Source organism: Aythya fuligula, chromosome 7 (assembly GCF_009819795.1).
Source record: "Aythya fuligula isolate bAytFul2 chromosome 7, bAytFul2.pri, whole genome shotgun sequence".
NCBI classification, from domain to species: Eukaryota; Metazoa; Chordata; class Aves; order Anseriformes; family Anatidae; genus Aythya; species Aythya fuligula.
Window position 1 is genome coordinate 17,695,976 of NC_045565.1, and position 141,784 is coordinate 17,837,759.

Here is a 141,784-nt window from a genome sequence, read left to right on the forward strand (position 1 = left end):
CGTCACCAGGCTATAGGGATCTGGAGAATGGGTGTTGGGCAGGTGTAAAACTGCGTAAATCGGGATGTGGGTGAGCTGAAATAGTCATGGGTACAGGGATTAAGGTAAAAGGAGAGGAGCCTAAGGGCTAGGGAACCAAGCAATAATCCCAGCCAATCCTGAATTTGTCCATCTCAGTCTCAGCTGTCCAGAGGGCAATCAGATGGGCCCACGTGAAGCCCCACACTTTCCTTTCCACCACAAAGCGCAGTTAGAGCGCAGCTGGGCTTGTTTTCTTTGTTTGCCAACCAGTGACATGGAAAACGTTTGTTGACTCAGAGTGCTTTTTTGTCGACTGATGTGTTTGGTAACTTTGTCAGATGTGACTTGTCCACACTGCTCCCCAGAGACAGGATTTGGGGAAGGGGGAGGAGGAGGAGGCGACGGGGGTGGAGCTGGCATCCAATCCTCTCCAATACCACCATCCCATTGTAGTGCAAAACAGAAAGGAAACAAAACCCGAGAGTGAAAGAGGAGCGTCAAGCGTCAGAGGAACTGGTCTGCCATTCAGGTGGTGGGGAGGGATGGGACTTGGAGTTTTATTTTTGTAGGGTTTTTTAATTATTATTTTGTGTTTTTTTTTTTCTTGGTTTTGTTTGCTTGGGTTTTTTAGAAAATTGGGGATTTGTTCTTTTTTTTTTTTTTTTCCTTTTTACAGACCTTCATGACAAAGCATAAAAACACAGTTATATTTATATATCTATTTATATATTTCTTCATTTCGTCGGTCGGTTTGTAAATGTTGCTCCATCCTCCTGTCTGAGCTGATTGTGTGTCACAGAAATCGTGGGCGTATGTGGGAGGCTCGCCCCCGGCCTGGCCTGCAAAGTCACCGCGTGGGCTGTGGCCGGCGGCGGCGAAGCCATGCTGAAGAGTGGGGATGAAGTGCACAGAGAACCCCTCGCGGGGGACAGATAAGTCACTTGGTCCTTTCCTCGGCTGCCAGACGGGCCAGGTCTCTGCGCTGCCATCTCTGCTCTAGCCAGGCCGTTCCCTCCGTCCTGGGGAGCGGGGCGGTCATCACAGGTTATGCGTTTCGAAGAGTCCACCACAGAAGAGCGTATCTTTGGGGAACAGTGTTTAGTCAGCGGCTGTGTCCCCTGCTTCCCCCTGCCCTTACCGCTCCCGGGAGGTGGGGGTCCCGCGAGGCGATGGTTGCCAGCTGCAGCGCTGCCCGCTTCCCCTCGGGTCTCAGGAGCGCCGGAGAGGAGCACGCGTGGCCTGGCCTCGCCGGGGGCTCCTTCGGGAGGCGGCGGGGCCCGTGGCTCCAGCCGGCGTGGCAGGGCACGGGGGGACGCAGGGGAGGACGGGGTGCTCAGTCAGGTGTCGGGGCGCTCGGCGCGGCGGCGGAGAGGGAGGGCGCGGGCTGCGGGAGGCACGGAGGGGTCCTCTTCGCCTTCCCAGGGGCGGCGGGGTGGGTCAGACAGGTACAATGTGGAGGCCTAAGCTGTCGCCCTGCAGTTTCATGTGGTTTCCATGGTAACTAGTGGCGGTCATAGGCAGCGGCAGCAGTGGGAGGTGCGGAGCCCCGGGATGTGGCACTATAATAATAAGGGGAACCTGAAAGTTAACACAGGAGAAGAATGGACTGGTTGAAAGGACAAACAGTGAAAAAAAAAAAAAATAAATAAAAAGCAAAACAATCAAACGAAGAAAAAGAAACGAAGGAGAACTAAAAAAAAAAAAAAAAAAAAAAAGAAGAAGAAGAAAGGAAAAAGAAAAGGAAACAAAGAAAAGGAAGGGAAGCAAAAGAAGGAACCTGGGGACTCAGCTGTTGCTGAGGTTAGTGGGAGGCAGTCGGTGCAGGCCAGCCAAGGGCCACGTCTCAGAGAAGAGAGGTTACAGTGGCCTCTGGGTCTGAAGCCCCTCTGTGGGGAGGTCCTCTTGCTCCTTCAGACCACCAGTGAGGAGCTGAGAGGGAAGCACGTGAGCACTGAGCGGAAATATCCCACACCTGATCACAGAAATTGCCCACACCCGATCGAGGCCACCAGGGAGTTGCCAGGGCTGCGTGTTCTGAGCATATCTGATCAAGTACAGTGGGTTGCTCTTAAAACAGGAAGGGAAGAAGGAAACAGAATTGCATCGTTCGTTGCTTGGGATTTTGGTCACATTTGGAATGAAAGCTCTCTAGATGGTTATTGAATGTGTGTTAAATAGTGATTGATTATTAAGATCACATTTACTGAGGTTTAACAACACTGGAATAAAATGTGCATCTATTACCTAGTTGTTAAACCTCAGTAAATACGTAGTTAATAATCACAGCTGATTTATTTTACTTATAATAAATATCTTCCTGTTCTCTTGCAAAGAGGTGTTGTGTTAGAAGATGGAGTCTTATGGGAAGTTTTTTCCCCTCAGAAAAAAACCCTGACTTTTTTCTGGGTGTATTAGAGTCACTGGAGATGGATATATTCCTACAAGGAAACTCTACTGGCAATTGCAAACACATTGCTGCAAGCTGTTTCCCATTCCCAACATTGCTCCAACTGGTCCTATAAGAAGAGCTTCCATTGGATTTCCAGGTGCCCAGGAATTGACTCTGGAGTTAGCTTGGGAGAGGAGTAAAACCTCATGTGGGTTTTTGAACAGATCTTGAATGGATGCTGATTGCAGACGGTGAGAGTAGCAGAACTTGAAGCTAGCTTCTGGTTTGATTTGGAATAAACTGTGGATGCAGCCCATGGAGAAGACAGAAGCGAGCTGGAATTCTGAACCATCTCTTGAAAGAGGAATTGGCTTCAGGACAGTCACAAAATACATGAGTGCTATATATACCCATCTAGATACTGGACTGGAGAGTGAGGAAGACAGCCTTTCATCTGGCCAGATACTTGAAAGCCCTCTTCAGAAACAAACAAACAAAGAGAAGAAAACAAAGAGACAAACAGAAGGAGCGCGAAGCTGGGGGTGTGCGGTGGGAAAGAGGTACTCACTTAGTAATGCAGGGTTGCTGAATCGCCAGGCCTCATTGTAGGTTGTGTACTGAGGGTGGCTGTAGGGGTTCCCTGAGAACTCGCTCCCTGAAAGAAATCAAAGAAGTCATGAAATGCAGTTAACGATGAAGATTTATGCGTGCTGTTCCATCAAGCCCGTGTTTGTGTTGAGTCCATATGCCATCAGCAAAACTAGGGTATGTAGCTCCCTTGCCCAGGGTACTGTGCCCTTCAGGATGCTGTAGTGTTTGTGCACTGAATGTGCAGTGTGCTTATCCATACAATCAACAATTGTGAGATTGGCCTCTTCATTTATGAGACCACATTTATGATCAGTCAGTGAGTTACAGAGAAAAAATATTGTATTCCAGTTCCAGAAGAGAATTTTCTCAGGTGCTATCTTGAATCTAGAAGACAAACTGGGCTATGGATCCATTCTCAACATTTGGCAATATTGGCCCAAACCAAAATACTTGGGAACTTTGTAATCTAATAAGACTCTGAACCAAAATTTGAATGTGGTAGAGTCTTCTTAAATATTCAGTTTTATTGTGCAGAAGGAGCTGGGTCTTGTTTTATGGATGTCTGTGCAGGCCTAAAGGAATTATATTCAGGGACTGAGGAGGTATGGTGTTGCATTCAAAATAAGTAAATCTCCCCAAACTTAAAAAAACAACCAAACAAGCATGATTTTGTTAAGTGAAAACATGCCATTATCTGACCATAACCTCAGTGTAATCCAGTACTAACAGGCTGGGAGCATTGGGTCCCATCTGAAAGGCGTTATGCACTCAAAAGGCAGTGAGTGAACAGCGTGACTTAGCTTCTGGTCTGCTCTGAGGAGGGGGTGGAGAGCATAGACGTGCACGTGGGTTTCCTACTAGATGCTGTGGAACAGGAAAAGAAGGCAGTGCAAGATGCGCTGGATGCCTGTGATACAATTACCGAAGAAATGTCAATTAATTATACTGTAATCTCTGCAAATCTTCCCTCACAGGAGAGTTAAAACCCAAAATAGGTTCTCAGATGGTGGAAGTGAAGTCTGTTAAAGTCAGTGGATTTGCACTGATTTAAGCTCGGGAGGATCTGTCCAGCTGGGTCCTTTTAAGACACTCAGAATAATAACCAAAGTAGTACGGAAATGTGTATGTATCAAAACAATTACCATCCAAAGCTCTTTTAGTCACAGTACTTTTTAGTTTCAGCATAAAAACTCCTACTGTGCGATGGACCTTGCTCAACATTGATTTAATGATAATAACTCAGCATGTTTCTATACCTAGAAACATCCTGTACTGAAAATCCCAACAACTAGTGGGGAAGGAGTAGGTGAAGCCTACTTAAGTTGACCAAGATCTCTGGGATTAGGGTAGAAAGGCAGAAAGTGGTGCACAGTCCAGGTTTATGCCTATTGAAGCTACTTATCTGTGGGGTATACTGGGATGAATTTGGCCTCTGAAGAAGGAAAAGGCAACCCAGATGAGAATTACTGCTCTTAAACGCCTCAAATGGAGATCACTTCTCTGCGTCGAGAGAAGTTCTGATGTTTCAAGGCTTCTCTCTCACCCTCCTCTGAGTTTGTCACCCTAAACTGTTTATAGCGTTCCTAAAGCACGGGTTAAGTAGAGGAGAAAGAGCCCCAGCTATGGAGAGCTGGGGAGGAGGGAGGGCAGCCACTGGAAACAGTGTTTATTGACGAGGAGTGAAAGCATGCATGCAGCAGGATAATGAGCTTTTGAGCTCAACTGTGACCAAGAGGAACTGAGCTATCGCCTTCCCCGATCACTAATGAAACAAGTGTAATTTCCTCATCAACATTGGATTCTGTTTAACGACTCCCTGCCGTTGCCATCACCAGCCCTCTGCAGGCTCTACGCTGCTCTGTGTAAACTGTAGTTCCTTTCAGAGGATGCTCACTTCTCCAAAACAGTTTGCAGAAACTTGATGGCCTTTCTGGGAAAGTGGAAGAAGCGAGCCAGGGATCAAAGGTGCTCTGTTACCATTGCAGGAAGCATTTCACAAATGCACAGATTAAGCACAGCGCAATTCCTGACTCATCCTTGACCAACCCCAGGTTTTTTAGGTGTGCATGCAGGGACTGCTGGCCTTCATCCATGTCCACAGCTGGTGATCTGAAGTTACGGGCAAATGCGAATGCAGGACGTGTATCTTAGCACATCATCCACATAAACCTCAGAGATATTTGCATGCGTGACTGAGCGTGTTGCATGGATGTACTGCTACTGGAGACAAGCTCATCTCTAGACTATACAATGAGAAGTCCAGTGAAAGGTTGTCATGGACAGAACAGAGAAACTTCGGTTAGTGCTGGTCAAACAATCTTCTCAGAAACAGCTCTCTGCTGGAAAATGCTGTCTCATCGAAATGGAAATGTTTTGCATTAGCTTGTCAGCTTCAGCGGAGTTTTGGAAGGAAAAGTTCCAAAATGATTGCAAATTGAAACAAAGTATTATGTTTCAACTTTCTTGTTTTGTTTCATTTTGCCTTTCTCATCTCATTTAATTTCCTTGCAACTCTTTTATTATTTTAATATGTCTTGACATCTAGAACATGTTGACGTTATTGAAATGTTTCATCCTGATGTTTGCAAATTGAACAGTTTCAAGATTCTGACTCCTCATCCCAATGAAAGATAAAAACAAATGTCAGAAAGTCAGAATTTTGCATGCGTTAGAAATTCTGCTTTCCAATGAGCTCTGCTTTTAGCACTGAACCTTTATTTAAGGAGGATAGAGCCTCTTTCATCTCTCACATCTCATTCTCTCACATCTGGACAGTGCTATTTCCCTGTCACTGTGTTTCTTACAGATGCTCCCTGAGTGGATACCTTGCTCGCTGCTTGTTTCTAATACACCTGAAGCACTGGCTCCTGGTCTTTTTGGCCCAGGGGCAGTGACAAACCACTGGTGATGTGCTGCTTTGTTTTTCCTTTTCAACCTGGACTCTTAGCAGAGGTTGCCAGCAAGCACAGAGGATCAGTCTCAGGAGGCCTATATTGTGTGCAATCCGCGCTCTGGGAACCTTTACTAACAGTATTTCTTGGTATCTGTATTTAAGCCTTGGCATGTTTAGTCTTCTAATACAGAAACTATGAGGCATGAAGTGAGCCTAGCAGGTGGCAGGTCCAGGACCAGTAAGGGAGGTTGTTTTCATGCAATATGTAGTTAAGGTACAGAACTTCTTGCCATAGGTTGCTGCAGATGTTAAAGGCTTGTATGGGTTCAAGAGACACTGCTTAAGCATGTGGAGGGGAATTCTATTGCAGGTGCTTAATATTAAACAGAAAGATACTATCTCTGCCTTAGGAAGTCTCTGAGCTGCAACTTGTTAGAGGCACAGAGATCTCTCAAGGAAGTGCTGATACCTGCTTTACTCGTACACCCTTCCCAGGCAATCTGTTTCGACCCCTGACAGAGAGCAGTGGCTGGAGAGACCTGCAGCGTGACCCATTAAAGCCAGTCTTATGTTCCTTCCCAGGAAGCCTCTTTATCTCCAGCTCGTTGGCATTGGTCACATAAGAGGACAGGAACAGAAGGGCTGCCAGGCTGGGTCTGACCAGTGGGGTCTGGCTGACGCAGCCGGTACCCAATGTGATGTAGATGCTGTAACTACTACAGGGTGCCTGAGTAGGCCACAGGAAAAGCTTCTGTAACTGAATGTTGACATCAGATCTAATGTAAAGATGTCTCTTTGACTTGAATAATCTCTTTGGAGTACAACTCGACTTCATTCTTCATCATCCTGTATTCCCCCACCCCCTTTTTTTTCAGTATCTGTGTGTTTTGGGGGATACTGCTGTCTTATGGATAAGTAGCCTCTGCATCAAATCTCCTATTCTTGGATAAGTGATCCCTGTGATTAATGGTCTTAAAATCTTTGTCTCAGTTTAAGTGTCAGTGTCATCCTTGCAATGAGGATGTTAAATGTACATAGCAGTCACTGAACACTTCTTACACCAGATCCTGTGTAGCAGAAGTTGGGAAGAGCCTGTGGTTTAGTAGTATGTATTAAACTAGCCAGCTATTTTAGTGCTATCAGTAGTTTCTTATGCCATGACCCTCTGTAAGTTTTGAACTATAGCTGACAGGTATGTTGACAATTGAATCTACCTACTGTCACTGATTTATGTTTTTTAAATTGATTTATATTTTCTTAGTGCTCCTCTGATTCTGGAGCCAAGTGGAGTTTAAACCATTCCCTTGAAAAATTTAGTGTAGAAGGCAATGCCTGAAGTTTTGCCAAGTCTGCAGCACCCCAGGAGTTCAGCAGGCTGGCTGGCTGTAGCAAGGGACTGAAGTGGCGCTTGGGGAGGGTACCAATCCACTGTCTTTTCCTGATCTGGAGGTCAATCACATCAACTTCACAACATAGCCCAAGATTTTTTGTGTGTCTTAGGATGATAAGCAGGCAGTCTGTGAGCTCTAGAACGTGCCCATAGGCATTAGCTGGTATTGGTGGTATATAGGCAGTGATTTGTCATTTAAAGGTGTAAAGACTCGGACCTACAAACATTCACTGTCAGTGATATTTTCACTGATTAACTGTCCTCTGCAGCGCGTGCTTGTTTAGCCAGCTGTTCCAAGATTTGGATGAGGGCTAAGTTAGGCTTTTCACTCACAAACCCTGGGAAATTGTATTGCAGTAATTTACAAGATTTCTGTCCTCAGCTTTCTGCTGCTTCACTTCACAATTGCTGTCTGAGTCATTCTTCCAGCGGCAGAGGTTGCAGAACAGCCTGTACCTGCTCGTTAGCCATCACGGCTCCCAGCCCAGGGTGTTAACATAAGCAGAAATCAGTGGCAGATGAAGTCTCGAGTCCTGAGCTACTGGGGATGAGAAATGAAAATCCTGCCTCTTCATTTATCTAGTGGGACTCGCTGTCATCTGAGAAGTGGGGAGCAGAGCCTGTGGAAATAACCTCTTCTGTTGCCCCCAGGTAAATGGTCCTCTGTGCTCCCTACACCCTGGGCGGTATTACCCAAGCTGTTTGCCAAGAGGACAAATTTCTCCAAAGGCATTGGGTGGCAAAGGAACAGTTTGCCTTTGAATGTAGGATTAGGTAGGATTAGTCCCTTCTTGGACTGGGGCACTATCTTACAAACAGAAGGTGGGTAAGTAGTTGGTTGTTGAAAGTGAATGGTTAGTTTCTCCTGAAATGCTGTTAATCATTGCTGAGTTCTTGGCCAGTTCAGGCTGTGGACAGCAGGCCTCCAAGAGCTGCAGGTATTAAATTACCATCGATGATTTGCAGTTTGATGCCCTGGCTTTAGACAGACGTAAGTTGTTACCCTAAGTTAGTGGATAGTTGAATATCCTCAGCCACGAGCAGTACATAATAATCTGCACGGGTCATTGGAAAATAATTACATCTGTTAATGAATACTAAGGTTAATTAATTACCAATTAATTGCCACAGGTTATAGATAGCTAGTTGCCCATAGCAGCAGTAAATCAGTTACCAGGGGGAGGGAGATACATTACAGAGTGGGTTGTGAGCTACTTTGGCTATAGGCACCTGATGTTTTTTATATGAAAAAAAAACCTTGATGGCAGCAAAGCAATAGCAAAGCCAGTTGTGAAAGGTCTTCCACTACAAGTATGCTGTTCAAACATGTGGGCACCGTTACTGAATTCTAGACTTACCAGGAACCATTCCTGCCAGAGTTGAGGTTGGGTAGCTGCCTTGTCCAGTTGGGGGAACATGGGGTGGGTAGCCAGGCAAGGTAGTGCTTGCCATATCACGACCTGGAAAGGGAAAGAATCAGGACAGGGCATCAGTAGGGATAAGGTCCTTCAGTACTGATTCAGTGTCACCTTTTGTCCCACCATCACTCACTAGCAGCTTGATGGGCAAATGCTGTGCGTCTTGCCCTTATTGTGTGCTGACCTTCTACTGAACATTTTGGGGGAAGATTGTGGCACTTCTGATCTCAGGCTGTAGGGATGGATCTTAAAACTTAGCACTGTGAGGCTCAAAAGAATTGCTTTCACGGTAGATTTTTGAGCCTGTTAGAAATTTTGGATCTATTTTCACTAAACAAAAATTGCCCTAAGCTGCACAGAGAATGGCAGCACGTTCATTGCCAATGTAGCTGAGGTCCTTTCTATAAGCAGTCGATGCAGTTCCAAAACTGTGGTGATGTTGCTTTAGGGCATGACCAATGGGTAAGGCACTGGAAAGTGATCCAGGAGTTTTCTCTGCCTGTCTCTGGTCCCACCTCTGCCGTTTACCTGCTGATGCTAAAACCATCAGCAAGTCACTTCACCTCTCTGCGCTTCTTCTTATGCTGCAAACTCTTTGGTGCAAGGGCACGCTCCCAGTACATTTTCACAGTGCTTAGCATTAGATCAATACTTGCTGGGCTCTTTCCAGGTGCTGGTGTAATATATAATAATAGGATCATGTGAATTAATTTGAGTCCCACTTCATTTTTATCACAGATACAAGTGTTTGTTAGTAATACTCCAACTCTTGGTATCTTTTATCCACCAAAGAAGTAGAGAAGGGTGTAGATCGGGTGGATGAGTGGAGTTGATTTTTCATCTCTTAGGAAGTGCAGCTGGAGGCTTCTTGGTTGATGCCAGAGGCATTTCCTCATTTGGACTGGTTAGCCTGAAAATGGGCCAGCCAGAAGGGCATTTTGCTGTTAGTTCTTATTGCATTTAAATGAACTGAAATCATTTCAGAAGCTGCTGGGAGTTTCAAGCCAAAACCAAAAAAAAAAAAAAGCTAAATAAATTAAGATAATCTTTCCCCCACAGCTGCTGGGAGATTTACAGCTCAACCTCCAACGTTGCCTACTGAGATCTCTGCTCTTTCAAGCCTTTCACATTCCCTAGGTGAGGTGTAGCTCACCAAGAAGTTTGTGCCCTTGTCGCTCCTTTCTTAAATGTTGACTAACATGTCTGTTCTGGGAGGACTGCAGTCTGATTCAACTTTAGAAGTGACAGTTTATGAATGGCCCGTTGATGCCACTGGAACTGGGCTGGGATATGGGAATGAAAGAACAAGAACTGCCTTAGCTCTACTCGTGGCAGAATGGTAACTGATAAAGCAGGCCCTGAAACAAGCATGGATCTTGGCAGGGGAGTCAGAAATAAATAACAATTGAACAGCAGAGTAAAAACTGAATCAACACGGAGAATTACCCCTAGGGGAGGAAGTTTCTCCAGAATAAGGTGGGCTAAACCAAGGCTGTTCCTTTGTAGATCTTGCCTAAAGATTACTGAGGTAAGAAAAGAAAAAAGAAAAAAGAAATGTAAGTTCTTTCCCTCTCCCTGAAGAGGTTCCTGAGCCATGGATGACATTTCTAGCTCACTTTGCACTTAGATAATGGAACTACAGTGACTAAACCATTTTCCAGCCACTCCCCAGTATTGATAAAAATAAATATATAATGCCTCAGGGATTTATGTTCTATACTCTTCCACTCTTTTATCACCACCATTGCTTTAGTGATTTGTCGTTGCACATTAAGCAGTATGACTAACACCTACTAGATGTAGGTGTTTTTTTTTTTTTTTTTTTTGTTTGTTTGTTTGTTTTGTTTTTCTCACATTCTTTTAAGGGAAAAAAGTTCTGTGCTTCAAATTCATGGTTTTTTGGTTTTCTGTATTGACTAGTCTGAGATGTAACATCAGGTGATGAATGAGAAAACAGAGTCACTAAAAAGTTAGAGAGAACATTATGTAGTAGCAGGCAAAATTAATTCATTTTGACACTTCCATTCAAGTGGGAACACATACACACTCACTCTGCTACCTGATCTATGCACATATAACCCTGTGTTTTTATTCAGGTGTGAGCACGCAGAGGCTGATACTCAAAACTCGGTTTGCAAAATGTGTTGCGAAGTGATCATCTGTCAAATCCCAATCTTGAAAAAGAAGATAACAAACATAGTATCACTAACATGAATAAGAGTCCTGTAGAGAGACTCTTAAAATGCTGCTATGTAGAAGCAGTCCCCTTCCATTACCTCCTCTCATTACCACCAGGTGAGCAGGGTTATTACATTCTTGTACTCCAGGGCTATGTCAAAGCTAGTGTCTGACCTGCTTGTAACATGCTTCCAGTACCAGCTATCCTCCTTTCTCCCAAAGCCTGCTGACTGAGAACCACACCTTCATCACTGTGACTTTCTTTGAGCTTTTGAACACTTTCTCCCAAGTCCATTTCTCCATAAATGTCCTAAGGCAAGTGCATCTCCTGAAACAGTGCCTTCTAGCTTAGGGGGTGGCCATGTAAGTCTGCATCCCCGCTGAAGTATATTGTTGGAGAGAGTCTGTCAGGATAAGCCTTGGCTTAGGAAATGCCCAGAGCTCCTACTGGCTGCAGTAAGACTTGGACAGTGTTATGAACAAAAAAGTCTTCTCTGCAGTTGCTTGCTGCTTTCCTACAGGGAGGTTTAGAAATGCAAATGTTACCAGGACAAAGGGAGGATGTTAGCTCAAAAGAGAAAAATAATATAGGAATATGAAGGAGGCAGAAGTAAGATATGTTTCTTGAGCATTAGGAACCATGTTCTGCACTCTGACAAACTTGCCTGTTGAAAAAGCCCAAATTACATTCTTTGGTGGTGGAATGACACTTAAAAAGATTGACACTATTTCACCGAAGCCATCCCTGAGCTTCTGCAGCAGTGACGCCTCAGTCCTCTTGCATGGGGGTTTCACCTCATACCTACCTTAAACTCCACTTTCTTCCCCCCGCCCCCTCCAGCCTGCGGCTCCTAGGCGCTGCCATCTTCTGTGACCTGCTTCTGTCCTTCCCTTGAAGGCTGCCACCACAGATCTGATTTCACATGGCTGTAAGACTTCGTAGCCTCTGACCCTGGTTCCTGCCTGCCTGGCCTGCACCGTGAAGGCTGACGCTTGCCAGCCAGCTGACTGGAGTCCTGCTCGCTGTGTGGCTGTGGCACTGCTCACCCGCTGGCTGTGTATGGGTCTGACTCAGTAGTTTTTGCAACCCATGCTGACAACCCTGCTGACAGTCCTAGAGCTGGCAGACACGTTCAAGCTGCAGTCATCAACCTAGGCTAGCACACAGTACCCTCGCTGGGCCCCCCGTACACAGGGGCCTCGTGGTTAGTGAGGCAACACAGGATTTTGCTGTAGAAGTGTTTCCCTACTAAGCCCCAAACCCATCCAGCTGGGACACCAGTCACTTCTGTGTAGTTACAGCTTCTTTTCCCATTTTATTCTGCAAAAATGAAGGACAGGCATGAAATCTGTTACTGACTCTCCGTGGAGCTGCGAACACATGCTGCATACACAGAACTGGAACGTCGTTGCTCTGGTTCCCACTTGCACGCAAAGAGCTTGCAGCATTTCCTGGTCTCCCCGTCAGACGAACCTGAACCCCTTGCCTGCAGCATCCCCGCTGAGTTTGTGGCCAAGGCCGGTTACCTGCTATCAGAGGCTGGCTGCTGGACTGCCCAAAGTGGGCACCATGATGAAGGAAGGCACTGTAGCAAGGCGTGGACGCATCGTCTGAAAGGGTCATGTGGAAGGGCTGAAGATCAGCCTGCCCAGAGCCGACCGGCGTGGTGGGGGTGAAAGGGGTGAGAGAGGCTCCATGAGGCTCTTGCTTTATACTGAGGGGAGAGGAGAGGTTTTCTGTGGTAGGGTAAGGGATGGACACAGACAGACAAAGGGAACAGGGGGAGGAAGAGGAGGGTGGGGGAGGGAGGAGAGGAAGAACAAAATGGGTAAATGAAAATGGAGTGGTTAAAATCTACAGGGAAATTAATTTAAAAACAAAAATAAAAATAAAAAGGTTAGGAGTAGATCAGAGGAGCCAGTGCTGAGACAACAGCAGTAAATGCACCCGGGGGCTAGGCTCTGGCTGCAGTGATGCCTCTGCAGGGCAGCAGGATAGAGGAAATGGAGTGCGGTGGCGGATGGGAGGGATGGGATGCGGGAGAAGGAGAAGTGTGGGAGGGGACATGCAGGAGGGGAGGACAGGAAGAAGCATAGGGTTGGGAAGAAGAATGCTCTGAAGCTTCGGTGCTCCCTTTCCTGCTGCGTTCTCTCGCTGTCTGAGGGCGTACAAGGATGCTACGCTCACGCAGTTTGGCCCAGGGAATTACACCCCTTTGTCTCTCAGACCCAAGGTAACTTCCCCAGGAGAGCAGCATGGTTATGAGCATCTGTTAAACGCAATGATCAAGGTAAAGGCCAAAGGTTGTCAAACCAAGCTCTGTAAAAGCTTTGACAAAAAAGATGCAGCTGAACTTTGAGGTGGTTAAAATGAAAAATGGGACTGTGCCATTAATAGGTGAATAGATAGATTGATCAATTGATCTTTTTTATAGTGCGTGCTTTGTGGCTCTGACCATAAAAGCACTGAGTACTGACTCTGGTAGTTCCCAAAGTACAGTGTTGCCAGACAGATACCTTGACGGAGAGATACAATGGAAGAGAGGAAACGTTGGGGACTTATAATAGGTTTCATTTGCACTGCTTATAATAGGTTTCATTTGCATTGGGCCACTAATCTGATGTGCAGATTTGCACAGTCACAAGAAATACAGCTTTGAAGCTGCTCCTAACTGGGCTCCCGGGTAAGAGGTCGGGGAATTGTAGAACTCTAAAGCATGGGTGCTCCAGTACACCCAGACTTGGTGGGTTAGCAGTAACAGAGTCCTGTATTGGAACACCTGAAAGAGAAGTATGGACGATGTGATCAGATCCTATCCAAATCATCTCGCAAACCGACCACCCTCAGGTAAACAAATTAGAGCCAACAAATGAAAGCCATCTCTCTGCCGCAATGGCAAGTGTTGCCAATGTCATATGAGATAAGTTAGTTGTGGTGGGTTTGATTTATACAGAGATATATAAATGTGACATATAATTGGGTCATAAATCTGGCTTCATTAATGTAGAACTGGCTTTAATTAACTCTAGGCACCTTGTTGTGAGGCTGCAATGCTCACCTAGACTATAAAGGGCTGGGCAGTTTCTATCTGTGAATGCTGTTTATCCTGAGGCGTTTGTTTCCTAAAGGTTTGTTACCTGGCAAAAATGATAGTTTGCCATCTGTGTTCTCCTCCAAGTACCTCTCACCCGGCTGGCCAGCAAAGGTCTCTGAGCACCGAGACTCCTTTGCAGCAAAGACATATGTTTGTGGGCCAGCTGATTGGGAAAGATCCCTCCTGGCCAAAAGGTGTGCAGTTCCTCCTCATTCGGACTGCGTATGGGAAGCCTCTGGTATGCTCAGCCAGGATGGGCATTTCTTCACCCTTTTTGCTATAGGAAGCTCTTCTGGGCAAGGACTTTTCTGGAGGTGTGGTAAATAGGATCTGGGGTGTGTGGTGATTGTTGTGCAGCTAATCAGAGTCACTGGGGGAAGCAGCACCTCCGAGCTGTGCAGGAGAGGGCAGGCGTGGGGAGCCGCTAGGGCAGGAGGGGCAGGAGAAGGTGGACGCAGAGATGTGGGTGGGCAGAAGCCAGAGGTGCTGTGGGCAGAGGTTAATCCTGTTTGCACAGCCCCCGGGCACGATGGGTTTCCTAGTCCCTCCCCTGCTTTATTTCTCTTTTAAAGCACGGAATTTTCAGCTATAATCCTTCCTAAACCGCAGCATTTTTCAGGCGCTCTGTGTAAGTGAAACCATAATCTCTGGTAAAACAGGCTGCTTAAGCTGCTGTAGCATTAGGCCAATCTGATCCAGCCCCTGGATTTCCGCTCTGCCCAGCCACCACGGAGAGGATTTCAGCCTGAAAGACTGCCTAAAGCCCTCGCAATGGGAACAACAGTGCCAGGCCTTGCCTTGCAAAGCTGCACAGGGTTAAGGGACCAGAAGCTATTTGTCCCGGTGTTCTGAGGCTGTTAAAGCTCCTGTCAGACTCACAGCAGAGATGAGCCCAGCCCTCTCTTGAACACATCAAAGCTTATGAAGAAAAATTCCTCACACCTTGCAGAGGCAGCACCACTTACTCAGCGCAGGGGGATAAAGAAGTCAGGAGTAAGATGGCAAAGAGGCTGGGACACAATGCCGCTGAGCACGGCTCTCTCTAAGAACAGCGGAGGAGAGGAGAGGATAAGGTCAGACAGCAAATGATTGCTCAAACCAAACTCAGCCCTCAGTGTGTCTATTTACCTGTCCTTCCGTCTCTGCTCAGCAGCTGCACAGGCGCAGCTGATATCCCGTGCGTCCTTACTGGCGGGTGGCAGTGAGGAATCTTTACCCTTTTCTTGTGCAGCTCTCCTCTGACTGAAAGCCCCTGAATTCTGTCTCCAGTATAACTCCCGCCACTGCCACGCTGGAATAATTGCCCCAGCAGTGAATTATAGCTCTGAAGTGTGTCAGTATGGACGAGATCAATTGATTGATCTATCTATCCACCTGTGAGTGGCACAGTCCCATTTTTCATTTTAACCACCTCAAACTTCAGCTGCACCTCCTTTGGTTTCACTTCTGATTTCCTCCGGCCTCTGATTCTTTTGTATTTGGGATGGAGAACAGGGAAAGGCGTGCCATGCTCAGCCCGTCCTGCCCCAAGTCCTGCCAGTGCCAGCGAGCCGTGCTCTGCTGGCTCCTCGCAGCCTCATGGGGGTCCCTCGGTGAGGTGGCACCAGGGAGCCCCAAGGTATCTGTCAGTGTCTTACTGCTACGGAAATCGACCCATAATTGAGTGGGGGGTGGAATGAGTTTGCAGCCCCTCTCCAAAGAGGCAGAAAGCTGTTCTCCCAACTTCCTTTCTGCTAAATGGCACGCACTGTCCTTGTTTATGAGCAACAAAAAAATACCAGCCCATGTCATGGTGGGGGAAATTTGAAAGGGTGAGCAGGGTGGGGATACAGCTGGGAACGTAGCAGAGGACTACACATTTTCTGCATTTCCAGCTCCTTTCTTTCTTAGTGTACTTGCTGAGTTATGGCTGTTTTTCTTCCTTTCTAACCCTCTCCTCTGTTATCCTGGCGGAGAGCTAGAACTGGTGATCTCTGGCCTAAATTCCCCCTGCGAATGAAGGGATTTTGGCCAGACAGGGGGAGAGGAAGATTCACAGCTGTGGGTTCCTACAGAGACTCATCTCAGCTTTTATCGTGCTCTCTGCTGAAGGGAAGGAAGCAGGGGGGTTCGCAGGACTAGATAAGCGGCTTGTTTTTCATCACTGGTTTTCTGGAGGATAAGCTAGCTGCCTCCAGTGCTCCTTTTCTTTCAGTGAGGGAAGAATCTCAAAATGGCACATCCCTGCATAAGGGATGGCTTTTGCGCACCCACTTGACAACACTGCTCACAATCTTGACAGTGTTTAGTATCCTTCACCTTTTCCTGGTGTCTCTATAAAATATTTATATGATCCCAAAGGCTCAGACTCCTCAGAGCACACATCCTCACAGCATCCCCTAGGGATCACTGTTCTACCTGTGAGGAGCTGAGCACAGAGAAAATGTACCCAAGCTCATGCAGGAAGCCTGTGTCAAAGCTGAATCGTATCTCAGGTGGTTTTGCATCCTATGTTCGTACCCACTACTGAGACATCTTTTCCACATTTACATTCCTCCTGTACTAATAACATCATTCCTTAGAAAGGTTTCATTGTGGCAAGCAGAAAGGGATGGGGTCCTCAGCATTCATAAACTGGTGAATTTAGGCCACAGCCTGTGGACTCACATCACTTCATCCCATGTGAGAATCTCGCCTTAGAACTTCTCAAAGTCCTGCAGAAGACCAAACTGGACTGACACAGCCTGTCTTTGACTTTTGTCTTCTGCCATGTCAGAACCATTTTTTTTGTTTTGTTTTGTCTTTTCTTAGCTTTTTAGCTCTTCTTTTGCAAGAGCATTATGCAAGTGGCACTGAAGATAAACATCATCCTATTTTTTGTTCCTTCTTTGTGTTAGCAACAGACCTTTGCTAGGACAACAGAAAAGTGTGTAAAACCTAATTTACTTCTCATTGTACCTTTCTTGCATTCTCTTTGTATTCCCACTGACTGGGGAATGAGCCTTGCATGTTCAGGTTTATTTTCTGTTTCTGCATAGATCCATCCATGTTTTTAGCCCAACACTTAACTTGTGTGTTATTGAAATACACATTGAAAGAAAAAACAACACAAAAATCTTGCTCTCCAAGAGAGTCAAAACTGATGACATCATTGATGTCAAGTTTTTAAATCCATTTGCTCCATTTTTTATGAAACTGACTTTTACAAACCTAGATTTTATATCTGTTCTAATTAATTGCTGCTTTCCAAGTAATCTGAGCTACTCACTCTGTATTTTACTTGGGAGAGAAACTGAGGTTTCGTAGTCCTCACACCCAGTTAAACATGGAGCAGCCAGCAGACCTGTGATCGGGATCTTTGAAGCCAGCTGCATACTGTTAGTCACTTGGGAACTCCACTAGGGTCAGCTGCATTTGGCTCTAAGTAGATTTGTTTGCAGGTGGAGGTGAGGAAAACAGGCTTCAAAGTCTGTGGGAAATAACATTGTGCCTGTACATTTGGTAAACAGATAGGCTCAGCGGATTTATGCTCTGCTCCCTTTCTTGTGTCCCAGCCCATCAGCATGTTGCAGTTACAGATTGCTCCCTGCCTTAAAGTCAAGCACACGCTTATATTCCTTGGTGGGCTGGGACTTGAATGTTATGTGTTAAACAAAACGCTTTTGAAATATATGCTGGGAAATGTAATTAGAACAGAGCATGTTATTTTTGCACACAGTCCACACAATAGGTGTCTCCAAGGCTTTCATCACATGATGGAAAATGATCATGAGACAGGACAGATCTTCCTGGGTAGTCCACAGCAGTCCTACACCTACTGAGAAGGGCCAAAGATCGCCCTAAGCTCTCCATTTCTCTGAAAGACTGCAGTGGGCAATTTCAATTGTGCGAGCAGCTGGCCTGGTTAAATCCAATAGAGTTGATGGAGATCAAAAGTTATTAACATCTGCTGACAGCTGTTGCTTAACTCAGATATAAAGCACAGTCTTTGCTGTCAGTGGGCAAGTATCTACATCACAAAAATTTTCACGATAGCTATAGTTATTGGCTCCTTCATTCAGCCTCAAAAGAAAAGCCAAAATCTGAGACTATACAACTCTCTTCTCTAAAAAAAGAAAGTCCTCTTTTGTCCAGCCTGTAATGCCAGTCCTTGCTAAGGAAAATGGATGGGGAATGCAAATTCACTGCTCTTGCTATTAAGCTTAAATGCTAATTTAAGGAAGGCATGGTTTCTTTCAGGCCCACCCATTTCTGGGTTCCTCGCTTCAATATGCTTTTAAGTCCATGAGCTTTCTTCTTCAGCATCATAAAGTTATTGTCAGTGAAACTTCCATTGGAAGTGTAGGAAATAGTTTATGTTTTCCCCCTGCCATTTCTGTCTGTTCCAGGGATCATTCATCTGACCATCCATCACCCTCAGCCATTTGGTCTCAGGGAAGAGTAGTAACGCCTTTTGCCTTTCCAAATTCCTTGGCAAGATAAGGAGATACTATCTCTACTTAGGTATGGGAAACAGTTGATGAGATTTGGAGGGCCTGTGGACATTACTTTTGTTGATTCCTCATCTTAAGTAGAGAAGAGGCTTGCAGCCTCTCTGCAGAAATGAGCCCTTATTTCAGAAGTGCAGAATATGGAACTCAGCGCCGTTCCTCATCCCCCCTGTCCCTCATCTGCAGCAGCTCCATGTGCTCAATTTGGCATACTTCCATACTGCAGACTGCCCTCACAGAAAATATCTCCTTCATTTTGATGAGGCGGGATCATAACAATCATGTAGCAGCCACGTGAGTGATTATCATATTCCATTTTCAGGGCATTGGGGCATCCAGAGATGTGCCCCACAGGCTGCTTGGCTGCTGGCAGCTGTGATGCTGTGCAGCAGACTGCTGGTCTGCATCTGGAGGATTTGCCATCACCAAAGCCAAGCTGTGGCCCCTAGCTGATTGTGAGAGAGGTGTTCTCGAGGCAACTCAGTCAAGCCTTGACCAGGGCTGTTGGTCACTGGTGTCAGAGGCTAATGTAGATTGGAACAAAAGGGGGATTTTCATCACTATGAACAAGGAAAAGGAAATGCTCCCCCTCTCAGTGTAACAATATAAGTGCAAGCAAATTTAATGGTCAGTTTTAATCATTACGTAAAACAGCAAGATGGATCAACTAGTTTTACATTTGCACCATGTGGCTGTTTCCTAAAAGGTTGAATTCTAGGGTGGTAACAAATATTTTGACAAATACAGAATTTACACTAAGCATGGTTATTCAATTTTTGCTAAATAGATGAACTGCATCTGGGCACATTTATTTAAGCAATTATGTTGTTTAACATAATTTGTCTTTACATATTATTGTATGGGAAAATAATGAATGAGTCTGTATTATTATTTTATTAGATTATTAACTTTTTACTTGTGATATGTGTCAAGTTGTATTTAGGTGGAATTAGAATTCAATTAAAAACAGTATTTGTAATTTATTCATGCTAATTATATAAAATGACCACAAGTTCCCTGACTTCCTAAATATATTGGAACAAAAAAGACAGGCTTTTCTAAGCAGATTTTGCATTAAAAATGTCCTATTAAGTGAAGGAAAAGATATATATATATATAAGGAGGAAATTGAACTGATTTTAGAACCTGAGTTTAGAACTAATAGATCTCATCCTTTCACACCAAGCATAATTCACCCACTGACAGAGGAAAACAAATGTTCCTGCTTTTTCAAATCCTAGTTTGTTTCTTAGTTTTGAGTGACCTGGTTATTGAACTGAACAAAATTCTCTTCAGTTCACTCACTAAGCTGAAACAAAGGAAATATTATCTTTTCACCTTGCAGGAGGCTAAAGTTCTCAAAAGATTGTTTATCATTTCGAAAAACTTTGGTCCAGGTGTCTAGCCAGTGATTTCTCCGTGCTTAGTATCACAACTTTCTAGAAAATTTTCATAGAAATCAGATGCTGTTTAACTACTATTTGCGCATGACTTTCAGACATATCAAATATGCTTAGTTTCAGTAATTATTTTTTTGTACATTTATGTTGAAAATATTAACTGAGTTGTAAAAATGGACTTAAAGTGGGGAAAAAGAAATCTGACCCCATGCCAGAGGTAGAGGTCTGAAGAAAAGGGAGATCTATGGGATCTGTGCTTTTTTGGTGCCTCTGTTTTGGTGCCTCATGAGTGGCTGTCAGAATTTTTCACCTTGGATGGTACTTGTTCCTTTTGGGAAAAAATTATTTCCCAAAGAGAAGGAACCATTTTCTGTACAGAACCTGGTAGCTTGCTTGATGAGTGATGGCTTTTTTTTTGTTGTTTTTTCTTCCTTTGGCTTCTCTTTTGCCTTCTGTTTGTGGATCTCACTGGCTGTAGTAGACTGGTAAGTGAAGTCTATTTAGTTAAAACTGACAGGATTCAATTAAGGGAAGTTGTTCTTTACCTTTCCTGTAATCTTACAATCTATCTAGTAGGTAAATCCTCCCCTTTAGTGGTATGTTAATATGCAAGTTTGCAAGCCATCCATCAGAAGTCCATTGTGTTTGATTTCCCATAGTGCTGCCTTTCTGTTGGATAGCCTCTGGGCTAGCTGACTGAGTTGGAAAGGACTCCACTCCCAAACTATTCATCTAAGTCCCCTGCACTCACAATCTGGTTTGAAGACACCTCCCTTCAGGCAGGTGTATTCCAAAAGATGTGACTTCCGATGGTGTTTAAAGAGGGATCTTAACCTTTTATTCTCAAAGGATTCGAGGCCTCAGTAAACATCTTGTGATTTAAAGTACTGCTGTCACTGCTGCCAAAAACGCAAGATTCTCCTCTGCTCACCCCTGTAGTGTGAGCTGCTGAGTACTTTCCAAAAATCAAAGACCTGTGGAAACTACTGAAAAAAAGAAAACTATAGAGGTTTTCTGTGTTTGCCTAGCCCTGTACAAGTTTATACTAATCTGCCTGATCTGTTTGCCTTCAATAAATACAATTGAAGTAGAACATCTCTTATCAACAGACGTCTTGTCTCAGTGTTCAACTGCATGTGCTTGTCTTATCTGGGTATGTTGAAGTCTGGGTCTTTGCTTCTAGGAGTCCTGATGGGAACCCAAAGACACTGCCCAAGACACTGTCAGGGATCTATGCCAGTCCCTCAGATATACAACATCGAGGCAAGATGGAGCTGGCCCATTGACCCGTGTGTGGAGGAAGAGATGAGGCTGTGTTCTCAGGCAGCTTTTGAGAGCTTTCTCTCTGGTCCTTCACAAGAAAGCTGTGTATATATGCATTGACTCTCCTATACAAAGGACAGTGGGAGCATGTTTCCCAGCCTTTGAATAGAACTTGGTGGCTTGGGCTTTGGGGAAGGCTTTCTTGCACGTTGGGGAGGTGGCCGCCTGTTTTGCAGCATTTCTAGCTCTTCAATTTTATGAAGCTCACAGACAGATAAGGGGACTTTAGCATCATCTGTACATAGTATTTCAGTTAGTTACTTCCTATTGAGGTTTTGATGGTTTTTGGAGGGGTGTATTCTCAGACCTGTGGGAGCTGAGGGAGCTTGCTGAGGAAAGCTAGTCATGAGCCAGAGAAAGGAGGACTTTCTCTAAGGTCTTCTGAAAGGGCAAGAATCCAGTGTCAGACAGCTTTGGTTTGGAAAGGACTATTGATACCTTTCCTGCCTGGAAGGACTGAGTTGGGGAAACATTCTTGTAGACTGAAGCTAAATCTTATATCCTGAAATAACTGCACACAGAACTCGTACCCTCCATGGGTGGACTTGTTTCAAATATCAGCTGGCTTCATGGACTGCCCTGGGACAAGAGGAAAGCGGCATTTCAGAAGTGACACTGTAGCAGCAGAACAGGTAGCCAGCAGTTCCATACTCACTATTCCTCCAATATCCCTTTCTGGGAGAGGGAGCTGAGGTCCCAGCCTCTTTCTGAACTCCTAGCCAGGGCTAGATCAGGAGGCAGCCTTGAGTTCCTCACCTTTCTGGTCCTTCCTGAGAGCACTGCCCAGCCCCACAGCAAACACATCATGAATCATTCATCTTTAATAGATTATGCAAATCAGGGACATCGGATCAATGGAGATCAATAACTGCAACCATTTAATTGCCAACAAAAACATTTTAAGAATGAGCATTATCTGAAGTCCTTTCTTGGGTAATGGCACCATTAATCCAAACATTGGATCCTGGCCTAAGTGTAGAGGAAAAATTCTCTGCCCTTCTTTCCCCACCGCCTTTCAGGGTGTTAAGGGTTTTTTTTCCCTTCTCATTTCCAGTTTCTGAGTTTCCCCATCATTACCACCATTGAACATCTCCCAGCGCTAATAGTTCTGCTTTTGTTACTCTGCGCTGATTGAAATGTTGCATACAGATTGAGATGTTAGTGCTAAGTTGCCACCTGGGAATGTCAAGCTGGGTCTGAAATGAACTTTTCTCACTCTTGGATCCAGATGGATCAGATGGGGATGTTCTCAAGCCGAGCTGGGAGTGTTGCAGGGAGCAGGGTGCGGATGGTGCAGGGTGGGGGGACAAAGAGAAGATTTTCTGCTTCAGCCCACAGCCTCTTCTGTAAGGCCAAATCTCTACCCTCCTGTCCCCTTGCGAGAGCCATGTACAAAGCTCAAAGCTCATGCAGTGTCCTCAGCCTTCAGGAATTCAGCTGTCATGGTAATAGGCTGGAATGCACCAGCTTCCCTTAGGCAGAAGGACTGAAAAGAATTATTTTAATGGCCTCTTTGAATATTAAACTCTGTGATTTTAGGCACCTCACCTTTAGATCATGCTATGGGGGTCTGCCTTCCGTGAAGGGAGGACAGTACTGCTCTCCTGCTGGCTGTGCCCCCCTTGGGGAGGAGAGTATTTCCTGTAAGAGCTGTAGATCTGCTAAATGTTAGACAGATGACTATCAGCTGAGTTTTGTCTCGCACATACGAATACAAAGAAAGGTGGAACAGTTCTACCACAGCTGAGCCATTTTTCTGGTTGGCTAAGAAACTGTATGGCTGCAAGGATCCTGGGTCAAGCCTGGTAGCAGTAAAAGCCCTGAAAAATCTGGGGGCATCACACTTTCTAGGCACTCCCTAAATATGCAGTTCACCTCCCCACGGTGCTCCATTTCACAGACCTCACGCTGGATTCCCTTTGTATTTAGGGTAACAGCTATGAATTCCCCTGGCCTCAAACTTCCTGGCAGCCGGATGGTGCATGCAGCAATATCCCTTGGACCAGTGGCTGTGGCCTCAGGGGCTGTACCCGTGGCTTCTGCAAGGCAGCATTAAGGCACGAACTCTGCTCCCTTGTTTCTGTGCCCCAGAAGCCTGCTTTTTGGCCAAGAGGCTACAGCTCCTCTTGCTACCAGGATCGTACCTCTGCCACGACTTACTGCTCGGCTCTGCTGTGGGATTTCTGAAGGGGTCACAGCCATTGCAGTGCAAGGGAAAGTACCACAGAGGGGCCAAGCTCTTGGGCCTTGCCCCTGCTTTAGTGGCCTGGCAGGAGGCAGGTAGGTGGGTGAGAGGAAGCAGTGGTGGCTGAAGCCCTGCAAGAAGGGGCTGTGACAGCACAATGTCTATCTCCTTACAGCTCCAGCGGGGCCAGGACAGGCCACCTACCACTAGCAGCAGGCTGGCGTGCCCCGCGGCCCCAGGGACAGCCTGTGCCCCCCAGGCCTGCTGGTGCAGCCAGCAAAGAGGAAGCTTCTGTGGAGCAGAGGCTGCTGAAACTGCCTCCTGCTGCTGTGCATCCCGGTCCCTCCCTGCTGCACTTGCTCTCGTTCATTTCCTCCTCCAGCTTCCCAGTCACACCCCGGTGTAATGTGCCCACAGGTAGGGGAGGGAGGGAGGCTGTGAGCAAACTTCATTTGCCAGCTGCTGAGGGCGACCCCTGGGCTTGCCAAGAGGGAGCTTCGCAGTCAGCTCAGCAGCCCTGTGCTTAGCTTGCAAATGCCCTTCCCAGTGCCAGGGCCAAGTAAAACATAAATCAGTATTTCCCCAAGAAAACCAAGCGTGGATCATGGAAGAGCCACGAACCTCTCATTGCCAGACACAAAGGAAGGAGCCACGGTGTGCGTTCGGACACACCTGGCCTCCCGGCACCCGTCCCTGGGGCCCAGGGCACACGAGCTCCTCAGCCGCAGCCGGGGTTACCTGTCCTCGAGCCACACCTGGGCACCTCTCGGTGCACCCGAAATGCCACCACGCTGCCCTGCCAGCCTCTCCTGGCCCCTTCCTTCCTCCCCGGCCTCTCTGCCTCTTTCCATGCTCGCCACAGAGGGGTATCTTGCGTTAGCAGAAAAAGCAGAAGCTAATGGTGATGAGGGAAATAAATAAAAAGCTTGGTTCTGCTGTTCGGTCAGGCAGCTTACCGGTCACCACAGGGTACGTCTGGGGTCCTGACACATTTGTCCCCAGGTCTGGGTTAGCAGAGGTGGATAGACTTGATTTGACTTCATCGAGACCAGGGGTCAGAGCTGGGAGGGAGTACTCATTACCCTGGGGAAGAGAGGAGAAAGACAGCTCGCTATTGATGCGCTGAGAGAAAGGGAGCAGTGTACAGATGGGGGGGAGGAAGAGGAGAGAGGCAAACCCCTGCACAGATGGAAGAGGAGGAGGAGGAGGAAATGGAGAAGATGAAGCGACAAGAGGGCTGCGGGGGGGACCTGGGATGAGCTATTCCACCCTCCTGCGCCTGGCTGGGAAGGGGCAGAGGGGTCGGGCCGAGCACGGGATCTGGCCCCGTACCCGTGGCGTGGCCGAGCCTCCATTCGGTGCTGCGAGGAGAGGGGCTGTCTGCCTGTGCAAGCTCAGGCGGGGGGAAAGGGGAAGTCCCTGTCCCCTGCTCTTGGCTGAGGGAGCTGGGGGGTGTTTGCCCTGGTGTTGGGGACACTCGGGGCAGAGCACGGCGGTGACAGGGGCGCCTGGGCTGCGGGAGGCAGCCGCTGTCAGCCCCTTGCAACCCAGCTCTGTGCTGGGTCGTCTCCCTCCCCTCTGCTGCTACCCCTGTCCTAGCTCTTTAAAAACAAACAAAGAAGCCTCATCCCCTGCCTCTGTCACTCTGTGCACTGGGGTATGAAATTGGGGAGGGGGGAGCCACATGGCTAACAGAAGGGTGGGAGGGGGAGAGCCATTGAATCTGAAAGGGTGTCCTGTCCGAGAGGCTCTGGTAATTGCCTTTTTATTGTGGCAGCCTCCGGACCAGACACGGGAGCTGGAGAGACCGGGAAGGCTACAGAACAGCAGGAAAAGTTGCTCTGATTAATATTACGTTAAATTAAAACTGATTTTCTGCTCTTTCTGCTGCGTTTTTTTCCATGCGCTTCCCCAGCCCCCTCCCCACGTCTCCCCCTCCTGCAGCGGGCTCCCCACACGCTGCCCCCTCCCCGCCCCGTCCCTGCCTGCCTAGGACTGCCTCGTCATTTCCAATTCCTTCTCGTATTGATCTTCCTGTAGAAATCAGTTTTGTAATTAGCTGCAAATTAGGCCTTCTACTGGGGGTGAGCCTGCCCCCTGATTTATCACCAGAGTAATTCGCTGTGATCGGAGAGAAATTAAAATGAACTCAATTAGGCTTCGGATTTGCTTTATGGGCCCTGCTCAGAGTTTCAGGGGGAAAAATGACTGTGCTGGTGCTTAATAGTCTAATGAAAGTAAATAAAGGTTATTCATTGTAATAAACCCAGGGACTCTGGGATGAAGGGAGTCCACAGCCAGCCTCTCCTTCTCTTCCTTTGTTGGTTTATGGCTTGGGGCGGTTTAAAAAGACTTTTGATTTTCATTTTATTAAGACAAACAGCTTTTGGGATAAAAGGCTGGGGGAGCGGGGGAGTAATGGAGAGGGGGGCAGCACCGCAGAAGTGCAGAAAACTGGGTAGGAGACAGGAGTCAAGTCTCAGCTTCAGGCCGTGAGGGAAAATGCTCCGGGCCCGTGAAACCCTGCGAGCTGCCGGTGTGCCCTGGGAGCGCCGCGATGTGCCGTGGTGGTGTCTGTGGGCACGTGCTGCGGGCACCTCTGCAGGGGGAAGTGGCCGTGGGGATGCAGGGATAGCGTGGTGTGCGTGGCACGTCCGTGAGGGGAGACAGCTTGTGTACAGGCATACATCGGTGCAGCGATACGTGTACAACTAGAAAGTGCTGTGAAACGTGAAGGCGATGTATGTGCAGCGGTGGGTCAGCAAGAGAACGAGGGGTGAGGAGAGGGAGAGCGGCTTCGGTGAGGGAAGCTCCCTGCCATCACCCTATGGGCGCCTGCGGGTCCGCATGGCCAGGCCGGGCCCTCACCTGCTCAGATTTGATGTGCTCTGATGTTTGAAAGACGTCAGGGTAAGAAGGACGCTCAAAAACTCGATCTAAAGCTTCCAGCTGCTGCTGGGTGAAAGTGTCGCCACGAAGGTGCTTCCGCAAACTGTCCACGCTGCTCTGGGAGTCTCCGTTGGGAACTGAGCCCTCGGACACATCTGCAGGGCACACACAGAGAAAACAGGGAGTTAGCACCACCCTGCCTCGGGGCGAGAGCAGAGCACAGGGAGAGGGCTCCTCTGCTCCCGGGGCTGGGGGGCAGGCGAGGGCCGCGGGGAGGCCCCTTCCCTCCGCTCTGGCCTGCCGGGGGCTCCCGCTGCGAGCCAGGCTGTGGAGAATGGCATGCAGCTCAGAGATGAGCGGCAGTTCCACTGATTTTCAGTGTTAAAAATCGCCAAATCTCCATCGCTGAGCAGAAAATGGGAGCAAAGCACAGCGATTAGCATCGCTCGGAGGCTACTAGGGAGGCAGCTCACAGGAAAACTGGGGTGCTGAGGGTGGGCTTGCACTGCACGGGGCTGGGGAAGCCTGCCATGGAGAAAGCCCTCTGTTACAGCCTGGAAGGGAGTCAGTCTGTTGTAGCCACCAGTCCCAGCAGAAGTTATGTCTCCACTGTAATTTCCTTCTCATCTGATCATGTCCTCTCATAGCCCAGATGAGTCTTTCATCCCTTGGATAATGTGAATGATCCTGCTTCTGACTCCATGTTTCACCAGAGACAAGCCTCTTTCTCGGAGCGCTCTGTCCCATCCAACATGCGTTGGTTTCTGTTACGACCTCTGTCCCACTCTGCTACATATTAGCTCATAATTTAACACAGCCCATATCTGAGTTATAAAATTCCCTCCTAAAAGAGGTGAATCTCTGTCTGTGACTGCCCCCCTTCCTACCCAAAATGAATTACTGTATTGCAAACGTAGGCCTGCTCTGTGAGAGTCAGTGTTCCTTGTAATCCTTTGTTCTTATCAGGAAAAAAGCCTTTTTCTGGTAGAAGCATCATCAGAAGCGCATCTCAGTCCCTGCAACAGCCCTCTGAAACAATCCAATCTCCCTGCAGTGTGTCCCGTCACGTTGTAGGTATCTCGGTCTCTGCTGTGCCATCCCATGTCTCTTAGAGCCCACTCATCCCCTCTGAGGTGAGTCCATTATAAACGTCCTGCCCCATCCAAAGAGAATCTTTCCCCGTGATAAACCATCTTATCACCCATCTGTTTTTTTTCCCTCTTATCCCCCAACTCAAATGAGGTGCATTTATCTCTGTTATAACCCCTTTTTATCTGAAGTGAGAGAGTCTCCTGCTATTAGCATCTGTCACATCCAAGGTGAGTCTGTCTGTTAGAATCTCCTGTCCCAGCTGAAGTGAATCTTCCTTTGTCATAATCCCTCATCTCATCTCAGGCAAGTCTGCTCATTATAATCTTCTCCAACTGTGCTGAGTATCTTTCTGCTGTCACGCCTCAGTCTAACTTTGGTGAGACTGGTTATAATCCTCTGTCTCATCCATGCTGATATATCTGCATACCCTCCATGCTGAATCTCTGCCCACCGTTCCATCAGACACAAGCTGCGTGTCTGATAACCCTCTCTGACCTAAGATCAGGTTCTCCCTCTTACACCACAATTACCTCCCTGCGTTTTCACTATTGTTCCTCATGCGTCAGCCTCTCTCAGTGGCTTCCAGTCTGTGAATTTCCAAAACCTGCTGTCTGACAAGGAGGTGGTCGAGGGATCTGTACAGACCGTTTCCCTCCTCCGAGTGACTGAGGGTGTGCTCATGGCCAGGCGATGCTCCCATCAGCCCGGAGTGGCATTCTCTGTGCAATGGCCAGAGCCATGCCACTCTGCTGCTTCATCTTTTAGCTCCTGGCCGGTGCCAAGCTGGGTATTGTCCTGGCACAGTTAATGCCCAACTGGTGGCCCTGAGTAATAACTGAGCCTGCTGCCTTCTGGCTATGAGATATATCCGTTTATAGGTGATTATACGATATGATATAATCAATAGTACATTATATACAGTAACGTAGTACAGTACCACTCACAAGACCATAGAAAATATTACATATTGATTTGTCCCAGCCAGCAGCCTTCCCTCGAGCAGCCCCTTCTCTCTTTCTCTTTCTTTTCCACCCATAGGCAGAGCAGAGCTGTTTACTGGCTCTGATCCCTGGCATTTTCTCTTCTCTTCAGGCTTATTTGCACAAGGGAAAATTCTTAACTTCCCGAAAGCTGGAGTTCATGACATAGTTGACCAAGAGAAAACAAAGCAAGGACTTGGCTTGCTGGGTTGCACACTGTTAGTGCAGTGTTAGCAGGCTGTTACTCAGCCCGGGCTGTCACTGCAGGGGCAGCTGTCGGCTGCGTGAGGTATCTGCAGGCTCGGGCCCCTGACTCCAGTGGGCACTGCTCTCTGCTGAAGGCTGGCACACAACTCCTGGGGCCAGGATCAGAAAAAAAAATGGGTGTCTCTCTATCAATGCTTGCCTCAACCTCTCTGCAGCTTGTGAAGCTGTTTGCCTTTGAGGATTTTTCCACGTGTCAGTGTGCATGGCTGTGCACACCATTATGTTAATGCACGTGGGTATTTTTGCAGAAGATCGTGATTCTGGTACGCTTGGGATTCTGCATCGCCATACATGCCTGAGCAGCCATTTGTCTACAGTGGCTGTTTTAGGTTCGTTTGGTTTTCCAGGATGGTAGCCCTACAATATGCATGGGGTTTGGTGTGAGCAGGCGAGTGTTCACATAAGCAGTAGAAGTCGCACTGATGGCCACTAAACCAGGTTTTACCCCGAGAGGGTTGCCCTGTGCTTGCCCGGCTTTGTGCACGCATGCGCTGGTATTTGCAGCCCCTGCCTGGCGGCTGAACCCCGTGCACACGTGTCCCCGTGCGTGCATGGGCCATGCCTTTGTGTGAAGAAGCTGAAACCACAGCTTCCCCAAGTCACTGTAGGAGTCTCTTTTCCTTCATTTATTCAGGGGCCCTTCAGATCTTGACAAATCTGTCACTCTAAATTTGCGAGAGATTATGGTGCTCTCTCCCTAGCACGGAGAGAGGTGATATATGATATCTGCTGCCCCTATTGATTGCCTGATCTGGTGGCAGAGGGCTGGCGAAATGAACTTGAAATGAACATCATGCCTCAACTCATTGTGCGTATAATACACTACTTAATCCCACATTTTTCAGCCGCTATGGAATTCAATTGATCAATCATGTCCCTCTGATAGTACTGTTTTAGGGGTTATTGCTGCTCTGCTCACTGACCTTTTTATTTATTTATTTATTTGTGTCGGCGTGCGTGTGTGTGTGTGCGTGCACGTATGTGCATTTGGCACACCGAGGACCAGCTGATAAGAAAGCGCCTGTGTAGTCAGTGGGAAATGAAGGAAAAGGATGAAGGGAGGAGAAAGGGAAGGCATGGGGTTAGATAAGGAAGCAGAATGATCAAAGCAAGAGAGTAGATAAGGAGAGTGAAAAAGTTGTAAGGAGAAAGGCAATGCTTTAGTTTAGAGAGGAGCTTTGGAGATGGGGGTGCTCTGTTGTGGCCCAGGCAGACCAGCTGTGCCCTCCAGCTTTAAAATCTACAAAAGGGAAGAAACCTCTGACAGAGGACTGTAGGCTACCTAGAGGAGGACCTTGTCTAAACAGCTTGCAGAATTGTTGGTCTTAATAGTGGTATGGCACCCAAATCCCAAACATCACAGAGCCATAATATCAGCTGTGCATATAGGATTCTAGTTAGAAAGCAGAGAAAGTTTCACCAAGATAATCCTGCAAGGCAGATTTATAGGTCTTGTGTTGCTAACACTGAGACTTTCACAGTCACGGATCATTATATTTTCTTCAAAACCAAAGGATTGTAAATCCCCTGTATTTGTTTTCCTGTGTCAAAACCTATAGAGGTTGTGTTTTCATTTTTCACCTGAAGCTGCCAGGGCAGAAACTTATCTCTGTTTTTAGATCAAAGCTGCTATTCCCGTCTGAGCACATGACCCTGTGAGCTGGAGCTTCAGAGAAGAAGCCTCAGATACTGTAATACACAACCTGAGGGAGCTGAGGGTTGTCAGGGTGTGGGCAAAGGTGGCAGTATGGAACAGGGAGGGCTTGGGGGGAGAGATGGGCTCTGGCAAAGGCTGGTGGCACAAGTGGAGGGAGGAAACGTATTGGAAAAGACTAGTAAATGCCATGAGGAATGGCACTGTGGTGGCCAGCAGCAGCTTCAGCTGATGAAGAACACTGCTAGGAGTAAAAGCTTACGGGATGAGGATTTGCAAAGAAGAAAGCTCTCAGGAGGGGTGTTGTGGTGAAGCTGCAGGATGAGCCTGGGAACAGGGAACTGCACATCACTTTTCCCAGTTCCCTTCCCACTGGCCCGGGAACCTCAGCAGTAGTGTGACACAGGGCACCTCTCCGTTAAATCAGGAGGATCCGAACAAACAGCCGGAGAGGTGAACCATGGCCCCGGTCACTGTGTTCCTCACAAGAGCACACGGTTGCTGTCAGCGTGATCAGCGCTGGCCTTGCACGTGTGACAGGAAACATCTCTCCTCCCGAGGGGCTGCCGAGGGAAGGTACGGAGCCAACACTCAGCATAAACCTCTGGCACAAGACACAGAAATGCTCCACAGGTGTCACAGAGGTATCCTGACAGATAACAAGGAAACACTCTGCCAGAGGACACAGGAACAACCTTAACTACATCTGACACGAGGACTATGCCCATTAAGTAGCTCCCAAACAAAGAGACGTCCCCAGGCCTGGAAGCCACAAAGCCACCAGCATGGACAAGGAGCACAAAGCCATGCAGTACAGGTGCTTCCCTGGTAGGAGAGCTGCCGGCCAGGTGACGCAGCAGAACCCCTCTGGTTGCCCACGCCTTCAAGGGAAATGCATCTGTCTAACGTGGCAGCGCTGAGTCGGCTTCCAAAACACCATCCCTCCGCTCCAGCGAGGTGACCCTGTCCTCTCCTGCAGGCTGGCTTTGTCACCGTCCCCTCTGCGGTGCTGAGCATGGAGCAACCCTTTGGTGGCCACCGCGTCCCTACCAGCACTGCCCCCTCCCCAGCCATCCTTTGTGTTAAGACTGCTCTGTCCCTTTATCCCGTTTCCCTTTGCTTTTTTCCCCTCTGATGTGCTCGTGTCCCAGCGCAGCCCAGGCCTGTCAGGCATCTTTCCTGGCCATCCCCCGGGGGCCCTTCACAGCACTGCCAGTTGTTGCAGTTTCAAACTCAATTGTTCTCCTCGGTACTGAGGCAAATGGAGTCATTAATTACCTTCTATCGGCTGGGCCGAGTTCAGAACGCGATCAATAGCCAGCGCTTGTCATTCACGGCAGCCAGCCCCGCGCGGGGCCGGCAGGAGCCCCGCCACCTCGCGCCCGGGCTCCAAACCCTGGTGTCGGGCTCCTGCTGGCACCCCCGGCTGAGCTGGGCCCTGCCCCAGGGGAGATCAGGGACAAAGCCCTGGTCTGGGGGAGCAGCTCACACGTTTCCACATGCTCAGTGTCTGGGCCTGGTGACTGGGCTATGCGAGCTGGCCCAGTCTGGCTGCTGAGAAGTATCTAGAAGCTCCGTTTTCATCCTTAGTGACTATTAAACCAGTACTCTGCTCCCCACAGTAGAGACAAGGGAGTGGCAGCCCCGCTCTGCTCGTTGTTTCACCTGGGTAACTTTCATACCCTGCTTGGTAAGGTTTATAATAAGAAGACTCTAAAATTCAGTCCGCATTTCCTTCCAGAAGAATTTCTGCAGTCTTTTGGGCAAGATGAAAGAAGGCACCTTCTCAATACGGGTCAGTTTGGCATCTCAGCACTTTGTAGTGCTGCAAGAATTGTCACTTATGGCTTCATTTCCCATAGCTGAACTGGTGGGGAGGAAGGTGAACCTCAAATTCAGGTGGAAAAGATCCCAAGTGAGTGCCAGACAGAGACAACAGAGCATGGAAGGGGCTGGCAGGATCCAGCAATGTAGAGAAAAGGAACATTTTTGGAGATCTACACTGTGACAGTGAGAGAAAATAAGAGTTTGGGTTATGGCCAGTATCCTGCAGAAACAGGGACGGTGGGAGGCGTGCTGGAGGAATGTCACCTCAGGGCAGTGGGTCAGCTCTGCATGTGTCCAGATTCCTGTGTCCATTTACCTCAGAGGAATCCGCAAGCCTGAATCCGAGTATGCAAATTGATGATCTGTGCTGCTCCATGCCTCTCTGTGTAATTTAGGTGTGTAAGCTACACATAAGCTGTGCGCATTTGTTACTTGCATGCTCAGGCTCAGAGAAGAGAGGCTCAGAAACAAAGGGGTTTTATGTTTTGAAATGAGGGTGTAGCTCAGGTGAGCAAGGAAGGCTGCGTGTGCATGGAAGTGAGCGTGCCGAGCGAGGGAGGAGCGAGGTGTGTGCCAGGGCCTGGCAGCTGGGCGCTCCTAGCATGGGGGCTGTGCGTGACGGGGTGCGTCAGGAGCAGAGCTGGGCAGTGCGGCGTTAAGGCAGGGCCTACACGAACAAAATGGCAATGCTCAATGAGAATGTAAATGAAATGAATTGTGTGTGCAAATGTGTAATGAAGTGTGTACTCAGATCTGTCTTGGATTATCACGGGAGCATGCAAATGTGCATTTAAGGAAGTGAGTGTATGTATGCGTATGAAAATCGTATGGATTTACTACAGCAGCTAAGTGTATGATTGCAAATTTGGCCCTGGAAAACCAGGTCTCCGCAGAGCTAGTACAGTCGGCCCGCCCAGCTGCACTGAGAACTTCAGTAAAGGCATTTCCAGGTGTTAGCAAATGGCTGCTTCAGATGTGGGTACGACACACATGACAGTGTGTGTGGGTGTGCAGATGAAGTGTGTTAGCCCAGGAAGCCAAAGCTGGTGGTTTCTCTGCAAGCCATCGCGACAGCTTTGTGACCTTTGGGTGTGCTGGAGGTGAGGGGACACACTCTGCTCTCAGGCTGTTGTAAATCTGCAACGATTCCCTCACCTCTGAGGAGTCACTGGGGATTTATACCATTGTAATGAAGGACAGAGTGTGGGACCAATATCTCTCACTAGCACTGCTAGGCTTGACTGGTAGCCAGACAGAAATGCAGCCGCCTCCAGGAGCCACTACATCTGCTTTGTTTATGTTGGCGGGGTAGCAAGCAACACTGTCACACAGCGGGCCGGATCCCCAAGTTAGTGTAAATCTTTGAGTCTGTTGCACTCGGTGGTTATACTGATTTACGCATCCTGAAAGTTATCAGAAGGGTTATCCTGATTTACGATGCTGTGGTGTCCACCACGTCGCCTGTAGTGCAGAGGCTCAGGGAGAGCTGCGGCAGCGGGGAGGCAGGGTGCTGGGAGCTCTGCTCTTCCCTCTGCCAGGGCTGAGAGGTTCGCAGCATCGCTGGCACGCGCTGACTGCCTCAGCTCCCTCCTCACACCTTCCTAAGCCTGTTTGTTGGGGAGCTGCTTCTTGGCAGGATCCCCTTTGGTAAGCACATAAAAACGGGTGCCTTTTGTTAGCTCCAAAGGACAGAAGCAATGCAAAAAAATTACATCGCATGCAGCCCTAACTATGCTTGTTTAGAGAAACTGCTTGCATTTATGAAGTCTTTGGTGCGGAAAGCAGGGTTGCAAATGACTGCATCAGAGCGACAGTAAAGGCCATTAATTTCCTGTTATGTTTTCCTGTGTTGGGGGCTTTATTAATTTAATTTTACACTGTCGAACAACAGCGAGCGCTGACACCGCCACACTCAGAGGTTTTTTTTTTCCCAAGCAGTGCTTTGCCTGACATGCAAATCAACACTGCTATCAGAACTGCTAGAGACAAGGGAGGGAGCACAGGGCTGGGCTGTTCCCGGCCAGCCTCATCACCCAGTTTCTTGGAAATCCCTGAGAATCCAGCAGAGCACACTGGCACCTGAGAGGACACCAGCACTAGGGCTCAGCAGATCAGAATCAGGCCGTGGATGCCTCTAAGGCGCAGTCTAGAAAACCCAAATTCCTCTTCAGCCTGCTTGGTTCTGCTGGCTTGGTCCCCCACCAATATGCATCTGAACCCCTCATCTCCTTTTGTTTCCCATGTTCTAGACTCTCCTTTCCTTTCCTTTCCCTCCACCTTATTTTCCCCTCACACACGCTTTTACCTTAACCTGACAAGTCAGAGAAGGCCGTGCCTGCCCCTGAGCCAGATGCTAGTGAATCATGTTATTGGAAGCTCTTCTGAGTCAGCACTAAACCAGTGCTCAAGCAGAGTGTTTTTAGAGCTGCCATTTTTGACGTGCCATAAAACAAAGGCTCCAATCACTCAGAGTCATTAAAATTCCCATGGCATTTTTTGCAAGAGTGCAGACATTAACCTGGCTGTCCTGAACAAAATCCAGCCTGAGTGATTACCCACAGCATATCTTAATTCTCCTGTGGTTTCATTTGGACATGGCACAGCAAAATTTCAATGTTGATGCTCTGTATTGTTCAACATCTGCCATGGTCCAGCCCAGAATCAGCCGCGTTTCAGTAGCAAATGAGATACATGGAATGAGCAGGTTAATAAACGCTGTATTACATAGGATGGGTAATTTTAAAATGCCGTGCAGTGAAAGAGCTACAGGCCTGCAATATGCTGCAGTCAGCTTGGACTGGCACCATGCAAACTCTTTTTCTGAATGCTCATTCGTGTAGTAACTGTAAATCCCTAGTAATTTGGAATCTCTTTGCACGCACTCATATAAAGTCCCTTAGTGATATATGAGAGATCCTATATTGGTATGACCCTTTAGAAGAAGTATGTCAGATATGTTCCAAACTGGAAGAGGTGGGCTGCAAAAAAAGGGGACCCAGTCATCAGCAGCACCCAGTCAGTCAGTTTCACAAACAACAGAGGCAGTGCAGAGAAGAGCCATAAGTATCTTTGAGGCTTAGCCAGCAGTATATTTAATATTTATTTCACTGGGGTTTAGTGAAGTTATCCCCAAATCTAGGATGTATCTGATCTGCTTGCAAAGTCGACTCTTATGTCCACGGCCTACCTCATATGCACCAGACGCCAAAAGCCAAAGTGAAAAACAACAGCTCCTTTGGGAAACCGGTTGGGGAAACGTGCCTGTCCTTTATAACAGACTTTGCTAACACATGTAGGAGAGGGCTTGAAGGCCCTCAAGAATTCATGGATGTTTCATATGCAGTAACCAGCTCAATAAGGTTTGGTCAGATGCCTTCTAAGCCTGTCCCAGTGCAGGCCCCTAGCTTAAAAGCAGGATAACACCTCTGAGCTCGCAGCAGAGGCAGAGCCAGTGAGAGAAAGAAATCCTAGCTTACATCCAAATGGAAATTGTGATATCTACAACCGAGCTTCAGGTCAGGCACTGAGCTCCTGTGCACCTCCCTGTGGTTGTTGGCTTGTGTGGGAAGAGGACTTTGTACCTTGAGCCTGGTGGAATGTAACTTTTAGGATGACTGGATGGATGAAGGAAAAACAAAGGAGAAATAGGCACCTAGGCATCATTTTTAGGCCCCTCGACAAAACCCTGACATTTTAAAGAGCCTTAAATAGGCATGAAATGCATTTAGCACCTCTTGATGCATGGGAAAATCGCCTTCAAGAGCTGTGATTGGAGACAGAAGAATGTCTCCCACGTCTGGAGAGAGAGGTATCCATAGCTGCTTCTGCCAGGCCATCTACTGCTGTCAGGGCCGGCCTCCACGTGCAAGGACACAAAATGCTGTTCATGTCAGGCGTGGCTTGGCAGCCACAGAGGCAGCTGGATTTCCTCGTCCAGTATTCCCTGAAAGGTTCCTAACACATTCACAAACCACATTTTTCTTTAATTCAAGTTTTTGTGGCAAAATCAATCACACCTTTTTTTACCTCTCTCCCCTGCACTTGTCACGTCCTTGCCCTCCTCTGTCCAGCCAGGATTCTCACGGGCTAATCACGCGGTGAGATCTTGTTGCTTCCCCCTGGGATCCAGTGAAACAAGGTTGGAGGATCTGATGCTATCACTTAGGGAAGCAAAGAGCTCCAGCTTTCCTTTGAAACAGCAGCAGTCCCTGCTTGGGGAGGAGGAGGGGGGGGGTTTCTCTCTGGCCCTGACCAAGAACAAGGTGCTCAGTGTTTTCCTTAGCCCAAGAAGACACCCCTCTCTAGGAATGATTTCTGCCTATGAACAAGTGATGCTTAATACTACAGCAATGTAGACTTGGGAGCGCAGAGGTAGCCAAATTAGGAGCTAATTGGTGCACTGGGGATTGCCAGTTGGGCCCCCTTGGCTGCTGGGATAAGATCGGGGAGAGAAAAGAGAGAGAGACCGGGAGGGAGCACGAGCCGTCCTCTGCCGACGCCTCTGCAAAGGTTGGGATTCCTGAGGCCGCTGCTGTCTCGTGCTGTCAAGGTCAGCAGGTTCGGGTTCACTGAACGGTCAGGATGGTTTGAATTACTGGCACTGCTGCCGATGCCTCCGCTGATTGCGATCCGTCTTCCAGCGCCCGCCGCGGGATGCTGCTCCCAGCCATGTGCTGCGCGCCGTGAGGGGCGCGGGGAGTGTCAGAGAGGCAGATGCTCTCGCTAAGAGGCTGAGTTTTTAGGAAGATTTAAGGAGCTACGGCAATGCCAAGGAAAGGCACGTGCTCTGTGTGCTGAGCACAGGGGTACCAGGCTCCCCAAAGAGCAGTTCTGGTCCATTTACCTGGAGAGCTGCCCCCCGCCACTTTCTGCCTTTCACAGAAGTTAGCAGAATGGCGTGAACAGGGCCTACCAAACCCTTATGGGGTGAAAAACCTATTGTGAAGATTTCTGTCCAGCTTTATATAGGTGGAGTGCTTCAGGGCAAAGACTGACCAGCAAGCCTTGAAGGAAACCTTGCTGCTAGGACACATCCCGTTGTGTGAGCAGGCGGACAAAGGGCAGGGGCGGCTGCCAGCAGGGAGCACCTGCAGGTGTCTGGGGAGCCGACGGCCTGTGCACACCCCGTTGGCATGCCTGGGGCCGCTGGGAGAACCTCACCAGAGCAGGAGGGGAGAAGTCGGGTTTGAGCCTGTACCGCAGGCTGCTGGCATCATGCACATGCTGGGGGGGCATCAGCGTGCAGCCGTGCCCGCACTGCGCATGTATGCTGCTGAAGAGTTCACAGCAGAAGCAAGCGTGTGAGAAAGAGAGCGGGATGGGGTCAGAGAAGGACCAGGCTGTGGGGGAGTAGTTCCCAATGGTTGTCTCTGCCAAGACCGTCTCCCCAGGCGTCACGGAGTAGAGTTCAGTGGGGTTGTGCTACAGAGAAATCTGCCCTCTCTGTTCAGAAACCGCAGTGCTCACTTTGCCTTCCTATTCTGAGGTCTGCCGTGTGCCTGTGTCACTTAGCTCCTGGGTGCAGTCAGCTACACTTGCACTTATGTACCTGTAGCTTTCTTGGTCACACCTCCACAACTGTCTACCACACACATTTTTGCACGAGTGCAGCTGGAGGAAAGGCAGGGCAGTGCCGAGTCCCCTAGGCTCAGCTGTTCCAGGGGCTTCTCTGTGCGGCCCGATCCCTGTGCGTTAGGAAATACCTCGCGCCTACCTTCGCCTCTGCTCTCAACTCCTCTCCCAGTTCCCTCTTCCGAGGCAGAGCAATGGGCTCTGGCAAGAAGGGTCAGGGACAGTGCCCGGTATCGTGCTGCTTTACATTAATGAGATACACACAGTGTAATCCGGCAATGGAGTCAGCTCTACAAAAGGAGGTAATAGCAGGCTGCCATGAACAGAGCAGCTCAGGTAATTGGTTTATCTATCTAGAAGCAGTAGTAGCAATCTCTGCACAGACAGAGTAGCAGTAAAGTCTCTTCCTTAAGGCTATTTCCTTTGTCTTTTCAATTGCTTGCACATCCATGTGAGATAGAGAGAGAGAGAGAGAAAGAGAGAGAGAGCTAGAGAGAGAGAGGGAGAAATGTTAATTTGTGAATTAATGGCTTTTCTCAGCGGAATTGTAAATTCAAATGTCACCTCACAGGGTGACACTACGCTGGGCTGCTGAAGAAGCAATGATAAGATCCCCCCCATCCCCATGCCGACATATACCCATGCCCCTCCCCTCCCCGAGAGATAGCTGCAGAGTGGAACATGCTACTTTTAATTTGCAATAACACCACAGCAGAGGATGCGAGGGGGAGCGCTTTCCGACCCTCCCTTCCACAACAACCCGGGCCACATCTTTCCCGTTCCACCGCTACCTTCTTCCACCCCCTCTTCAATCCCTCCCATTTTAAACGGAGTCCAAGACAACGCATTATCTCAACTCCCCCCACCCCAAACTAATCAAAGGATGAGCTAAGGGAGGGCTCTTTAGAACGGATGCCTCTGCAACCCTCTCCTCTCCTGCAATAATCAGGTGAATTAATGACCCTGAAGTTAAAGTGAGCGCTGATACTCAGGCGTTGTGCAGCGTAGGGGAGAAAGCCTTCATTGTTTTCGAGCAGGAGGCGGGCAGCAGCAAGGGAGATTCATGGATGGAGATTGAATATGCAATTTTCTTTCACCTTGCCAAGAGCTGCCCCTGGGCTGTGCCTGGCCTAAATTTTTTTTTCCTCTTGCCATCTCTGCCTTATCCGGCCCTCCCACCTCCCTTCCATTCTTTCCAGAAAATTACCTTCAAAATTGATTTCCACTTTTACAAACAAATATAATGGGAACATGAGGGGGAAAAAAAAATCTTGGGCTGTGATGAATTAGGGCTGTCAGGTGCTTCCAAGTCTCCTTTGTTTTTGTTTTACTGCCCGTTAGGTTCTTTGTTTTTCCAGCAGCTGGGAATAGTGCCCCTGCCCACACACTCCCTACGGTCCATGGCTGCCATCGCGGGATACGTCCATCACCTGATGTCATCACTGCCTTATCCCTGCTCTCCATCACTGCCGTGCAACAGCCACTGCGAACAGACTGCCCCAGCCCTTGGTACCAGGATGCAACTGATCTTGTGCAGGTAGAGCGTGTCCCGCACCACTGGCTACCTGGCTTCTGCAGCCACCCTACACGTCCACTGAGTTTCCTCAGGGCTTCTCCACTCTGCTCCTCCTGTTCTCCTTTGCTTTATTACACCGATTCTTGGTGGAGCTTTCGCAGCCCTCACGGTTCTGGCAGGTCAGCCTGTCACTGGCATGTCACCTTGATTCCTGCTGTGCCTCAGTGCCATGTCACCTTGATTCCGTAGCAGTATTGCCCTTGTGTCTCATTGCCACGTCGCTTGACCCCGTAACAGTGTCATCACTATCTCCCACTGCCATGGCACCCTGATGCACTGTTGTACCTGTTCTGTGTCCCATTGCCATGTCACCAACAACCCTCTAAATTTGCCTGCCCATTGCCAGCTATTCCTATCCCTTTTGCGTTTTATTTTGTCATTAACCTGAGATCCTTTTGGATCCAGGCCCCGTGCTCCCCCTGACTCCTGCAGTCCTTATGTCCATGAGAAGATGTGACAGTCGCGCCCCTGAAGGCAGGCAGACGCAGGGTACAGCTCCTCTGGAGCGAACAAGAAGATCCCAAGAGAGACAGGACCAGCACAGCCAGGGAGCAGCCTCTGCGCAGGTGGGCACAGCAGCAGGCAGAGACGCTGGGAGGAGTTGTTGCTGACTCCTGCTGACACACTGGCTGCAACAACCCCTCCCAGAACGAGTCAAAGAAACAGGAGAAGATCCAACCACAAACTAAGTACCCATAAATAAGCAGTCAGACAAGCACACATCCGTGGCAGTCACACAAATAAACTTAAAGAGAAGCTCTGTGCATAAGTAAAGACTCATAAAACGTAGCCAATAACATTTAAAAACACAAGAATGCAATCTGGGACACAAAGAAGTACTAATGCAGGTGCATGTCAATTAGGTGTAATTTCTGAATAAACAAATAACTTACAAAAATGTACATATGCTACCTAAGTGAAAACCTGGAACTCAGTGGAACTTCCTTAAATTCACATATATAAACTTAAATCATGTAAACAAATACAAACTATTTCCATAAATGAACAACCTTCACACAGGCAAGAACAAACGATATGTGTATAGAGAACATACACACAAATGTGTGACCCCAATGCAAATGCACATCTGTACCAACTATGTACAGGGGTGCACAGCACTAACAGGCTCCATATGGATATCTAGCAACCACAGAGATACAGTGACACCCCAAGTTTGTAACAACACATACACACAGAATATATATACAAATGTACAGCACTCACATGTATGTTAAAATGTGGATACAAGTACCTGGCGTTCACAGAAATACATAGCACTGGTTCTGAGCCATACGTGCCCAGACATCCGTATGATCCACAGTATGCATCCTCCTACGAGGCAGTATTGTACACAGCTTAACGTACACATTTTCCAGGTCTCTGTGGGCATGCACAAAAATACGGGTCCAACCTGCCACTCACCCCAGTGCACAGACATAGGTAAGAGGAGATCCTAACCCAGTAATCCTGCCACAGGAACACAAAACCAAGTCGGTGTGCATTCCTACATGCACAAATACACGGGCAGACACACGCAGATACAGCTGAAGCCAGACCAGCCAGTCTTCAGATAGTACCAAACCATGCCAAACTGAGCAGCAGCGTAAGCTTTAGAAACAGCAGTCTGTCCAAACTGCTGCCTGTGATGTAAGCTGTTAACTCTGCCTTACCTGCAGCCCTCCTGAGCCATGCACTCCCCAAGCTCCCAGGGTGCCTGTGCGCACGCACAGACAGACAGACAGACAGACTGCTGTCCCTCTCTGTTATGGACAGACCTCCAGATCCGTGGTGCAGCAGCCTGTATTTCTGGCAGTGCTGGGCTGCTTATGCATTGTCAGCTCTTTAATCCAGTCTCCCCCAGCTCTCCTTTTCCACCCATCCTCTCCCTTTGCTGACCGTCCTCCCACAGTTTGTTTAGCAAGGCGCAGGGTGAGTGGCAGGTGCCTGTGCCTCCTGTCCTCCCGGGGGTCTCGCCAGCAAAAGATGCTCAGGTGTGTGGCTGCTGAGAATAAACTACCTCTTCGATTTACATCTTCATCTAGGAAGGAGGGGAGTGTTACCTACTCCTGTGTGTGTAGGTGCAGTGAACCTGGAAGCTCCCCGTGAGCACTGCTGTTTGTAGAGGTGCAGTCAGCACAAGCTGGTGGCCAGTGGGAACTCAGCCGTGCTGCGGGAAGCAGCACAGTCCCAGGGATGGTGGGAGGGAGATGTATCAGAGTGGGAAACACTCCAGAAACTGCTCTCAGCCCATGTGCACAGCCATAAGCTGCAGGGTGCACACCCCGCAGCTGTGTTTAGTGGTTGGAACATGGGGCTGGCACCTGAGGCAATGTAACTGCACGTGTCTGCAGTGTCATTAAGACTACTGCTGACCTGCAATAAAGCAATCATATAGAATAATGCAAACACATCAGCTGTGGTGGCAGGAAATCACAGCTTGAAACAATGCAGCCGCACCACAGTAATGCTGTTGTGTCACCTGCAGGGGTCCAAACACACTCTGTTGTCTTCAGCAGCAGTATTGGCAGAGCAGAAGTACACCTATTGCACCCTGAGATGAATGTACACCAGATGTCACGATACAGTCAGGTGGAGCGGCTTGTAAACATGTAGAAGTAGCTTACGAAAGCAAATGCCTTTCCATAGAGGCTAGTTAAGAGCTAGACCTCTCTGCTCTAGTACAACTACACCACGAGTAATGCGTAATCATATTGCAGAGGACAATGTAAGCATGCTGTGTGTCCCGAAACAACCCCGGTGTGTTGTGGAACAACAGGATCGTACTTCACGAGAGCACAGGATGCTCAGTGCAGCGCTGCGGTGACACAGCCCTATTGACTTCGCTATCATGACCGGATGACAGTCTGTTGTCAGTCAGCAAATTACATCATCTGCAGGAACAACTGCATGAATTGCAATGACGGTACAATACAGCCGGCAACCAGCAGCTACTTCACTGAAACAACATTGCTGCGTGCGGTGACACAGATGTACCGCCTTCCCAGCCACCTCTTTGAAGAGCCTAATGGCCTCGAGTGTAGTGGGGCAGCGTAGCAAGCAGTGATACACCTAATCTCATCATTAGTGTCACGAGCCCACAACATGATAACCACAGTCACACCGCCTGCAAAGACACACCGGTGGCACTGACAATGACATGGAGGCACCTGAAATGTCACAACCACCGCTCCTAAACGATATAATCATTGCTGCTCTGAACAACACAAATGGGATAATGCTTGCATTGACACACTCAGCTGCTGTATATTGCTTAAAAACTGGGACCACTGTGAACACATTATACACCTCCCCTCTCAGCACTACTTTTCACTGGAACAATTCAGTTAAAAAATTTCCAAAAACACCTTTCTGGACTGGGACTGCTGCAGCTCTCCCTGCCTCACACTCCACCCAGAGGAAGCATTTCTGCCTTCCCAGTAGGAACATAGACATCATGGCCAGGTAGGAAAATCCCCATGCTGATTGCTGTCAAAACCGTGCCCTGCAGTCAGAGTCCTATCATTTGGACTGAGAGAAGAGAAAGCCACCTGTAACAAAAGTAATGCTTCTCAGCAGAGATGCCGAGATAATAAGAGTCAGGAAATGATGTGTGCAGCACCGAGGTGAAGCATAGCACCGCAGTGACACTGCCTGTTCTGCAGCTACAGGACTGACAGTGCAGGTGCTCCTCGTGTTGTATGCAGTTCCTTGCTCTGAGCAGCTCAGTGCCGTGGCCTGCAGCCCTGTTCTGAGGAGCAGGTGAATCGCCTGCATCGATACACCCATACTCTTTGAAAAACACCACTCGACCTGCTGAAATGGTGGTGACCCTCCACTGTCCCCTGCACTGACGCAGCCCTGCCTCACTTACTTCAGCGTAAATCACTCTGATCATCAAAGTGACAGGTGAAGAGAGGAAAGGAGGAACTTCTGCCTTCCAAGGTTCGCTCCCCCATCTCCACTGGGGATTCCTTTACTGCAAACAGCCTGAGTATTATTGCCATTTACAGTAGCAATCACTCCATCCCCTCCTCTCCCACAAACCTACTGCTGATATTAGCACTGATCATACTAACAAGCCTGTGGGTTTTATTACTGCTGATACTAATAATACTGGACACATTACGTCTGCTCCCACCAATAACAGGCTGCAGATATGATCCCTGCTAATGCCGATAATACTGGGGGATATTATCTCTGCCATTGTCAGCACTGCAGATATTATTGCCAGTAATGCTGTCAAATACTACAGATATTGTCAGGGACCAAGATTAATAATGCTGAGAATTGTTACAGCACTAGCCTCCCTGGAACACGAATCCCAAATGAGAATTTGGGTCTATGGAGGAAGTATGTTTGTGGCCTGCTATTGAAGAGGAAGAGCTATCTTTAATCATAGTGGTTTTGTAAAGATTCCTAAAGTTTGACCCAGCTGGAGATGCTACAGTATGCAGGGAACAGCTGGAAACATTGTTCTCATGTTATCTAACTGGCTATCTATCTATCCACGTATCTGTCCTCTCCCTTTTTCTCTTTATATAGTACTCAATATTACAGTATTGGACTGCTACTGATTTTTTGTTAGTGCCACTGCTACCCCAGTTCTTATCCTTTTAGCTATCGGTCAGGGAGTTATGGAACAACAGAAATATTTGCATATTGTTTTCCCCCTTTATCCTCCTGGACTTCTCATTGCTGCTCCCGAGTCTGACAATGACCCTGCTCAGCTTGGCCTGCCACACCACGTAGTGCAGTATCAGGGTTGTGAGGAGCCAGGGATTCCTGTTTCCAGCCACAGCTTGGGACTAAAGCTCTTGGTGGTCTTGGGAAAGGCCTAACATGCTGCTGGGCCACCTCTGCCTCTGCAGGGTGGTGGATGCAATTGGTGGAGAAGGTCAGAGGGGAATTACAGAAATGCTGGCTGGGCCTGCAGCCTGCAAGGAATGGCACACAGCTGGACAAGTGGTGGTTAACTTGTTTAGCCAAATCATCTGAAAAATCAGAGGAGGCCAGTTCTCTGCTTTGTCTAATCTGGCACTGAGGTCAGGAAACAAAAGGGATACAGGTTCTTAACAGGGAAAGTCCTGACCATGCTTCCTAGGCACTCACCTGAGGAAGACAAATGAGTTTTGGGGAAAAACGCGTGATTGGGCAGTTCTTTGTTTGGACCAGGACACACTCAGATCTATGTTCCTGCTAGCTCTCTCTCAATGCCATTGCCTTCCCAGGCCACCCGGTTGGTAGCAGCCAGCACATTTGGTACACTGGGACTTCCCCTCTTCCCTCTAACTCCCTGGGAGGGACACACCTGGCTGTCAGCGTCTATCGCTGAGCCCACCTCATGCATCCGTCTGGTTCCTTCTGTCCAACTCGGGAGTTCTGCTACATCATCTTGACACATAATTATCTCTCCTCTTCTTAATCATCTGCGCTACTGTCTAATGTAGGCACCAGCTGCAGCAAGGAGGACCTGGGGGAGGGGGCGTGCTCAGATTGAAGCTCCTCTGTCTTTCTCCCACCCTGTTCCCCCAGCCATCGCAGAAGTTGCTAACAAGGTGTTCAGGGCTGGGGATTCAGGAGCACCTTGGTACTTCCCCTCTTTCTGCTGAACTGCATTCCTCACAAAGCGTCATCTTGCAGCAGAGCTGGCCCAATGGAGCAGAAAGAAAGAGAGCGCAGTGCTGCTGCTTCTGCCTTCTTTAGGGAAGGGCCACCTCCAGAAGGCTGGGAAAGTAAATGTGCATTGAGAGCCCATAAGGAAGAGCTTTTCAATGCGAGAATGAATCCTGCAGTTAAGAAACTGCAACAAGACAGAGCTTGGAAGCTCTGGGAAATACCGAGAAGGAATATACGTCCAGCATGAGCATGAAGGAAATACCTGCACTGCTCTTCTGGACTTGCTTTCTTAACTCCTGTCTCAGCTAGGAGCACTCAGCCCTCAGAGCTACGGGGGAGGATGTCCAGGAAGGAGTGCAGGTCACTGGCTGTGCAACACCTCCCCTTGGACCTTCTAGCGTTAGGGCCCAGCCCTGCAAAGTGGTTGATGTCTTTCAATGTTTCTTAAAGCCAGTGTGAGCACAGGTAATCAGCTCTTGGACGGGGATGTTCAGCAGCTGGCTGAGGTTTCTCTGGGGCAGGAGTGTGACATCTCCATGAGGCAGATACCTGGGGTGGCAGGACGAAGGCTCTTCTGCAAGGCATTTGCAGTTGTGTCATGTAACTGGCACCTAAAACTCTGAGATTTAACACTCCCATGACTGTCTGATACCTTTTTGATTTTTCTAGTAGGTTATGCGGGCTCCTGGCCAACAGCAGGGAGTTGCAGTGTTTCTTGCCCTTCATAAATCAAGTCCAGGATGAATTAAGGACAGAGACAGAGAGTTGTTCTTACTGTCAATATATCATTGTGAAGTGTCACAGGCTTAGATGTCTGTTTGATTGTTTCTGTGTTTAACCGTACTGCTCCAAAAAGCTCAGGTTCTGGGGCTGGCAATGATTGCGTGGCTGCATCTAAGTAGGATGATTGTTCCAGGTGTTTGGAAAGAATAGCTGCTAAAGCTGGATTGAACTGCTTCATTTCAAAATGAAATACGGACACACCGTGGTGAGAGCTTGTGATCACCAAGCTGGAATGCATGAGGACAGGGGTTCACAGAAACCCCAAATACTGCCAAGAGATTTGCACAACCATTAGAGAAACTTGTCACTCGATTTGAAATGTCACCGTTCCCTCTGTATGTAATGAAGAGAAATGCTGGAGAGGTTTGCAATGTTTGCAGTCTCTTACTTGTGACATTTTTTGACTTTGAGGCATTGACTGAGCCCTTCCATTGCTACACTTTTCTCTTAGCTGGGCCCTACTGCCATCTAGCTGGGAAATGGATCTTCCTCTGGGGCCTGATCCAATTTCCAATGGCATCAGCAAAAATCTTCCCATTTGCTTTGATAGGAACTGAAGTGGGTCTTTGCTTCCAGCCTCTGGTTTTACTTTGTATGGGGGAAAAAGGGGTCACAATGTCTGCCTTTTTCTTGGGACTATTGTTTATTTGGATCCAGAACTTAGAAACGTGAACCTCACCAGCACCAACCCTGAGAAAATGACTGGCATAACCCCAGAGTGCAGCATCTCTCTCAGGAGAACTCTCTCCTCTTGCCATGCATCACAGAGACCCTGCTATTATGTCCCCCCACACAGCCTGGGGGCTACAGCACGCGCAGCACAGCGAGCCACCATTACTGCTGAGAGGTCCCCCACGCAATGGGCAGCAGTGGAAAACAACATCCTGAAGGCAGGGCTGAACCGAACAAACTGCTCAGGCACTACTCAGAAAGTTCACCTCCCGGTCCACAGTTTTTGAATCAAATTAGAAGAGCAAGACAAAATTTTACAAAGCCACCATCAATGCACCAAGACCTCACCCACCCATCCTGACTGTCTATCTGGACCCGAGGCTCCAGCTTCTGGCTCGTTTCGGGATTCACTTTGCCCTGAGTCCTTCCCAGCAGGTAGGGAAGAGAAGGAGACAGCTTAATCCTAGTTGCTTAGAGCCCTGCTGAAAGGCTTGGATAACAGCCTTAGGGCCACAGCACTCAGAAGAGCTCCCTCTCTGCTCTCCAATGGTTGTGAGCACGGCAGTTCTGCTGTGGTGGTTGCTACCTATTGGAAACTGGGCCCTTATGATCACCACAGCTGCTGTAGTTCATGGCTCACCACCAGGACAGGAGCTTGTTTGCAAGAGGAATGAGAAATACTCCCAAATTGCTGGTGCTTCTCTCAGATGGCATTTTGTTTGAAAACAAGGGAGTCGGGGAAACCTTGTTTACCCACAGCTCAAAGTCTGGGCACCTGCTGGCACCAGGAGAGCTCAGTTCCAGCCGTTTCCAGCAGTGAATGAACTTGGGATCAGCTCCAGCAATGGAGACGGCTCTCTGCCTGCCGAGCAGATGTCCGGAGACACGGCCTGTCATGAAAAGGCCTCGGAAGAACAGCAGTCCGAGCCAGCAGGGCAGTGGCGGGGAACTGGTCTCTGTTGCTAAAACTGATCTAGCCCCTGGAGCAGCTGCAAACCTTGGCCTGAAATTGGAGCCTGTACATGGGGACAAAGAATATAAAAGGGAGGGTGAGCTTCTGCCCTCCCCCTACCTTCATCACGTTTCCTCTTCTCGCCATTCGACCGAGGAATCCCCAGGATCCCGTTAATGGAGTAAGAGCCCACTGGATCATTGGAGGCACTGGAGACGGGAGGGGATGCTGTGCTGGGCACTGGACAAAAGGAAAAGGGAAAAAGGGCCATGAGGAGAGCAGCCAGCACTCAGGGATCCCCCAGCTGAAATCTACACATGCCACCAGTCTCACAGGAACGCCTGGGCACTAAACCAACTCCCAGTCCCTCACACTGCAGGACTCACGCTACTACTGCCCTGCCAGCATTGCTGCATCCCAGCTTCGCCAGCCTGTACCATAGCTCTACAGCCTTCCAGGACAGGGCCCGTAATAACAAGCCAGCGCACTCCAGCCAGAAGCCAAGCCTCGCTGTTCCATCCACCTTCAGAGCAGGCTTTGCAGTGCCTGCCACGTCACTGCGCGCAGTGCTGCACAGGCCACGTCCCCTGGTGACTTCCCAGGCTACCCACGTTCTGCCAGATGGATCCCTCCCAGCATTTCTCCACGCTGTGTGCACGTACTCTGTCTTAGCCAGACCAGCCTCTTAGGTGTCCACACAAAACACTCAATGAAAAATCAACTTTTCTTAGTATAGGTTAGAAGCTTGTCAGCGTTGGGCCAATAAATCCAGCTCTCCACTAGAAGAAGCCGTGAGTTGGTGATACGTACTCCAGTCCAGATTAATAAAAGCCTTGTGTCTTTCTTTTGCACCGCCCAATGTAAACTGGCAGACTCCTCCTGCCACTCAGGGGTGCCCAGGACTGCTCTTGACTTTCAGTGTATCAGAAATAACAAGTCACCCAGATTAGAAATGATCACTTCCTGATAATTAGGGCTTTAGAGTATAAACCAAATAGAGTTATGCATCCAGTAGGCAGGCCCATTATGTCCCAACATGCCCCAGTAATTAGGAGAATACCCCAGGTCCCTTATAGGCCACTACTCATCATTCAGCTCACATTCAGCACTGAACTGAAGCAGTCAGCACGTCCAACAGAAGCTTTCCAGGATGGAGAGAACCTGCCAACACTATCCGATGGAGACCCACACTTCCCAGTATCCCCCAGAGCGATGAGAGACTCCAGCAGCAGCACTCGCAGTCCCTATCCCAGCTCAGCCAGTGCGTTCCCTCGGCATTGCACTACTTCTCCAAGAAGGAAGAATATCTGCCAACTCCATCTGGTGTGGTCAGTGCTTCCCAGGCCAGTGAGCAAGTCCAGATTAAAAGGGCATCCAGAAATGCTCTTCCATCCTGGGCCATTAATTCTATTGTGTTCCTGAACACAGTTCATGTACAGGAGTTTATCTGCCAGCTCTGTCCCATATAGGACAGCACTTTCCAGTAAATCTTCGTTTAGCAGCTGATTCTCAGTAACCAACAGTATCTCAGGCAGTGTCTTAGGCCACAGACAAGCCATAATATCCCAGAGCACTGCATTTTTCCTCCTGCTCTGACTTGTTACTGGGTAACGTGATGCTAGCAGCAGCAGACATATGCACCATGCAGCCCGCAGAGACATCGGTGAAAAACACCTCATCACACATCTAGCACAGGACCTTTAAACACAACAGACTAGTAGGCATTTGGTAGCTTTATTACAGCCTCCATCTTCTGCTCACCTCAATAAACCCATTTCCCCTAGCAGAAAATGCATTTTCTCAGTGAAATACACCCATGGGATACCTGACTACAGAGCTAGAACAACGAAGGGCTCGGTTGTGAGGTGTTGGGAATATTGTACCCTGGTCTGTGTTGTGCTATGTAAGAGATGGACCAGTTCCGGCAAAGGGAGAGCAGAGAAACAGGGAGAGGGGAGGAAAGCGAGTCAGAGAAAGAAAGAGACAAAAAATGAAGGCTGGTGCTTAGGTAGGGTAGCGGTAAATACTTCTCTCTAGGGAGGCGAAGGAGAGAGCGTGAAAGTGAAATGGATGTAGAGGCAGGATCGCTTTGGGCAAATTTCTTTGGGCAAACTCTCTGCAATGCAGCTAGGGCAGCAGAGAACAGGAACCTCTGGTTTCTGTTGAGGTTTCTTTCACTCCACCTCCCTTCTCCCTAGCATCTGTTCATCAGCCTGAGCATATTCTCATCTCCACTTGTCCTGCCGCCACCCCTCGCCTCGTGCCGGTCTCCTTACCGATAGTATGTCCCGGTGCAGTCACACCTGTCCCGCTCCCATCTGGTGTTGGGTGAAAAGGTTGCTGGACTTTGGTTCTGATAATCCTGGAAAAAGAGCAAAACATGTTCAGAACTCAACTCCTCATGCAACTTCTCAGTGCCCGCGATCCCAGCTGTCAGGACCTGAAGATCCCACCTGACAACCGGCTGCAGCAGAGTGGCCCCTTATGTCTTTTTGTAGTTGTGACTCTCCTGCTTTAACAGTCTCATTCCCAAAGAATTGTCCTTGCCGTACTCTGCCATCTTCTTCCCAAACCCGCATAGCCACAGTGCTCAGCGAGCAAGCTGGGATCCAGCCTCTCCTATGAGTTAGCAACTGCATTATCATTTATGATCTGATCTGCCAGCGTGGTCATAAGGCAGCCTTTGCAGTTAGTAGAGCCACTGCTGAATTAACAAACCGTGTAGATTTCATTTTGTTGTGTACTTCAAAAATACCTTTCTGGCATAGAACTGAGGGATTTGAACTGAAATGGAAAGCTTTCCCAAAGCCCTTGCCCTTTATAAAGGAGAGCAGCAGGCATCTGTGGGGAGTGGTGATGGGATATAGGTCACAGGAAAAAGAAGCTCCAGACAGCACTGATGTTTATCAGGTAGTGCAGGAACGCAGCCTGGGAACCCAAAAAGACGTCTTGGTGAATGCCACAGAGCTCATAATGCAGCTCGGAATGAACACAAACTGAACTGCAATCGTTGGTGCTCCATTTCTTGTTACATGAAATCTTTCACCTCTAGGTCACTGGTTTAAATCCAGCTGAGGCCTGTGGTGAAAGAAAATCACTAGCACCTAATACTCGGCTGAGGGGGCCCTGCCTGCTGGCAGATGCTGGGTGGCTGTGACTCAAGAACAACTGTCTCACCAAGGGACTCAGCAAATAAGCCATGACCTGTGAAGGCTGTGTAGACCAAATTCCTTTCCCAGCTTAAATCAAGCCTCTCCAATTAGCATGAAGGCTGCAGATGCTCTTTAGGCTTAGTTTCTGGAACTGTCAGCCCTGCATTGTGTTAGCTTTAACCTCTCCCCAAAAATCTCTCCAAAAAGTGAAAGCAAATAATGTATTCTCCCTGCTCACCCAAGCACTTCTCTTAAAAATTCATTCTAAAGAAAGTGTTGGCAACACTTCAAAGAGCAACTGTACAGCTGGTGGGCAGTATGGCATGGAGAAAGGTAGGCAGAGACTTTGAGAGGATATTTTTGAAAAAGCTCCGCAGAGTGATGCCTTGTAGGAAAAGAAAGGTATTTCAGAGCATAACAGCTCAGCTTGTTAGGAAACTCAGAGAGATGGTGAAACCCGGGCAGTTCCTGGAGTGGCAGAGGATGCCTGGGACTTAGCTGACACAGGTAGCGTCAAGGATCTGGCTGGGGATGGAGATCCATCCAGATCCTCACCCCATATAGCTCAGTGGTGCCTAGCCCATAGCTGCTGAGGGCCCGGACAGAAGGGCTCTGAGGGCCTCGGGCCTTGGGCCAGATTCTGAGATCACGCAGGTTTGCACTGGCTGAGGAGCTGATCTGAGAAGTCTGTGCTAGGGCAAATAACACAACTTTTTTCTTCTTTTCTACTTTTTCTTTTTTCTTTTCTTTCCTCTCACATTCCCCCTAAAGCCCCCTGAAGTGCCACTCTGGTTGTGTGAGTTTATTGATTTCCCCCAGCCCAGAGAAACAGAAAGAGGGGATGGGGTGCAGGCAAAGGGATGGAAATAGAAAGCTATAAATTATTTGTGACAGGAAAGCAATAGTGCCAGAGTGCTGAGCACAAGTCCCGTGTCACTATTAGATTCCTTTTAGCCTGATGACACTGTAAAAGAGGTTAAGTGTCTGATGGAATCGTACACCTTGGGGGCAGGGGCAGTCCAGGAGCAGAACAAGCCACAGAGAGCGGGTATATCAATTCTCCAGGCCAATAATATTCCCCTCATTGATCGCAACACAAAGTTCAAAAATCTCATTATAGCCAGGCAGACCTGGAACTTTTTAAAAATCAATAGAGTGATATAATGTATGTATACTTTGTATAAATGTATCTATCCATCCATCCATCCATCCATCCATCCCTCCCAAATCTGCCCGAGGGTGTCCAAGTTAACGTACACATCATACTATGTGATGTTCTATTGTAGTGCAGCATAGTGAATGGATTGGAAGATTTCCCCTGCAGCCTCAGCTGACATATTATAAAATGTCCTATTAGCGCTGCGATGACATCAGACAGCCCCGTTCATACTGAGGTATGACATCAGATTTGCCATTCATAGAGGGAGGTGGCAGCAGGCAGTTCAGCTTCTCTGGAGGGATCCATAGGGTGAGCCTCGTTAAGCGAGACAGGCAGCGAGGCTGTGCTGAATCATGCTGCGTGGGAATTACCACGTTTCCAGAAGACATTTAGAATAAAAACAGCCTGGGAAACCACGGTGGTATAAAAGTCCTGTCCATAATGCTTCAGAAACCCTGGCAGGGATGAAAAGGAAGCTTCAGTTTCCTTCCCCATTCAGTTCTTGGGCTCTCAGCTGAGAATGCCAGTTAGTGCCCATTGCAGCTATGTGTGCTGAGATGTGTCCATAAGGAGCTGGAGTGAGACTCACCAGCTCGTTTCACCAAGTAGCCGACAGCTGGTAATGATTTTCAGTCGCTACCAACCAGGGCCAGCTGCAGCTAGTCACCCCGAGGTGAAAGGCTCTGCAGGAAACATTCCCCTCTTGAGAATAAAACTGGTTTTGTGTCAAGAGAAAATGTTCGGGAGCAGTGAGCAAAGGGGAGTGCTCCTGGTTTTGCAGCCTGCAGTTCAACCCATTTCTGGCATCGAATGGCTGAACCTAACGAGGTTTGGGGTAGAAGATGTTTCCTACGGCTAAAAGAAGAGGCAGGTCATGAAGAGGCTTTCCCCAGCAGCGTTCCTGTGCCATGCAGTCATGACCTAACTCTGGTATTGTAAGGAAAGAAGAGAATTTTCAGACCCTAACTTGAAGTACAGGATACGGCAGTGCATCACCCTGGGTCACTTCATTTAGGGACAGTGATAAACAGCAGTGTCCCCAGGAATTGCTGCTGTCACTTTGACAGGCTTCGAGTGAGTCTTGTACGCGAGACCACCTAATGAAACAGCAGATGAAAGATGAACAAAGCTGACCTGATCCTGTAGCAACAGATGCAGCATAATAATGCAGTCTTTAAACTTCAGGATGGCTAAAAGCTCACCCTTACTGGAGGCTGGAACATGCACTAAGCCAGCACTGCTGCCCCAAACCTAGGAATACTGCATTACTGCTCTGTAAGAGGGAGCAAAACATTGATTGCCTTTTGCTGCTTTTAATGCCTTGTTCTTGCCTCTAGACACTGGAGAAAGGCATGCCTTTTTTACTTATTTATTTATTTTGCAGAACACTTCCTCAGCTCAAATCTTGGCATACCAGCCAGCAGTGCTGATTTCTTGAAGTAAATGCCAATGTTTTCGGAGGTATTTCTTTTCTCCAAAAGAAATTGTCACTTTGGACTAATTTCATCCCTGCTCTAATTCCATCACAGTCAGTGACTCCAATAACAGCATTTGTGTTTAATTAGGGGCATAAACTGGTACTTATTGTAGATTCCCATTTTTCATTTTCCAGTGGGAGATTTTTGCACAAGTTGTCTATTTTGAGTTTTGGAGAATACACACAGCTTTAATGCAGAACCTTCTGAAGTTTCAGCAACAGGACATTTATAGATCTTTGGCAGTAAAGCAACCGAACTTCATTTCACCATCTGAATTTAATACGTGATATTATCTTAAGTAATGGCATATAATGTCATTACAGTACGTAGTATCATACCGTGAATTATAAATCCATTCCTGGATTTCATGAGTTACTATGGTTGGCTGGTAGTAACTCTTTCTAGAGTTAATACTTCAGACAGCTCCATCTGAAACCAACTGCCTGTTTCCAAATGAGCTGACTTCCTTAAATGTTCTGTATTCGATTGGGAATCTCCAGTGCTTGATTTCTGTTTTGTTATTTGGGGCTGTTTTACTGCAATTCCTTTTGCCAATTCTGAATGCAGACGGACAGACGAAAGTCAACTCATATAATATGACAACTGTAACAAGCTCGAATCAAATTTGGTCAAGAATGTAGAAAAAAATATTAAAAGATAGAATTAGCTGAGATATAATCCTTCCTGAGAAGCCCAATTTTCTCTCTTTGTAAACAAGCATGAGAAAAATCTCTTCTAAACCTGTCCAGGAGTTATTTGCTAAAAGAATGACAGATCATAAGAAACATCCCTCGCTTCTCTGACATTTCTATCCAGGCTGTCTTGTAGACTGACATACTCTGTGGTTACTCTACTCTTACTATTGCTGGAAGAGTCTTCAGACAGCATCGCAAAGGCAAAACTCAAACTAGGGCAGATCAGAGGGAAATGAGGTAGGTCTGAGCCATCTGGAGGTCCCGATCTAGCAGTTCTTTTAATCGTGGAAGGACCAAGTGAAGTACACTAAGGAAGAGAGCTTTGTCCTGCTGCGAGTCCTGGTGTTCTCTCTTCGGTGACATTCCCCTGTCATGGATTATTTCTCCGAGTGGAAGGGTACACACGTTGGAGCGCTGAACTCCTCGTAATTGTTTTGGAGTATCCATACTTTAAATGCTCCATATTAGAAGCACATTACAAGACCCCAGGGTGTGCATTACTGGGCAATTAAAGCAGCTCTTGGAAGGCTAACGCTGCTAAGCTTCAGCCTTGCTCTCTGCAGTGTGTCCAAGGGCGGCTGCGATGGCCAAGGAGCAGGCGCCCCGCGGTGCCTCGCTGCTTCATTAGCACGGCCGGGCCTGCGGCGCAGAGCCACAGTGGCCTGAGGGGCCTTGGTGCGGGGCTGGTGGCACAGCTGGGCCCCCTCTGCCTCACAGCCCTTCCTACAAAGGGCTCGGGAGTGATCCCAGTGGTGCTGGCATCAAAGGGTGCCTGGGGAAAAGATGGGATGAGGCAGCGCTGGGTGCCTCGGTGACAGTGCCCCGCCTGCAGGAGGGTGTTGTGCAGGCATAAAGAGCTCTGGGCAGGGCTTTGTTCAAACGGGAGATGGTCTTAATGTTTCTGTGTGTGGGTCTAGATGGGGCTGAATTCACAGTTGAGCCAAAAAAAAATGAGGGAGGAAAGTCCTGCTTGCATAGACAAAGTTCAGGCTTCATAGTATGGTGAGGAAAAGCAACCAAGGGATTTGGGGGGTGAAGGAAAGGAAATAAAGTCTGACAGTAGCGGCCTAATCCGACTTAAGGGAAGGGCTTCGATTCCTTGCATTGTCATGGACCTCTCATCAGGACTTTGGACAAATGGTATTTCTCTCTGTGCTCCGTTTCCTGCCTGAAGTGTGAAGATAGGAGCGCTGCCTTGCCACCTGGGGCACGGTGAGGACAGCTGGAAGGAGGAGTGAAGGGCTCAGACTCAGTAATAACAGGGGCCAAGTAAGTGCTTCAGCGAGCTGTAGCACGGCGTTGGCTTCATTCCCCCGCTTGAAGCAGAAGTGACATGTACCCTGCTGACAGGGGCTGCATGTGAAGGGAAGGGAGGTGGGCAAAGGCAACAGGAGCTGTATTTCAGCTACGCTGACTTCAGTGCTCCCGTGTTTGAGTTCGCAGCAGCAGATGTGGTTGGGAAGATGAGAGCTGCGGTCGCCCCCCAAAAGCTGTAGTGTAATTTCCATTGGGCTGGGGGGGGGCAGTAGCTTCTCCTACTGCTCTCCAAATCTACTGCAACACTTGCAGCTCTCCGAACGACAGCTGACATTGGCAGGAGCAGCAGACTCGGCTTCCTTGCTAGCTGGCCCGAGGCTCTGGCACTCGCTGCCAAGAGAGCAGAATGCCTTCAAACCTTGCCATATTCAGGGGCCACGAGCAATATTCACACATTCAAACTCTCTTCTGTCATGAAAATTGCAATTCCTTCTCTCTACCTTTTGGAAGGGAAGAGAGAGGAGAGGTGATCATGTACTATATTGGGGTATAAGCACAGGTAGGATAGATCAATTAGATTGATTACACAGATAATCCTAAGAGGTGGCTGAATAGGGATAATCCATTTTCCTGAAGCTTCCAGATAGACGGAAGGGAGAAATGGAGATGCCTTGCATCTCTTGAAACACAATCCCTGCCCTCCTTGAGAAGATTTGGCTCCTTATCTGCTGTTAATCTGCGTAGCTCCATCGTCTTCACTGGAGCTACCCTGGCATGGCACCATGCCTAGGAGGAGGGGACATAAGTGCCACTGTTCCAGGTGAGCCTGCTCACACCAAAGCACAGGAGAAAACCCAATCCTGCCCTTTTCTCACACTGCAACGACCATTTCTTGGCTGCACTTTGAGGAGAGACAGAATCACAGCAGCAGTTTTACTATCTGAAGGGCTTAGAGAGGAGCTAGGATTTTTTTGTTGTTTTAAATCAGTGACCCATGATGACACCATACGGTTTTATTTCATTTAATTTGAGCAGAGCATTAACGTGCAGCTTCTAGCAGATCTCTGCCCATTCCAGTACTGCTGCGCTGCACCGTACGAGTCCAGACGTAAGGAAGAGGGGTGGAAGGGGAGAAAGGTGAGGCCAGAGATGCCTCCTGGGGGCAGGGAGACCCGCCAGGCAGGGCACTGGCCCGCCTGTGAGCAGTGCCACCCAGCTTCGTGCCACCGGTACAGATGGGTTTGACAGCCCCACGCCTACCCTGACCTCCCAGAATAAATTGCTGCGTTAGGCTTTGAGAAACATTTTCCCAGTCACGCAAGGGGCTTTGTGTCAGCCCTTGGCACGGGGGTGCAGAGCCCAGCCGGGAGGCTGCAGGCACGCTGGGGAGCTGCAGTGAGCAGAGCTGTGGCTGCACGGCCGTCGGGACCCGGGCTGGCTGGCTTACAGCTGGCTAAAGCCTATCTACATGAGCTGCAGTCAGGCGGTGACTGCAGCATGGAAATGTCCTCAGGCAGGTGTTTCTACTTTTATTACACTCAGTTCACGTTTGGAAGGCTTTCTTTGCAGTCAGGAAACCCAGAAATGCGTTACAATCCAAACATCTAGAAGTCATTCAGTTTACAAAATATTGGAAACAAATTGGGTGTAGATGTTTGACATCCCAAATTTAAGGCAAATTAAGGAAATCTTAAAGGACAAACAGGGTTCTGCTGGTTTTGTCTGTAGGAACACAGGCCTGGGAGGAACCACCAGGCTCATCAAGTCCAAATTCTGGTGCTATAGGCAACCATGGAGCAGATGTTCAACTCAGAGCACACACAAGAGTATCCATCCCAGCAGCTACAGAGCTATCATTCCCCCTCAACAAACTCACAGCCTCAGCAACAAATGACCAAAAGCTTCAAAAAATACAAGAAGCCGCAGGAAAGCAGTGGGAGAAAAGCATTGCCAGTGGCCACGTCCCCTTCACTAGCAGGAGAAACGTTCAGTGAAAAGACACAAAAATCTTTCAGCTCTTAGTAACTGATCCTTTTCTGAGTGAGCCCATCAGTGACTGCAGGCTGAAGCAATGTCTCCTGTCACCTAGGGACCAGCCGGCTCGGGTCCTGCTAGCAGCGTGGCCACACCGGCACGGCCCTGGCGAAGGCGACGGCCCCGCGAGCTGCCAGCACGCCGGTGACTGCTGCACAGCACGCGCCGGAGCTGTCGCAACAGCGGCTGTGCCAGCAGGTGAGTTAAAGAGACCTACAGAAACACATGGGCTTGCCAAGGTTAAATATCTTAATCTGGAGCACAGGAAGTTTTAATTGAAAGCTTTGCTTTGAGCCCATTTCCAGTTATTAAAATTCAGGAGTCTGTGCCGAATTCCTTGTGGATGTTCGTTTTGATTAACAGAAGACGTGTGTACTAGAAAAGAGGCTTGGACTGGGAGGCAGCAGATAGCTGTAGATAACATTCCCAACTGTCTTGCAAGTTATGCCATACGTAGTATTTTATATAAAACGTCAGATCTTGAAGATAAGCAACTACGTGCAAATTTCTGCCTTCATTTAAAACCAAGGTATTTCTGGCTTTCACGACTGCAGAGAACAGGTGGAATTGGGACCTGGCTGTCTCCCAAAGGGCCAGAACCAGAGGCAAAGAAAAAAAACAAATACATTCTTATTTACAGTCTTGCAGATTTTATGGCAATCTCTCAGTTTTTGAGGCTGTTCACTCAGGACTTTTTTTTTTTTTTTTTTTTGATTCCGGGGCTCAGCAGTGTTTTGTCTCTGTGTTAGCAGTGTGTTATCTCTGCATTCTGCAGAACGCTCCCCTGCGGTTTGCTTGAGTGTTGGACAAGAAAGTGGTCCTGTGGGTGGGTGGGTGTCGTGGCAGGGGCCTTCCTTATGCTTATCAGAACTGGCAAAAGTCTCAGAGTGAAGCCCTTACCAGTAGAAGGTGGTCTTTGACCAAAATCAAAACCAAAACTGTGCGGGGAACGTGTCAGTTTAGATCTAAGGCAATTTCTACATTGGGTTTTAAATAAATTTAAAAAAAAAAAATAGTGAGAACTTCAGCCTATTAGAATGGAAAAAAATATTTTTGCCCTTTAAAATTACTTTTTAAAGGTGAACAAGAAGCTATGCCAAAAAACGAGAAGTATATTAATATATGGAACAGCAGGTTCCAGCTACCCTGCATGTAGGTGTAGGATTTTATTAAAGCCCTCATTCAAAATTAAAATCAGATGGAAAATTCGGAAATTTCCACAAAGCTCCTGAATCTTCCCCTTCCTGTCCTAGCCCTTACTGCTCTCCTTATTCTTTATGCCTCTTTCTCACGTTGCCCAAAGCAGCCAGCCCCAGGCAAGTGCAGCACAGACCCCCAGCCTCCAGAGACAGCAGGCTGCTTTTCCTGGCTTTCTGTAAGGAAAGGACAGACCTGTAGCCAGCCTGCTTGGCTCTTGTAAGTCACTGACAAGTCTGAACTTCAAACAATATGAGCTCTGTGTTTGTTTCTGTATCTGTGTTGTTTGTGGCCTGAGAGCACTGGCATTTGTCTCTTAGTTTGTTGTAATTTATCATACAGTGGTGTGCGTACTTGTTTGTCTTTGCCTACAGGTCTGTATTTATAACTGTGGCTATACGTAGTTAAACATTTGGGTCACATATTGTAGTCGGACCCCATGAAGAATTAATAAACATTTATTCAACCATTACAGTTTTTAACAGAGCTTAATGGGCAGATAGGCTGCTCGGATCTGTGGTTGTAGCCATCACCAGCTAGCTATATTGATCTTGTTGTACAGCACCAAGTACAGTTATTGCAAACAGTAAGTCATAACTGTCTAAACTCATCTGTAACAAGGCTATAATACCCATTACGTAGTATCTCATATGTATCAACACGGATATATAATTTATGTTGCACCTTGCTATGTTAAGAGGCCCGTACCTACGTCTACATTTGCCTATCTGTATAAGTTTGGGAATATGGATCTGTGTTACTCCTAATTGCATGCCTGCATCCATCTGACCAAGTGCAGAGCTATGGATTGTGGTGGGTCCTGAGCAAGCTGTTACTCAGATCCCATTCCAAAATGATCGCGATGGCTGGCAGAGAACTCACTGCACTCCTGGGTCCTGTTTCCCTACCCCTGGTATAAATACAGTCTCTGTCCATAGGAGGTAGCAGTCTAAGGGTTTACCTACAAATGGCTATGCAAAATAACTAATTTGAATTAACTGGAAGTGTGAAATTAAAATGGTCTAGTTAAACTGCATTACACCTCTGACTCCCTTGTTTAGAATTAAGGCAGCTTAATTTAGTTTAGCTTAATTCACTTTGGAAATAAAGTAAACTAAATTCAATTTGGGACACTCAGATTTTGAATGAGCATCCAAACAATGTCTTAATGGTTTTAACCAATGCACTTTCTAAGTTAATTCAGATTAATTTTGTTGTTTGTCCATGTGTAAGCAAGCCTGTTGCCTATTCCCTGTCAATGAAACCATCTCAGCTGCGATGCCTTCAGCAATTCCAAATTGACAAACAGCCTCCCAAGAGCCACGCTGTTTAAGTGATCCTCCCACACATGCAAGAGCTTCCTCATCCCCACCTCCTCGTGCTGGCAGCTTTTCTCATGGTGTCTGAGCTCCAGGGAGCTGATCTCTGGGCTCTATGACTGACTGGCCCAGGGCTTGGTGCACTGACACAAGTGCTAGCTGGTGCAAGCCCAGAAGAGGTTCACCAATTGTTCAGCCCTGCCTGAAGATGTGAGTTGTAAATATTTAATTATTCAAACTTCACAAGTTTTTGCAAAGGAGTATTGTATTGTTTTGGGCTCAGGCGAATTGCAAGATATTCTTTTGGGAAGTCATGATATTCTAATGAACATCTAGTGATTTTAATCCGGTTACATTATTTTCAGGCATGATCCTCTTAAGGTGAACTAACTACCTGTTCATCTAGAATTTATTTCATGGTTTCATCCAGCTTTGTGTAGGGATGAGATTGGATGCAATCAGGACTTACAGATAGAGGCATACAGAGGAGCACAGGCAATAGTATTTACAAAACTATACCAGCTTTACGTTTTTTCTTGAATATTTTGTGGTCAAAGAAGACCAGAGGTTGCATGTGGTAGTCCAAAGATCTTATCTTGCTCTTTTTTTAAAGAGCAGTTGCAAAACCAACTGTGAACAAAGCAATCTGAGAACTAATACAGAAGCATCTTTTGTGCAAAAACCTTAATCTTTGAAAACATAATTACGGAAATTTCAAACATCTCATTACCTTGCCTAAATTTCAACCACACTATATTTGGTCGAAACACAGCTTAGGAGGAAAACATAGGCAATTGTTATCTTTGTCACAAAGCAAAAAAGCACTTGAAAAACTGCATTTGGATAAAGTCCCAACTCACATAAAGGACCTGACCTAAATCTTTGCTAAGAAGCCAACCAGAAAAACAAACAACAACAAACAAACAAACAAAAACACCTAAATACCCAAGCCATCAAGTACTCTTCAGTTCTATGGTTAGCTAGATTTTTGTCTGCTTGTTTCATTACGGAGCTGGTGCTAATGAATAGATGTTGGTTTGTGGATACAACAGGCTCAGAGATTTGGTATAAAATTAGAACAGTTTGATTGAAACAGTTACCAGTCTGATATAACGAGACAGTCCCATACATTCTGCACAATTATATTAATGAACATCTCTGAGTGCATCTGGGCATCCATTTCGGTGCAACTAGCTAAAAGGAGGCCACTGTATGTAAAAGCTAAATTTGTAGCAGACAGCAGTTTGCATGACTCTTTTGGTGTAGACGTCTAATATGTGTGTGCACATATATATATATATATGCACAGAGGATGCGCAAGGCTACCCTGCTGTACCAGAGCATGTGTGCCTGTCCGCACGTTCATTTGCATGTGTGTCAGTCTGCAGGTATGTTCCTACTTCTGTGTAATCTGGCTGCAGTGCTCTCTGAATAGCAATGAGCTCAGTAAGAGCATGTATATGTTTGTGTCTGGCTGTGCATCTATCTGCATGTGGATGTGCCTGTGTGGTGTCTGCGGGCACAGCTATTCTGTGGGGCTGTACCGAGGTGCTGTGGGAGTCCCTGTGGTGAGATGGATGCTGCCTTGCGTTTGGTGCCCGTGACTGTGTGCTTGTGTTCCCTTACAAGACAGCATCCTCAGCAGCAAAACGAATGCCTGGGTGTTGGGAGCCCTGGGTCGTAGCCCAGCCTGCGGTCACTGGGCTCTGTGACTGAGCAGGCTCTTCATTTGCTCTGTGCCTCAGTTCCCTCTCCCCTCCTTTTTTTTTTTTTTTTTCCTCCACCGACAATATTGTGGGCATGGGACCCCGCCTACTGTGGGGGAAATGCAGCCCATCTGAGATGGGGCCCTGGCCCTGGGGAGCTGTCGGGTGCTGCAGCGCTGCTGTGTGCTGGCAGGCTGGCTCCTGGTGGCTTTGTGAGAGTTTCTCCCCCGTGCATGTACAGAGCAGGGGGAGGCGGAAAGGAAGGAGTTATTAAATGCCAAGCAGATATGCAATAAATCCCATTGATTTTACAAACTCCAACTTGTCTTCAATCTCTTTCCATTCCTTATCCTGGGGGCATTGCAACAAAACCCTATTTTAAATACCTTTTCTTCCCCTTCCCCCACTTCCCCTCCTCCCACTCCCCAAAAAAGTGTCAATATTTTATTTGGATTTTTAACTTCGCTCCATAACAGTTGTTTGACCTCCTGACTCATGCGAGTCACATAAATTCTGGGACTTTATTCAGGAGCCATGTTCCTGCTATTGAATAAGCAATTTGGGAGGGTGAATTAATGACTTGTGCTGTTGCTGGAAAGTCCCTGAAGAAATATTAAAATTGCTTGCAGACTGAATCAATACTCACTGAACACCCAGCATGAGGACCTGGGCTTTTTAATGGCTACAAACAGCCGCACTTGGTAGAGGAAGGGGAATTCCTGTGCACACACCACGCACGCCACTGCCAGCAGTCTTCCCCCGTCCCCGCTGTCACTTCCAATAGCAGCCCCTTGTTACACGCAGCCTGCTGGTAGCCGATGCCTGCCGTGCCAGGGAGGAGACCCCAAAGAAGGGTGCCCTGTCTCCCTCACTGTAAGACCCCATAGGGTTTGCAGGAGCGGCTGTTTGGGTCTCATGGGAAGTGCTCGGCTTAGTACGCCCTGGGGGTCTGTGGGTCTCTGTTATTTGGGGCCCTGGGGGTGTTCTGGGCGCACGTCTGAGTGTGCTACCTTGGCTTGGGGAGAGGATTTGGTTGTCTGCTGAGGCACCTGAGTGGGATGCTCCTGCTGCTCTGGGTGCTGAGGGGTGTGTGTGTGTGTGTGCAACGTGTGGCTGTGTTGCATTAGGGCCACGCAGTAGGTTCTCCTTGTATTGCAGAGTCCTGAACTTTGTGTTACAGCGAGTCCTGAACGCGGTGCCCCCGTGCCTGTTGTGAGAGTGGCCGCGTTGTGCTGTAGGGCGCCGGGCAGCCACCCACCAGCCTCCCAGCACAGGCACACGCAGTGCACGCATCCTTCGGGCTCTTGCTGCCTGGTGCTCACTGGCCTGACAAGAGCCAGGTTTGAGGCGCACCCCAAGTTTTGCTGCGAGCCCCCTTCAACAAAGGTGGGGGTCGTTGGCGGAGTTTCCAAGTCCCCTTGGAGCGCGGGCCACGTGTTTTGCCATTGTGTTTTTGAATGGCTGTTTTGTATTCGCTTGTTGGTCAGCTATTATTGTGTATTAACGCCGGGGTGTGTGTGCTTTGTATGACCACATGTCTGTTTCATTGATTCCATCAGTATTATTTTGTAATCGTGTGCCTCTGTGATTGAGTTAGTGTGCATTTCAGGGCTCCTGTGTATTGAATAATGATGTCAGGGATTGGGTTGTTTGACTGGGTAATGGCCTCTTTTCACCGTCGTAAGTGAATGTGTCCTTCTCCTGTTTCCCTGTCTCGGCCGGGGCAGGATCACTTACACTAGGTGATTCCTTAAGATGCTCACATGCGAGCAGAGAACATCCCCAGCTCTCCTTCCAGGGCCGCGCGGCTGCCTGCCTCCAGGAGCAGCAGGGAGTGCCTGTGCTCACCGCTGGATTTCTGGGGCTGTGTGAGCGGCCAGATGCATGTGCACTGGCTGGCACGCTCAGGAGTTTAGCTAGGGCTTGTCTGTTATCGGTTTGGGTAAGTGTCTGTGCCCTAAATTTCTGGCTACTAATACAGAGAAGGGCACCTGTGTCTGTGGGTGCCTACGCTGGGTGCGACTGCCCAAGGTGCTCCCACCTGACTGGGCCGGGTGTCTCACGTGGGGAATCGCAGTCAGTCGGACCTGTCAGCTGCATTTAGCCGTACGTATCTGCAAGTATCTCAGGCTGCAGCCAGTCTGTGTTTGTGTGGTGGCTGCTGCTGTGTGCATGCTGTGTGCTGCTGCCCTAAGCTGAGCCACACTCGGTCCCTTGGAAATGGGCAGGGGAGCTCAGTTATTTCTCTGCCGATGATTGTGTGTCACTGCTGCCCGGATTTATTTGCTCTGTGCAGGCAATGTGTCTGGCGCTGGGTCTGCTCTGTGCTCCCTCAGCCACCAGGATTTGGCTCAGCAGCAGTCACGAGTGTATAGGAAAGACTGTGAAAGATCTAGAAAACTTCCAGGGAAAGCTCTCGACTCTGTCCTATCACCGAAATACCACCTATACAGCCAGGATTCAGTGAGCCAAGGAATTTAGCTTATATTTTTCAGAAGGTTGCTAACAGGTAACTCCCTTCTGCCCCTTGCACTAGCTTGAGCCTTGCTGCTTTCCCTGCCTCCTTGTTTGTGTTCTCCCACTCCTTTTTTTTTTTTTTTTTTTTTTTCCTTCCCCCTTCATCCTCCATTTTCCTGCCTGCCCTCGGCCTGGAACAGATGACCCCGTCCACAGCCCTCCTGGTGCTTTACCAGCTCCTGCCCCACACAGTGGGGTCGCAGCATCTCAGGGGAGTGGGGAGGGGGAGAGAGGCAGGGAGCGAGGGAGAGAGACCTGCTTGAAAATAATTGGAGGCTGTTAAACAGAGGAGCCCAGCATATCACTCTAGTAATGGAAATAAATTCCATTGTATTTGCATTTTAATTTTCCACATAAACAAAGGCCCGGAGTGTGCTGGCTTCGCCAGAATCACCGGCCAGAATTTAATTAGAAATGAAAAGTTTATAGGGTCCTCTTTAATGCGATTAATGCACAGTTAACATTTATCACATACATATGCTGGAATCGCCTTTTTTAAGCAACCACCGGCCATGAAATGAATTTCTTTTCAACTTTTTTAGCGTGCGTGAGGAAGGCTGTCTCTGGTGAGGCGGTCCAGTGAGCACACTCCTGACAGCTTGGTAAACTGCAGCCCGCAGAGGCTTAGTAGCCCCCATCCTCACTGAGGAAAGTTCAAGGTGGCTTAGAGGGAAGCATGGTCTGCTGGTTAAAGCCTGAGGTTGGGAGTCAGGGGATCTGGGTTGTATTCCCAACTCTGCCACATGCTCACTGCATGACTGACTGGCTCTCAGCGTCTGTTTCTCTGGGTGTTAAAAATAAAAAAGAAATCAGCTGGAAGAAGATATCTTAGCCGCAGACCCCTCTGACTTGCAAGCTCTCCAGAAGCTGGCCCAGCCTTCCCGCATGGGATGTGGATCACATCCTGTGCTGTGCCGACCTCTTGGCTCGTCCCCCAGCTCCTGAGCTCCTGTAGCTGGGCCCTGCTGTGCTTGTGTGGGGCGGGGGCTCCCGGAGGGGCTGCTTTGTGCTGTGCCCGCAGTGCCACCAGCGGCTCCTGGCTCTCAGCAGGTCCCCTATCGCCCTGTCCTTTTCTTCCCACGCAGCCCTGCCATCCCCGTTGTCCCTTCGTTATGCCCCTGCCCTGCTCTGCCGTGTGACAGATGGGGCCGGCAGCCGCCCCCTGCTCCCACACTTCCCTTTCTGGCTTGCAGACAAGCAGAGCAAATAAACCAGGCCCACGGCCGCACAGCGTTAGCGTGTTAGGGACACAGCAGGGGAAGGAGGAACATGAAACCTCTATTGATCCCTTGAGGAATGATGTCCCTTCCTTATCTTATCAGATTCTCTTCACTCTTCAATTATAGTCTGTTGAAATTGGCCTCTTAACCCAAACAAGATAACCTGGGTAATAAGGAGAAGAGTGGGAGGGGAGGGGAGAGGAGGGCAGAGTCCAACGCATTAAACTATGGCTCTCGTTAGAAATACTGCCTTCAGTGCACCCCCTGCCCCAGTCTCCCTGGGTACCGCTTGCTGCAGTGCTGGGTTGTGCCTCAGGTGAGCTACACACAGCCACAGCCTTCCAGACACATCCTGCCCTCGGCACCCCTATTCCCTCAGATTTGCCAGGGCCCCAAAGAGGCGCAGGACCCTGCACTCACACGCACTGCCGCAAGCATCCTGTGCTAGCGGGCACTGCCTGCCTCATGGATGCTTCATGCTCAGCACAGCCATGGTGTGGCTAACATTATCACCTTACCCCCAGCTCTGCCCAAAAGAACTACCAAAAAACGCACAGCGCGCTGCTGGCCCCCTGATCCATTCAGAGGCACGGTGCAGCAGCACACCCACGCCTTGCCAGCAGCCAACCCGCTGCACCGCAGGCATGCAGAAACCTCTGCAGAGCCCCACGGAACTGCGCAGGCTTGCGGAGATGTGCACTGCCGTGCTCTGCTCTCTCCTGTACCCCCTAGCATGTAACTGCGGGGTTACAGCATTGTTTCCATGGATAAGACTCTTCTTAGCTCTTCCCCAGAGCAGGAACACGCACTTGCTATCAGCCTATACTCCCAGCCGGACAGGTTGCCCTAGCGATACACCCACGCTCCTCCTCGTACACATGTCATGGGGTATAGGGCATGTCCAACCCAAATATCCATTACAGAGAAGATTGTCTGGAGGAACAATAGAGACCCGGCGGTCTATCTACACAAATGCATGCAGGTTTCCATGCTCAAATTACTTCACTGAGCAGAGAATGATCCAGTAGCACATTCAAATACTGCAGAAGGTGCTTTCAGCTGGGAAAGGCGGTGCTCTGGGCAGTACAAAGGCTTCGTTTACGTGGCCAGCTCCCTCCTCTTGCACTCTTCCAAAGACTGTGTTCCCCAAGATCGCTTTATCCCCTGCCTTTCACTGTGCCGGGGCATTTCCCTGCCTACGTGTCCACCTGCGATGGGCCACGCTCCCTTCTGCTCCACGTCTCCCTGTGCCACCAGCCCTGCCAGTTCTGCCTGCTGGGCACCAGGAGCCCATCTGTCTCAGAGAGGCAGTCACCCATAGTTGTGTGTTTTTCTTCAAACATCCCCTCAGGGCACAAAAATTCATGTAATCCACAAAGGGGGGTGGAATTGTGAGAGCCACGTACGGGAGTTGGGTATCAGGACTGGCCGAGTCTCTGCATCTTGTTTGGCACAGCGGCCAAGGCTGCCTTATGTAAAACCACGGCAGGTCTGCTTTTGACAATACCCAAGTCAAGTCCGCCGTGGCCTTTTGCTCCATCATTATCTTGTGCCCTTTCCTCCCAGCAGCCCCACCCAGCTGTGCTCTCCCCACGCTCTGCAAGCCTCATGGTGTAGCTGTCTGTCTCTGTCAGAGGCAGCACCACAAACATCATCTCTGTAAAACCCTAAATTTGCTGTATGTTCGCTAGGGAGAGGGAATGTGTGGCATTATTCATTTTCCACTTTGCCTCTGCTTGCTCAGCTCTGGTCCATTTGTCTGTAGCACCTCCCAGCCATACACTCCCCCTATGCCCTCACAGCGTGCAAGTGTGGGTTCCTTTTCTTCAAAAATATTATTCCTTCCTCTCCTCTGCTCTTCTAGATAGCCTCTCTTTACTATTCATTTTATAAAGAAATGGTGTTTTGTTTTGTATGGATAATTTCTGCATAAATGAATATTTTTTCAAGTTCAAAAGCCTAAATTTAATCAACAAAGAAAGGTTTCCTGGGCCCGAATCTAGGCAAATATTTGCAGTGGGCACTGTTACATAGCTACGTTTTCAGCAGTCATTCTTTTTAAAGGCAGGTGACCAAAAACTGTTTTTAAAAGAAATTCTAGAGAAGCACGATCATGCTGAAAGGCAGTAGTCCCTTTAAGGATGGCCCCAGGGTGAGTTCCCAAAGACTCTCTCACAATTTTAAAGTGAGTGCCCGACCATGGGCATTGGGTAGTGAGGTTGCCCTCATGTTTCCGCCAGCTTGAAGAAACAGCAGCTGTATGAAGGAAATGGGGGCTGCTTCTGGGAGCTGAAGGGCTGGGATAGCGCTGCTGCCAGAATCATTTAAACTGCCCTGCGACGAGAGGTGGTGCCGGGCATCCTGTCTGGCAGGTATTCATTTGTGACTTTGTCATCTCGTCGCAGGCTGTGCTTTTCCTTGTGTAAATGATGAACAGACATCAATCTGCCTTGCAAAACCTGGCTACCAGCCCTCTCCAGCGCAATACAGTGATGGGCAGTTTGGCCAGAGCTGATAACTGGCCTCGATGCCATTCACCTCCCAGCCAGGGACGGGAGGTCAGCCCCGTGCCTGGCGCCCTGCGGAGAGGGAAGGGCTCTTACCTTGGGAGGAGAAGAACTGTGCAGAAGGGAACCAAAGGAAGGAAAACTAAACGGGCTCCCAGGAGAAATTATTTAGCAGAGGCAAACTCCACCGTCTCTCTGTAGGCATGCGTGTGTGTGTGTGTGATGGGGAGTTGCTAAAAGTCTGGGGAATGGTATGCTGTGAAAGTTTTAGAAATGCTGCTGGAATTGCGGAGCTAGAGGATGGCAGCAGCAAGGAATGTCCTACTTCTGTTTTTCGTACAGGCAGAGACAAGCCACCAGAATCTCCTCTCCTGATTTAACAGTGAGGTTTGGGTAAATGTTTCATACATAGCATTTTCTGGGAAGCGTATCTGTGAACTCACAGGCCGTTAGCTCAGGCTTTTGGCACATCACTCTTTCTCCTCTCTGTCAAAACTAGTACACACATAAATCCCAAGCCAGACAGAGGACAAAGGAATATCCTTCCCCGACCACATCAAACTCCTGCCTATGTTTCCTTTAGCCTACCAGTGCTTTGTGTCACCGTCTACGTGCCTGCCAAGAGATACACATTCCCTGCCATATACCAAAATACTCATATGTAATATCCAGCCAGCAGGCATATTTCCCTGAAGGTACAGATCTGCATTGCACTCACAGTCCCCATATAAATGTCCTATAAAAAATGCAATACAACTCTGTCCTTTTTCCTTCCCCATACCCACCCCTGAACGCACCAACATTTGCCTACAATATATATAAATGTGCCCTCTGCCTTATCCCCATCCCGTCACTCCACAGTATCTAGATGGACAGACATGCTCTGTCCGTACGTCTCAAACACATCATGCATACATCCCGTCATTCTTCACACTCCAACCACAGCTATTTCTCTCCTATGGCTCCAGGATTGAACTATTGTGTTGTCCATTTCCCAGCGACAAGAGGTCTAGTTACAGGGTTATTGATTGGTTTTCATGCAGACAGATGGATCTGCCTTTGGTCTCCCCACCAAAATCCACCTCTGTATGGGCTGATTGTCACTGCTCTGGGGATAAGATTTCACCAGGAGACCACCCTCCATGCAAACATCCTTCACCCAGGCCACGGATGGTAATAAATGGAGTCAGACTGAGCCATAATAAAAGCAATTGAGTGGGTTACCTGTGCAGACGCGAGATTTATACCTCCTCATATTTGATGTGATTGTTTTATTGAGTTCTCAGTGCAGTTAGGATGCCGTTTATTTATTTATTTATATGCCTACTTATCAGGGAAGAGGGGGGAGGCTGTCGCAGTCTAGCCAGCATTCACCCTCAGTCTTGTCAGATAAGAGCCCAAAGAAGAGGGCTCTCCAGTTTTGCTCTGCCTTTTACCTAGACTTGGCTTTGGTGGGTGAGCCCTGACCGGATAGCTCATTCCTTTTAGCAGACAAAGATGTTTGTTTAATCCCTGAAACCTCGAGGACTGTCTGAATGATGAGCCTCATAGATGTTAAGGGGATGGTGTAAAGAAAGACACACGTATATGGTGATTTTCTAAAAGAATCTCTCAAAAGAAATTCCTATTTACGCTGTGCCTGTTTTGGACAATGGGCTGTGATCTACGCACAGAGCCTCTTTATGCTATTGCAATAGAAATAGGAAACACCAGCATTGCTTCTGACTCTGTCATCACATGTGAGCATTCAGAAATATTAGCAGGTGCAAATTGATTGGAAATGAATATTTGTAAGTGCACTCTGAGGAGTTTGGAAACCAAGTGATTAGATTTGTGATTTTCAGCTGGGTAGATAGCCATATAAGTGCTACAAAATCAGCTCTCAGTTACTGGCGCTAGAGAAAATTGGAGGCTAACGCTGAATATCATACTGTCTAGTATTTCATCACAAGCCTAACGGTGTTTGTTGTTGGTTTTCCAGCTCCTCTAGTCAAGCGATAGCATGAGAATTTCAGTTCTCATTTAATAAGGGATGTTTCCAGGGCTTTCGGGAGCTTGAAAAGGGTCCTGTCGGCTCCCTGAAGACTCAAAGGACTGCATTGTTGAGGTGTTTTTAAATTCACTTAATGGGAGTCAGCTACCCAAATCCCTCTAAAATTTTGAAGTAAAAAAGAGAAAACAAGTAAAAGCAAACCCACATTGTATTACAGGCACTCATGATTTGTATGCCAATTGCACAATTTAGGGCTCTGCCTTAGCTTAGCATTTTTAATCAGCTGGGACTGGTAAATATGTCCACGCATGTACAGGCTGCTCTAGATTAATTGCTATTACAGTGGAAAAATCCTCATTCCCATTAGCTCTCAGTTTATAGAACAATTGTTTGGGAGCGAAACTCAAACCTTTCTGACGCTTTCAGGAGTAGTAATCATTATCAGAGCCACCTACACACAGACAGGATTTCCTCAAGTCCTAGTTAGCTGCGCTGTTGTCAGGCCAGTGGTAAATGCTTCTGAAAGTCCCTGTCTGTCCATTTATAGAGACCTGTGACAAATCGGGATCCCTAAATATTTTGCTGATTGCAAGAAGTGAGCCTAAACTCCATTCGAATTTCAGCATGCCTTAATTAAAGACCATGGCAAGTTAATCAAAGTAAAGCCCTGCCTTATTCAACTGTTTTGAAGTCTTATCTTTTCATTCAAGTAATATGGAAATCTTTTGTTTGAATACGCTTCAGGATCAGAGACAGGTTTTCTGAGATACTTGATCTATGGCTGAAAACATGACTTTGTTTTGTATGCATCGTGTCATCGTATCATAAAGGGTCCAGCTGGCCTGCTAGAGCATTATCTATCTCTTTAGCCAACACAAGATTATTTCTTATTGTATGTTTGCTTGTGTTATTAATGCCACCTAGTTATATATATTCCAAGAAATTAGGAATTCCTGTGGGATGCAATTCCACAACTTAATGGACCTCCATATCAGGAGGTGCCTTCTGCTACCACTTAAATGTTCCCTTTCTTATTTCCCTCCCTTCATTCCTGGCTACACTGCTTTGTTTAAGCGTGAATAATTCTTTTCCTGTTGGATGGACTGTGCCCTTCAGATGACTATATTGTTCTCACCACCTCTTCGTTGCTTGGCCAAGCCACTTATATTTTCTCCTCTTTTCTCCCAAAGTCAAATGAGTTTTTTCACATAATAGTGATTCTGGTAAATGAGGTTTAGCTCCATAAGGCTCATTCACCCAGCACTGAAATGCAGCTACCTCTATGACAGAATGCAGCAATCATTCACTAGATGCAAAAGCCTGAAAATGTTTAACTTCCAACAAAAATCAACCTTTCTGTACATGTATACAAAAAGAAAGGGTTGGGATTTTTAGATGATAAAGAGACTGTTGGGGTTCTGCGCTCTGAGGTTCACAGAACAGGGAGCTCAAAACTTCCCAGTCACGGCCACTTCTACTCACAAACTGCCTCTGTTGAGCTAATATCTGCGTAATATGAAAACCAGAAAAAATGCGGCTAGCTTATTGTAGTTACCACCATACAACCTTCCAGTGGCCAGATATGAGGAATAAGACAAAGAGAAACGCTGTGAGCGTTCATTTACTCTTTCAGCTGCAGTAACATTGTCTGTAACCTCTGCTTTATGAGCCTGTCCTTTATTTGCAATGATGAAAAGAAGATAATACCAGGTTTGTGTCTGATGGAAAAGAATCTGAATTTAAAGGAGTATATTCCTTGTAATGAAGCCCTGTGTGACCCAATTGCATTCATTGCTCAGCCAAAAGCAAGTGCTGGTAGAAGCCTTCTACCTTAAGAGCATGCCCTGATGCAGGAAATTGAATGGGGACCTTGCACTGAGTGTCAGCAAGACAAGAGGATCCCTGCTAGGATCCCGAGTTTCTTCTGCATGTACTAAGGGGTGCCAGGTTATGAGAGCTGGTAAATTATGCTGGGTGCTGTCGGACAAGGCTACTTCACCCTTGCTTTGCACCAACCCATTGCCAGTCAGAGGCTAAGCCAGTTTACGGGGCCAGTCTAATCCTTGGCCTCTCTGTTGGCTAAATGGACATGTGGCTACTAAATATTGATGGTAGTGATAGGTTTGTGTGACACATGCACTTGCTGGTCATACACTATGCAATTTTCCTAGTTTTCACTGCAGACCGTGCAGCTGTCACTGGTTTTGGTCAGTATGAACAAGCTGCCATTAGAGATACTGTTTTCCTAGAGTGCCACGCTACTTCGGTGGGAAGGACAGGGAGAGATACCCGGTGACTTTGGCTGTGGTGTCCTTTGGGGAAACTCTCAAGCTAGGCTAGCGAGAGTGACTCAGAAAGCTCTGTTTGCATAACATTGATTTCTTCCGCATATGACACAGAACATGCCCTAATATGCCTGCCTTGTTCCAGACTCGATTGTTTGTCTCGAGATGTTACGTTTACCTCAGCCGAGATTCTGTTCAATTCTCACTCCCTTGCGTGGGCAAAAGCCTCGGCTGATGTAAGACAACCCAGGTCCAGTTTCGAGCCTTTCCTTCTTAATGTGTTGAACTGCACGGGATTTTTTAACGAAAGATCGCACTGTGTTTTACAAAGGTAGCTAAATACTGTTATTTTCATTTTACAGGTGGTAAAGCAGCCTCATAAGGAGTCCATGTGACCCAACCAAGATCAGCCAGAAAGCTGACGGCAGAACTGGTAAGAGAAAGCTGATCTCCTAATGCGCTGTGCTGTGCTCCGAGCTACGGGCCTGCCCATGGCCATTGACATTGGCCACACGCTCAGTATTTCATTGCACAAGTATATTTCACTGGTTATTATAACCTGGATCAATGTGTGTATCTTTCCGTATGTGTTTTAAAAAAGCAGTCACTATTGGAGGCTTTAACTAGGAATCACTAGCCGACTATCAGATAATGTAAAAAAAATATCTCCCCAAACCAATCACATAACACTAAAAATTAACGTTTACTCAGTGCATAAGAGAAAACTGACAAAATACCGAACAGCTTGACCAAGATAGCGTATCCACTAAACTCTATTCTCTGCCATGACTTAGTAGCTAGATCTGCTCCTAGTAACCTAGGGTCCAAAGCATATCCAGAAGGCTGACTGAACTTCATAATTCTTTGGCTTTCGTGTTCCTTGAATAAGGACTAACAGAGAGTCCCTAGCCCTGAACCCAGCCTCAGGAGAGCAGAAATAGAGGGACAAATTGCAGGTAGGTGTCAGGGATTCACGTCGTTAGAGAGGCAGAAAACGATGCTTAAACTACAACGTCTGTTGCATTGCTTGCTGCACAACCCTGAATGTATGCCCATGATCTGCCAGTCCTGTTCCCACTAAGGTACATTGTCTAATTTAAAAGACTTTTCAGGGATGATTATTATCCCGTGAAACCTGTATTCTTAGGCTGACCGTACATGCTGCAAAACAAAGCAAAAATTCTCATTAATGTCTGCAGCCAAGTTTGTAGTTAGGAGGCCCCCGCAAGGTTTACGGCAGGGCGTATATGAATCCAGATGAAATACTCTAACCGGAGTGACCGAAGATAACTTGTTTGTAGTTATACGATAGATGGAAAAGTTCTCTTAGGAAGTAAGGTACTTGAGTGATTTGACGTAAGCATTAATTGCTTACCAAAGAATTACGAGCTTCTGTCACTTGCCAGCTTCTTAATTACATGCACCGTTCGTATGTGCATGTTTACACAGATACATGTATATATATACGTGAGCATGTATACACAATGGGTTCATCATGTAGAGGAGCTAATGTGTGAAAAGGGAACAGGAGAGCTCCCGGTGTAGAGATGACTGCTCTGTCTTGATCCTGTCAGTTCTGGTGTGGTTTGCTTATTAACTAGCTTACTGTCTAGATTTTTTACCATAATTAAAGCAAAACTACCACACAGCAGAGGAGTATTTTTTTTCTGAATCTTGAGGGGGTCGTTAAGACATATTTTTTGCTGTAGTTCATATCTGGCCTTTTTCTGCATGAGTTTGATATGAACAGCTTTCTGATATGTCTCAATACTGAGTTACACATCGTCCCAAATGCATCCTGATATCGGCAGTGCAACACTGACAGATCAGTGCAATGTAGGCACATATAATTCATCTATCACCAAAAAATAATTAATGGAAAATAATTTTCTTAAAATGATTTAGGGAGACTGTAAAAGTGGAATTGTAATAGGACTGTTTTGTAGTCTTTCACCTGAAAGGCTGTTAATGCCAGGCTAGTACCCAGAAAGAAAGAAGATAAAATGTAATTAATGTATTTTCAGAAAATCTTGTAATAACCTGAAGTACTTGTTTTCTGTATACAAAGAGATCTCCATTCTGAAGTGCAGTATTCACGGTCTATCTAGGGACCTAGATAACCACCTTTTTCTGTAAAGAGCCCGTTTGTATTCTCAAGATATTAAACAGCTCATGGATATAGCTCTAATGGTTCTGGACACTGGGCCACTGACATTTTTGCTTTGGAAACCCCACATTTTGAGAAAAAATATATTTCGAGCAGGTTGGTTTTTAAAATTGTCAACTATCTGAAGTGGCTCAGAGAGCCGGAGTGTTGGACGAACTCTGGGCTGTGATCGTACAGCAGGTAAGGGGGATGCAAAGGAACGTGCTGTTACAAAGCATTTACCTAATTCTCTGCTTACTTGGACAATGGAAGAGTGAAAAAAATGTGTATTTGAATTCTGAGCTTAGTCCTCTCCTCGTGTTTTGTGAGCTGGAGTCACAAAGCCACTGGAGTGACAGAGCTCGCACTACCTTCCGCGGCAGCAGGATCGGGCCCTCAGACGCTCGCTGTTTCCTATTCTGCTGCAATTTTTTCCCGGTTCTCTGACCTGCTCTTGCCTAGCACAGACCTGCAAGTTGTGCGACCTGTCTTGTTACGGGCTCACTTCTCACAGCTGTCGGAGCCCCATACAAAGGTGAACGATGTGAAGTTGGGTCCAAATTTTTTAAATGAACGGGGAAAGCTTTGATCGCACGAAGTCAAAACGTTCTTGCGCCTTGGTGCATACACACTCAAATGCCATCACAGTAAGAATCAAATATGGTGGGTCACAGCTGAGCCTCTCTAATACAATAACACTTAGCAGTTACAAAGCCCTTGTCCTTCTCAAAGCATTTTATAAACGCAATCCAGCTGACATCTGTTCCCACATCCTGAGATGGTTCAATCTTCATTCCCTGGCTGGGGAAACTGAGGTGTGAACCCCCCAAAGCCCCGACGCAAACTGGTAGCAAAACCGAAAGCAAAATCTGTCCCCGGCCTTCTCCCCGGGACACCGTGAGGCACCGCAAGGTGCCGGGGCCGGCAGGCATGGGGCTGTGGCTTTGGTGACATGGGGATGCTGACATCCCCTGCACCAGCACCAGCCTCTGCGATCCTCTGGTCCACGTCTGCCATGCCTCCAAAGACCCTGGAGCCCTTCCTCTGGACTTGTGTACCACTAGCTTAATTCCTCCCAGGGAGAGCTGGCTGTCCTTCCGCAGCTGCCTTTGTAAGGTGTCTGAATGTCAAACTGTTATTATTTCAGTACCTGACTGCGAGAGTAACAGAGACCTGGAGGTTTTTTAGGAGGGTGTATAATTAGCCGATCAGTATTATGTTACCCTGTTCATAACTTAATAACCATTTTAATACAGATGGCACACACAGGGATAATTTCCTAGGGTAGCCTAGCAGTATATTACAGAGACAGTGTGTCTGAGGGAATCTTCCTTAGCCAAGGTACATTCCACCAGCTAATTCTACCTGCTGTTTTCAAGATGATTTGGGATAATTCCATATCATTTGCAAAATATTAAAACCCATTTATATAGGATGCCAGATTTAGAAATACACAGCCTGAGTTATTAGACATATTTTGATAAATCTGCCATGTAAAGCGCAAGACAAAAAATACCACTGTGTTTTCCCTGCTGTTTATTTTTTTGCTTCCCTTGCTATAAATACACCAGGTATTAAAAAGATCTGGCTAAACTTGCCGTATATCAAGAGGACCGATATACTGACTTGGGCGATTTTGTCTATGCCGGCACTGCAGAAGTCTGCTTGCATATTTACGCACAGCCTGTGTACATTTATTTGGACGGGGAGCTCTGTATATTTGGGACTGCATGCAGAATTTCACGGATTCTTACTCTTACTCTGTTGGTGCGGTACTTTGTGCCTACATAGGCACCCTTGGCAAACATTGCTGTGTTCCTAGGTACTGCGGGCGCGGGCGAGGTGCGTGCAGCCGCGTCGCACGGCGGCAGCGCGGTGACTCAGTGTGCGGGGCAGTGTCCTGCGTGTCACCAAGGTGTGAGGACCCGCAGCCTGGGGTGGACGGATGGCTGTGCGGGGTTTGTACAGCCCGCGGGATGCGCGCTGGGCTAACGCTCCTCTACCCGCATCACCGGCCTTTCCCCCCCGATCTGCCACTGTTTGCCCATCGTGCGGTTCCTTCCCACACCCCGAGGCCCTCCACCGACAGAAGCCATTCCCCAGCGGCTGGGGGAGGAGGAGGAGAAGGGAAGACCCCGCCAGCGCCCGGCCGCGGAGCGGGGAGCCCGGCCCGGGGACAGCCTCCAGCGGCCGAGGCTGCGGGCAGGGGCTGGCTTCTGCTCGGAGCCTCGGCGCCTGGCGGGGCTGCTGGCGGCTCCCCCGGGGGCACGGAGGTAAAACCGTCCAGACGCCCCCGGGGCTTGCACACAGACCGAGCCCCGCGCCCCGGCCGGCTCCCGGTCCCGGTCCCGGTGCCTGCAGGCTCGCCCTTACCTGTTTATGGAGGAGACGCTGGGGACCGTGTCGTTGTCGCAGATGCCCTCGGCCAGTAGTCTGTCCCGGATCTCCCAGGCGAACATGGTCGGGTTCTGTCTCTTGTACTCGGCGATTTTATCCACTACTTTGGGGGTCGCTACTTTGGGTTTGGAGCCGCCGATCACTCCGGGCTTGATGCTCCCCGTCTCGTAATACCTGCCGCGCCAGAGCACGACGCTCGGTCAGTGCCCGGCCGGGCCCCCCGCCGCCCCCAGAGCCCCCTGCCCCGGCGCGACCGCGGCCCCGCGACCTCCCCCCGGCAACCGCCCCCCGCCTTTGGGCTGCCGCTGGGGGCACCGAGGGGCTATACCAGGCTGTACTGGGTTGTACTGGACTCTACGGGGCTGTACCGGGCTGCGGCAGCCGCCGCTCCCGTGCAGTGCTCACCCCCCAGTTTTTTTCCTTTCCCTTTGGGTGCGTGTTGGCTGGTGTTTGGGGGAGCGCTGCGCTCCTGCTGCCTTCCCCAAGGGCGCTTCTTTCGGGCCCGAGCAGCAGCAAGCCTCGCCGCGCTGCGGCCCGCCGGGGCCAAGCCCACCGACCCCGGGGCCGGGTCGGGCGGCCTCGGAGGGGCCGGGGACCGCGGGCAGAGCCGGGCAGAGCCGTGCAGAGCCGTGCTGGCGGTTCCCCAGCGGGCTCCCGGCCCCCCGGCGGCCCTGGCACGTCCTTCGCGAAGGGCACGGCGGCGGCAGGCAGCCCGCCCACCGGCACCGCCGGCGCGGCCGCCGGGGATGCTTCGCACCGCATCTTTGTTTCTGGAGATTTATCTGTTTGCCCCGCTGTTTGTTTATTTACCGTGCATTTGCTAGGGCCGCCTACGGATTGTTGTGAGATGGGCTTTTTGTTGTTGTTGCTTTTTTTTTTTTTTTTTTTTTGATTTTTTTTTGGGGGGTGGGGAGGAGGAGGTCGTTCTCCTGTGGTGTTTTTCTTTTATTTTCTTTTCTCCCCCTCCCTGGCCCTTCTCTCGCGAACCGATCCCTCCCCGCAGCTCCCGCACGCCGCCCGGCCGGCGGGGCAGCGCGTCCTGCCGCTGTGACGGGGGCGGTGGCGGGCAGGGGGCGGTGGGCAGGGGGCGGTGGGCAGCAGGGAGCGGGCATCGCCGCGGTGAGGGCCGGGGGGGCACAGAGCGGCGCAGCGCGGCGCCCGGAGGCACGCTGCCGCCCCAGGGGAGGGGAAGGAGCGGCCGCGGTCCGTTCCTTACCTGCCCAGGATCTTGCTGACACAACCGTGGCTGACCCGCAGCTGCCTGGAAATGTCACAGGGTCGCACCCCCTGGTGAGCCAGCTCCACTATCCTTTGTCTCACCACGTCAGGTAGGGGCCTGCCGTTCACAAACACCCCCCCGAGCTGGTTCACACCCCCGTGCCCTGCTGGGGAAAGAGAAAGAAAAAAAACACAACAACCCACGCACACCAGAAACACACCGTTAGTCGTGGGTTCTTTGCCACTCGGACTGCAAAATCTCCCGTCACTACAGATGGATTGGGGGTGACGGGTGAGGGGCTGGGGGGGTCGAGACGTGGGGGAGAGACAGAAAAAGGAAAGGAGACGGGGAGGGAAAGAAAGAACAAGAGAGAGAAAGAGAACGAGAGAAAGAGAGGAAAGAGAGAGGGAGAAGAAAGAAAACGAGAAAGAAATGAAAGAAGGAAGGGAAGAGAAAGAAAGAGAGAGAGAGAGAGAGAGAAAGAAAAGGAAAAGAAAGAAAAGAAAGAAAGAGAAAGAAAGAAAGAAAGAAAGAAAGAAAGAAAGAAAGAAAGAAAGAAAAAGGAAGAAAGAAAGAAAGAAAAAGGAAGAAAGGAAAACGGGGTGAGAATAAGATGAAGAAAGAAATAATTAGAAAGGACTAAGAGCGGTGGAGATGGCACAGAGGGGGAAGAAGCGTGAATTTCCCCGAGCCAGCTGGGGACCCCCCGCGCCCCGCCTGCCCCCGGCCGCCCGCACCTCTGCCCGCAGCGGCGGCTGCCCGAGGCCATTGTCGCGGGGCGAGGACGGAGCCGGTGCCGGCTGCGGCTCCTCTCGGAGTTGGGAAGCGAAACGCTCCCAGGTCCGGAGCCCAGCTGCTCGGCGGCCCCGGGCAGCCCCCGCTGCAGCCCCCTGCTTTCTACCCCTGCGCTTTTCCTCTCTCTTTGAGTTCGCTTTCCGCGATTTTCTCGCACATTGTCAATTCCAGCTCCTCGCGACCCCGCCCTCCCTCATCCCGCAGCAAGTCCCCTCCACAGCGCCTTGTCTCCGGTTATTTTGGGATGGGAGTTGAGTGGATTCGGACGGAAAAGGAGAGGGAGGAAGAAATGGAAGGGGAGAGGAGGAAAATATCGTGTGTCCCGCGCTCGGGCTTCGTTTACAGGCAGACCCTCTTTCTGTCAGCTTTCGGTATTTAAAAGAAAAATCCGCCAGTAGAAAAAAAAAAAAAGAAAAAAAAATCTTAACAGGGTCTCGCGGCTCCTTGTTTGTTTGTTTGTTTTATTTTTTTATTCTTTCTCTCTCTCTTTTTTTTTTCTTTTTTTTTCTTTTTTTTTTTTTTTCCCCGCGCAAATCTAAATCAGGGCGAATTTAAATTGCTCCGCTTTCCCCTATTTCTCCGTTCCCAGGCAAAAAAACAAAACAAAACAAAACAAAACAACAACAACAAAAAAAAACAACAAACGCTCTCTCCCACCCGGGACTGCTTGGGCGCTTTTTTTCCGATTCGCCCTTCTCCCTTTCGAGAAACAACTTGGCGGGGAGGAGGAGGAACCGAGCGCGCACCTGCGGGGTGCGGGCAGGGGGAAAGCCCGGCGGAGCTGGGCGCCGCGCACCGGAGCCGCCGCCCGCTGCCGGTGCGGGAACCGCTGCGGGTGCGGCCCCGCTCGCTCGGTGCCCGCTCCCCGGCGGCTGGCAGGCGGAGATAGAGCTGTGCAGAGCACGCCGCCTCCGAGCCGGCCTCTCGCACAGCCCCAGCCTCCTTCCCCGCGGAGAGATCTTAGTTCGTCGCGCGGTTTGCTGAAAAATGATCTGTTTGTATTTTCGCTGAGGGTTTTTTTTTTTTCTTTCTTTCCTATTTTTTTTTCCTCCCCTGCTTTTGACACTGACTTATTGGCTCTGAACTTAGTGGAAACTCTCATTGCCCTGCGATCGATCCAAGTCCTTTCGCACAAATAGAGTTTTTTCCATCTCCCCCCTCCCCGGTCAGGATCACCCCCACCTCCCTGCCACCGAGCCAGGGGCTCCCGTCCCTTCCCCTTGCCCGAGGAGCTGAGGTGTCGCTGCTCTCTTTTGTTGCTCATTCGTAAAAGATATTTAGGGCTTCGGAGGGGAGGGGGCACGGTTGTCTTCCTCCACCAAAACCTGCGGGTGCGTGTTGCTCTGTGTTTTCTTCGTTTGTGCAGAGCCCCCTCTGCACATGTTGCCTCTAAAGTTACAAGACAGCAATTTCTTCGGCAACTCCGCGATAAATAATTCAGAGCACCTTTTATAACTCGCATTACAAAGTATTAAAAGGCAACAGATGCAAAAAAAAAAAAGATTAAAAATTAATAATTTAAATTATCGCACCCCAGGTATTTTTTTTTTTTTTTTCACGAGAGTTGGGTTTGCTCCACACGGTCCTTTCCTAAGGTTATTTCCGTACGAGCAGGGGGATGTTTTGGGGCATTTATCCTCGTGAGGGTGCCGGGCTGTGTGTGTGCATCTGCCCGAGCAGCCGAGCTGCTTTCCTACCCATCGCGTTTGCTGCCTGTGCGCGCCTGCACCGGGAGCCCGCGCCCGAGCGTATTTTAATTGCTTGCCAATATCTAGGTCTGCCCAGCTAGAAATGCATTTTGGGGAACAAATCGAATGCCGATTAGTATTAGTAGGATTATTCGGAAGCCGAAATTGTTGCCGAATCTCGGTGGAGTTTGCAGAAATGAGCGTCTCGGTGGCGAGATGCCTCTCTCGGCTGCCTGCATATTCCAGCGCGTACCGAAGGCAGAATTACTGCCATCACTTCCGAGGGAAGGTCGCGCCCGAGAGAACTGAAAATAATGCCTAACGCGGGGGCCGTTTTCTGTTAGAGGTCCTCGAAAATTAAATCCTAAATTTTAAGCGGTGTCTGCTGGAAAGCATTAATTTCCGAGCAGGAAGGCAGTTACCTACATCCACGTTTGGGGATCTGATGGTAGCTTTCTATCTCTGCGCCTTCTTTCTCCTGGCAAAATCGTCATTTTTTAAACCGCAAACATTTCGATTTTAGACCTTTTCGGTTTGTTTTTATGCAGCGGGCAGGGCGTGTCCTCAAAAGTTTCGGTGTCAAAAGTTACAAATTGCTCTTAATTATTCATTTCCTGACTCGAGACGGTCCCAGGCTCGGCTCTATATTCCTATGTGCTCTTTAATTTAAAGCTCGAAATTATTTTCCCTCCGTGCGGTGAAATTAAAATCCCTGAAAATTCATCGCTACTCTGCCTTCTCGCCTTCCTTCGTCCCCCTTTTTGGGAAGAAAGGTTTTCTAAAGTGAAAATACATCACGAAGCCACTTCCCTGGGCGCCAGGAATGCATTTTAAACGCACGCCGAGGAGCTGCTAAATAACCCGGGAGGGACCGTGACTTCTCGGGGAGCTCGGAAAACGCCCGATTTCCCGGCCCCGCCGCTGCCCTATTTTTCCCGCAGTCCAGGCTTGAAGCGAGCCCGGCCGGAGCGGAGCCCGGGGCAGCCCGGACCGACCCCGCCGTTCATCCGAAAGTGCCGGCCCCCCTCTCCGCCGCCGAAACCCGAAACGAGAGCAAATCCCGGCCGGCGGCGGGGCAAATTGTCAGCTCGCACACACGTAGGATTGCGGGAAGCCCTCGGCCCGCGGGGCCGGGGAAATCGAAAGGGTCGGAGCCGGGAGCTGGCAGGAGCCGGGGCAAAGCCTCGTCCTCCGAGGGGCGGCTCGGGCACTGCCCCTGCGGGCTCTGCTCGGGGCTCGCTCGCAGCCCGGGCCCGGGCCCGGCCCCGCGCCCTCCGCCGGGTGCCGGTGCCCGGTGTCGCCCCCCGGGCGGTGCGGGGATGGAGCCGGAGGAGGAACGGGGGGGAGGAACGGCCGGGGAAGGAGGGATGGAGGGATGAGGAGGACAGAGCGGCGGAAGGAGCCGGGCTCCAGTACTCACGGTGCATTGCTGAGAAGGGGTCTGCCTTGCAGTGCATATCCATGGGGAGGCAAAGGAAGGGGAAGAAATCGGCTGAAGCCGCCGTGTCGCCTCTAAAACTCAACTTCAAGACTTAGGGGAGAAAAAAAAATAAGAGGGGAAAAAAAAAAAAAACAAAAACGAAACGAACCAAAACAAATTTTAAAAAAGCAAACCAAAAAGGACACAGAGGGAGAGGAGAGAGGGGAGCGGCGGGGCGCGCTGCCCCCCTGCCCGGGGAGCGGGGAGCGAAGAACTTTCCGGGCCGGGAGGGCTGCGCCGGGGGCCGGGGCGGCCGAGTCAGCAGAGTCCGAGGGAGCGGGGGGCTGGCGGCGCCGGGGGGCAGGCGGCTGTCATGGCTGGGGGGGCCCGAGCATCCCCGGCGGCGGGGAGGGGGGCCGGGGCGAGGCGGCCGAAGGCGCGGGAGGACGCGGCTCTCCCTCCTCCTCCTCCTCTTCCTCCTCCTCCTCTTCCTCCCCGGGTCCGGGGCTAGCCGATGGAAGTTCAAAGCGGAGTAGCAATCCCCGGGAAAGCCGCGAGCGGCGGCGGCCGGCGCGCCCCCCTCGTGTCGGCCGGGCGGAGGATCCGGGCGCCCGGCGGACTTTTCGCCCGAGGTGGGAAGTGCTTGCGAGGAGCCGGGGCCGGAGACTGGAGCCTCCTCTCCCGGTGTGTGTCTCTCTAAAAGCCGCAGCGCCCTCAGCCCCCCGCCCGCCTCCCCGGAGATGGATGACTTGTCAGACAAAGGCAATAGATTCCGACACTCTCTGATTCGCCAGCGCGCCGAGCCGAGCGCGGCGAGGAGGGCCGGGCCGCCGCTCCGGCGCGGGGGGGGCCGCCGCCGCCTCCGGGACGAGGGCGGCGGGGGCGGCCCGGCCGGCGCCGGAGGGCCCGGGAGGACGCGGAGCGGGCGGCGGGGCACGGCCGGCAGCAGGCACCGCGGTGCTCCCGGCCCGGCCCGGGAGGGTCCCGGCGCCTCCCGCCGCTCCGAGCCGCCGGCTGCCCGCTCCGCTCCGCTCCGCCGGGGACTTGGCTCGGGCTGAGGCGGAGCGGGGGGAGCGGGTGCGCGGCGGGGCTGCCCTGGGGAGAGGCTGGGGCGGTGGGGAAAGAGGGGAGGGAAGGGAGAAGGGGAGAGGGAAGGGCCGGAGGGAGAGGAGAAGAGGGGGAAGAGAGAAGGAAGGGGAGAAGGAGAGAAGGGAAGAAAGAAAGGAGAGAAAGGGAAAGACGGAAAGACAAAGAAAAGGAAGGAAGAAAGACAAGGAAAGAAGAAGAAGGAAGAAGGAAAGAAAGAGAAAGAAAGAGAACGGAAAGAGAAAGAAAAAGAACGAAATAGAGAAAGAGAAATAGAGAAAGAAAGAGAGAGAAAGAGAGAAAGAGAAAGAGAGAAAGAGAGAAAGAGAGAAAGAGAGAAAGAAAGAAAGAAAGAAAGAAAGAAAAAGAAAACAAGGAAAGAGAAAAGAAGGAAAGACCTCTTTGCACATATTTGAACCAATAGATTGGGCCCATTGCTGTTATTGCAAAGTTTCCTCGTGTGCGTTTGGGAAAATAAAAGCAAATTCAACCTCCCACTCTCCAGATGTCTGATTTTTTTTTTTTTCTTTTCTTTCCTTATTTTTTCTTATGCTAGAGAATCTAAGAATTATTTCACTAGCCGATCTGCAGCTAAAAAAGACGTGCCTTTGACCCAGCAAGCAACAGAGAGCAAGGAGGAAACGCCTTCTTAGGCTGATAACCAGAGTTGGAAGGGGAAGGTAGAAATTGCTGTGGGCTGAATTCTGGTTTTCAGGCTGCGACTTTATCATCACCTGAAATACGCTTTCTTCTTCTCTTTTCCTCCTTCCTCCTTCCCCATCCCTCCGCTTATCTGCCACGAAACAGTCCCTTTGTTTTCTAAACGGTTTAAGTAAGGAATCTCCGAGAGATCTTTATGAAATATTTTCCACTGTCTCATAAATCATTTTGGCACTTCAGCTGATGTTTTATCTTTCTCTCCCCCCACTCCCGTCTCTCTTTCCCTCGCGTGAAAAAAAAAAAAAAAAAAAAAGGCTGATTTGAGAAAAAAATAAATGTTTGACAGTGGCTGCGGTTCCCCGTGCGGGAGGGAGGCAGCGGTCTCCTCCCTGCCCCGCGCTGCGCTGCGCGGGGACGCGGCGGGGCCGCACGGACCCAGGCACGGGACCGGGACCGGGACCAGGACCGAGCCGGCTGGGGCCGGGAGAGCCCCCCCGGGACGGGCACCGGCACGGGCACGGGCACGGGCACGGGGCCCCGACCCCGGGGCGGCGCAGCGGCGGCGGGGTGCCGGGCACCGGCGCGGGGAGCGGCCGCCGGGAGCCCCGCACAGCCCGGGGGTGCCGCTGTGAGCCCGGCCCGGCCCGGCCCTGCCCCCAACACCGGCTCGGGCCCTCCCCCCTCTTCCCTTCCCGTCTCGTCCTTTCCCCTCCCCTGCCGCCCCCCGGCCCCGGTGGCGGAGGGCAGGGCCGGGCCGGGCCGGGCGCAGGTGCGGGGCAGCGCCGCTCGGCGCCGCCGCCTGCAGATGGCGCCCGCCGGTCGCTTGGCGGCCCCGGGGAAACTTCGGCGGCGGCGGCGGGGCCGGCCCCGGGCCCGCACCTGCCGGCCGGCCGCGGGCACGGCGGGGGCTGCCCCGCTCCCCGGCGGGGTGCCCCTTCCCTCCTCCGCCGCCCGCAGCGGGTCGCTTCTCCTCGGCCGCCGCCTGCCCCCCGGGCGGTCACCGCCACCCTCGGGAGCTGGCCCCAGCCTCCCGGAGCCTTCCCGTCCTTCCCGGGGGGAACGGCCCTGTGATGGGACGGGGTGGGGGGGCAGGCCGGCGGCTCGGGGATTTCTTCCCGAGATTTTTTTTTTTTTTTTGCCGTCGCTTTATCGCTTCCCATCGCCGACTCAGTGAGGATAAAAGCGGGAGTGAGAGACTCGAGGAGAAACGCACAACGGGAGTGCGCGGCCAAGAGCGGCTGGGGTCCCACAGTGCGGGGAGAGCTGGGGTACGCGGGGCCGAGCTGGGCAAGTGGGGAGCGTTTCTCGTGGAGGAAAGGAAGAAGAGACAGGGAGAGAAGAGAAGAGAAGAGGAAGAGAAGAGGAAGAGAAGAGAAGAGAAGAGAAGAGAAGAGAAGAGAAGAGAAGAGAAGAGAAGAGAAGAGAAGAGAAGAGAAGAGAAGAGAAGAGAAGAGAAGAGAAGAGAAGAGAAGAGAAGAGAGAAGATAGAAGAAAAGAAAAGAAAAGAAAAGAAAAGAAAAGAAAAGAAAAGAAAAGAAAAGAAAAGAAAAGAAAAAAGAAAAGAAAAAAGGAAATAGAAGGGAAAATCCCCCCGCTTGCTGCCCCCTTCCCTCGCCACAGGATCACCCGGTGCCCCTTTCCAGCCGGCAGCACCGCTCTGTCACCACCCGACCCCACCGGGCAGCCCTTGCCCGCCCCGGCCCCGCCGCCAGGCCCAGGCCAGCGCCTCGGCCCCGGGCAGCTCCTGGAGCCGGTCCCTTTCAGCAGCACTGCTGCTTGCCTCCCGCCCCACTTCCAGGGAGCCTTTCCGTCTCCATTTTATCCTTTTCTTTTCTTTTCTTTTCTTTTCTTTTCTTTTCTTTTCTTTTCTTTTCTTTTCTTTTCTTTTCTTTTCTTTTCTTTTCTTTTCTTTTCTTTTCTTTTCTTTCTTTTCTTCTTTCTTCTATCTCCTTTTCTCTTCTTTTCTCTTCCCTTTTTATTTTCTCTTTTCCTTTTCTTTTCTTCTCCCTCTTTCTCAAAGAGGATCTGAGGCTCTCCCCCTTCCCTAACCCAGCCCCCCCAAGCTACAAACATTTACACTTCAAAAGAGGCACCCGCCTCTCTGCGGAAATTTCAAGAAAAATAAACTTTTGGGGGGAGTCTCGGCGATAGCCATCTTTCGGTCTGCTTCGTTAGCCGGCTCGCTCCAGCTGATGAAGCCCAAATCTTCCCCGTGCCTCCTCTCGCCCAGCCCGGCCACCAACACACATCACCCAAGGCCTCCAGCCCTCCGAAGCATTTTCCCTCCCTGCTCGGCCTCCACCCGGGGAAGGGAGCCCGGCTCCCGTCCGAGGGCGAAGGCCGGCATCGCAAGGCGGGACGAGGAATTTAGGGGCGAAATCCGGGCCCGCAGAGAAACTGCTGGGGCTGCACCGGGCGCTGGGCACCCGCGGCCCCATGCCACCGGCCCGGCGTGTGGCGGCGGGCAGGGCCGGCAGCTCCCCGGTTCCTGCGGCTGTAAAACCTCGAGGTGCTGCTAACTCCGCGGCTCAACAATTCGCCTTTCTTCCCCCCCCCCCCCATGCCAACTATGCGAGCGATTTCAGCCTAAACACTGCTATTTGGAGGCGGTTTAGCTCCGCCGTGGTACTCCCCGGCACTATATATAGGCGAGTTTAGAAGATAAATCTGCGCTCAGCATCCGTGGATGTGGTTCTGACCCGTGACAACTAATTTAGCCTCGCGTGGGAAAATCAGAGGCTAAATCCCTGGCTGTGAAAGACAAAAACAAAACAAAACAAACAGGGACGTGAGTTTTTAAGGCCAGGGGGCTGCGAGGAGGGCGCTTTGCTGCACCCTTCCCGGCTGAGCCCCGGGGCCAGCTCCCGGGGCCGCGGGCTGCGGGGCTCGGTGCCTGCGAGCACATCCTGGGGGGGGCCGGGAGAGGATGGGAGAAAAAGGGGGGGCCGGGCAGGGTCCTGCCGCCCCCCCGGCCACGCTCTGCAGGAGCCCCGAGGCTGCCCGCGGTGGCCCAGGTTAACAAATCAACGCCAAGTTGGGTTTTAAATGAACAATTAATAAGAAAGAGAGCGCGAAAAGAATAAAAGCCCCCCTCGCTTCCCCTCCCCCCGTGCCTGTGAGCCCCTCTCCCTCTCTCTCCGTCTAAGCACCTCTGGTCACGTTGGAGGATGAGTTTTTGGAGAGCTTCTGGTACAATATGGAGCACCACGGGCTGCAATTTCACACTCCACAGCACATTCCCCCTAAAGCTACTTTCTTTTTTTTTCCCATCTAAGACCCCCTCATGTCTCCCCCTCTCTCTTTCTCTCGCTCTTTTGTGAGCCATGGGTGGGTTGCATGTCTGGGGGACGCCGGGGCCGAGGGGAGGCCAGCCGAGCGGCCGAGGCCAGCGGGGTGGGTGCGTGTGTGCGCCGGGGGGGCCGCGCTCCCCCCGCGCCGAGCCTGCTGCTGGCTTTTCCCTTCTCTGCATTTGTTTGCCCTGAATGGTAATAGCCCACGTGTGCTGCTCTTTATTCAGTCACCGACACTTTAACCTCTCCTCTTTACAAGAGAGCGTTTGCCACAAAAACGAGACAAGCCGGAGACCTTTTACAGCCTCATTGAGGGGGAAAAAAAAAAGGAGAAAAAAAAAAAAAAAAAAAAAAGGAAAGAAAGAGGGGGAAAAAAATAAAGGCCGACACTGTGAAGAGACACTTCTGCAACAAAGCCGCCTCTCAGCGCACCGGGCCGGCCGGAGCCGGGGCGAGTCTCGGAGCCTCCCGGGCCGCGGCCATATGGGGCCGGGGCCGGGCCGGGCTCTTTCCCGGCCCCCGCGGGCAGGTGGCAGGCAGCGGGACCCCGCGCCCGGATCCCGGTCTCCGCTCCCCGGCCCCGCTCCGGTCCTGCCCCGGGCTGGCGGCGGGGAGGCGGCCTCGGCGGAACCGGCGTCGCCCCCAGGCCCGGCGTCGCCCCTCTCCTTTTGTCTGCCGCCCGGTACGGCCCGGTACGGCCCGGTACACTCCGGTACCGGGACCCCGCGGAGCAGCCGGGCCCGGGAGTGCGGCGGAGGCGGCGGCGGAGGCGAGGCCCAGCTGCCTCTTCCCTTTGCCCTGGGCTGCCGCTGGGCGGGAGGCGCGGAGCCCCCCCTCCTCCGCCGCCGCCTCCCCCACGCCACAGACGTCGGGTTTTTGTCCTCCTCTAATTTCTCCATAAAACTCCCGATGAGTGAATTAGACGCTTATTAAAGTCTCCTTTTAATCAGCAGTAATGGGAGACCCTCCCTCCCTCCCTCTCTCTGCCCGTCCAAGGTTAGTTTGCCTCCGGGCCATTTGCAAATGTTAGGATTTACAGTTATCACACGCAAAAACATTTATATAACCCCTAACTATAATACACCCATAAAAACGGGGAGGGAGCGAAAACTGCTGCGGATCAGCGAAAAACCCTATGGCTTGCCCATTAAAGTCCCTGGAAAGGGTAATTCCAGCAGTCAGAGGGGCCGAAGAGTGGTAATGACTGCCTGGGAGCCGCCTTTCCAAAACCCACCGCACAAAGAGACCTGCCGGCAGCGGGGCGGCCGCTGCGGGGCTCCGCGGGGCCGCCGGGGGAAGTTGGGAGCAGAGTTCGCGCACATGCGTTACAGTGACAGATACTCCCCGAGAGTTTTTCCTTCTTTCTTTCTTTCTTGCTTTCTTGCTTGCTTGCTTTCTGTCTGTCTGTCTTTGTGTCTTTCTGTCTTTCTGTCTTTCTCTTTCTCTCTCTCTCTTTCCCTCTCTTTCTCCTTCTCTCTCTCTCTTTCACTTTCTTTCTCTTTTCCTTCCTTCCTTCCTTCCTTCCTTCCTTCCTTCCTTCTTTCCTTCCTTCCTTCCTTCCTTCCTTCCTTCCTTCCTTCCTTCCTTCCTTCCTTCCTTCCTTCCTTCCTTCCTTCCTTCCTTCCTTCCTTCCTTCCTTCCTTCCTTCCTTCCTTCCCACTTTTCCCTTCCCTTCCCTTCCCTTCCCTTCCCTTCCCTTCCCTTCCCTTCCCTTCCCTTCCCTTCCCTTCCCTTCCCTTCCCTTCCCTTCCCTTCCCTTCCCTTCCCTTCCCTTCCCTTCCCTTCCCTTCCCTTCCCTTCCCTTCCCTTCCCTTCCCTCTCCCTCTCCCTCTCCCTCTCCCTCTCCCTCTCCCTCTCCCTCTCCCTCTCCCTCTCCCCCTGCCTTCCCTTCCCGTTCCCTCCCGGCAGAGCCGAGCCCAGTGCCCGCACACCCCGCCCGAGTTGCCCCGCTCGCGTTGCTCTGCGCTCCCCCAGCCCCGGCCGGCTCCAGCCTCTGCCCCCCGCTTCCCTGGGCGCCGGGCGGCTCCCCCTGCCCGGGGCTGCGCCGGGAGCCGGTTTGGGGACGGCAGGCTCGTTGTCAGCACCAAACAAAGGCTGGAAACGCACCAACAAAGGGCTCGGGCGGCCCCCTCCCCCGCCGCGGTGCGGGAGCCGCAGGTGAGGGCCGGGGGCCGGGGGGCTTCGGCTGCCGGGTGGGCGCGGGGCTGCGGGAGCCAGCCGCTGGGGAGCCTCCCCCCTCGCTCCCCGGGAACGGCAGCGGGGCGGGCGGCAGCCGGCATTTGGGACCTCTCCCCGCCCGGCTCCGCTCCTTCCCTTCCCTTCCCGTCACCGGGAGCCGCGGAAGCCCAAGTTCGGAGCCTACTGACAGGAGGGGCAGGGGGGGCAGGAGGGGCGCTGCGCCGCTGCACCAGCCGCTGGCCGCCGAGCCCGGCGGGATGAGCGGGGAGCGGGCGGCGGGGAGCGGGGGCTGGAAGGCGCTGAGGAAGAGAAGGGGAGACTGAGGGAAGGACCGGGGGGTCTGAACTTAGCGAGAGGAGCTGCAAGGTGGAGGGGGAGGGAGGGAGCGAGCCGCGGGCAGCCCCCGGCCCCCGGCTCCCCCGGCACCGGGCGGGCTGCGGCAGGGATGGGCCGGGAGCGGGGGCGCGGGGAGCGGAGCGGAGCGAGACGGGGCGAGGGGCTACCGGGGCGCGGGGGGCTGTGCCGAGCGGCGCCGCGTTCCTGCCTCGTCCTCTCCTCTCCTCTCCTCTCCTCTCCTCTCCTCTCCTCTCCTCTCCTCTCCTCTCCTCTCCTCTCCTCTCCTCTCCTCTCCTCTCCTCTCCTCTCCTCTCCTCTCCTCTCCTCTCCTCTCCTCTCCTCTCCTCTCCTCTCCTCTCCTCTCCTCTCCTCTCCTCTCCTCTCCTCTCCTCTCCTCTCCTCTCCTCTCCTCTCCTCTCCATTCCCTCTCTCCCTTCCCTCCTTCCTCTCCCCCCGAGGTTTGCACACCCAACGGCACCAATCAATCCGACCCCGGCTCTGGGGTGTGTGTGCGTGTGCGTGAGCGTGTGCGTGTGCGTGAGCGCGTTTGTTGATCCCGACCTGCCGGACTTCAAAAAATCTGCCGCCTTCGACTCCCTCCCAGCCTGTAAGTGCAGAATTCCAACCTTCTACATCTATACAAACTTTTGTTTAGCGGAGAATCCCTTTCTCTAGGAGAAAGAGAAATTGTCGCCATGTGACCAGCTAATTTCTGACACGCGGGGCTTTTCCCCTCCCCCGGCGTGGGGAAAAATATCTCCCGTGGATCTCTTTGCACTGTGCACAACCCATAACTTTGGCAGTGTATATCCAGGGTTATTTCGGCAAGGCAGTTTTCCAGGGGTAGGGGAGGTGGTTGCATTCCGCTAAATGGATCCTTTGTGGTGAGTGCAGATTTATGCCCAGTTTTGATTTATAATTAAATTAGCTTCTAATTTGCAATATGTGTGTCTGTGTTTAAAATGTACCTAATCTGTGCAAGCGAGGACGGGGGCACTTTAAATGAAAATCTACCTTTCGCCTCAAGGGTTTCTTTATGAAGGGCTAGCCGGGAGGGCAGCGTTCAGCAGCAAAGCGGGGCTGTGATTTCCATTAGCAGCCGTCAATCAAGCCTGCTTTTCAATACATCAATTAATAAATCCGAGCGGGGCCGCGGGCTGCCCCCCCAGGGCACTCTTTCCGGCTGGATGGGGCAGTGCGAGGGGAAGGAGGGCCAACTTCGGCCCGGCCCGGCCCGGCTCGGCCCGGCCCCCTCCCGCGGCCCCGGCCGGGCAGCGGAGCCGGGGGGCGCCGGCTGCGGGCTCTCGGCGAGCCCCCCCCGGCCCCGGCCCGGTGCCCCCCGGCGCAGGAGGTGCGCACCGAGCAGGGCCCGGGCCCCCGCGCTCGCCGCTTCGCGGTTAGGCGTCACTTAGGGAAGGACCCCCCCCTTTCCACACCCCCACACCGTCCCACCCCGGGCGGTAAACTGCGGCGGCTCGTTCGCTTATCCCCCAAAGGAACGGCGTTTTTCCCGATTAAGAGAGGCCGGGACGGTGGGGAACCCCCCCGGTCCGGCAGCTCGGCCGCTCCCCACCGCGGCTCAGCGGGCGAGGGGCGCACAGGGGGCGCCGGGACCCCTCGGGGGGCAAAGGCGGGGACCCCGCGCCCGGCCCCCCGCTTTCGGCGGCCTGTCCTCTCCGGGGGGGCCCGCTCCTGCCGCCGGGCCCTTCCCTCGGGGAGGGGGAGAAGCTCCTAGGGGAAAGCCGGGGCTGGGGGCTCGCCTCCCCCTGCAGCCCCCGCACGGCGCTGCGCGGAGCTAGCGGCTGGGCTGCCTTTCCTGCCAGCCCGGCCGGTGTCAAATACAAAAAAATAAAAAATAAAAAAATAAATAATAAAAAAAAAAAGAAGGGAGCGAGCAGCCGCACGCTGCTCCGTGGCCATCATCACCGTAATAAAGCCTGTCCGTTTGATTTAAAAACAGCACGGCGGAGAAGGCGCCTGTCACCGGAGGCTGCCTGCCCGCCGGCCCCTCCGGCCGGCCCCGGCGCACGGCTCTGCCCGCAGGGGCTCAACTTCGGGAGGGGAAGAAGTGGAAAGGAGAGAGGGAGATGGAAGGGAGAGTCTCCCAGGCAGCTTGATCCCATTAGCTCCGTCCTTGGGTTGCATATTTATACGGTCTAGGAGGTGAACAGATGGACTATCAATTTAATTCCATCTTCAACACCATCAGAGATTGATTTTCTACTCGCTTTTAATTTTGCCATAATTAATTAGATCATTACAACTGTTTTCTATTGATCTCCCTATTTAAACCTCAGATGCAAAGGGACTTCGGCAGATCCTTTAAAAACACAGAAGGGAAAAGGAGCAGAGGGGGCTGCAAACTTTCTGAAGGTTTTTTTTTTTTTTTCAGTTTCGGCTCAGAAGATTTTCGGTGCGGAACAGCGAAAAAAAGCCGCTGTGGCCTTTTCTTCTACGAGGCCTTTTTCGTTGCCTTTATAATTTCCCTCCACGTTTTGGTAAAGCTGCGATATTTCTCTGAGATAGCTAACAAATGCGATATATTTAATCGGTTCGATTATGAAAATACACGCTCGCACGTGTGTGTGTGTGTGTGTGTGTGTGTGTGTACGGCCGCACACACGGTGCGTTGGCTGTTAACATTTACCGAGGTGCTGCGCAGACATTTGTCTGGGGGGATTCTATCGATCGGGGCGAGATTTGGTTTCCTGAAGGGCGGCTGCTTTTTTTTCGCCTGCTGTCCGTGTCTGTCCGTTTGTGCACCCGCAGCACTCCCCGGTCGGGGACTCTCGCCCCAACAGGCGGAGGAGCTGCGAGCCCCGGCTCCAGACGCACGCCGGAGCCTTTCTTCCCGAGCCTCCCCTCTAAGCAAACGGTTCGCAGGCAGGGCAGCGGCACGGCTCTGTGCTGACAGTCGGCGACGCTTGCATTTCCAGCCTCCATTTGCCTTTGCGTCCTTTCCCCCCTCCCGAATCCCTAAATTAAACGCTCCGTTTCCATACGCCATGCCGGAGAGCCAGACCGCCCGATTGTGCTTTTAGCGCGCCGGGAGCGCAGGGGACAGGGACAGCGACAGGGACAGCGACAGGGACAGGGACAGGGACAGGCAGCCTCCCCCCCCCCGGCGGGGCTTGTTTGAAGCTTTGTTTGCAAATCATAAAATCCGAGGCGGGCGGGGGGCCGGGGACCCGTCTGTCGGTTTGGGGGACGCCGCGGCCCCCGCCCCGCCTGGGGGCGATGCTGGCCCGAGCCCGGCCCCGCAGGGACCGGCGGAGCCGCTTCGGGACCCTCTGGGCAAAGTTGCACGGAAATGGGGGGAGAAGGAGGTGGGGGGGGGACAGTTGGGGCGATGCCCTCAACTTTTTGCAGTCGGGAGAGAAGTGCGGGGCCGGGAGTGCCGTGGGGGGGCTGGCCCGGTGCGGGGGGGCAGCCCCCCCCCTCCCCGTAAGGAAGGTGGAAAAGCAGCAGCCCCCTGACGGGGGGGACCCCGCGGGGAAGGGGGCGCTTGGCAGGTGAGACGGCGAGTGTAGGGGAACCTGGGTGGGCAGGGAGCAGGGAGCAGAGGCTGCCTCCTGCCAAAGGAGGGAGTTGGGGGTGACGGTCTCAGCCCTCCCTGCTGAATATTCAGCGCCCCCCCCGCCCCTTACCTGCTCTCCCTGAGCTCTGAGCCATGGCTCCCCTGCCTAATGGCCCGTCTCCCCGGGACGCTGCAAGCCAGGAGATCCGCCGCGGCCTTTTCTTCGCTTCTCTCCTCCCCGCTTGGGTGTCTTGCTTTCCCCCGCTGACTTTCGAGATCTAGGCGCAACCACCCAAAACTAAACGGTTTAGATAACAACACACACACACACACACACACCAGAGCACCACCACCACCACCAAAAAAAAAATAAAAAAAAATAGCCAGCCACAGAGAAAGACCCGCCGCTCTACTGAGCCGGGACAGGCTAAAAGGAGGGGAAAATAAATAACAATCAAAGCAAACGCAGCGCTGCTGCTTATAAAAGTGGCGGGGGACTCACCTGCTCCAGTGCAGCAGGGCTGTGCAGCCGGGGAGGAACGGGGACCGGGGGGGCCGCGCGGGGGGGGCAGCGCCCGGCCCCTGGTTCCGATCCCCCGTGCCCCCCTCCCACAAAGCGGCTACCTGTGGGGGAGCCTTGTTGCGGCAGCACATTAATTTGTTGTCTTATTACCATAAAAATGTGCTCGGAGAGGGGCTGGCGGGGACAGGGGACAGGAGACGAGGCAGGACAGGGGAGGAACTTCCTGGGACTTGGGCAGGAGGCGGCGGGCTCGCCGCGGGGGCCGGGCGGCTCCGGGGGGGGCCGGGAGGCTCCGGGGGGGTCGGGCGGCTCCTGGGGGGGGGCCCGGGCAGCTCCCCGGGGGGGGCCGGGACCGGGGCCCCTCCGCTCCCTCGGGCTGCGGCGGGCGGCACTCGGGGGCTGCCCCGGCGAGCGCCCGGCGCTGGGCTCCGGGAGAGCGGCCGCCGTCTGTCGGTCCGTCCGTCCGTCCGTCCGCTCGGCCGCCCCGCGCTCCGCCGCCGCGTTTCGGTGCAGGCTTCTCGGTTGGGAAGAGAGAATAAAGGAAAGCGCACACGGCACAGAAAATAAGAAAAATTCCCCGTGCTAAAGACATCACCGAGCGGATATTTTTCTTTCTCTCTTTCTCCCCCCCTCTTCCATCTCCCCATTGATCGAAAGTCTCGCTCAGCTCCAACAAGGAGTCCCAGGAAAAATGAACCATTCTGCTATCGATTCTTCATTAAAATTACATTTCTGCATTTGCTAAATTGGTTTTAAAAAGCTTCCCCTGTTATTATTGTCTTGTCAGAGCCGGCGGTGCTGGGCAAACAGTATTTAAAAGCTTGGGACCTCTCCAAGATGAGGCTGCTGGGGGGTTTGTGTGTGTGCGCCTGTGTTTCTTTTTCTAAAGTGCTTAGGAAAATGTGTACAGCGCGGGCTGGCGAGGAGCACGCCACAGCCAAGCGGATCGGTGTTAAAATAAAAAAGGTGCGGGGAGCGCTTTCCTTCATAACACTTAAACCCCATCGATTGTCACTTCGAGCAAAGAAAAAAAAGTTCCATTTTCAACAAGAAAACGGGGCGCCGAAAGCCAGCAACGGCGGCAGCGGGGGTTTTGCCGCCACGCCGTCCCCAGCCCGGCTGGGCAGCAGGAGCCGGGGCTGCCCTGAGCGCATCCTCGCCCCGCTGCTGCCGCCGCTCTGAGCCGTGCTGCTGCCGCCGGGCGAGCTTTAAATGAGTCCGGCTAACCCCCACGCACACCGGAGTGCTCGACCTGGTCCCAAGGAGCCCCACGGAATTCCCCCCCCCCCCCACCCTCCCCAAAGTGCTGTGGGAAAAACCCAGGAGGGACTCTGGGAGATTTACTCTGAATTCTGCAAATCTCTCTCGAAAGAGCAGGGAAGCAGAAATGTCTTCCTGATGTGTTTATCCCCTAATCAGTTCATTAGTTATAAACAACATGACATTAGAAGTTAGGAGGCAGTTGATATTAATTTTTATTTAACTAGTTGATGTTTAATCCGTCACGCCAGGCTGCTTAGAGAGAGCTGCCTGACACAAACCAGTTAGAACTTCATACACGGCGATGATTGTCCGGGCACCGGGACAAACAGCCGCCGGGGGGGCGGCCGGGGCAGGGGGGGCCCGGGGGAGCGAGGGGGAGAGGGGCGAACCCGGGAGGGAGAGGAAAGCGGGACGGGAGGCTGGAAGGTGCCCCTCCCGGGGTGGGGAGAGGGGGAGAAAGACGAGAAAATGCAGAGAGAGGGAGAAAAAAAAATAATAAGGGGGGGGGGGGCAAAGTGCCTGCCGCAGGCTGAGCGGGGGGGCCGGGTCGGGGCAGCCCGGGGGTCCCCGGCCGGCCGGGGGCGGCGTGGGGCCGCGCAGAGCCGAGCGAGCCCTCGGCTTAATTAAAAGGCGCGCTGCTTAATTAGGACGGGGGGCAACACCAGCCCGTGGTGGGACCGGGACGAACGGGGATGGGGCTTCTCCCGGCTCCCCGGGCCGGGGGGGCAAGCTGGGGCGTCAGGGGGCGACCCTCGGGCAGAGAGCAAAAGCGCTGCCGCAGGTGAAGGGAGCCGGCGAGCACGGACAGGAGAGCCGTGGGGTGGTTCACAGCCGTGGGGTGCTTCACAGCCGTGGGGTGGTTCACAGCCGTGGGGTGCTTCACAGCCGTGGGGTCGTTCACAGCCGTGGGGGTGTTCACGGCCGTGGGGCCGTTGGCAGACAGCCCCCCGCCTTGTGCCCAAGGCCGGGCTGGCACGCAGCCCGCAGCCCTCGGGGTGCCCCGTGTGGCCGTGCCCGCTCTGTGTCCACACGCGTGGATCCCCGCGCCTTGCCCCCCGGCTCCGGGGGTGCAGCGAGGACGTGGGACCCCCCACGCCTCCTGTCCCCTGCCTGTCCCCCCACCAGGGGCCCGCTGGCACCGTCCCGGGCCGCCCTCCCTCCTGCGCTCGTGTGGCCGGCCGGGCGCTCTTGGTGCCGGCGCCTTACAGCGGCAGGTGGATTCCCGCGGGTTTCGCAATTAAAACATTTCTCGGCGCACCAGGCCAGCCCTCGGTGCCAGCTCCGCGCTGTTTCCCCCGGCCGGCCGTTCCTCCGCGCGGCCGCAGCCGAGCGGCTGTGACTCCGGGGAGTGTTCCCGTCCGCCACCCATATTTTAATATCAATTTCCATATTAATCAATCACCCCATCTATCTGCTGGATGAAGGAAATAGTTCGCATTCCGAAGAAAATTGCCTGCTTTCCTGCAGTTAATAGTTAACTCCGGAATAGAAAGTTCCCAGGGAAATGCGGAGGCAGAGCGGGAGCGGCTCGCCCGGCTCCCAGCGAGCTCCGGCTCCGGCATCCCCGCCTGCGGCCGTGCCGTGGGATCCCGAGACCCCAAAACCCCGAGATCCTAAGCCCCCCGCAGCCCCGAGCCCCCCTAGATCCCCGGCCCTGGCTCAGCCCCGGTCCTCCCCGCTTTAGGCAAAAAACCGGGTCTGAAGGGGGGTGCGGGCAGGAGCGGGGCAGGCTCTTTCCCCGCAGACGGGGACAAAAGTTCCCGCAACAGGTTTGGGGGGCTGGTGGCGAAGGAAAGCGCGCACTGCCTGGCTGCGTGGCCTGGGAGAACCGCGAGGAGATGGGGGCCGCTCCCTTTGTCCGGCGTCTCCCCTCCTTGTCTCGGGGGCAGGATGCGCCCTGAGCGCACGGGGGGATTGGGGGGGACCGGATCCGGGCCGGGTGGGCAGCGGCTCCCGGTGGGGAGCCCGGGTGGGCGCGGGTGGGCGCGGGTGGGCGCGACCCGCCAGAGGGGGCAGTGCAGGTCGGCCGGGCCCGCAGCGGGGCTGCTGCTGCGGCCCGAGCTGCAGAGGGGGCCTCAGCCCCGGCACGGGCAGGGGAAGGGGGGGTTAGCCTCGCCCCGCCGCCGTGAGGCTCGCATTTGAGCGCTTCTCAAAATCTTCGTCCGTCCCGTCCCGTCCCGTCCCCGCTCCCACCCAAACCGGGCGCAGTCCCTCGGGGGTCCGGGCTGCCGCAGCCCGCCGCCGGAGGGCCGGGGAGCGCTCTGCCGGGAGTTTGGGACGGAGACATCGACGGGGATGGGGGGTTCGTACCCCTCCAGGGAGCTCAGGACAAGTTTGTGGCTATAGGAAGGGCACCGCGAGTGTCCTTGGGGACAGCCCGGGATGGAGGGGCCTGGGCAGTGGCTGTGCGGGTAGGGGAGGATACCCGGGCTGGGGACACCCGGGAGCCTTCGCCAGAGGCGAGAAAAGGAAGGGAAAACTGGCAGATCTCATGAAAAAAACGAGAGGCTGGAAACACAGATAGCGCTGTGTTAACGGGTGAAGGAAGGGAAAATAAAAGAAGGATGGAACTAAGTGAGGGGATGGAAATCAGGATGGATGGATAGACAGAGAGACAGACATTGATTTTTACTTGTATTAGAGAAAAAAGGAGTCAATAAAAGAAGGGGACGTTTGATTTGAAGATGAAAGGAGGATGGATGGATAAACAGAACAGCGATGTAATTTTAATGGGAAAAATGGAAAATATGAAGAGAGGGAAATAGAAAATGAAAATAAACTAGCGTTTGTGGGCAGAAAGAAGGGAGTAAGGCGACAGGAAAAGAGAGGAAAAGAAAAAAGGAAAAGAAAAGAGGGAAAATAAAAGAAAAATAAAAAAGAGAAAAAGGAAAGGAAAGAAAAGAAAAAATGAAAGCAAAGAAGAAAAGAAAAGAGAAGAAAAGAGAAGAAAAGAGAAGAAAAGAAAAGAAAAGAAAAGAAAAGAAAAGAAAAGAAAAGAAAAGAAAAGAAAAGAAAAGAAAAGAAAAGAAAGAATAAAGAAAAGAGGAGAAGAAGAGAAGAGAAGAGAAGAGAAGAGAAGAGAAGAGAAGAGAAGAGAAGAGAAGAGAAGAGAAGAGGGTTTTTAAGAGCCGCCAAGCAGTTGGCAGGCACCAGAATTAGGACGGAGAAGCAGACACGTTTATGGCTGCCCGCACCCAGGCGGAGGGGTCTCCCCACTGTCATTTTGAGGTGCCCCCCAGTCCCAGCTGCTGAGAGGCGAGCAGCCCCCCCGCTCTTCCCTCTCCCGGTGCCTTTGGGTGCTGGTAGCAGGGTCCCCCCCGAGGGCCTCCCGCGGGCAGCACCGGGGGGGCCCCGCCGCCGGCTCCCGGCCGCCCCCCCCGGGCCGCCGGGCAGAAGCAACAGTTCCCGGCACGCCGGGTTGGTTGGTTTTTTTTTTTTTTGGGGGTGGGAAGGAGGCACGTCCAGCCCGGCCCTGAGCTCTGCCCGGCCGGGGAGGAGGCTCGGGGATGGGTAAGGGGGCACGGCCGCGAAATAAAGGCCAAAGGCACCGGGGGCTCTGCTGCCTCCGCGCCGCCGGGAAAGTCCAGACCTCGGCGGAAAACTCCGCTACCCCGGGCGGTGATAACGCCGAGGGGAAGAGTCAGCGACAATGACGAGGCGTTTCCGTATATTAAAGGCTCGCAAATAAATGTCCGCCCGCCCCCGCCGCCCCCCCCCCCCCCCCCCCCGCGACCCCCCAGCCCCGGGGCTGCTGGTTGAGGCCGGGCCGGCTTCGGGAGGGGCCTCTGGGGGGGGGGAGAGTAAAAGCCGGGGAGATGTAACTCGTGTGCCTTCCGCCTCGTCCCGGGAGCACAGCCATTGTCCTTGTGACAAGAGTCTCTGCCATGGTCTGGGGGCTGCGGAGAAAAGGAAACTTTGCGGGGCCGTCTCCAACTCCTCTCCGGCCAGCGCCCGCAGCCCCCTCGCCAGTCCCCCCCCCCCGGCAGCCCCGGCGCACAGAAGTGAGGGGTGCTGGGGGGGGGGGAGGCTGCGGGGGCCGGAGCAAGTTAATTTCCAGCCGATTTCTCATTACTCTTCTTAACGCCTGTAAGGGAGAGAAAATTAGGCACACAGCACACGTTTTGGCCACTTCATAAAAAATGCAGATTTGAGAGATGATGTGAAATGTGCCCTCGAGTCAATGATTAAAGATAGCTGACTACATTTTTTTTTTCCTATTTGGAGTTGAGATGAGAAATGCCCCTGAGCTCTACAGGCCCAGGAAGGGCCCTTCGGTAACTGATAAATTGCCCCGAGACCTGCACTCCCCGCACCCTCCCCACCATTTCTGCCTTCGGCCGGCGATGGGTAGGGAAGGATCGGGGGTGTAGGGGGACATAGGGGGGTCCCGAGCTGTCCCCGTGTGCCTGGGCACGGCCGGCAGCCACCCGCCAGGGGCTGCAGCCCTCTGGGGTCCGCAGTCACTTCTGCTTGTCACCTTTCCTCCGGGACAGGCAGGGGAGGGAGATCCCGCTTTGGTAGAATTACAAATCGGTCTTAAAAAGCCCTTCGGGGAGGGGGTCCCAGCCTGGAAACGGGCTCGGTCGTTTTCAGGTTGGGAGTGCAGCAAGTTGCGGAGGGCTGGCGGCCGCGGGCAGCTCTGGCAGCCGCGATCCTTCCCCGCATGGCAGGAGCGGGGCTCTGGGCGGGCTCCTCGAGAAAGTTTGGCCGTGGGCGGGCGGCTCTCGGAGAGGGGACACCCCCGCCCCGCCGCCACCGCGCTGAGGGGACAAAGAAGCCCTCGCCGAGCCCTGCCAGGGAGAAGTTTGGAGGCACGGTGACAGAAAACCGACGTGAAGAGCCCAAGCCTGTGGCTTGTCCCTCCCTGGCATCCTCGGGTGCCGGCTCCCGGGGCTGGGGGCATCCGTGAAGCCCGCAGCGGGGAATGGCGAGGAGGAGCGAGGAAAAGCGGCCACATCCGCCCCAGCGGGTCCGTCTCTGGCTTTCTCAAACGCATCCTTCCCTTCGGCCCCCACCGCAAACTTCGGAAACAGGAAAAATAGAAAGGGAAGGAAAGATAAGAAGAGAGGGGGGAAAATAAAATCAAAGCTTTCCAGCCCGCTGGAAGAAGAAATGTGTATTTCTTTTCTCTAAACACTCCTAATTTTTCAACCCAATTGAAAATAATAAAATGTATAAAGAAAGCAGGGATGCAGTTTTCCAGAGCTCAGCTGCTGAATAACTCCTCATCAGCCGCACCGATTTCTTTGATTAATCCCGAGGTCTAAAGCAGAAGCAGTTCCAGTGTGATACCTTACACGCCAAGCTGCCTCTGCTTCCCTACTTTGTTAGACTCGTTTATGCGCAATTTTTTTTTAACAACGATTCCAACTCCTTTCCCCCTTAATAACTCCGCTCTTATTTATTTATTTTTCGCAGCGGTACCCGCTCTCTAATTGCCCCCAATAAACGCCTTTTGCCCATCCTCGATCCCCCGGCCCCCGGGGGGCAGGAGGCCCCCGCTGCCCGCCGCAGGAGCCCGGAACGCGGCTCCCCGCGGCCCCGCAGGGATTTCCGTGATCCTGCAGGGATTTTCCGCGGCTCTCCGCGGCCCCGCAGGGCTGGCCCTGCCGGGGCAGGACGGCTCGGCACGGCTCGGCACGGCTCGGCACGGCTCGGCACGGCTTCCCCGCGCAGCTGCATCTCCAGGTGCTGCACCCGCGGCTGGAACGCGCTCGGCGGCGGCGAGGATTTGGGGGCAGCGCGCACGGGGTGTGTGATCCACACCCGGAGCCCCGTACGGGGAGGACGAGGCTCTGATTTACGCGTGTGTGGCCGCACCCCGCCGTGCCTTCCCGAGGCGGCGGGGCACGCGTGATGCGTGGGGAGCCGCACCTGTGCGGGGATGGCACCCGACGGAGGTCTGCGTGCCCCTCGTGTGCAGGCACAGCACCTTGAGGAGCGCTGGAAGCCCCGCACAGCCCTTCCATCACCCCTTTGCCAGCTGCTGCTGTTCAGAGCACCGCACTCGTGCGGCAGGCAGCTCGCCCCCCCCGCGCTAACTCCCCAGCGGGGCGGTTTTGCAGCCCGCAGCGCCCGCAGCACCGCACCCCTGCCTTCCTCACGGCTGCTCCTCGCGGGGCCGCAGGAAGGCGGCCGGGGCAAACGAGAGCCGAGGCGGGGGCTCGCCGGGGGCCGCCCCGGGGGGCCGGGGGCCGCTGAGCCGCCCCACGCGTGGCCGCCTCCACGCGTGGCTCCCGTCGCTGCCTGCGCCACGGCTGCCGGGGGGTGCGTGTGCCCCGTGCCCCGCGTGTGCGTGTGCTGGGTTGTGCTGGGCTGGCTTCGGGCTGCTTCGCGGGAGGCGCTAATTAGAGTGTAACTGCCAGGTCATTGATTTCATGTTACCAGAGTTGTTGTTGTTTTTTTCTTCTTCTTTTTTTTTTTTTTCTTTCCTTTTTTTTTTTTTTTTTTTTTTTACCCCGACATGAAATATCAGCCCGGGTCGGAGGCACTCGGAGCCGGGTAGAGGAGGGTCTCCTGTGAGAGCCCCCAGCCCCACAGAACCCAATTAGCCCAACAGGCGCACGCTGCTGGCTTGGGAGTTCCAACCTGCGGACCGGGGCTCTGCCTGTTCTCCCTTTGTTGCTTTGTTGTAAGTCTCCTTCTGAAGGCGAGATCTGAATGCAGGGAGCATTATCAATGACTTTTAAATAATAACAAAGGGGGAAAATAAAAATAATTAGCCCCGCCTCTTCTAGTTTCAATTACTCTAATTAAAAACCCGAAAGGCAATTCCTAGGCAATATCTAATAATAGAATTAGCAATCGGATCCATCATTTCACACGGGGATTTACTTGCAGGGGTACTGTGCGAGCTCTATTAATAATAATAAAAAATCCTGCTAACCCTCTTTTTAAAATTAATAACTCTGTAATTATAATAATTTTATGTGCCTTTTTATAAGAAGAGGTTAATGTTGCCACAGTCTGGGGATGGGAAGGATGAAGTGAAGCGAAATACTGCTGCTTAAACTGACACCTTCCTATTTTATTAGGAGACATTATTATTATCAGACATCTGCAGGTAGAGAATTAAAATTAAAATCGCTTTCAACAATTCAATACACTTTTTATCAGCCATCTATCTGAAAATCATGAACATTCATCATCGGAGGCATTCTCCCTGAAAACAAGAACCCATTCAAATTTTATACAAATTATCATATTTATCATAGTCTGAAACTCCGGAGTAACATCTCCACAAACTGCCTGCCTTCTCCCCGGGGAGCTGCGTCCCGCTCCGCAGCCGCGGCTCCCCCCGCAGCCGGCCCTCCCGCACCCTGCCGTGCGGGGCCAGCCCGGAGCGGCGCCAGGACGGCAGCGAGGTGCCATCCCCGCCTCCTGCAGCACGGCCAAGTTCTGCCTGCTCCAGCAAGACTCGGAGCCGGCCAGCTCTCGGGGCCGGTTTCGGAGGAATGGCATCGATTTCCCTCTGAGCTGAGGTCTGTGCACGGGAGGATTGCTATTAGCGGTGGTGATAATAGGAATAAAAAGAATAATAAGGATAAGAATAATAAGGATAAGAATAAAAGAAGAATAAGAATAGAATAAGAATAGAATAGAATAAGAGTAAGAATAGACTAGAATAAGAAAAGGAAGAATAATAAGAATAGTAAGAAGAAAAAGAATAAGGAGAATAGCAATATCTGATTCCCCTCCGTATTCCTTTTGCAAACGCTCCCAGTGTTTTGCCTTGCAGAATTCAATCGGAGCGTCGAAGTATATTGGCTGTTATTTATGTGGGCACTTGGAGCTAGTGACAAATGAAACGAATCGACGCTTCCTGGTTGCGGGTTTGGCTCAGACAAATCGCTTCCCGCGCTTTGCTAATGACAAAAAGTTCATCAGCGCTGAAGCGGGGGCCGCAGCGGCTCCCCGTGGGGGCGGCCTCGCAGCTCCACGCGTGGCTGGGGGGGGACCGGGCCCTGTCGCCCCCTGCCTGGCCCCGCCACCCCCGGCCCCGTGGAAAAAAAAAAAAAAAGTAAAAAAAAAAAAGTAGTTCCAATACAATGTTTGTTAACTAGGTTATCTAGGCTGTAGAAGATTTTAATGTTGAATTTTATAGCTTTACCACGCTCTACCGTCCTTGTGAATATTGTAATATTGCATTTTTTACAAGTTACTCTTCTGTTAATGTTCCAGCTAGTAACTTTTATAATCCTCCTCAATGAAATTTTTTTGTATTCTTCCGCACCGTTAACCTCAATGGCGGCACCTCAGCCCCTGGCAGGAGGCAAAGATGAAATGAATTCCTCTTTAATCAGAAATAATAATAATAAAAACACACACAAGGCTCCCTCTGCCTTTTATTTCGGCTTCCCGTTTCGGGGAGGGGGAGTCCCCAGCCCTCTGCCCTGGGCCATGAAGCCTGGGCTGGGCCTGCTGCTTGCCCAGCTGCGTTGGATGGACGGGGGGAGCCCTGTGCCCCCCCAGCCCTTGCTCCTGCTTGTGCTGAAATGGGCCGGGCTGCAGGCGCGAGCTGGCAGCCTTCTCAGAGCTGCCCACCGGGAGGGAAAGCTGGGCACCCGCTCTCCCCGTGGGCTGACCCGGCCGCCCCGCAGGGCAGCAGCCTCGGAGCAAGCCCTGGTGCCTCGCTCAGCCAAGCTCGGCGTGTGCTCCCTGCTTTCTGTTGCCCTCAGCCTGGCTGCAGGTGCCCGAGCCCTGGCTGTGGGCACCTTCAGATGGAAATAAGACTGGAAATTACCCCCCAAAACTCCCCAGCCTCTGGATGCCCTTACAAATGAATTAGACTTGCAAGCACAAATGATCAACACCCAGCAGCAAAAAGAATCACGCCGCAGTAATGAACCAAGTGCCCTTTAGCTCAGGGAGCACGTTTTGAACATGGATTGGATGTTGTTATTTCCCTCGGTCGTTGTTAGCATTTAAGAACTTTGTTCCCAGGCTCGGCCTGGGTCTCGTGTTGAGTGAAGCATCGGAGGGGTTGTGAGTCAGCGCGGGGCTTGGCCTCCTAGCCTGGCCTCGCGCCTAGCGCAGGGACTGTTCCCACTCATCCTGACGGCGTCTCTCAGGCCCGGCTCCTGGGGCCGAGTGACGGCACGCAGCTCCCAGCTTTCACGTGTTTGCAGAAGTGTGGTTTTGGCCTAATAGAATCACAGGGGTTCTTTTTCACTCACACCTCAGCAGAAAGGATGCAAAGTTTTACTGTCTGCTGGTATCTCAGGCCGTAACTTGCTTGTGATTATTACAACATGTGGGGACTGCAATGGTACTCTTGTATGTTTTATTAAACAAAACAGCTTGCTTCTTTGAAAACACCTAACAAGCTTTCTGGTCATCTCACACTATAAAGATGGTTTTCCTTTTAGATTTCTACAACTGGGCAATCACATTAATTCACACGCTTCAGGGTTAAATCATAATCTGGAACCAAAATGCAGGAAGCAACTGATTTTCTTATTTTCCAGCTATACTATTTAGAACAAGAATTATAACTTTGTTAGTGTTACTAGTTTTTTTTTTTTTGAAAGTGAACAGGTCCAGCATGTGCAAGTTTATCTAAAAAAAAAAAAAAAAAAAAAAAAAGTGAAAATGTGCAGGGGGGACAGATTATTTTAACAGAAATGTTATTATTTAATTAGCTAATACTCTGGTGTCACCTTGTGAGGCAAAGACGTAATACAAGATAGTCTTTGCTGTAAAATCTTGGTTTAGGAAAGAATTATTCTTCTTCAAAGCACCTATCTGAGAACCTCGTGGGATGCTTTTCAGAAAATGCCTTTCAGCACTAGCACAGAGCAGATCAGCAGGCAGGGGGGATAATGGTATTTCCATGCTGCTGGTGAGGAGCAAAGGCAGAAGTGGCTGCAAGACACAAAGGAAGGCAGCGATGGAGCTGGGAATTACCTTATTGCTAATTTAGTGAGGGACTTTTTAACAAAATGGCTCGGCTCTACTCTGAACAGGGCTTGGACCTTTTGCTGGTCACATCCTTTTTGGACAAACCTGCTTTCCTCTGAGGGAATGGGCATCCATGGCCCCACCAGCCTTGCCCGGAGCCCCCAGGCCCTGCAGCCCCGAGCCACGCTCAGGGGCTCTGCTTCAGCCCAGGCCGGGCCCCGCTTTGTCTCTGGGTGGGCACACAGCCCCCTTGGGCCTGGCTCCCTCGGGCAGTTCTGGTGCCTGAAGGATGCCCCACACTGGCCGTGCCTTGCAGCTGGCCCCCATTCAGGCCTTTTAGCCACATTCTGGCCCCCTCTGTGCTCTGCCTGACCCTGTCTCCTCGGGCTGCTGGCCGGGCTGGGCCCAGGGCTGGGGGCTAAGATGTCGTCTGTCGGGCGCCGTGCAGCCTTCTGCTGAGGAAAACTGCTGTCAGGAAGGGTCTGAGAAGCACCTGGCAGAAAGATTGGCTTCGGAGAGAGAAAATTCTTCTGAGTAGGTGGAATTCAAATTCACGTCAGTGGTTGTATTGGTGGAGACACGGTGCCATGGGGACCCACCTGGGCTGCCTGTGAACTGCTTCGGGCACTGCTCTTAGCCCCCCTGCAACGTGCATGTGGTGTGGGGCTCCGAGCAATTCAGATGCTGGCTGTAAACTCTTCAGAGCCAGGATCACCCTGCACAGCTCCTGCTCCATCGCCTGGCACCCAGCGCTGCTGCAGCACAAGCAGCAGCGATAGCAATGCAGGTTAGGGCAAAGATCTGCAGTTTAAAACTGCTCCATGTTGCTGCCACAATTATGAACTGTGAAAAGACAAGGATTTGTTCTTAAATAAAGAACAATTCTTCCCTTTCCTACACAATTGTCAGTGGCTCAGAGAGGTTCTCAGAGAGGTTCCTTCACACACGTACATGAATGTGACTAAAAAGTATTTTCCCGTAGCCTTGCAGAAAAACAGTGTTTTGCAGGCATGGCAAAGTAAGCGTGTTGTATGCACAGCTTATATGTGAATAAGCAAATATTTGCCTGGAGGGTACGGAATTTGCTACTGGTGTCTGTGCTGAGATGTGTGTGAACGGTTGGGCAGTGAGCATCTGTAAGGAATGTATCCCTTTAAGCGGGAGCATCTCCAAATGTGTGCACACCTTTTCACTGACGTGCTTGTGCCTGAGAGGGAGGCGAGAGGGTTTCTGTGTGCACGCTATGGACACACCTGGGCATCCCCCAGCCGCTGGTGGATGTCAGTATGCAGGTGGGCTGGGCACTCGTGTCAGCTGTGAGTGGGAATGTGCGGGGACACGCGTGAATTTGTATATTCGAATTCTGCAGGTGGCTGGCCGTGTCTGCGTGGTGAGCTGTGCTTCTCCTCCTGCCGAGAGCTAGTGCAGGACGGCGGGACCGGCAGGACCTCGGCTGGCAGTCTGGCAGTATGAGACAAGCTTGCAGAAGATCAAGCAGAATAGACAACATGAAAGTTATTTTTGTCTATCAGCTGAAGCATTATAGAGACATCAACAAGCTCTTGTCTCATGCCAGCTTAATTCCTAGTTAATCAGCAGTCTGCTTGGGCAAAGGAAGGAACTCACATCAGGGGCTGATGATGAGCCAAACTTCCCAATAGTGATTCGGGAGCCTGCAAGGAGCCCTAAGTATTGCTCTGCCTGCACTTGGCCACACTGCTGCCCGCTGAGCAGAGCCCTGGGAGAGGTGGGCATGTCATCAGCTGTGTCCTGGTAGGAACCACTCCTGTTTGGGGAATACGGGTTGGTCCTTTGGCAGTCCCCCAGACGTCGCCAGTGGCTTATTCTTGACCATGTGTAATCAGATGCCTTAGCCAGGCAATTTGAAGTGACATAAATAATTCCAGTGCTTCCGTCCCCTCTCTTGGGGCAACTCCACATGACCTGCAAATTGACTCTTGCTTGCTTCACTCCCAGTACATCTAGTGAGACCTTCTTCTGTTTTCAGTGCCTTTTTTCTTTCCCCCATTCATGAACTGAACCCCTCTTTGCTCATGGGACTTGTATATTGCACCCGAGGGCTAGCTCTCTGCCTTTTCTAACCCGACTTTCCCATCTGCTTGCTGAAGAGCCACCTTCTTCTTGTTCTTCTGGCTGGCTTCTCTGATGCCACCGGAGTGCTGCAGGAGGGTATCTGCCTGCTCCGTGACTGGCATGTGTTTGCCGCAGACCTACAGCCAAGCTAATTAAAGTGCTGATTGCACAGGTCCTGGCAACCAGCCTGAGTCACTTTCTGGGAGCGCCTGGTCCTGTTGGTACAAATGTCCGGCGTGAGTAACAGGAAGAGGCACGTTCTCATCAGTGGCTGCTCAGGGTTCAACCAAACGGGTTACCACGGGTGAGCTGGGTTTGGGAATGCCTTGAATATTGGCCGTTTCAGGCACTTTCTGTGCATGCCTTGTCCTGAAGCACTCTACACCAAGGGCAAAGTCATCAAGGGCAAACTCTGCCCCCACCCTGCCCAAAAAGAAAAGAAAAGAAAAAAAAAGATTAGGACTAAGCTAGCATGAATTTCCTGGGTATTAGAAAGCACCTGTGGGCAGTTGTTATGGTATAGCTGGTGTTCATGCCCCATCTGCTTTCACATTGGGATTTTATCATGATTAAGTGTAGTGTGATTTAACCATCAACCACTCATGTAACTCCCGGCACATGAGCTTGCCTTCAGCTTTGCTGGACGGATTGATGCCTTGCCCTCTTGGATGCTGAGCAGGCAGAAGTTTATTTTGTACTTGAAAGGGAAGTGATCAACGAATCCTGGGTGCCACGGTCATAGCTGTGGTTGGAGACCTTGTCTATTAGACCATAGGCAAAAAATGAGTGGAGAGTCTTAGCTTGGCCCTGTCACTGCTGCTGAGCTAACAGATGAGAGGATTTGGTGTCATCCGCTCCTGTGCTCGGTATGTGTTGCTCCATATCATTAATAAACCCGTGAATTGGCCTGACACCAAATTCAGCTATTCCCTCCCCTGTGCTGATCATTACCGTGTTACCTTACCTTTGCTTTACGGGCCATCGGCCAGGTTTCAGCCCACGTGATGGTGCTCTGTGCAAGCCCATCTGCTGTTGCTTTCCTGCGAGGAGTTTGCCAGGCCCTTTTCTCAAGGCTACTACAGTGCTGCTGGACTTTTATTTGCCTTCCCCTCAGTACCGATACAAGTTCATTTGTGTTCTAGACTTTTCACCATTTCCCCTCTGCACTTTCTGCCAAGGGAGTTTATCATCAGGACTGCTGTGAGCCCCGGCAGCCCAGCAGAGGCCAGCACAACTGTGTGCAAGGTGCTGCACAAATGCACACAGCACGTGCAGCCTGAAGGCAACGAGGGGAAAGGCTGAGAGGAGAAAAAAAGGCACTGAGAAGGGAAGTGGCTTGTGTTGCTTCCCCTAGCATGCTCTGATTAGGAGTTTCTCATCTCACATGCCACATTAAATGCTTCCAACTGTTTTCCTGTCCTGCTCTTTTCAACAAAGAGCTCCAGGAGCAAAGTCTCGTTGCTCCCTGAAGCTCTTAACCAACCTGTTGCTCCCTCTGGGGTCTTCCCGTGTAACCCCACCTACTTTGGCCTGGGAAAAATGGAAAGCAGATCCTGAGAATACTTTTGGTGGGAAGTACCTGGTCAAAGCCTGGCTACAGGGGACAGCTGAGGCTGCCAGGAGGAAGGGAAGAGGCAGCCTGGAGATGGGTTCCTATTCTTGGGAAGGACTGAGCAGGGGTAATTGGATCCATCGCCTAAAAACTCCTCTGATCTCCCCATTATTTCCACGCTGGTGGATTCTTTATGGTCACTGCTGAAGGAGTGCGTATCCCATCCCTGCTCCATCCTGTTCAGGTCTCTCCTAGCAGTGACAGGCAGAGAGGAGCACTGCAGAGAAAAACGTGCTCCAATTTTGGCATGCAGCAAGTGGAAAATGCCCTAGGATGTCTCCTTTGGTCCTGTCCATCTTTGTGTCGGATTGAAAGGAACCGGTGAACATACTTCAGCTTCTCTGATTGCATCTGAGTCACCCCAGGCTCTGTTCTGGGGCCGTGTTTGCTGTTTGGGAAGTGGCCTTTCCAGTTCCCACTCCCTCCTTGCTGCACCTGGATATGCTCCAAGACTCGGCTCCCCCTTGTCAGCCCTAACAGTGATTAATAAGGACGTGCATTTCCTGGGTTTTGCACCCATTTTTCTTAAAGTCCTGCCTGCCAGTGGAGAGGAGGCTGAGATTATAAACCACTGCTGGCATGTGAAGGGCCCAGGGGCAGCGAGTCTTGGAGAGGCTGTGATGCCGTTCCAGGCATGGAGAGAGCACGGGGCTGCTTACAGAGACAAATTCTGCTGTCAACTGTAGGCTTCCCGCAGCTGAAGTGAAACATTGGGATCTGTGGCTCATTGTTATTCACACTGATACCTCCTCAGAGGTAACAATCCCAACAGTAGCTGTTGTAGTGCTTCTGGCTTTTGCAAAGCATCATTGTTTCACCGTCTCAAAGATCAAGAAAAGCCAACAAGTGGGCATCCTGGAAGATTTTCCATCCGACTTGAGACTTTCATATGGTTGCTGTGAGATGTAACCTGCCTGCTGTCAACCCAAGCAGCCAAGTTCCTTTGCTTTCCTTTCTCAAATGGATCATGGTCCAGGCAAGCCTCCCCTTGTAACCACTGACAGTCTGACCTGAGCGCAAAGCTCCAGGCCAGCCTCAGTGTAAAAACCACTGGTAGGGGCCGGGAGGTTTCTTGGGTTCCTGTTGCTGCCTGGCTGTGGTAATGTCCTGTTGCCTGAGCTCTGCCCGCCCAGCTCCACAGGTAAAGCAACACCAGGAGCACAGATTGTTTTGCAGTCAATCTTCCTTTATTAGTGGAGTGACTTTATCAGCCATAACTGGAGCTGTAGTGCTGGGAAGGTAGGGTATAGATGGGCTAGGTATCCAGAGCCAAGTTTGGTTGGACACTACGATGCTCTCACAGCTGCTGTTGCTGTGGGACAAGTCTTAAGCTTCTCTCTGCTGTAAGGATGAGCTGCTCGTTATAAGGGTGCTGCTCCAAAAGGATGGGATGAAGCGGAGCTCCCTGGTGTTGCCCCAGGTCCTGCGGGGGCTTGGCTGAAAGGCAGCGTTTCCAGTGCTCAGCCCTCTGCTGGGCTCACCTCCAGCTGCCCTGGGGTAAGCTCAGCCTGCAGAGCAGGGAGGCAGCCAGGGACGGAGGGAGGGAGCAGCACTGCTGTGTCTGTGGGAGCCCCTGCTCATGTCGGGGAGAGGTGGAGGAAAGAAGAGATGAAGGCAGAAAGTGGAGACGATACCGGTGAGTAACCTTTGGAAGTGGGGTTAACCACGCTGCTTCCAGTATTGGCCACATCCTGCTTAGAGCCAGGCTGTGTGAAGCTGGTGTGCTGGTGATAGCAGCCAGAATGCCCCAGCTCACAAACAAACAAGCAGAGAGAGGAATAGAGGCAGGCAGGAAGACAGGTGCCCCTTGGGCAAACACTTGTTAAATTGACAAACTTGTAGAAAATGATTAAGGCTCTTGCTGTTCCTGGTCCAGAGGGGCCCTGAGCTGCTGCCTCGAGCTAAGATACGAAGGTAGTTCCTTGGGAGCCTGAAGTGGACAGGGCACAGAGGGAGGTGAAACAATTACTGCCTGTCTCTGCGGTGCCGTCTCTTGTCAACTGTTATTTATGTTTCCCCAAATGTTGCATTCTTCTTACAGGGAAAGCAGGCCCCGCCAATCTACGGCAAAATAATTGCAGCCACCTTCCTCTCCCCCCTCTTTCCCTCTCCCTCCCTCTCCACCTCCCTCCTTGCCACATCTCACTCTCTCCGTGTCAGGTTTGTCTGGGATCCCTTCGATGAAGGATGGCAGTGATCAGGAGTTGGGCTCCCTCACAGGCGGTGGCGATGAGCACTCCCTTGTGCCCTGGGCCTTGCTGTCACCCTGCTGGAAGCAGCCCTAGGACAAGAGCCGTGCCCCCACAGCAGCTCTTGCTGGGGTCATGTTGTGCTGTGCTTTGTCTCCTCCATAAGCTTGTGATTGAGGCAGTATACAAGTTCTTCCCTGTCCTTTGCAGCTGAAATATACTCCAAGGAACTGAGATGATGTACACACTAGGGCCCAGCTGGATTGACCCCACTCGGGGGCTGAGCAGAAAGGCAGGGTGGTTACAAGCCTCCTTGCCGCCCCTCCTGAGGGGCTGCCCATGCTGCCACGTCTCACACATTGCACCTGGGAGGCCTCCTTCCGAGCAGCAAAGAGTCAACCCGGGGCCCTCAGAGTGGGACAGCTCGTGCCACTCAGCAACCTGACACAGCCAGGGCTCAGTCCGTAAGTGCTCGGTGCAAAGTGGGGTGCAGCTTAGAGCGTTTTTGGCAGGGGCCTGGTGTCTTCCAGCAGCCCCTGGCGTGTCCTGCAGCAGGGACTGGCTTCTTCTCCTCCAGTGGTGCCCTACACCCAGACAATAAGGTGAATGGGAAGAAGCCTTTGCCATCTCTTCTGGCCTCTCTGAGAGCAGGGGTGCTTTGAAAGAGAGCCCTCAGCACTTGGACACGGTTTCAAACTTCGGGCTTCCCCTTACCTCCCGTTCTGTCCACCATCCCCCTTCCCTTCATTCCAGATATGCGCAGAGCCTGTCAGGAAAGGGTTAAGTGCTGCTTACCCCAGCCAGCTTTGCGTATTTAAAGTGAGTAAAGGTTTAATTACCAAATGATGACAGTGTCATATGGTTTTGGTGATGGCGCGTGGCATTCGATGAATGCAGAAGAGGGGAGGATGTGAGAAAGACACTGAGTGGCAGTGGGGAAGCGAGGAAGCTAAAAATGCCAAAGACAGTAAAACATCTGTAATTTGCAATTCGCTAGTGTTCGCTGATTGCTCATGGATTAAAGATTAAAATCTATTCTCTGGCAGATGGGGGAGAGAGAGAGAGGAAATTCTTACGAGCATGTTTTGCATCTGCATTTCATTCTGCTCCTCTTTACAATAATCACGGATGAGGAAATAAACCCAGATCTGGGCTGGCAGGAGGCGGGGAAAGCACACAATATAGGCAGGACTCAGCGTGCTTCTCCTGCTCAGGAAATGCCAAGCAGAGAGGGGAAGGAGCTGACATCAGGAGTGCTCTTCTCGGTGCCTGGGACGCTGGTTTGGCTGCGCTAGGATGAATGTTCCCGCGAGGCTTGGAAGTGCCAAGAGCCAGAGCAAAGTCTTTCTTCTGGTCACCCCAATTCTGCACTGGGGGGTTTCTTTGATGGGAAGGGGACGTTAGCCATCTGTCCCGTCTCAAGGGATGCCTGAGTCTGGCTACAGTGTCCATGACGTGATGTTAACGCTCGCAGGCAAACAATACAAGTAGAAATAATGTTTGCAAGTATAAATCATTTTTATAACTTCAGCTAATCAGAATCTGTCCCTTTTATGGGCATGATGAGCTCTCTTTCTCCCTCGCTCTCTCTTTTTCCCTCTCTCTCATTCTGACTCTCACACAGGGTTTCTCAAGTGTGCAGGACATTAAAAGAAAAATGGATAATAAAACTGCAAATGCGGGGCTTGCTCCTGAGAGGTGCCGGGTACTCACGGCTCTGGTTGGCTTCGCTGAAGCCAGCTTTTGTGCTGAAACCCAGGATCTGAAAGGCACCGGGCCACCCTAGGAGCCGCACAAATGGCAGCCTTGTGGAGGCTGGGGAGCGCTGGGGAGCATGGACTGGAGCCAGCGATCTCCTGCATGCGAAGTGTTTGGGCCGTGGAAATCCCGTTCCCTGGAGGGAACAAGGGTCACACCAAGTGATTCAGACAGCAGAAAGGGCCTCAGAGCTCCCGGCCTTGGCCCAGTTCTTTGGGTGATGGCTTTGGTTGCCTGGAAAGGCAACTTCTCCGTGCTTCAGTATAACCCAGCACAGACGGGGAACTGTAATTCATTTCTGCCCCAGCTGCCTCCCACTTCACGCAGGGCTGGCTTAGCTCCACCCAAACCAGCAGCTTTTTCTGTGGCAGTAAGCTGCCACCGAACATTTATAAAACGTCTTGGGAGATGTTGCACAAAGGTGGGGATGGTACAACCTCTGGATGAGGACAGTCATCCTTCAAACAGCACGCGTTGCCACAGCATTTATTACACGAGTGTACTTGTACATAAATTCCTTGTCGTGCACACACCTCCATCTGTATGCACGTATAGAGACACCTCTATGGGGCCCTGCAGACCTGGTCCTCACCCAATGACACCATGCACTCTCGGCATTCAAATATTACCATTATTTTGGGTGCATGGAAATGGTAAGTTGAAAATGTGAAGTAGAACCAGGACTGGGCCAGGACCAGTTGGAATGGATGGATATTTGCAGTGAAACCGGGAGAAGGAAGTGGCCTAAACATCCTTGGGGTCCCCCACATCGCGTCCCTCTTCCACGCTCATGCCTTGATTGCATACTAGGTTGAAGTCCCCCCAAGTGCTGTATTCCTGCCCCGAGCAGCCCCATGTGGAGCCACGGGAGGCAGCTGGCTGTGCGGGGCAAAGCCACTCCGTGACAGGAGGGGATGCTACAGGAGGGGATGCTACAGGAGGGGACCCTACAGGAGGGGACCCTACAGGAGGAGATGCTGCAGGCAAGGCCCTGCTGCCTGCCCCTGCTCCTTAGTGGCCTGATGGGCCTCACCCGGGCCTCCCACCCACACACCCTCTGCCCATTGGCCTGGGAGCTTTCATCACATCCCACCCCTGGCCCTTTCTCTGTGGGTTAGGGGTGCTTGTACTCAGCCCTGTCTTGTGGAAGGATCTTGGACTGAGGTGTAGCTTGGTTCGGAGCGCTGTTGGCAGCACCATCTCATGCTGCTCCTGGCTGGGCTCCCTGGAAGGACACCGAACCTAATCCAACACTCTGTCTTGTCCAGAAACACTGATGGGCCCCTCTCTGGTAACGCTGTTTGGATGTTGGGGGGCTGCTCTAGTTGGTGAGTGTTGCCTGTGCTGTGGCTGGCTTTGCTTCCTAGCTACTCTGCTGCTGTGGAGCAGCCCTGCTCCTCCCCATTGATGCTTTTCAACCCCCTGTAACTGGAGTGCTGGACTGCTTTTTCATTCAGTTGTAGCTACAGTTCTTTGACTTAAATCATCCTTTTCCTGGTTAGAGATGTCCCTTGTCAGCAGTAGAATTTCTCCTTTCCCAGGTCTCCTAGCAGTAACTGCTTTCCTTCTGCCATGCATTTTCAGCTCTGCACCAACTGGCATGCTGTTCTTTTGCTTACCCCTGGTTTGGCCCCAGAGCCCAACACTAGCCCTCCAGGTTCCAAGTGACCACGTCTGTCAGAAAGCTTTCTGTCTGGGCAGGGGCTGCAGAGCTCTCTCTACAGCTTTGCAGAAATTGTAGGGTTGCAGTTGGCTTCTGTTAATCTTTAGGCATGGGAAAAAGGTAAAATACAGGGCAGTATTACTGTGGGGCTGTAAATGCATCACCAAATATAGGCTGGAGCTGCCAGGGAAACTTAGCTGGGAAATGTGCTTTGGCTGAGCAGTGTCTGCAGCTTGCCTATGGCTGCTGGGGGAACTTGGGGTTCTGCTTTGGGGTCTGCTTAGAGATGAGAGAATAAAATAGTTTAGAGAGGTGGTGGGATGGGATTGGAAAGGTTCTGCCAGAGGAAAGTAGACAGGGCCAAGGTACATCATCTGACAAAAGTCTTTGGTATGGGTGACAACTTGAGAAGTGCTGGGGTATTGTTTAAATCCTTACCAAAAACTTAAGTTTTATATTTAGCTTCATATTTGGGTTTGATAAATGGGAAGGAAATTGTCAGAGAGAGAAATGAATGTGCACAGGAGGAGAAGAAACCAGTATGCATGGGCAAAAAAAAGGAAATGGCATTTGATTAAGAAGAGGAAAGTGATCTCTTTGAATTGGGTCGCTGCTGTTGGACCACTGGGAAAGCAGTGTCTCTGTTTGCAAGTGATCTGTTTCACCAAGCGAAAAAGATGAGGCAGAGCAGAAGAAAAGCTGAAGAAAGATCAATGGGAGGAGGGGGACAGCATGGCAGATTTAATTAATTACTGCATATTAAAATGTTTGTTTACAGTAACAAACAGCTACAAGAGGTCTGATGTTAATTAATTTACAGCATTTTTCACCAGTCCCTTTGCCGTTGCTGGCAGTCAAGGAGGTAACACGGTGGCAGGTAAGATAATGTCTCTTTGGGTTTGCAGCAGCCTCTCGGAGGTGAGCTGGGAAGGTAGCGCAGTGCTGACTGGCTGCCTCGGCAAGGCATGGCATGCGGGGAATCTCCTCCAGCTGGTGGGGGAGGCATCGTTCCCCAGCCCAGGGCATAAAGCCTGGGCATAGCTTGGATGCTGAGCTGTGTGATGGTGGCTGCCTGGTAAGGAGCCAGGCCTTGTGGGGTGGGGTCTTGGTGTCCTCCTGGTTGTGCTGTAAGTGCAGGTGTGCTGCCAATTGCAGCTAATTTCCCTGTTGCTGTGGGTCCTGCAGCCCCAAAGAGATGTGAGCAGCCTCTGGTATTCAGTGCTACAAAATCTGGCCTTTCTAGGGCTAGTGTGTATGGAATCAGGGTCTCTTCCACATATGGAAGTCTGGAGTGCTGTGTGTCCTACCCTAAAGGTGGATGTGGTCAGTCTGCACGGGCATGTAGCAATCCTGGGCTAAACTGGTAGTAGGGGAGATTATACCTGGAACAGGGCTTTGCATTTAAGTAGATACAATCCCAGGCATTTTCCTTCTAACAAATCAAAGTTCAGGCCCTTGGGAAATCTGCATGTGCATGCCTCCACCCCAGCATGGCTTCTCTGCCCGACTGCCTCATGTTATGCCCACCCTCCTCCCCTAGATGGTCTTAGAGGGCACAGGAGGGATGGTTTTTGTGTACCATCTGCCTTCGGGCTAGATGCCTTCAAAGTTTATGGAGAAGGTCTATGTGAGCTCACCAGGTGGCCCAGGCCCTAAGCACAATGTGTGGGCTCTGCAAATGGAAGCCAAACCCAAAGGTTATTCAAAGCTCCACCACACTGAAACAACTGGAGGCCTTAGCAGGGGTCTGAGAAGCCCCTTCATGCCCCGTGTAATGGCTGGGCAGGTAATTATGCATGGAGGGAGCAAGGCTGAGCTTGACATCTGTGATTCTGGTTTCACTGGTGTTAATACTAGCAAAGTGGTGGTGGAGGTGTGGATCTCACACCTGGCTGGTTCCTCAGAGCTGGTGGAGCTGTGCTCCCTGCTCCTTACTGGTGAGCCCTCTGTAAACGTGGTTTGGTAGCTCGTTATGACCAGACTTAACACTGGGGAGAAGGGAAGTCTCCTTACACCACTCCTACCAACACCGAAGGCCTCCAGCTGAAACTCCAGCTGGGGTGAATCAGCCTTGTTTCCTGAGCTTCACTGAACCTCATTCATGGTGGTGGTAGGACACTGTGCCTCTGCCTGACAGCTGCCTCAAGGGAAAAGGTCATCTTCCACTCCTGGAAGCTCCTTACCTGGGTTTCTGTGTGTGGCTGCAGGTGGGTTTTGTTCTCATCTCTGTGCGGGCCTTTGCTGTAATCCCATAATTGATCTCTGCAGTGGCCCTGATATTGGCCCTGTCATTTTAATTGGCAGTTAACACTTGTAATTGGTCCTGACTGTATCCCTCTGGCAATTAGCTCTTGTCACGGTGGTTCAGTTCCAAGTCCTTGAGACCGGGTGTTAAGAGGTCCTAACACGGGCCTGCCCAGGCTGCCCCTTGCTGCTTGTAATTTGACCGGCTGTGACTTGGGCTGTGAGCTGCTCTGCTCCGCCCTGCTGGTGGCCGTGCCCTGATCTCAACACTGACACTCGGTTGTTGCACTTCTCCCTTGCACTGACCTCTGCAATCACGCCCCGTAGCAGAGAACCATAATGGTAATTGCGTGGTAATCCAGGAGGCAGCGGGGAGGTGTGCTGGGGCATGGGACCCAGGGAGTCTGGGCTAACTTCTGTTTGTGAAACACTCAGCCTGACTTCTGTGAGTGCAGGCAGGTGGCTTGCACAGGTGTGGGAGCCTCTTGGCATCCATGTCCTTCATGGCATTGAGTAAATTCTGCATCCCAAAGAGCGAACAGTCTGCTGGGTTACAAAATGACAAGGGGCTTCCAGGTACTGAGCGTGGCAGGGTGAGAGCAGGTTCTTCTGTAAGTACCATCTTGTTTCAGAGATAAGCCTGCAAGGCAGCAAAACCTTTGCTGACGAATGATTTCTCAAACTGTTAACGGGCTGAACATCGCTGAACATCTGGGGAAGACACCGGAGCAGCTGTTGCTGCTCTTTAACTTTGCTTTTCCTTTAACCAGAGAAGTGCTGGCAGGAGGCTAAGTGGAAAAAGTAGGCCCCAAATGGAGGGGCCTGGTAGCCCCGTGAATGAGATCAGTGTGATGAGTGACTGGGTGCCAGTCATTTTGTAGGGTGCTCAAACACAGGAGGAGGTTGTTAGATGTCGTGGAGTCTCTGTCTTTGGTGACACTCAAAACCTGACAGGATGCAGCCCCGAGCAGCCTCCTCCTGGCCTTGGTTTGAGCAGGGAGGCTGGACTAGATGGTCTCCTGGGGTCCCTTCCAACCTCATCTACTCTGCAATTTTGTGGGATGAAAGAATCACAGAGGTGGAAGGAGATCCTGGAGGATCCTTCTGGCACAGGCACTCAGGGACATGGCCCTGAAGCTCTTCTGAGAACCTCTTGGAAGTCTTTGAGGTGGGGAGTTTAGCAGCTTACTTGGAGCTTACTCCCTTTAACTAAACTAACACTATTAAATGACATATGAGAGTAGCAAGGAGACACTGTCCCTCTCCAGGGCTCTGGTTGCCAGCTGTGTTATAAAGCTCCCACACCGCTGTCTCGGAGCAGTGGTACACTTATTTACTTTCCCAGTGTGTTGGTATTTCACTTCACTTTTTTCCTGCCAGAGATAAGTGACTTCTTTAGTCCTGAATAATAAGTAAAATAAATGTGCACATTGAGTTGGTAATTCTGACTCCAACTTGAGACACACTGAAATCTCTCTGAGCAGAGTTTGTGTCGATTATGTCTCACCAGGGTTGTAGTTGTGTTTTGTTGCCCAGTCTTTGCTTCGGCTGTTTTGTTCTTCAGGCTTCTAGTTGGTTCTAGACTGATCAGGCACCCACAGGATTGAGAGCTAACCCTGGCAGTAGCTGGTATGCTGTGTGCTGAGGGTTCAGATGGAGGCCAGAAGTGGGCAGAAAGACCAGCCTGAAGGTCTGGGTTGTGAGGCTTCTTTAGGGATGAGAAGCCTTTCTCTGGAAGATCTCAAACTCACTAGGTGGGAGCTGAGGCTTGAAGGAAAATATGGGCCTGTATGGGCTCACCGTACGATTCGGAGATTTGGTGGTGTTCTTATCACCTGAGAACACATCCAGAATATACCTGGTTTCAATCTCTGCACTGCAAGCTGTTGAAGCAGGAGCAGTGTGTTGGCACTGCTCAGTGCACACCGTAGTGGAGTGGGGACTTTTTCATGGGAGCTGCTGTGTGCTGAGGTCAGCCTTTGAATGAACAACAGCATACGGGCACGGGCTGAGCCCAGATGGGCCTGATGGCCCAGTCGTGCCTGTATTGTAGCTGTGGGGTGTTCGTACGAAGCCAGTGAGCTGCACTGATCTGTATTAGTGGAGTACCTGGTGCTCTGACTCCAGGAAGGTTGCTCCTGCTTTACACCACGGGAAGGGTGACTGCAGGTTAACAGGTACATCTGTGTGTGTTTGCTGTAGGCTGCTGCCTTCCCCCACTGCTTTAGAGTAGCTTACCAGTGTGTATATATATATTTTTTAAACCTGTAAAGCCTCTAATTTGTCTTTAAGGAGCAAAGTAAATGTTATTTCACAAGGGGCATACAATGCTCTCTTGATGGAGGTAGCTTGTATAAATCTGTAATAATAATACCAATAATAATTATTATTATTGGGTAATCTCCTGTTCAGGATTCTGGCTGCGCAGGCAGTTCCTCTGCATTTTGATAGCCTTGTGGCCAGTAAGAAAGCATTAAAAATGATGCAAGCATTTAGCGTTTGTGAACTTAACTCTATAAACTTGATGGAGTGAAAAGAATCTTTTTGTTCTGTGCTGAGCTGAGAAATGTTCTGGCACTCTGGACACCTGCCATCTTCCCCTACCGCCTCTTTTACGTCCTGCTGTGAATCTGCAGCATCTTCTGCAGTGGCAGCAGCTGGCAGGACTCAGGTGCCTTTATCTCCCTGGCAGCTTTCTGTACTTGTGCAGCACCTTGCACTACGCAGCCCGAGCTCCTGCATGTGGGGCTCCTTCGAGCACCAGCAATGAATATGATAAATAATAAAATCTGTCAACAAAGAACAACGTGACCCTGTAAATCATTGACAGCTAGAACAAGTGTTTTCTCTGTGGGAAATGTCTGTATTACTCTTTCATCTCTTTGTCTTTCTGATGCTGACTTCAGACAGTAGCCAAATTTGTGGGGTGCAGATGTCGGAGCAGGTCTACAAATGGTGTTGAGATGCTGGGGTGTTGGCGGGACCACGCTGATCTCTGCTGCTGCAGTACAGCTCCCTTGGACAGCCTCCTGTAACACTACACTGGGTGTATAATTCTTGTAATCACTCAGTAGGCATGTTTCTGGGAGCGAGATCTGAGCCAAGGCAGAAATCTAATTCAGGATCTCAGGCGATCTTTCTTTCTCCTAACTGGTGGCCTTGGGCTCAGAGTGACTGACTCACACAAGGAAATGAGTGTGACCCGTACGGTGTTACTGCTATGTGTGCACGTAAGGGCAATTGAGTTGGCTGATATCTGATGAAATCACTGATGACTTTTTGGTGACCTCTGATGGAAAGGCCACGTCTGAGACCGGGAGATTTTCCTGCACAGTGGTCTGTCATAAACAACAGCACCTCGTTGCAATATGCTGGCTCTGCAGGAAACAGCAGCAGTCCAGCATTTCCAACTTGTCTGTATGAAACTTGGAGGCCTGAACCTTTAGTTAGCTTACATCAGTGTAGCTCCCTGGGAAACAAGGGAGTTTTACTTATCTCCTTCAGCTGGTTCTTAAATATTCAGCACCTAACCTTGGATTTTGGGGTATCCATGTTTTTATCCTACCCCCGAATGGGCGTGCTGCTTATGCTAAGTTTTGAGCAGCAGAATGTTCTCAGTAAATGTGCACTTAGGAATCAAACCTTTATCTTTAAGGCTTGAAAATGTTGGTCAGAGCAACTCCCACGTCTGTTGCAGGTTTCTGGAGCCTGTATATATCTGATTTGTGTGCAATTCACACTAGTTAGTAGCAAGTGAAGAGAGAATTGGGTCACACAGTTGCTGGTTCAGCCCCAAATACAACTGCTGATGCTTAGGAAAAATCAGGCAGTGTAAAGAGATGAATTTGGAGAAGACTGAAACCTGTCCCTTCTGGTTCCCCAAAAAGGGGACAATGCACAAGCTTGGGAGCTGTGGATCACACAGTACAGAAAACAGGGAAGGGTTAGAAATGCCAGCCTGATAAACAGCAGGATTGACAAAAAGCCAGAAAACCACATGAACCAGAATACATAACTCGCAGCCCGTGGCCCACAACGCTGCTATCTTTCTTTACCAGTGAGTAGTCCTGCCCTGTCTCTGCTCTTTAGGTAGCTGACTTGTCTTTCACTTGGAAACTTTTTAATGCTGACAGTATTTATTTTTCTTCCCCCAGGAGCTGCCCTAACAACCTTGTTTCCCACTGGTCCCATTGGAGCCTAATCCCAGCTCCGCTGCTGCTCTGTGGTCAGTCAGGACCCAGTTCTCCGGATGGCTGTGTGTGGTATGTGATCATCTCCTGTCCTTGCTCAGGCTTCTCTCTGGGTGCACTGGGATTAGGGAGGTGAGGAAGTGCTGATATGCTGATGCGAAGAGGGCTTGGGGTGAGTCTGCAGTTAAGGGAAAGGATTAAGCCCAGTTGGCTTCACAGATGCTGTAGTCACTGGTGTCATTAGAGGTTCTGGTTGACTTCCTTACATCTTTTGGGCTGCATCATCAGATGTTACAGGCCAAGTGAAGTAGGGTATAAGGCTTTCCACCAGCTAAGAGCTGGCCATCACTCTGCTTTGCACAGCACCACTGCCACTGTGTGTACTTCTGCCTGTCTGCACCTCCCCTGCTCTCTGCCCTAGGACAGGCTGGCAGGTGTGGATGTGGCTCCCCTTCCTACCTGGACACTGTGTACAATGAGCAGTCACAAAGCTCCAGTGGTAAATGTGTTTTGAAAAGTCAGTGAATGGCTCTGAAAGGCCTCTTTCACATCCTGTGCTAACAAATGAAACTCCTCATTCCATCAAAATAAGATTGATAACTCCTCTGTCATCTCACATCTAATATTCTGAATACTGAGAGGTGTGGGTTCCCCCTGAGACACCGGCCTGTTTGCGCATCTCCTCCTTCATCTCCAGAGAGCCTGCTTGGAAGGCCTGGGGGGGTTGCGGGGGGAGCAAAAGGAAAGAAAGACTTGGGGTGGAGAAAAGGAGAAAAATGACAGAGGAGCTCTTCCCTTTTTTTCATTTCATCAGCAACGAGTTTCTCATTTCAGAGCCTGGCAAATGGAATTGTGCTTGTTCAGCCACAATGAATGATCCTCTTTCCCTAGCCATCCCTGTTCCTGCCCCAGCCTCCCCCCACCTCACTGAAATGAGGTGGCCCCTTGGGGCCACTCAAATAGGTTTCAAAAATAAAAATGTTGATGTTTTTATGGATGCTAGAAACAGTGAGCTGTTTCAGTTAAAACTTTTGAGAAGTCAGAGTTTGGGGGGGGGGGGGGGGGGGAACAGAAAAAACAAGGGAGCTCAAACCAACCTGAAGCAGATGCCTTTTCAATTTGCCATGAAAGGGCAATCCAGGTATCTGTCTAAACACTTAACCAGGAGTTGCTTAAAGGAGGACAAAAAGAAAATAGTTTCTGATCTCATTTCTCCCCTCCCTGTTCCTTCTCACTCTCTGAGGTTGTGAAAGGAAGCAGTAATGACACCGGGAACAATTGTGGATGCCCAGAAATGTGATGCTGGACACATCTTGGCCAGGTGGAAACTGTCCTAGTTGAGTTCCCTCTGAAGGGGCTAGCCCTGCTCAGCTTTCTGTTGGCCACTCAGCCTTCTTGCTGGGAAGTTTCCTGTGCCACAATTCAAAAGCTTCACTGGTGCACTCTCCCGTACCCTTGAGTGGTTTTGTAGACAGGGCACAACTTGCTTCCTTGGCAGTAGGTTGGGGTGCCCTACTGCCCTTTGCATAAAAGAAATATGTTGCCCAGAGATGGCTTGCAGCCTCTTGCGCAGGAAAAACCTTTCTGCAGGCTGTGGCTTGGGGCAGATACTCATTGCGTGGCTCCCAGTAATTCACTGTATCTCAAGGGACCCATTGAGCTTATTTAACAAAGGTCAGCTAAATTTTCTAGGATCCTACTGTGGAAGCAGCATCAGTAGAAACCTTATTTATCCTTGGCGTCCAGCTCCTTGACTGCTCATTTCAAATGGCTGTGGTGGGATAAGCCCAGAGCTGGTGTGGTGCTGGTGGGCAGTGTCAGAGCGCCAGCATAAGCAGCCTGCTAACGGGTGCTGGGCTGTGGCTGCACTGCCACTGGGGGTGTTGGTGTGCAGCACCTGGCCTGGCAGTGGGCTGATGGTTACTGCTCTCTTGCTAGCTGGGGATAAGTCACCAAACACCTGAGGCCCTTTTGTGGCTCTCCTGGGACATGGGCAGGGTGCCTGCAGCAGACCGAAGTGCCAGATCTGAGAGCAGCAGCGGTGTCTCAAGCACAAGCAATTATCTCTGGAGGAGGGAACAAACAGCTGCCTTTGGCACAGCTCTGGATCGACAGCCTCAGGGAGGGCAATTGCAACTTCACCTCTAGGGTTTCCTTTTGCTGATGTGCCACAATGCTGGGATCTAGGGAGGGTGGGCACCATGGAAGCTTGATTGTGGCACTGCCAAGAGCTGGATGGGGAGAGAAACTCCTGCACTGGTCACTTCCAAAGTTAGATTTCAGCCCTTTCTTCAACCCTGGGACCCTTTCCTGCTGTTAACACACTGGTGGGGTTTCCACCATGGAGGGAGTAAAGCTTTCCTTTTGAGTTTGTCTGTGCCAAGAGAAAGGGGGGAGGGTGCAAAAATCATGGTCTCATCTAGCCACGAAATACTACATAGACTCTGAGCCAGATGTGATCCGTCTTTTGAAGGAGAAGGCTTCATGGTGGTTTTCACCCCGTTGTCATCCTGCTGCTATCTCAGGTAGGTGGTGCCTGGGCTAAATGTAGGAACCTGACTCACTGCGATTCAGTAGCCAAGTGCTTCCTGCACGTTTTTGCTGCTGTAAACCTTGCTATTTCTCCTTTGGTGCTCTTCCATCCCGTCTCTGTACAGGTGGCTTGTTTTCAAGCACTGACCCTTCCAAGGGTGCAGGTTATCTGAAGGTGCAGCTTGTATGGCAATGGGAAGGTCTGGTTTTGTTGTGATGAGAGCTGGGCCCTGTGTGCTCAGTACAGCGTTCTGCACTGGCCTTCCTACCTGCTCCAGGTCTCTGTGTCAGTGCAGGCAGCCCCAGGCCTGAATAGGGAACCAGAACTCCGCAAGAGAAAGGGCTTAAAAATAAGAAAGTTCATCTGTGTGCAGACAGTCTTTCCTCTCTGATGAATTATTCTGTTTTATGACACAGTTTGGGATACCTCCTGCAGCTCATGGGCTGCTTTATCTCTCCATCAGCAAAGAACAGATGCTCTCGGAGCACCGGGAAAGCCAAAGGAAAAATGAGTGAGTGACAGGAAGCAAGGAGGACGGGAGGCAGGAGAAATGCTTTTCCTTTTTTTCTTCACTTTCCCTTTCTTAGCCTCCCTGTGCTCTGCCTGCTCCCATCAAAGCCGCTGGAAATTGTTACCGACAGATCGAGTGTCTTCCAGTTTCTGTGTCAGGGAGTTTTGCCGATTCTCTGAACCATGCAAAAGAGGGGTCAGGCAAGAGAAGGAGAGAGCAAGAGAATGACCAATTCAGCACAGCTCTGGCTTTATCACTGATCTGGTCAGGTTCACTGGGTTTTAACTCTATGAGCCAGTCAGGCTTAGAAACTCACACCTTTGTTATCACCTTTCAAGAGGAGGGAGCGGGCAGTGTGAATTCTCTGGGGTCATCTCGAGAGGCAGGCCAGGGATCACTCCTGCAGCAGCCTGCCTTGCCCTCACCTTCCACAGCACGCCAGGCACTTGGATGCTCTCTGTCAAGATTGATCACTATTTATTATCCCACAGATCAGGGCAGGGACAGAGGCACGCTGGAGGAGATTTGGGGTCCTGCTTTGCCCTCCTGCCATGGCGTTGGGCAGGGAGGTGCACAAAGTCACCAGCACCAAGCACCCCTGCCATTTGGGTCTGGATCTGAACTGAGCTCTGAGGTGCTGGGACTGCTTTTGGTTCTTACCTGTGCTCCCACAGTGGGCACAGAGGCTGTACCTGCATGGGTCTAAAAGCAGGGACCGCTCCCGCCTGTCCCTGTAAAATTGCTCAAGTGAGACACTTGGGCAATTTCTTCTCCTCCTCCTTATGGATCCTCCTTCTGCAAGTTGGAGCCTGGTAGCAGCAAGAGCTGGAGTGTCGCATGGGGAGCACGATATTGCAGCTCACAGTCACGTTGCTGGAGGCTTAGGTCTGATGGGGCTTGAGTGGAGGCTTGGGGAGTCTTTACTTAGTTGGAACAAAGTCTCTGCAGGCCCAGATTAGTTCATTAAAGCCTGGTATCTCGCTTCTGCTCACTGCTAAAGCTTTGCTCTGATGTGTTGCTGATAACAGTGCTGAATGTGCAGGTCCTGAAAAAAGACATCTCTGCCTTTAGCAGATGCTGTTGTACCATCGCATCTGTCTGCAGCGTGGAGGGTTAGAGGCTGAAGTGGCATTGCTCAGTGGAGGAGAGGAGCTGTAAGCTGCTGGGACATCCTGTGCCTTCTGTGTGTGGTGGGTCCATCAGGAGCTTCGGGAGCCGCTCTTCTCCTCTCCAGAAAGTCTGCTGTGACCCCTGTGCCCTAGGGATGCTACGAGAGCCGTGCCTGGTAGGGCTGCCAGCTCAGGGAGGACCTCACCCCCCCCACACTGCAGTGCTCTGCGTAGCTGTTAGCTGGGGGGGCAGGAGGGTGGGACAGCAAGGAGGGGAGCAGCGTGCACATCCTGGGGGGGCTTTGGCAAGGACAGTGCTGAACACAGAGGTTCAGAGTGATGTGTACAGACAGCAGCCGCAGGCCGAAGGGAGCCGGCTTTCCTGCTGGCCTGTGCCACTCCCTCACCCTGCGGAGAGCAAGATGCTGGCTGAGGAGTTGGTTGCTAGAGCTAGGGTGCTAGAGAGCCCCTTCTGTAAAGGAGCACATCTCCAGACCTCTCAGCTCCCTCCCTCCAGGCAGCCTGTCTGTGAAGGTTATGGGCACCACGGGGGGAGATGGAGCTTCTAGAGGTTCATACGGGTCTGCTCTGTGGCACAGGTGTTGCCCTAGTTTGATAGCAGGAGTTTCTGCTTGTGTTTAACTTTGCCTTAAGGCTTCTGGTGTGGTGGCGGCGATGTGGCAGGGATTTAGTCACTGATAGGCAGTAGGGACCCTTGGGAATGTTGTTGCTGGAGCAGGACAGAGCCCCAGATCCAGTTCAGCTGTAGGTGCTCCACAGCTGAGCAGCAGCCAGGACCCTGCACTGCAGAGCTCTCAAAGGTGGAGCAGTGGGAAAAGAGTGGGTGTGATTTGGTCTGGATCAGCAACAAGCCTGGAAGAGGTCCCACACCAACTTCACCTGACTCTCTTGAAGCTTCTCATCTGTTTTCTCTGAAGGAAAGATTGTGTGGTGTTTGGAAGAGGTCTTTGTCTTGTATGGCATTGCTGGCCATTGACAACAGGAGAAAAGAGGTAGGTTCAGTACTTGGAGTGGAAAGTGCACATGTTTGAGATGGGGGCTGTTAGATCCTCTGGGGATTTGAGAGACAAGCTTGGAGCAATTTCAAGCAGTTTGTTCCCCTTCCTGCATGGGTATCACCCTTGCTGTGGTCTTTTTTCTGATGGCTTCTGTGGTGCACTGCTAATTACCAATAGTGCTACAAAGGTGTCCAGTGTCATAATTATGGAATATGCTGAAACTGAGTAGACAGCTTTTGATTTTTGACTTGGTATAGACAGAACCAAGTGCAGTTGAGTAATGAGTCTCTTAGTTTTGACTTCTTCAGAACCTGCAGAATGTACTTGGGTTGTATTTTCCAACTTGCTGTTCCCCATGACAAAAGCACAAAGCTAAAGCTGAAATTTTTGTCTACTCATGGGTCTCCAAGAGCTTGGGCTTTAATACACTTCACACTTAATATTGTGTGTGAGATCTGGTAACTGCAGGGAAAAGTGTCAGCAAACATCCCGTACCAGGCAAGCCTCAAGGCAGGTGAGATGCTGTGCAAGGCACATAGATGTCAGTTCGGTTCCGTTGCCATCAGCTTTGTGTACCTCACGCTTTCTTCTGTGCTGAGACTGTTCTTGCAGGATTGTCCAAAAATTTCAGCTGGGCTTGGCTTCTGAAATACAGGTTTGATGTGTCAGGAGGGGCTGCTGAGCAATATGGGGAAGGACACAAGGAGACGAGGAGCCTCCGGTTGGGAATCACCCATTTTTGGTCCTGGAGGTGGCTCTCAAGGCTGATGTCTTCTGAGTGTGGGACCATGAGCAACAGCCACACTGTCCCTGGACAAGGTGCATCCGGGTGGCCTGGAGCCTCCTTTGGTAGAACAGCCCTAGCGGGGCTGGAAGGAGCGGGTACACAGCTGCCGGGAAGGGGAGGCTGAGACCTGTGTTGTGGTACTCACAAGCCAGGGGAACTTTATTATAGTGGCATTACAATTAGCAAAGGGTGTGTGTGTGCTGAAAGTGTGTGTGTGGGGAGGGGGAGTCAGGGAGGGGAAAGAGCTGGCGGTGATGGGAAGGAAGGGAGGGTGCCCTGACCTCTCCTCGTAGCCCTGACTGTGTCCCCATCTGAAGGTCTGGCATATCCACTCTCACTACTTAATGATAGTGACATTACCCATCCGCCCAGCATCGCGGGGCTTTTGTCTTCATTCAGGCAGAAATGAAGTTCTCCTGGGCGCACTTATCAATCACTGCAAAGCTCCAGCTGTTCCGGAGCCTTTGGATCGACTTCAACAGCCGTGCTTACAAATTGTCTCTGAATAGCACCGAGCTGAGACCCCCTTTTTTGTCATTGTCTTCCGACAAATGTTTTTTTTCGGCAGCCTTTCGCAGACGTTGCCGGCTGCCTTCTGCCGCGGTGATTGAAAACAGGCCTGTTTTGCATTCTCCTGCCGGAGTCCTGGGTTCAGGGAGCTGTCCCTGAGTGCCACTCCAGCGAGTGCCGTGCCAAAGACAATTACATGCATAGTTTTGCTGATTGCATTAAAATCATTAGAATGAAAGATTCTGAAATCGTACATTAAGGGGGGAAATTAGAAAAAGCTTCAGAGACAGACAGCAGCGTCCCCAAAGTGAGGGCAATACAATTAGCTCAAATTGTGTTACATACACACAGACTAGGAGTAGCTCCTGTAACAAATGACCTTATTATTGCTGCTCCCTCTCTCCCTTCATTCCTTTTTCTCTCCTTCACTCCCTTCTCATTCTCATTCCTTCTTTTTTCCCTTCTCAGAAACTTATTCTTTGTCCAGGACTGCCATTCTCCTTGTTCATCCCTTCCTCTTGCTCTTCTCCCCTTCTTTTGTCTCGAGGAGTGCCTGGGCAGGGTTGGTCACGGGATCCCTGGAGTGCAATACTTTGCTTCCAGAGCTGCTTTGCGGGCCATTTAGGAAGAAGTGACTAAGTGCAACCCCAGAAGTTAATTTTCAGCTGTGCAAGAAACTTTGCTCTCTGGGGGAACGAGGAAGTACACGACTCCAAAGGCTTTGTATGTGCACCAGCCATCAAGACGATGGAAGCAGCTGTCTGGCTGTACTCCCTATCCAGTGCCAGGAAGGAGACTAGTAACTATGCCTGAGGTGGGAAATCTTCCTGCATGCCACAAACACGGGCACAGCAGGAGGTGAAGAAAGCTTAATTCTGGAAGGGAGAGTGAGGATTCTTCAGCGAGAATTCCAGGTTGTCAAAAAAAAAAAAAAAAATCCCATTGCATCAGGGTGTGTGGGCCAGCACCTAGACTAGACCCAGGGCTTTGGTTGGATGGTGATTTGAAGGAGAACATAAGGCCAGCCTGACAAAAAGGGGAAGGAAGAGGATTACTGTATATACTGCAGAAAGAGGGAATGAGGGGAAGAGGACTTCTGGGAAACAGCAAAGCTCATGTTGTACCTTAAGGAAGACCCCCAAGGATCTGGGGTCAGGGAAACACCTGAAAAAATCCAAAGGGAGCAAAGAGACTGCCTTGTGGAAGAAGAGTGTGAACCACATGTGGATGCTGGAGACTGGACCTGCCCCAGAGGACATCTGTCATCCTGTCCGCACAATGCCAAAAAGCAGGTGAAGGATTGTGGTCCTCCTTTGTGTGAGGATGGACTCCCAAGCATGTCATATGCGTTGACCAAGGTCATCCATGGAACCTGTGTCAGTCAGGGACCGAAATGCATTTTCCTCAGCAGGCAGTCAATATTTTAATTGGCAAAATAGTTGCTCTGTGTCACTCTGTACTGTGGCACTATACAGCTTTACTGCTGGGGCTTGGGGTAGTTAGGGTATGAGCTGAGGTAGCTCCTGTTTCCAGTGTAACAGCTTGCAGCAACCTGTGTCAGCTGTGCCTGCCCCGTCAGCTGTCCTGCTCTGCCTCTGGTGCCTCCAGTCGCTGACAGCACAGCAATCGGTGACTCAGGGATATCTGGAGCTGAGGTGGTATCTGTGTTACCAGTGTGTTAATAACAATGGCTTGAAGCACTGTGCATTGACAAGGCACTGTCCAAACTTCATGTAAAATATGCTCACTGCCTTCATGAGATGAGTCTCAGACTAGACACAGAGGGAAATAGGGCGCTTACTTGTAGAGTGCGCTATGCAGAGGAGGAAGCAATAAGTTGGTAAGATAATAAGGCAGGAACTGTAGGAAGTATAAAAGACAATAGGAATCGAAGATAAAAAGGGGAAGAGGAGCAGAGGATATATTCACAGAGTGAAGTGGGTAGAAGATCAGTTTGCATTCATAAGGTGAACCATAAGTGTGGGATGTGTGAGACAAAGGAGTCCGGGAGGTGAGAGACTGGGGGATGAAAAAGAATGGGTTGGATATGGGAGGGCAGCACATGTTGGAGATGGGTGGGACAGAGGTGGAGAAACCAGGCAGGAAAGGAAATCAAATTAAGAAGATCCGTTAACAGACAAAGAAGAAAAATGCTGGTTCTAGTGGCTTTAAGGTGGAGAGGGTTTTGTGACTTAGGTAAGTGGAACTTGGGTGTTGGAAAGACGAGCAGAGATGCATATCTGAGCAGTACAAAGAGTAAAGTAAAGGGAGACAGATGAGGGTGAGGAGAAAAGAGTCCAGTTTGCTGACAAGCCAAAAGGGATCTGGAGCTGCAGAGCAGAGGAACCAGGTGACTTGTGGAGCACAAATATAGAGTTGTTTTTTTTTTGTTGAGAAGTGAAGAGAAGTGGGAAATGCACACTAGCAAAGTGTGCATTTTCAATGACATACCAGCAGCCAATACTCCTTTCAGCAGAAGACCTGACCAGTGGCAGCTGTCCCTTACGGGGATTTCTGCTGCTTTTGTTTCAGCTTAATTCACAGGAGGAACAGCCAAGAGTCAGTGGGATTTGTCTCCATTGCCATTGCTCCCTTTGAAGGACCTTCAAAGGATAGTTCTCTTCTTCGTAAACTGTTAGACTGTAAGGATTTTTGTGAAATTGTGACACTGCAAATGCCGATGTCTCCCTTTACTGAAAGTAAAGATGAACCTTGGCTCTTTCAGAGAGCAGCGAGAGGCATTCACTTGCACCAGCCTGTCCCTGCAGGTCAGAGCATTGTGTGCAGTCTACTTGTAGATAAAGTACCCAGAAATGGGTAGGCTATGGGACTCAGCCTGCAAGGCACAGCAGCAGGAAGGTTAGACTGTGGATATAAGGTCATGTTGATAGTCAGATATTAACTTGCCAGCCACATTAATATTCAGTAAATGATATATAGCAGTACTTAGAGCAGTGCCATCAGAAGAGGCTCTTCGACTCTTCTGTGCTCTCTGGCCTGTGTCTTCTCTGTATCCTCATCACAACAGCTCTCCAAACACAGAGGTCTTGTCTTCCTCTCATCCAGTGCAGGTAGATCTCATAGGCTTTGCTGAGACTACACACACCTTTCTGGAAGGTACCTTCTTTCTACCAACATGAGAGATGTGAAAAGATCAGATTCCCAGAACAAAGTTAGCCTGTCTGAACGCCTGTCTACTCTTCCAGAGATCCCGCTGCTGTTTTTGATTAGGTTATCAAGATGACTGCCTTGTTCCCTCAGAAGTGAGGGGAAGGTGTGGAAGGGTGTTGTCTGGAGTGCATTGGGGTCAATGAGGGCCCGACTTGACCAACTTCAACAGGCTCTGGATCAGGTCTCTAATGACTGTTTGCATGTAGGCTGGTGTGAGTAGGCTGAGGAGGGATGTGGCCTATGGCAGGATCACTGCAGAGAAAGGATGGTGCTTTACTGGGGGTGGAAAATGGAATTGTCACCGTGGAATGAATGAATTGTACAGTTTCTCTTTTGTAACCCAGGGAATAATTAAGATAGATGGGTAGATGAATTAGCTGTCCTGCAAGGTCAAAAGTGGATTGCCTTATTACTCTATTATTTCACTGTTGTGGAACTATCACCACTAACGCCTTTTTCATGATATTTTGTACACCGCACCAAAAAAAAAAAAAAAGGAAAAAAAGAAAAAAGGGGGGAGATACAAATTGATCGTTTGCTGGTGAAATCAGTCTTCGTCATCGCCAGCAGTGCTTGGATTAATGGGATTGAAGGCTGCTGGAGGTTCAGCCAGAGAGACGGGCGGAAAAACAAGAGAAATTGGTTTGTACCCCTGGGAATGGAATTGATGTGACTTGAACGGAGCTGCTGCGGCAGTGGTGGCTGCTATGCTGTGATGCTGGTTTAAAAAAAAAAAAAAAAAAAAGGGAGATGGGAGAACAAAATAAATCCCTAGCTGGAATACTGGGTCATTACAAATGTGGATGGTAATCTTCTAGGGTATTTGGGAGGTCCAGAAGAGTACATTTGCTACAAGCCTTCAAGAAACAATAGTGCAGAGCTGTTTTGAAACACAGTTGCTTTCTGGTAGTCTTCCACTATTTCTGTGGGGTTTTAAAGATGAGGTTTGGGATGAGCAATAGAGGCAGGGTATTACTCCTGTTACTGGTGAATACTACCCAATCTATGTAGCTGGTCATGGAGATCTTCTAGATGGGTAAAGACCATCGTGTGGAAGTGGAAGGAGACCAACAACAGACATGGTTTGTAGAATGGGAAAAATGGGGGCATATCACTATAGGTCATTGTGTTTTTCACCTGACAGTCACAGCAAGAAATATGTTGGAGAGGAAAGCCTGTATTTATGTTTTTTCCATCTGCAGTGCCAAGAGGTGGCTTAGAAATGCTTGCTGTCTTCTGAATTCCTTGCTTGTTTTCTAGTAAATAATGATTTGGAGAGGTCTAAACCCATGGAGGAAAGATTCCTCATTCTACTTAAGATGTCCCCCCTATGCTTGGCCTCATGGTTACAGCAGATCTCATCTTCCCTAGGCACCATGAGCAGCAGTGGAGGGAATCCATGTCTGTGTGCAGTCCCTGCCTACGTGTCCTCTCCTGTGCTCACCCAGGGTCAGCTGGCGATGGCAGAGCAGTGCGTGGTGAAGGGGAGATCTGGCAGATCTCTTCCTCAGTCAGAAATATTTTTTTTTTCCTACTGTCCTCTGGTCAGCCCTGATGCCAGCTCTGAGGAAAATCAACTGTGAGATTCAAAAGAGTGAAATCGAGTGAATTATTTCTGAAGTGCTCTGTATGTGGTTGAAGGCTCAAGATGCCACAGTGTTCAGCTGCCTCCTGTCCACGGGGAGTCAAACGGAGAGCGGAGGTGGCTTTCTGACTCATGGCTGGCAAGGGAGCATTTTCTGTAAATGAGACTATTTGTGATAGAGTAGTGCGTGGGGCAAATTTCTTCTGATTTACTTTCCCTTCTTTCCTGGACTACGCTCCTGATTATGAAAAGTGATGGTGTGATGTTAGCCGTGAGCTCTAGGGCAGTTGTCTGTCTTCTGTGCTTGGCGAGTCCTCCCATGGTGAAGGTTAAATTGCCTTCTTCCAATTTTACAAATTCAGAATAGCATAAAAATAGTATGAAAGTAGGATTATGGCAACAAAAGCCTAATACAACTGAGTTGTCCCTGTTCATCTCATCCAGGGTCTAATGAAGGCAATTTTGATCCCAAACAACTATTGAAGTTTGGGGTTGTGGGCAGGGTCTTGGTGGGAAGTCTGAGCTTCCCCTTGGAGATATCTGGGGAACAACAAGAGATTTTTCATTCTTCTGTGTAACACCATTAGCCTCATAGAGCATCAGTGGGGCAAAAAATGGATGAAGGAAGCATTTACAAGTAAATCCAGATAGGGCAGTGTACATCCCCAAACTCTTGGCATCTTGTACTCTGTTTTCTTCGGTGCTCAATATACAGATAGTCTGGGGAGGGGAGGGCGGAGATCTGGGAAACTCCTTTTCCAGCACTGTGAACAGTACAGAAGCAAGACCTTGATGCAAAACATTACGGTGTTTGCATCAGGCAACTGGCTCTGCAGATAGTCAGGGTGAGCTGAGCCTATTTACTAGCAGGAAGAACAGCTGCCGCACAGGGCCACCGACGTTTTCTGCTCTCGGATCTGCACTGTGGCTCTTGCCTTCTGCTTTCCTGATGAGAGATCCTCGTGTGCCTGAGAGGGCAGGTCCTCCTCTCTGAACCATGCTCCGTGCAGGCTGGAGGGAAGCATGCTCTCTGAACTGTGGGTTGCTCTGCTGGGGAAGGAAATACTTTAACCCCTGTGTGCTTCAGGCTCACCTCTTATTTTTGTCTATCTGATTTGCATATTTGATTTTCCAGGGCGTCTATTGCTCCTGGTTTTGACCCAAACTACCTTTTATTTCCCTGCAATGCAACAGATCAAGGCGCAGTGCTAAAAGGATACCAGCCACAGCTGTAACTTGTGCTAGTAACTATAGTTTTCAGTTAACTAAAAAGTGTGCTTCAGTCTGGGAGTCGCAAAGCTGGTAGGCTGGAATGCCTTGTTGGAGGGAGGAATTGTTCAAAACCACGTGTGCTGGGGCACAGTGGAGCAGGAGATGGGAAGGTCCCCATCCAAGATGTGATCGATCCTGGAGCTACCCAGCATCTTCCTGTGCTTGTGCTTTTGGAGGAGACACTGGGACTTGGGATGGTGTTCATCTCCAGATTCTATCTGTTATTGATGTCTCCGTCTCTGATTAGTTTTGGGTGATGAAAGAAGACAGCTGGTTTGTGTTCCAAATGAGGATATGGCATGCATTGACACCACATGGCTCTGTCTGCCTTTCAGCTGCGGTTACGAAAGCCAGAAGAATGGTTTTGAGATAGCTATGTGAGTTTTGCTCATTCACATGTAACAAAATAAAGGAGTAATTCCCACTGCTGCTTCTGTAGCTCTGATGTATCGTGCCTTCTTTTGGCCCTCATCCCTGACTTCTCTGAGACGGTCATCAAGCCAGGTGAATTGTTTTTGGTTTTGATGAAAACTGCATTCCTGACCAAAAGCAAAGATGGAAAAAGCTCAGAATATTCTACTATTTAGATGCAAAGCAAGCTTTTTTTACTTGTTTTGAGACTGACCTTACTTAAATACAACTTTAAAGAGCTGTGGAGAGAAAATGCAACACCAAAGTACAAGGACAAGCTTAGAGTAAAGCAGAACAATTTTATTATACAACAACTCAAACAGCGCTCTGCACTTCCATTTTTCCAAGGCAAAGTTACTGATCCTTGTTCCCTCCCTCCCCTTTTTCTCCTTAGCACACGTGTTTTGTTTTTTTTTTTTTTTGAAAGTTATTTTACAGGTAAAATTTAATTAGGGCAAGAGCAAGCAGGTAGCACTAAGGAGCAGATCTGAATGAAGCTAATGGGCTGCTGTTACGTTCCTGTTCCGTTAGCTGATAAGAGTTCATTGTTGGGAATCCATAGATTTAAAACTATACCAGTGAAGATTTTTTTTCTTTGAGACTTTCACTGTTTCAGCTTATTGTAATCAGCTATGCTCTACCCTTGGTGAAAATCAATGATTTACATGCACCATGACTGACTTTTTTCTTTAAAATAAGCCCTAATTTTCATCATTCCAGTATCCTTCTTCCTACAACGTTTGCATACTTTACTGCATGTATGAATTTGACCTATCAGTAATGGTGATGGTAGTTGTTGTTGTGGTCCTGCTAAATCAATGGATATTAATTAAGTTAAACCAACATGAGTGGAATAAAATGAACAGAAAATGTGTTGAAGATGTGGTTGTGCTCACAGCTGCACCTTTGAAAGCTGAAGCAGGCACTTTATCTACTAGGTTACAGTCTCTGGTTATCATCTATGGGAAATTAAAGGTATTATTTTTACCACCGGAGGGCTCCCATATTTTTCCATTAATGCAACAGAAACATACTGAAAATGACTAATACTTGGGTGATAAAAACCATGAAGTTCAGACAAAGTGTTACCTACTTCCCAGCAAGATCCGTATACACAGGACCTTCGAGAGAAATGAGGGGAACTGCTATATTGCAGGTTTGAGGGGGGGGGGAGAAAAGCAGGACAGATCGTGTGATGAATGGACTCTTATTTGGTGGTGATATCAACCAAGCAGTGCTAAAAACATGGAGTTTTGCCGCTGCTGGGAAGCTCCAGATCCGTGACTGGGGACAAGGGGGGTGGCAGCAAATCAACAGGACTCTGTGAGGATAATGCAGAAATGCCAACGTGAGGGGAGGATGTAGCCCAGAGAGAGCAGCTGGTCCTGCACACTTCAACCTGTTTAAGTCCAATTTCTAGTGAAGCACAGAGGTGGTGTTTGGATGGGCACGTGCATTTCACCCCCTGAAAAGAGGCAGTGCAGGTGATGACTGGTTCCATCGTTCCTTCTCCCACTGGCATCTCCTTATAGCCATCACTTGTGCTCCAGTGGTAGAACCTGAGAAAACTCCGTGCATGTTCTGTGCAGGTCATGTAGTCCTGGGTCTGTAGATTTGTGTTGGTTGTACCATCTACACACAATAAATTAGGTCAATGTAACAGGAACGTGCAGGGCCAAGGGCAGTGAAGTAATACCAATGGATCCCAATAAATTCTTCCAGCAATGGTTTTGGCCCTATAAGAGCAGCAGAAACAGATTTTTCAAATTCAGCCGGGAGAGGGAACCCATTTCTTAAAGTACTAGGAAGATAAAAGGTGCAATGAATGTTTCTACCAGAATAAGGTGGGGTACTGAGGTACCTGGGCCTCCTCCACAGCATGTATCTCTGCCCATGGATTTTGGGAGTTGTCACAGGAAGGCAATGCAGGGACATGCTCTAAGCCAGTGCCAGAGACAAACCCCAAGTAATGCTTCCTGCTAACCAGCTGTGCCACAAACACCCCAAGACCATTAGCTCCTTGCCTCTCCAAGTATCTGGTGATCACCAAATTCTTGATCTTGCCTTCCAGAAGACGGCAACGTAGATGCTTTTGGATTGATTCTGAAATTGGGATTCAGAAATGCAAAACCAGGGGAGTCACTTGCCTAAAACATTGTTTTTCTTTCTGATGAAAGGGTAGATATGGAATGATTTGAAAAACATATGTGTTTGGTTGTGTTTTCTTGGGGGTGAAGTTTTGAACAGGTCTAAGCAGTGTATTTTCTCTTATTTTTTAATAAAATGTTTGTATTCCTTACTGGGAAGTACTGTTTCATAGAGAACTATAACTTTAATGCTTAACATAAAAAATAATAAAGCTCCAGAAAAAGAAATATTAAAGAGCAGTATCTCTTTATGCAAATATAGACGTGTATTATGGCCATTTTGGAAATACTTTAGGACACTAAGGAAGGGAAATCACAGTAAATTGCCCTTCTACTCCTGTGCTTTTCAGATTTATTTATATATTTTTTGCATCTGCTATTGAAGCTAGTTTCAGTGATGTGGATCTGTTCTTTGCCCTCTTAATCCTCTTGCTATTGGTCTTGCTCCTGATATTAATCAGCTTCTCTGTGCTTTAGTTTCTTTAATCTGAGTACGATTATCAGACAAATTAAGCCTGGAAATAGCACCATGAGATAATCCAGTCCATCTCCCTACCTTAGGGGAAGGCCTGTTCTGCCTTGGGTGGGTATTTTCTAACTGATTTTCTATTCTTTAAAGCTTTCAGCAATTAAGACTCCACAGCTGCCCTACACCAATCTTCTCCAGTGCCTCACTGGACTCTAGCACTAGTTCGTAGTACAGGAAACTTCGTCACTTTGTTCCTACACCTGATCTAGATCTTATGGCAGTTTAAGCCCTGTTCTTTTACCTATTAGGAAGATGATTCTCTTTTGGCTTCTCATCTCTATACTGAATGCTTCGACCTCCTAGCTTTCCAGGTCATGCTTTCCAGATCTTGGACCAGTGTCGCTTTTCTTCACAAGTAGCTCTTACTTACCAACATCCCTCTTGAACGTTGTGGTCCAGACCTAGATATAACAATTCCAGCTGAGGCCTCACCACTGCAGGCAGAAATACAGTGTGCCTGATCATCTGTGCTCCTCATTAAACCATTTGTGACAGTGAACCATTTATGAAATTGTTTTTTGTTTTTTGTTTTTTTTTTTTTCCAGAGTGACCTTACTCTGATAAATCCTGTTCAGCTTGAGTGCTTCTCTTCAGAATTTCTGCCTTGTAATGTTCTTGATTTCATATTTGCACCATTGATTGTTCTGCCAAAGTGAGGCAACTTGTTTGTGTCTGCGCTCATTTGCATCCAAGGAAGTGATAAATAACTCCTTTGCATAGGAACTGGAGACAACTCTGCCTTCTGGTTAGTTGGAATTTAAACAGGGAGGACCCCACAGGAACTTGGTAATGCCACTCTAGTAAACGTGGCTGGTCGTTCCAACAGGTGGCAAGCGTTGGCTGCAGAAAATCAAAGATTTGAGCTCACAGCTCACCTGAGCAGCACTCACTAGAATTCCCCAGGGTTCAGTCTCTAAGAATGGAGTCACTGCTTGAATACATTAATTCAATTTCTATCGATACTCCATGGTCTTGGCAGCTCTCCTATCCAAAAGTCAACCTAATATGAGCCTGCTCAGCTAATAAAAGCATAGAAGGTTACAAAACAAGGTGGTTTGTCTGTAGGCCAGGTAGCATGATTAACAGCAGGCATTTAATTGATTCTGATGTCCTCAATGATCAGCATTGGAATAGATTATTGCTTCCCAGCCCAGATTTACTGTTGACGATGTACCATGTCATACCACTAACCTGTCTTGAAGGTGATTTCTGGCCAGCACAGTATCATGCAACTGCATTGCAATGACATTTTGTGACAAAAAAAAAAAAAAATCAATGGTGTATTTTAGCTCACCAGCCACATAGCTGCAAGGTGCCCTGAAAGGTAGCCCTTTCCAACGGGGCAACCCTGAAACTGCTGCAGGAGGTCGTTGTACCTATGCCCCAATTGTGGGGAAATGAATCAGGTGGCTTTAATGATAGCTTTAATTTTATTTCATGAGTCATTTTTTTTTATCTTAGTGAAGAAGGGGAGTGTTATGAAACAGCCCTAACCTTTAATGTAAAAACATCCCTTATGCTCCCTTGTGCATTGCTAGATGTTTCATTTTACCTTTATGTTTTCATTCATTAAATAAAAAACAAACAACAACAAACAAACAAAACACGTTTACAGATCTTTCTCTTTCTTTCTCTTTTTTCTGTGTGTATGTGTGGGAGAAGACTGGCGTCAACATGAAAAGGTTTTGTGTTTTTGTTTTGTTTTTGTAGAGTTGCTCTTTCTTTTTACAAGTGGAACAAAGTTGTAGTTTTGAGTATTGTATTATACGTTGGTTAGAACAACAATTCACCAGGATTGACAGCTTTTAGAAGAAGAAAAATAGCATAAATCAAAATTGGCATCCTGGATATGTGTGGATCAGCTGTAATGAACAAGATTGCTGGTAATTTCTGCTCCCAGGGTTGCCTGCTGCTGCCTGCCCACCAGATCCTTCATACTCTGTATTTTGTCTTCTCTGCTGAGTTACTGCTGCCATAAGACTTCTTGTGCCAGCTTCTGCTATCTGCATTTCACTGAATGTGAATGTTCTAAAGCCCTGTCGGAGGCTAACCTTTGCTGAATCCTTTGTCACTCTGGGTTTGCCAGTTCCTGTTGTGTCATGCTGCTTGCCTTGGCCAGGCCCAGCCACACCAGTGCGGGTGTCTCTAGGAGGTACTGCCAGCTGGGAGTGGGACGGTGCTGGGTGCCTGCATCAGTGCCGGCTCTGCAGGCACTGCCTGAGGAGCTGGGGTAGGCAGGGAGAGATGTGGAGGCTGCTTTATGGTGGGGCTCAGACCCTTGGTTAGAAAGTCAGGTGACAGCAAAGGGTACCAAAAATGTTTCAGTAGGTTTGGTGGAATGAACAACAACAAAAAGTCATTTTAGGGCTACCTAAGTCTTTCCATTTAAGCAAAAAAAAAAAAAAAAAAGGTTATCTTTTATTTTAGCCTCGTTTAGCCCCTTTTCTGATGGTGGTCCATTTTCACACGAAGGAAGTTGTTTTGACTCACAGCCAAGCAGTAACATTGGAGGACATTGAACTCAGGTCCTTCAGCATTTCCAGATCCATTCTCCCAGTATTTACCAGCTGAAATGCTCTGTCAAATTGCTTGGAGCATTTCTGGAATTTTCTCCTTAGGTATCACCTAGTGAGGGGGTGGGAGGAAACACCTGCCTTGCATCCAGCGGGAGACAATTCGAGGAGCTTTACAGCCCCCTGGCTCTCCAGTTCACTCTTCAGAGTAACGTACTGCGGTGGGTCCCTGGCCTCCAGGTTTTGTAATGCAAGACTGGGCCGTGTTGGCTCTTCTGGTGTGTGTGTGTGGGGAGAGGGAACGTGGAGTCCCGGGCTGAGCAGTACTGGCATCCACCCCTCGGCTTCCCGAGCTCCCCAGGCCAGTTTGCTCTCTGGGAAGCCTGCTTGGATGGGGCTCACAAGCCCTTGACTGGCAGTGACTGACAGCTGAAGTGGCAGGTTGACTTCAATGCAAATCCAATTTCTCCTGCTTTATTAGTGCTTCTTGAGTACTATTTTGCAACGATGGAGCCGGTGTGATTTACTGAGTGAATTTACACTTCAGTGATGTGGCAAGAGCCACGGTAATGACTGAAAGCCAGCTTAGACGAGCGGCGGCGCCGCGCTGCTCACCTGCGCAACCCCCTCCCGCCGGGCTCCGAGCGGCACCAGGGCCTCGGCCTTCACACCCCAGGTGGTGGCGGCCCCGGGCCCTGCTCATGGGCACTGTCACCTCACGGGGAGCCCTGTTTGGCCACCCGGGGTGGAGCTGGGGGGCTCCTGACTTTCCCCTTGTCCGCTTTTGTTTTTAAAAAATGTGGTTTTAAATCAGGTCTTTTTCTGTTAAGGAAAAAACAACCACCCACCCCATTGCTTACTGCACATCTTTCTTCTGAGTGATTAAAAAATTGCTGTGATAGGTGTTGATTTTTTTTCGGTCATTTATAACGTTACAAAGCAACAAGTTAACCCTTGCCTTATAGTAGAGCTGCTAGGTGTGGGGTAAATCAAAGCAACGAGACCTCAGCAGCAGGTCTTAGGGCCATAGAGCATCAGTGGTGTTGGCTGAAGCTCTGAACTCAGCGCTGTGCTGAGCAGCAGCTCATAACAAAAATGTGTTTTGTAGTAAGTATTCCCCATAGTCCTCCAGAAGTGTGAAGCAGGTAACTGGGAAGGATGGACTGTCTGGAATACTTTTGGTGAAACCTTTTCCTCGAAACACAGCACAGTTTCATGGAAATCAAAATGTGTGGAGGGTGCATCGAGATGTTTGCATAAATATCATGGGGGTTTTCTGAGTGGTTGTTAACCTGCTTGATCTAAACCAGCAGGAGAGAAGGTGACCTGGTATTGTTAATAAAATTGTGTGCTAGGCACAAGTAGCAAAGGGCAGAGCCAGGCTCGAGTCCTAGCCGAGTGATTCCAAAGGTGAACAAGGCCAGACGTGCCCCATCCCAGCTGGGCACTTCGAGCAATGAGGAGATCCATATCGCTTCTGTTAAACCTGCTCCAACCCGTGCCAGTGACCAGGAGCTGGCCCAGGCTGGACCAACAGCCTCATGCAGGACCCTTGTTCCCCAGCCAGGCTGGTGGCCTCACTGGGATGGGGTGAGAACCAGGCCTTTGGTGTAGTGCCGGCTGCTTATGCTCCTCTGCACTGTCTATGAAATGCTTTGTTTTTATTCAGCCATGCCATGTTTTGCAAATAGGGTAGCTTCTTTGGAAGAAGTTGGGGAGTTCAGTCTGCTGGGACCTCGAGTTTTGTCCATTTACTTCTTCTGATTGCATCTCGGACATCTGTGGGCATGACTTTCAAAGCAGTGCTGGGACCCGTTCTTTGTCCCTTGACTCCCTGAACCTCTCAGACAGCTCTGGGACACTCAGCCCTTCTGCCTGATTGAATCTCATTTCCCTATTTACTTACTTAGTCTTGCCTTTCTCCTTGTTTTGAATTTTCCCTTGATCCGTCCTTCTAGAGTAGCTTTCCCTGGAGCCCCTTGAGATGGTGTTCTCCAGGCCATTCAAACGTAAGCATGTGATGGAGCAGGTAAGCAGCTCTTGCCCTCAGAAACTTGTGAGCCTTGGCCTTGAAGAAGTGTGTTGTTGTTTTTTTTCAGTTTATTGGTGCTGATTCCCGGCTGGACTTACATGTATGTGAATGTTGGTTGCAAAGCTCCCACTAAGTACAATGGATCTTACAGTCAACGAGAAAACAGATGAGGAGCAAGAGAAAAACAGAGATGTGGTGTGACAAATACCTCTTTAAAAGTCCAGGGATGCCTCTCTTGCCTCCCAGTATGCCCCTGTAAAAATGTTGTAGGTGTTTGCTGTGTCTTCTGCGTGCACCTGTGTGATGCTGCAGAACTCCCCTTGTTAAAGAAGCAGGGTTTCCGTGAGACATTTGTGCATCATAGGTGAATTTTGAGCAGCCATCACACATCTAAAGAGAACCTGCAAATGAATGTAGCTTTTTGCCTCATGTGCAAGCTTCTTGCAAGGCTTGGACTGCCTTTTGAGGGGCGTTTGCATGCAGTTTGGTCTGAACATCCTCAGCTCATGTAGGTAGATGGCTGATTCATGAGCTGATGACTTTTTCCAACATTGTGTTTGGATAACACAACATAATATTTTCAGGGAAGCTCAGAGTTGTGACTCTGGCTTTGACTAAATAAGCATTGTGGTGATAACCCTAGGGGTTACCTGCCAAGAAAAATCTTTATGAATCTACAGGTCTCCAGCCCTTAAGTCTCCTTTTGAGACTTCAGTTTTGGTCTGCTGGCCATTCATTTCCTCCTCCTCAGTCTTCACAATGTCCTGTTTCTCTCATCTAAATTTACCTTTCCCTTCTTTGTGCCTTGGCTTATGCATAGAGAATTTCCATTGGGTGGCCCATATCCTGTCTTTTCTTCCACCAGGTTCATTTTCATGTCTAACTCCATCTATATCAAGGTGTTCCATATATTTTTCTCACAGACACTCTCATGGGTTATGGAAAGCAAAGTGATCCTTCCCTGAGAGCTCACCAGCCAGGCAAGCTCAATGGCTGCAATGGCAAGTAGAGACCAGCTCTGTTGTCACCTGGACCAGTGCCTTACTTGATTGCTGTATGTTTCTCAGTGCTTCCTCTCCTGGGAAGCTTTTTTGTTACCCCGACTTGCTTCCAAACTGATCACGCTGTCCTATCTCCTCAGGGCCTCCTCAAGCCCTTTGTTTTTTATTCTAGGACACTTGTACTGCATTTTTCTGTTCTTTATTCCTTTATTACCTCTCGCTGCAAAGTCCTTGCCTCACCTAATTGCATTATGGCTTTGATCCATCTGTACTCTTTCTCTGGGAACATTCCAGCGTGCTTCTCTCCTCCCTGTCTTGGTCTGAGGCTTCATCTATTTTGTAGCTTTTTCCATGGGCTTTGCTGAGCGGACACAAGTGGGGTCTGAGCCCTTCCCAATCCCCACCTGACCGAGGGCTGCATTATGGGCTCCCCAGCAGGCTGATACATTACTACGTGTGTCTGTTATTCTTTTGACTTCCTTTTAGTGTTATAACATAGTAAATACCTCCTGACAAAGATGCATAGGTATTTGGGCTGCTAAATGTCGTGACTTCGACTCACGTTTTTGTCTAGCTGGCTTCTTCCCTGTTCCTGTTTTATCTTCTTTACCCTATGAGTCCGCATGGGAAGGGGGCATGTTGCTGTCTGGGGAGGTGACTGAGAAGTGCTGATGCTTGGCCTCTGGGGCTGTGCTGGTGAAGGCCACTTGACCACTTCTCTCCACAAACACACGTG

The 141,784-nt window shown here is 50.4% G+C and overlaps 1 protein-coding gene across 3 annotated transcripts; it reads right to left on the reverse strand.

Moving 5' to 3' along the window:
* Positions 1 to 1,458: 1,458 nt before the first annotated feature.
* Positions 1,459 to 81,478, reverse strand: PAX2 (paired box 2). 3 transcript variants are annotated; one of them, XM_032191613.1, is made up of 10 exons: positions 81,416 to 81,478; positions 77,510 to 77,678; positions 76,270 to 76,467; positions 49,508 to 49,593; positions 47,352 to 47,471; positions 26,221 to 26,396; positions 24,309 to 24,435; positions 8,643 to 8,744; positions 2,979 to 3,065; positions 1,459 to 1,580 (listed from the first exon to the last, which is right to left on the reverse strand). In XM_032191613.1, the coding sequence occupies exons 1-10, from the start codon at positions 81,456 to 81,458 to the stop codon at positions 1,459 to 1,461; spliced, it is 1,230 nt and encodes a 409-aa protein (XP_032047504.1). In that variant the 5' UTR covers positions 81,459 to 81,478. The 3 variants fall into 3 exon arrangements, with proteins under 3 accessions (XP_032047504.1, XP_032047505.1, XP_032047503.1); XM_032191614.1 differs by having other exon boundaries at positions 1,523 to 1,599; XM_032191612.1 differs by lacking the exon at positions 8,643 to 8,744 and having other exon boundaries at positions 1,523 to 1,599; positions 49,535 to 49,593; positions 77,510 to 77,675; positions 81,416 to 81,458.
* Between the last annotated feature and the right edge of the window lie 60,306 nt (positions 81,479 to 141,784).

Bases quoted from the DNA above. Each gene is read 5' to 3' on its own strand.
- PAX2 (XM_032191613.1), bottom strand. From the start codon at position 81,458: ATGGATATGCACTGCAAGGCAGACCCCTTCTCAGCAATGCACC. The intron at 49,594-76,269 runs GTAAGGGCGAGC...CTCTTTTTCCAG, and splicing joins AGCGTCTCCTCCATAAACAG to GATTATCAGAACCAAAGTCC. The intron at 1,581-2,978 runs GTGAGTACCTCT...TTATTATTATAG, and splicing joins CAGCAACCCTGCATTACTAA to TGCCACATCCCGGGGCTCCG.